General features: G+C 64.8%; 2 protein-coding genes across 2 annotated transcripts; one reads left to right on the top strand and one right to left on the bottom strand.

Annotated features, from left to right (window-relative positions):
• Positions 1 to 2751: 2751 nt before the first annotated feature.
• Positions 2752 to 60640, top strand: SRCIN1 (SRC kinase signaling inhibitor 1). Its single transcript, XM_075171154.1, has 19 exons — positions 2752 to 2921; positions 13370 to 13653; positions 27556 to 27579; positions 43546 to 43738; positions 44117 to 44315; positions 44492 to 44585; positions 45011 to 45840; positions 46216 to 46308; positions 46514 to 46557; positions 46892 to 47070; positions 47309 to 47484; positions 47737 to 47867; positions 48885 to 49032; positions 49898 to 50210; positions 50546 to 50795; positions 51017 to 51171; positions 51279 to 51431; positions 57341 to 57478; positions 59986 to 60640. Exons 1-19 carry the CDS (start codon positions 2804 to 2806, stop codon positions 60109 to 60111), a joined length of 3648 nt encoding a protein of 1215 aa, XP_075027255.1. The 5' UTR covers positions 2752 to 2803; the 3' UTR covers positions 60112 to 60640.
• A 369-nt stretch (positions 60641 to 61009) lies between these two features.
• Positions 61010 to 86836, bottom strand: ARHGAP23 (Rho GTPase activating protein 23). The gene is made up of 24 exons (XM_075171514.1): positions 84644 to 86836; positions 81333 to 81512; positions 78018 to 78042; positions 77019 to 77114; positions 76535 to 76613; positions 76186 to 76240; positions 73740 to 75195; positions 72804 to 72959; positions 72568 to 72679; positions 72419 to 72476; positions 72140 to 72277; positions 71737 to 72036; positions 70509 to 70570; positions 70031 to 70158; positions 69747 to 69865; positions 69512 to 69667; positions 68890 to 68968; positions 68449 to 68522; positions 68242 to 68331; positions 67938 to 68063; positions 67770 to 67811; positions 67562 to 67655; positions 66026 to 66057; positions 61010 to 65915 (listed from the first exon to the last, which is right to left on the bottom strand). The coding sequence occupies exons 1-24, from the start codon at positions 84938 to 84940 to the stop codon at positions 64884 to 64886; spliced, it is 4986 nt and encodes a 1661-aa protein (XP_075027615.1). The 5' UTR covers positions 84941 to 86836; the 3' UTR covers positions 61010 to 64883.
• Positions 86837 to 104806: the final 17970 nt, after the last annotated feature.

Here is a 104806-nt window from a genome sequence, read left to right as displayed (position 1 = left end):
GAGCACGTCCTACCTCTTCCCCACAGCGCTGGCCCAGCACAGCAAGCACGGCCGGTGCGCCAATGCAAATAACGCAGGCTACAGATGATATAGGCACAATATAAACGCGGAGGGAGAGATGCCCTTGGCCCCAAATTAAGGGAGGAAGGGGAAGGAGCCCACCCTGTGCCAGTGGTGTGCGGGAGCCAGCCCAGCCTCCTCGCTCAGCGCTCTCCAGAAGTGCTCAGCAAAGGGGAGCAGGATTTTTTTGAAGGGTCGTCACGGCAGAGCGTGCAGTGAATCCTGCCTGCCTGTGCCAGCCGTGACTCACGGCTGCGGCTGTTCGAGAGCCTGGAAGGGCTCCAGCCAGGAGCCCAGCGCTCCCGAGTTTCTCTCCCTTCTTGCCCTGCCACTGCTGGGCTCTGAGCCAGGAGCGCTCCTGTCCCCCCCGCTCCATCTATGCCTCAGTTTCCCCATCTGCAAAATGGCAACAAAGCCTATCTGCGGGTCTTTGGTGTGAGGTTTCCTGGGCTCTACAGCCCTTCCCACCCGGGGCTGTCTGGGCTGCGGTTTTAAGGCTTGAGTGGTTGGAAGTCCATGACATAGCCTTTAGGATGCCAAAACGAGTGGGTGCAGCAGGGCAGGCTGGCTGGGGAGAAACAGCAGGAATGGGGAATGGAGGAAAAAGAGGGGAGTTTGCAAAGCTTCTTCCCAGCATTGGAAAAGAGGGGAGAGACCGGGAAAGGTGGGAAGGGCTGAGGCAGGTGGGGCTCTATGGCGCGAGAGACCGGAGCTGGGCAGAGCACGCGCCGTCGTTAGCTGGGATTGCTCTGCCACAGATGTCGGGAGAAACTCCCCTTGCAGACGGGCAGCGTGCAGGCAGGGTGCAGGCAGCACAGAGCCGTCTCCTGAGCAGGTGAGCTGCTTTCCTCCAAGCAAGGTGGTTTAATTGGCTTCTGCCTAGTTGATCAGCAAACTGCCCTTTGGTGGGTTTTTAAATCTGTGCAAATCAGGTTTCTCAGAGCAATGCTGAGGCCACGGTGGTCTCAGCTGGATGTTTAATACTTTTGGCAGGTAGAAATGTGGCTCTTGGCTGTCCCGTGACTGTGACCGGGGGCCAGGGTGCAAGCGTCCCTGTAAGTGCATGTGTGGGTGGTTTCGGGGTGCTGCTGGGGTTTGCTCTTAAATGCATTTCATCAGCGTTTGGGTGCTCTCGGTGGCAGCTCGGCTAAAGGGGATCCTTGCAGGACAGGTCAGGGCTGCGCAGGGGGGTCCGGCAGGACTGCCTTGGGTTGGGGTAAAACTGAGTTTTGGGGTACCTGTGGCTGGGTCAGCATCTCCTCCAGGACCTTGGGGGAAGAGGCAGGCAAACACCCCCCGAAATGCGGGCACAGCAATGGTCTTGATTAGCTTGAATGGACCAAGAGGAGCTGGCTTGTGCCTCTGGCATCTCTCAGGTCTCCACTGCCTGTTCCTCTTTCCTTCGGGGTAACCTCGTCAGCCCCGGCCAGGGCCAGCCCAGCCGGGGAGGTTTCTGGGCAGCTTCGGGAAGGGTCGTTCCAACCCGTACAAGACCCATCCAGCACCAGGCTGTGACCTGACTTGGCTCAGCGTGGTCAAGGGCTGGATCCAGCATCGTGTCCTGGGGACAAGACCTTTGCAGAGGGGCTCTCCTGCGAGCCCTGGGAGGCAGCTGCAGGTTCTCCCTCTCCCAGGGCCGGTGCGGGAGCAGCCGCGGGCCAGCCCTCGCAGACAGTGCAGGACTCGGGGTGGCCCTGCCGGGGCTGGGCAGCTCGGTGGCACCGGGGAGGCTCTTGTGTCCCCAGCACCGAGCAGCCCTGGTCCCCTGTACATGTGCACGCTCCAGGCTTGCACCCGGAGGGGCGGGAGCGCGGGAAGGGCTCCGTGAGCAGCGCCGGAGCCCGCGGCACGCCGCCGGTGGGCCCTTGCTTTGGCAGGGCGGGGAGGGGACAGCGCGGCAATCTGCAGGCACTGACGGCTGAGCATGGCTGTGCGCTGGCTCCTGGCTCCCAGCCCATGTGATGTGTTTGAGGGGGCACGCTGACATTTCAAGAGGAAGAAAAAAAAAATACCCAGAGACCCACGGGGAGCTCTGAAACGCTTGAGCCAGAAAAGAGAGCAAGAGAGACAAACGTCTGCGCAGAGCGGAGAAATAAAACCGGGCAGGGGGGAAAAGTTGCCGGGGCAGGGAAAGGATGTGAGCAAAAGCGCTGGCTTGGAGCCGGGAGGATGCGATGGCTGCTGGCAGAGAAACGGGGGCTGCGACCGTCAGCCATGGAGACAGCCCCTGCCCGCCGGCCGTGCGCCCCTCGCTAGCTCGGGGACAGGAGGGGGGACCGACGGGTGGCAGGAGCCGGGTGGCAGCAGACCTCCGGCTCGGGAGCTCCTGCATCCATCCGGCACCGCTCCGGCTCCGCTTCCCCGTGCGCAGGATTCGGCTCTGGATGTAAGGCGACAGTCGCTGCACGGTTGAGCGCCGAGCGATTGCTGCGCGCAGGCTTCCTCGAGGTCAGTGCCGTGTAATAAGGTCGGTAACAATCCACCTAGCTGCTCGCTTTCGCTGCATACATGTTTAATAATGAACCGATTCTGTATTTAATTAACGAACAGCTAATGCAACTCGATACGTCTCCTTAGATTTAACTTGACAGAGACGGCGTGTTGCTTTAAATGCCAAGTGATTAGTAAAACCATATTTAATTTGGTTTAAACATATGCGATAAGATGCATGTGTTTGTCGCACAGATTTTGGAGCCGTGCTCTGAGCTGTCTCCTGGTTCCTCTCGGCTGCCTGGGTGCGACCATGCTTCCTCGCTGGGCAAAGCATCCCTTTGGCGCTGCCCCCAGAGCGGGGCCGAGGCTGCGGGAGCAGGAGAGACCCGCCGAGCCCGGGGACTACCGGCTGACTCCGTTGCTCGTGGGTATGGACTGGGGGGGACGTGGAGGGGGACGCGGGCTCCGGAGGCGCTGGGCGATGCTGGTCCCTCGGGGACGGTCCCAGCCCCACCAGGTGGGCTCTGCCCTGGGAGGCGATGGCGCGGGCTGGGCTGGGTGCTGGTGGGAGGAGGCAGGCAGGGCTGCAGGCAGCTGCTGCTGCCCTCCTTTTGCTTGAATAAACCTGCCTGCCTGGACAGCTTCTGCCTGGCGCTGGTGGAAGGGCTGCGGGGCTGGAGCTCTCCCTCCGACGGACCCGGCGGGGGTTAGGAAGGGCAGGAGGCAGCAGGAGGGTTTGCTCAGCGCCGGCAGGGACGGGAGGGACGGCATCTGCCTCCGGGGACGGTGCAGTGGCCTTGTCCTGGTGACACCTGCAGCCCCTCCGAGGGGGGATGTATCAGTGCCCTTGGTGTCCTCATGCCCTGTGGGCGGGGGGACGCATCCCGGCAGCACCCCTGTGCCGCGGTCTGCGCGCCAGAGCCTCTGATCGGGCTGACAGCAAAGCCCGGGTGGATCTTACCCCATGTTTTCAAATTGCGAGTGCGCTTTCCTGCATCTAAGAGGCTTTAGACATGGATCTGAGCAATTTTTTTTAGCAGTTTTGATTTTTAACTAGCTGTGAGTAACCGGGCTGGCAGAGCAGGCTGTGACCAACCACCTACGTGCTACCTGTGCGCTTATAAATAGCGTCTGTTCTCCACACCCCATTTGGAGCGTTCTTGGGCCCCTGAGCCCCCCCGTAACACCGAAACTGCTTCTTCCAGCCTCTCCCCCGCGGCTCCCGGAGCGTAGCATCACCCCATCTCCTGGCAGGGGTCACCCAAACAGGCAGTGCCCCCCCAATTCTGGCCAGAGGCTGTGGGAGCAGGGCTCGGTGCCCTGGCCGGACCCGCTGAGCTCCGGGCTTTGCGTCCAAGCACGTCGCGATGGCCGTGGGAGCCAAGTCTTCGAAAGAGTTGGGTCCCCCTGTGCCAAGGCAGCGACGGGCCAAGCGTTGTGAGCGTGGCGCGGCTCTCCCTGCAGCAGCCAGCGCCGCCGCGGTCCCCCACATGCCAAGCTGGGGAAAATCCCCCTCCCAGGCGCTTTCTCATGGAGCCGAGCTCTCTGGTGACCCCAGCCGGAGGCTCTAATCCCAGGCTGCAGGGCAAGGGCTGGAGAAGCCATGCATTTGGCTTGAATTCTTCCCTTAGTGGCTTTCTTGCAAGCCCCCCGCCCAAGAGGGATGCTGGAGAGGTGGTTCCCTCCCTCGGCCCTGCCATGCTCTTTCAGATGAATTTGCTTTTGAGGAGGTGCAGCGCGTAGTCGGAGCTCCTGTCAGGCGGCTTCGGCCTCCTGCCGGCGAGCGAGTGGTTAGCATGGCTGCACTGATGGCAGGAGATGGGAGGAAGCGATTAGCTTGCTTGAAAAATTGCACCAAGTGCATTTAGCAGAACCGCAGCACTGGCGCAGCGCATTGCTGCGTGCCGGGCAGGGGCATCGCCCGCAGCCTGCCCCGGAGCCGCTCTGCCTGCATGCTTTCCCCTGCACGGGAGCTTTTTGTTTCATTCTTTAGCCCTCCTCTTCATCAACCTGTTGCTTTTTGTCTCTGCCTTTGATTGCAAGCTCTCCGAAGCAAAGCTGGCGTGGTAATGCCTGCGCTGCCGGCATGCATCCCTCGTGGCCGTCCCCAGGAGTGGGGCGCAGCCTGCAAACGGCCTCGTGCCCGGCTCTCGGCTCAAATCTCGCAGTTGCCTGTGGCCGTGGGCCAGGCTGGAGGGTCCTGGCGACAAGCCCCCCTCCCCTCCCACTGCTGACTGCGCTGCTCCTTCGCATTTCTCCTGCCGTGGAAGCAATCAGGGTGGCCTTGCTCTGTTTAGTGACTTCCCTCGGCGTCTCGTTAGAGGAAGAAATTGTCCTGACGGGAATTGATTTTTGATCTCGGTGTGTGTCCCCTCCAGCCCACCCTCCTCCTCCTCCTCCTCTCTGCCGGCCCCCCCCTTGCCCCCCGGCCGGCTCCATGGCCTCCCCACGCCTCTGCCCTCTCGCTCTGCTTGCAGAGAGATGAGAATAAGAAACGAATCCAAACCCCTGATCGCGGGCTCAGAGGAGGTCCTGCCTCCCACCGAGCAAATACACGCAGCCGCGGGTTGCCGGTGAAGGCTGGAGCCTCCCGGGGACGGGCAGCCGCTCTCCCAAGCTCTTCCCACTGCTCCATCCCCAGAGCAGTTTTGCACAGCACGCGGGCACGCATCTTCTCTGCCTTTTGCCGCATCGAGAGCTGGTTTTGAGGCTGTTTCCTTCCAACCGGACCCAATTCTCGCTTGCAGCAGGACCCAGTCCCCCCCCCCATGACCCTCCCTGTCCTCCCACGCAGCGCCTCTCCCCACCTCCCTCTGCTCTGGGCTAAGAGGAACCATCGATTTGGTGTCTTGAGGGGCAGTTTATCGCTTTCCTGATGCCTGATAGATTGGAATTGATTTCCAGAGCAATTTGCCTGAGCAGCTCAAGGCAGGAGCAGCCGGGACCCGTACTGCGACCTGGCTTTGCAGGAGTCTCTGGGGCTGTTCCTGAATTGCGGCACTGGTCAGTACTGGGAATCCTCTAGGGAGACCCACAGGGCAGGGTGGGCTCAGAGCAGCACGAATTCACCTGCCTGCAGGGGAAGGGGGGATGGAGACGGCAGCGTTGCAGGTGATGGGGGCTCCGGGGGCCCAGGTCCTGCCGCCGTCATCCCGAGCTCATCCCAAAGGCTTCGCCCCCAGGCCGAGCACGAGGGGGGACCTGGATTCGCAGGGAGACTTGGCTCCGCTTCGCTGCACGACTGCGGGTGAGTCACTGCCCCGTGTCCATGCACACCCTGCACGGAGGCAGACGCTGCGCTCGCCTGTCTCAGCATGGTGGTGGGAGTCAGCGGGCGCTGCCAAGATGCTGGGAAAACTCCGGGTCCTTTTGGGAGATGCTAAATACTGATGCAGCGAGGGCACCGTGCTGGGCACAAAGGCAGCAAAGTGGCTCTGCCTGTGCTTTCCCCCTGCTCCGACACCGGGTTCAACCCCCTCGCGTCTCAGCATCCCCATCTGCAGCCGGACTCGTGCACTCTGGGGCAGGCCCTTTCCTCCCCAGCCCCGTGCCTCAGTTTCCCTCTCCCATCCAGGGCCAAGGGGGTTCCCCAGGCTCAGACCTGGCTGATGCCACCCAGGCTAATCCCAACCCAGTTGCCAGGCCGCCGGCTGCACCGCCTCGAATCGCTGCTGCCGCGTGGGTGGGAGACGAGACCACAACGTGGCTTGTGTTTATGCTGTGAAGAGCCTGGCCCCTTCCATCCTCTCCTCTCCTTTATTTTTATCTGGTGTCCTCGAGCTGCTGGCATCTCCCCAGCCACCGTGCCGTCCCCGCCAGCCGAGGACGCGGCCTCTTGCCAGGGCAGGCGGGGCTCCTTTCTCCTCTGGTCCCCGCGGGGAAGGCTCTGCCCCAGGCAGGGATGCTCTCCATGCCCAGAGGATGCTGCCAGCTTTGGTCTCATGCCAAAGGTCGGGGAGGAAGCTGATGGCAGGGGAAAGATTTATCCCAGCTCTCCCAGCTGGGAGCCATCCTTCGCGCACCCCCTCCCTCTCCGTGAGCTCGCCCTCCATCCGCCTTGTTTTCCCTTGCCTAAGCGAGGGCAACTCCTTTCTGCCTCCCGCTGCAGTGGGGATCGATGCTTCCCAGCGCCGGGGTGTCCAGGAGGGCCAGGACAGATGGGGAGAAACCCTCGCTCGGATGCTGCCCTTCCCGCAGGGCCACACGGACGTTGCCGCCCTCCGGCAGCCTCCGGAGCATCCCCCGACGCTGCCACTTACCGGGCCCGTGGCACAGGTCAGGTCACATCTGTGCTGCCACAGGCATCCGGAGCGACCTGGCCCCTGCCACCAGAGCGGGGGGTCCGCTCTGGCCGGGACCCCCAGAGCTCGCCCTGGCATTTGTAGCTCTGCCGGCTGCTGGGCTCGGTGCTGCAGGGTGAAAGCAGAGCCGCTTAGCCACCGTAAGGGCAGTCACACAAGGCTTATCCCCTTACAGACCCCCGACTGCCGTGTCAGCGGAGCCCACCCCACCGGGCTCTTGCTTTTCAGCATCGCAGCCGCCTCCTGACCCCCCCGGCCATCTGCCCGCAGCCGCCCCCCGGGCTGCCTCCCTGCCGTCCCCCCCGGCCCCTGCCCTCCTGCGAGGATCCGCTCGGGCGAGGGGAGGAATGGCTCCCAGCGCGGAGCTGGCAGGAGATCCCAGGAGATGCTGAGCCGAGGAGACAGTGCGAGGAGGAGGAGGAATGAGGCGAGGAAGGACAGGACCCAGCTCGTGCTTTTCGGCTGCTGCTGCTGCCGTGGGATGGGGACGGGGAGCCTGCAAAGCAACCCACAGGGGAGGGGCAAGGCTGGAGGGCTCCTCGGGGGGCCGGGTCCCCCTTCCCTGGGTGCCAGCACGGGGGCCAGCCTGGCTCACGTACCCCAGCTCGAAGGAGGGATGTGGGGACGGGGCTCCGGGCAGGCGGGTGCTGGTCCCGATCCCGAGCACAAAGCGAGCAGCCGGGCGTGCTGGCCCTGCGCTTGGCGCTGCGTCCACGGCAGTTAGGAGGTGAACCTGTCTCCCGTTTCCGTGTGCACGCGTGGGTGTGATAACACCCGGCGAGGTGGGAAGTAGCTGCCACTTTTTACAGGGCCGGCCAGATGGGATTTCTCCTTCAGTTTGGGTTTTGACAATGACATGGGAATTTATCCGGTTGTTTCTCTGCTTCCAAAGTAAAGGAGCTGCTTGTCAGGGCAGCGTCGTGGAGAGATGCCAGCTGGACCGCCCCGAGCTCCAGCCGGGGAGCAACCAGTGTGCACCAGTGCAGCGCACGGCTTCAGAGCATCTCCCCATCGCCGCGCAGCTCCGGCAGCATCGGCAGGGCTGGCACTGGTGGGGTGCAGGCAGGGTGCAGGCAGCGTCCAGGGCACGTAGCGGCTGGGGACAGGCAGGGTCAGGTCTGCCGGGTCGCATCCGGACTGCCACCGCGCGCGGGCACCGTGCCCCCCCTCGCCTTCGAGGGGTCCTGTCTGCGCTGCCGGTGGAGCGGGGCCGTGGGGTCTGCGCGAACCCGGCTGGGAAGTTCCCGATGAAACGGTCGGCGGGTGGTGTTTTATTTTCCTTGGTTCCACTTGAATTTGGGAGTGAAAGGCACGGCGGGGAGCCCGCTGCCTGCTGCCCAGCCTGGGCTAAGCCGCGGCTCGGTGCTGCGGGGAGGGACCCTCGGAAATGGGGAGAGGAGGTGGGAGAGCTGCATCCCCCACTCCCGGGGGGCTGCCGGGCATAGCACGGGCATGGGGGAGGTTTGTGCCGGGACGGGTGTTAGTGGTCCCTCGTGGGCGGCCTTGGCATCGCCTGGCTTTTCCCAAGCGGTTCGGTGCCGCGTCTCCATCAGCCTGGCAGCAAGAGGATGGCAGGGGAGCTTCAGCCCAGCCGCCCGCCGGCTTTCACTGCCCGTACGGCTCGCCCGGCACCGCGCGAGGCGTGGGGAGGGCGTGCGGCCGCTCTCACCTCGACACTCGCGTGCTGGGATGGACCCCGGCTCTGTCCCGCTCCTGGCATTCCCGCGGGACAGCGGCAGCCGCAGCCCGTGGGCTCGACCTGAAAGAGGGATGCACTTCTCTGCAGACTGAATTTCAGTGAATAGATCTGGCTGTGTAAAGCGCTGGTGGTGGTTGGACCCGTTCGGCACCTGGCAGTGGCGTGGGCGAAGGGTGCGTGTCCCCCCCCCGGCGTGTCGGCTGGGCACGGCTTCGGTGGGAGAACACCGGCAGCTGGGCAGCTCCCAGCGCTTTCTGGCTGTGTTTGCTGGCCCCGTCGTGGGGGTGAGATGGGGCCCTGGGGCTGGTTCCGGAGGGCACTTGACCACCACATCCCCATCCCGAAATGAGTTCAAATAGAGCGTGGCTGAGCCACGGACAGGGCCCCCCCGGGCAGCAATGCCTCTGAAGGTCCCTTTACCCCAGCAGGTCCTGGCTCGGGCAGGGGGGGTATTTCTGGGGTCCCCCCCGAGGTTGGCTGCACAGCACAACAGGAGTTAAGTGCAGCCGGAGCAGGAGCCGTGCAGGCTCTCCCTGCCCTTCCCAGCTATCGCTCCCGTCCCCCGGGGCCCGGCAGCAGCGTGGCGGGGAAGGGGTTAGCGCCGAGCAGGGCTCTGGGTGCTGGGCAGCCTCCTCGGGTGCTGTGCAGGCAGCAGGCTGGCAGTGCGGCAGCCGCAGCCTTTGGGAGGAAGGCGAGTGCATCCCGCTCTTCCCGCTGCCTTAATGGCCGGCTGCGGGGGAGCCGCATCGCTCCGAGGGGCTTCTATTCTTTCGCCTCCCTTTCTCCCCAAATGTACTCGCTCCTTCCCCTCCCCTCACCCCTTTTTGTACAATTGCTTTCTTGGACTATTTTTCATGCTCCGCTAACTGCCATTGCTTTCACGGCCCGCGTGAGCCTTGCTGCCTCATGAAGATTTATGAAACTGCAGTAATAAACTGTGTTTGAAAGATCCTCTTTATGATAAAGCCCTGCCAAGCTGCTGGTGGGGGGATCCGAGTGGACCGTGCCGCCCACCCTGCAGCCGCTCTGACCTGGCGTGGCTCTCGCGGGGCAGCGCCCGCAGCACGGGGCAGGTTTTTGGGGGCCTCTCCCACCCCCGTCTCCCGGCGAGGGAGCAGGGAGCTGGTGGAGAGCTGCGACTCGGGCTGCAGAGCAGCGATCCTGAAGAGCATCACCCAAAGCGCGGCTGGGCACCGGTGCCTCTGGTGCCGCTGCTCTCCCGGGAAGGAGGCGATGGCCGCATCCTGCTAGGAGCCCGGGCTGCGGCCCCGGCGTGGGTGACACCTCTGCCGGCAGGTAAGGAAGATGGATGGATGAATCGGCAAAGAGAGCCGCGCTTCCTTAACCCCCCGCTGCTCGGAGAGGGGCTTGCCAGGATTTACCGTGGGATTTTGGCTGTCGTGGGAGCCCTGCGCCCGGCCAAGGAGCCGCCTTCAGTCCCTGCAGACCTGGGGGCTGCCTCCCCCGTCCCGCCGAGGCCGTTTGCCGGTCGCCGTGGAAGCTGTCCTGCGCCCGCGGGTAAGCGATGGGATGGTCCCTGTGCGGGGGACACGTCCCGGAGGGGCACCCACTTGGCTGGGCTGGGGCAGTGCCGAGATGGGGACCCCGGGCAGGCTCCGGCCAGCGGCTCTCCCACCCCACTGACCTACTTGGAAGCAGCCCCGGGAAGCATTTTCCAGGGATCTGCTGCTGCCATCACCGGCAGCGGGGCAGCCCGTGTGTGGGTACCACTGCTCCAGCATCCATGCACGGTCCCTGCATGGGGGGAAGAGAAACAACTTGGGGAGGGGATTTCGGGTGGCAGGATGTAATTATTGGGGTGAGGCCAGGAGGGAAGGAGTAACACCCTTTTCTCACGCATAGTGCCAGGGAAGCATGGCCGTGGGTGGTTTAAGGTCCCTTTCCAAAGGAGCCCCAGTCGTTGGCTGTTCCCTTATCTCTGCCCGCTCCGGGCTGGGATATCTGGAGGGGAAAGGTGGCCTTGGTGGGGTTCGTGGATCACGGGGTTCGTGGTGCTGGGGCTGCCTCCCCCCCGCTTGCTCTGGAGCCCGACGAGGGATGCGGAAGCGGATGCGGCGCAGCTGGGGGTGGAAGAGCCCCCGACAGCACCCAGCTTTGCTCTGACCCCTGTGCAGATTGTGCAGGGCTTTTCAAATCATCCTTTTTAGTAATCGGCAGAGAGACAGCGAGCTGGCGCGTTCCACTCTCGGAGCATGTAATTAGGGAGTGGGGAGCTGCATGCTGATGCATGGCTTGGCAGCGAGAGGAGGAGGAGGAGGGTGGGAAGGAGCCGGGAATGTGGCCTCAGCCCAGGGCTGCTAAACCCGGGGCTGGTGGAGGCACCAGGGAGGCGGCTGCAGGGAACCGGCCCCCCTCGCACCCTCCAAGCCCCCGTCCCTGCACCTTCCTCCGGCTCGAGACCTCCTCGCTGCCGCTCTCCCCAGCGAGGGAGAGGAGCTGCAGCTCCTTCCTCCCAGCCCTGTCGCTGCTGCAGCTGGGGGCTTTCAGGGTGCCCCTTCATCCCTCTTTCATAGTCTTCCCGGACACACCATTCCGATGGGACACAACAAGGCTGGGAGTCCCAGTGGCACTCAGGGTCCGGCACTGCGGAGGGGCTGGTTTGGCAGGGATGGGCCATGCTGGGCACATTGCCTGCGCCGGGGGGTGCCGGGAGTCCCACTCCCCCTCTTACCCCCCCCCACCCCGAGCTGGGAGCTCCCTGGCTGCTCCCGAGGATGCTCCAGGGCACTGCCAATGGGCACTCGGTGCTGGGGCTGGGCTGGGGGCTGGGGGCTGGATGCGGCCCCCCAGCACGTCTCCGCTGCTTTGCCGTCGTAAAGCAAGCGCTTGAGCAGCCGGCCGAGGGCAGGAAGGAGTTTTCTGCCTGGTAGCAGCAAACCCTCGGTGAGAAGCGTGTGTTGGGGGGGTACGTGAAAGGAGAGGTGGGAAGGCAGCTCCTGGGGCGCAGCAGGGCGGTAAGAGGAGAAATGGCTCCATCTGCGTTTCCCATCAGCGCTGGAGTTTAGCAGAGGCTCCGCAGCCGGTGGCGCCCGGGGACCCCGGGACGATGCTCTCAGCCCCGCACTGCGCTGCCTCCTCCTCTGCCAGCAGAAGGACCGAGGTGTCCCCGCTGACATCCCTCCTGTGCCACTTTCCCTGGGGGATCTTGGGGTGTTTTGCACGTGACCGATGTGCTGCCACGACCTCCCCCGTGACGCGGTGACGCGGGGACCCGGCTGAGTGAAGCGGCGAGGTGGGGAGGGACCGGGAGCTTCAGCTCTCGCTGAAATTCTGCTGCCGTCTTCTGGGTATGGGGGTGATGGTCCCCCAGCTGAGGTCACGCTTAGTGATGGAGCCGTGGGGAAGGGAGCTGGACCGGTTGTTTTTTGGAGGAGGAAAGTGGGGATCAAGCTTTGGCGGGGGCAAGGATATCCCTGAGGCATTTGCTGAGAGCGTTGTGTCCCCGCCTGGCTCATAGCAAACTCCTTGTATGACCTTGAGCAGAGGAGTTATGTCTGTGGCATGCACTGGAGTCCCGTCCTACATCAATAACACAATCAGTTGATATAAAGCTAATATGTCGGGCTGATAAATAATTAAGGGAAAAGGAAAAACCCTCTATGATTTGCTTAACAGGAGCTTGGGAAGGAAGGGAGGGGGAAAAAAAGGACAAGGAAGGAGATGAATAATGGATCAAGGTTAAACAGTGAGCGAAAAAGGAAAGCCTTAACGCGGTGAATCCCTGCAACACACATGCTGCAGGTTGCCAAACTAGTTAGCGGCGGCAAAGCCAGCTCGTGGCCTCGGCGCAGGCACGGCGGCGGCGGCGGCGGCCGGGACCAGCCCAGGGCTGTGTGACACGGGCTCAGATGGCACGAGACCCTCAAAAGTGGCTTCAAGGGGTGGGGGCCGGTGCCTCGGGGCGGCTCTGCAGCAGGCGTGGGGCTGGGGGGCCGCGGGTGGCCCCGTCCTGCAGCCACCGAGGAGGTGCCAGGCACTGGCAGCGAGCAGGGACTTCCAGGCATTAATTACCGCTCGCATTGTGCACGCTCGGCACAACTTCCCTGGAAATTAAAATCACAACGTGCAGCTAATGAATTATTAGCAAAGGGACAAGTCCCTTTTGCCTCACTGCATGCGTGACCGCCTGCCTGCCCCCCTGCCTGCGCTCGCTGCCCGCTCTGCCCGCCCGGGATGGGGTGAGCTCTGCGAGGGGGCTGGGACGGGCAGAGCATCCCCGCCGTGCCGGGCGGCCGTGCTGGGTTTGGTGCCCGAGGGCTGGGCCGGCTCCTGGGGGGCTGCAGGGTGGGGGGCTGACGCTCCGGCGGGGGTCTCGGCAGGGCCTGGCGGTGGGGGGTGCTGCCCGGCCGCGCGGGCAGCAGCGCAGTGCAGGCGCTGGCGGGCAGACACGAGCCTCCCTCCGCCCTGGCCCACGTTTCATTTTCTTTTTGGTTTGTCCGTGTGTCTGTGTCCCCGTGTCTGTCTGTGCTCCGGAGCAGTGCCCGGCTCCTGTGTCTTGTCTGTGCCGTTTTAATGACCCAACGCTGTTTTATTCATGTTTCGGTTCTGAACATCGTGGTCCCGGTGGCATCCCAGCCCCTCCATCCCTCCTGCTGCCCCCTGCCCCATCCATCTCCTGCCACCACCAGCCCCGTGCCCGGGGACACCGCTGCCATCGCAGGGGGACAAACCCTGCACCCACCAACCCCCCGGTTGTATCCCGTTGAGGGATGACCCCGCTCCCAGCTAGGCTCAGCTATCACTTCTAGCTTAAAACACCCCCCCCCCCCAAATCTTAGCACCCCACCTCTGCCCCATAGCAGCGGGGCCACCCCGGGGCCAGCCCTGACCCCGCTCTGCTCTCCCCCCCGTGCAGATCCCGAGAGGACGAGCACCCACATGATCTCGGCGGACGATGCCGAGTACCCGCGGGAATACCGGACCTTGGGCAACGGCACCCGGCGCTTCTCCAACGTAGGGCTGGTGCACACCTCGGAGCGCCGGCACACCGTCATCGCCGCCCAGAGCCTGGAGGCCCTCACCGGCCTCCAGAAGTCGGAGATGGAGCGCAAGCGGGACGCCTTCATGGACCACCTGAAGAACAAGTACCCGCAGCACGCGCTGGCGCTCCGGGGGCAGCAGGAGCGCATGCGGGACCAGGTAAGGGGCGTCTTCTCGGGGTGGGGGGACCCCATCTCACCCTTTGGGGCTCTCCGGAGGAGAAGAGGCTCACGGGGGGCTTGGATGGTGCACGGAATGGGTGGCCGCTTGCAGCAGCCCCGGGGGGGGAGCATCCCCCAGGTCTGAGGAAGAGCAGCCCCCAGCCCCGAGGGGGAGCACCCCCCTCTCTCCCCAGGGCTGGGGGGGTCCCAGGCGGATTTGCCCTGCCATATGGGTGGACTCGATCCCTCTGGCTGTTGGCAGCCATGGGGAGGAGAGGGATGTTTCTCCGTGCAGAGGACGTGCAGAGGGGTGGGTGTGATGGCCCTGAGGGGCAGCTGGCACCTGGATTTGACCCGGGGTGACACCCAGCCCAGGTCTCAGCCGGGCTGCCAACCCCGACCTCTCCGGGGAAGGGGCAGCCGGACCCGCGGGCTGGTGCCTCTGCAAACCCTGCAAAACCTTGCACGGCCCTGCAAGCCTTGTCCGGGCTCCCCACGTCTCTGCAGCCCCCCAGTTCTGAAGCAGTCGCTCCCTGCCTTAGCTCGCATGGTGCAAAAGGCCTAAATAAATAGTTTGCCCAGGCAAAGCTTCGCCCCGGCCCTCGCCCCCAGCCTGGCTGCAGCTCTGCGGCACGTCCCAGTGCCAGCCCGCGGTGCCCGGGCACAGCCTGTCCCCGGGTGTCCGTGCTGGGCGTGAGGATTTAGCGTTAATCGTTGTTTGGGCAGGCTGTTGCTGTGAGCACGGGCTTAAATCCCAGCCGAGCCCCAGTGCCCTCCCCGGTGTTACCCCCCAGTTGAGGACATCAGTGCAAAACCGCGGCCAGCCCTGCCCTGAGCGGCACAAGCGCCGGGCCGGGGATGCTCTCTGAGCCAGGCGGTGCGGTGCAGCTCCTGGGGCAGGCGTCACCTACCGAGGTGCCAGGGAGGCTGGTGAGCTTGGGGGACTGCGGGGCAGGACGAGCAGCGGCAGCGAGGGGCCGCGGCTCTGCCCCAGCACGTGCTGCCGCGCTGTTTGGTACCCGCGTCCACGCGGGGATGTCCCTTGGTTGCCTGTTCCCCGGGGACTCAATCCTCCCCCAGGGACCAGCCGGTCCTCGGAGCAGGACAGTGGGTGACGCGTCTGGGCACCCTTGCAGAAAGCAGCAGAGCCCAAGGGCTGAACGGGCCCCGGGGACAATACCCCCCCCTTGTGCCCGGGGGTGCCCCCAGGCCAGGCAGCACCCTAGGGTGCTGGGGACCCCAGACCGCTCCTCCTCCGGGTAACAGCGATGCCCCAGCGATGCTGTCGGGGCAGCAATAAATCCCCCCTAAACGGGCACTTTTATGGAAAGGCACAGGGGAGGGAGAGCGCGGAGCAGCTGGAGGAAGTGGCTGGAAAGAAATCTTATATCATCTCCAAGCAGACGCCTCCCCGAGGGACGGAGGCGACGGCTCCCAGACCTAGCGCGGCGGAAAGAAATCCAGCTTTGTAAGGAAAACCGGCGGGGCCCCGGCGTGCCGCCGTCGCTGCCTCCAGCCTCGCCCGGCGGGGCTGCTTCGGGGAGCCCCGGGGGTCCCCGCTCTGCAGCCCCTCTCCTTGCGAAAAGCTCGTGGCTGGATGCAAAGGGGAGCGGGCAAATCCTGCACAGCTGCCGGGGGGCTGCGGGGATTTGCACCAGCCGAGCATCCAGATTTTGGCCGAGGGCTAATTATCGATGGTGGCTTTGCCATCGCCGTCAGCCCGAGCGGGGCCGGGTGCCACACACGGTGCACCATCCATATCTGCGCTGCCACTTGCGAGACGGAGCGGTGACATTTCCACCCGCAGAGTGGTATTTCTCAGTAAATAACCAGGAATCTGTCCCTTATGATTACAATGATTTAAAGACTTTTTTTTTTTTTAAAAGCACCTATAAAAAAAATCCAGCTCGTGTTGACTTGGGGTCCCTTGCTCAGGGCCATGGGTGCCCAGTGGGACCGGGGGGGGTCTGGGCATCTATTGGCACGGGGCAAACCCAGGCTGGCTTTTTGGGGCTCGGTGGCAGAGGGGTGAGGGCTCCGCTGCGTGGCCGTGCAGGGCCATGGCCCCGGGCTGGCTCCGTCCCCCCTGCCCCGCGCAGGGGCACAGCTCCGTCCATCAGCCCAGCCACAAACATCACCTATTTGTGACTTGTTGGGAAAGAAAAAAAACCCCAAATCCTATTTTTTTTGTCTTTTTTTTCCCCCCCTTTTTTCTTAGTTTTCCCTGCAGGTGGTAAATAATAATGGGGAGAAAATGAAACTAGAAACACTGGAAACCCTGGGTGCCAACCTTTAAGTGACATTGGGATACAACACCGGGCCTGCCTGAAATGTTTGAAACTTGCTTTGCTATTCTAGGGGAGCCTGGCAGGTATTTCAGATCACAGGCTTTGCTATTTCCTTTTTTTTTTTTTAAAATTACATACGAGAGAGTTTACAAAATCAGAGGTGAATAGAAACATTTCATAAATGTCAACATCCCTTTCAGCGTGGCGAAGCCTGCAGCAAAACGCCATTGTACTCGTGCATAGGAATTGGAAAGCGAGCACAATATTAATTTTAATCATATGTATCTATAACAGAGCAGAAAAAACCCAGGCAAGTAATCGTACCAACACCCAACAGACTGCTAGCAAATCTGCAGAGAAGTCCAAGGTGGCAGCTAGCTAATTTAAAACCCAGATGGGAGAACGCGTTAAATGGGCATGTTAACAATAAAGAGAGGAATGGGAGTGGGGAGGAGGTGCTGACGGAGCACGTCGGCTGCCGGGCTTTGGGTCTGCATCGGGGTAAATCCGGCAGGAGAGGGATGGTGCGGCCGGGTCTCTTGTCTCCCTGGGCATCGATGCTCTGGGACGGGCGATTCGGCCGGGACCACGTCCCCAGTGCCCGATATTGGACACTTAGAAAGTTAGGAACATTTAGAAAAAGAACAATCTAATGGTTTAAAGGGGGTGACCCCATCACCCCTCCCTGTTTCTCACTAATATCCACACGGCTTTTGGGCGGGCTTTTCTGCTCGGGGCTCAGAGGGTGCGTACCAACCGGGAATGCGTGGTTTTATGCAGATAAATTATAAACCCCAGAAAATAAGGGATTACAAACCCTCCCTTGCCCGTAACCAGTTAAATGCATGCATGCCAGCTGTATCGCAATTAAGCCCTGTCTACTCCCGCGCCGTGCAGCTCGTAAGCTGCAGCACGGGGTTAAATACCGCAGCGGAGCTGGAGCAGAAACATGCCTCTCTAAGGTCTAAATAAAAGTATATAAAAGCTTGGATTTAAGCTTGTCCAGTTCTGCTGCAGGGGAAAAAAAAAAAAAAAAAGGAAAAGGCTGGAGTGAGTGTTAACGTGTCGGTGGCTGCCTGACAGCCGCAGATTTGCAGCTGCCCAGAATAAATCCGACTTCGGAATAAATAAATAACAGCAGCGCAGATGTACGCACCCGCGAAGCCAGGCCCTGCTCTTTCCGGCCTCGCCAGCATCGCCGGGGTCTGCCCGGCCCTGGGGTGCGTTGGTGTTGTGTAGGGCAGGAGCCATCCCGCAGGCAGGGGTGCAGGCAGGGGCGCAGGCAGGCTGGGGAGGTGCTGGTTTGCTGCAGCTGGCTTTGTGCCTCAGTTTCTCTAAATGAAGTGGGGGGTCTTGGCTGCTTCCCTGCTCTGCAGTGGGGTGTGCTGCAACATCGGGGACGTGGGGGGGCTGAAATTCGGGGCTGGGGGTGGTGTGGGTCTGCGGGCAGGGCAGGGCGCGCGGCGGCGATTCTGCTCTCCCAGCTGGGAGCAATTTTTTGCATCGGTTGCTCTCAACAGCGCTTTGCCCCTCGCTACAGCGCTGTCGGCTCAGCAGCTCCCGGGTTCACAAGCGCCGCTCACGCCCGTGGTTTGGGCTGGGGGTGCAGCGGGGGCCGGGGGGGCAGGCGGGATGCTGGGGGTGCTGCAGCCCCCCGCTCCTGCCCGCAGATGCTCAGACCCCGCTCCCACTGATTAAAAAGAATATTAAAAAATCCCAGTTATTTTTATTGAACTTGCAGTTGCTGAGCCTTTTGGGGAGCGGGTGCTGATGCAATTCTGCATAACTGTAGGAAGGAAAAACTCCTGGGCAATTTGGGGTCCCGGGACCCCAGGGAGCAGGGGGGGTGACGAAGGCCGTGCCGAGCCGTTGCGGGTGGGCACTGTGTGCAGGGTGGCACCGGGGCTTGCGCAGCTCCTGCACGGGCTACAAAGCCCCCGAGGGTGCTGGGGTGGGGTGAGGTGAGCCCAGCAGCACCCTGTGCTGCAGCAGCATCTTATGGGGGGGTGTGCATGCGATGTGTGTGTGCATGCAATGTGTGTGCATGCGTGTGTGCATGCGTGTGTGTGCGCGTGCACAGGTGTGTGCATGCACCACGCTGCCCGTGCCCACCCACAGCCTGCCCTGAGCCCACCTTCTATGGCTCTGACAGGGTGCGTGGGGGGCAAACGCTGCAAAGCTGCTGGGCCTGGAGGGCTGGGCTGCCTGTCCCACCCCTGCACCCCTGGCCCTCAGCACCCACCGCTGCCGCCATTGTCCCCTAGCACCCACCCCTGCTCCAACTGCCCCATTGCACCCCCAATTCCCCTCAGCACCCCCCCTGCCCCATTGCACCCCCAGCACCCACCCTGCCCCATTGCACCCCCAATTCCCCCCAGCACCCCCCCTGCCCCATTGCACCCCCAGCACCCATCCTTGCCCCATTGCACCCCCAATTCCCCCCAGTTCCCACCCCTGCCCCATTGCACCACCAATTCCCCCCAGCTCCCACCCTGCCCCATTGCACCCCCAATTCCCCCCAGTTCCCACCCCTGCCCCATTGCACCACCAATTCCCCCCAGCTCCCACCCTGCCCCATTGCACCCCCAATTCCCCCCAGCTCCCACCCCTGCCCCATTGCACCACCAATTCCCCCCAGCACCCATCCTTGCCCCGTTGCACCACCAATTCCCCCCAGCTCCCACCCTGCCCCATTGCACCCCCAATTCCCCCCAGTTCCCACCCCTGCCCCATTGCACCACCAATTCCCCCCAGCTCCCACCCTGCCCCATTGCACCCCCAATTCTCCCAGCTCCCACCCCTGCCCCATTGCACCCCCAATTCTCCCAGCTCCCACCCTGCCCCATTGCACCCCCAGCACCCATCCTTGCCCCATTGCACCCCCAATTCTCCCAGCTCCCACCCTGCCCCATTGCACCCCCAGCACCCATCCTTGCCCCACTGCACCCCCAATTCCCCCCAGTTCCCACCCCTGCCCCATTGCACCACCAATTCCCCCCAGCTCCCACCCTGCCCCATTGCACCCCCAATTCCCCCCAGCTCCCACCCCTGCCCCATTGCACCACCAATTCCCCCCAGCTCCCACCCCTGCCTCATTGCACCCCCAATTCCCCCCAGCTCCCACCCCTGCCCCATTGCACCACCAATTCCCCCCAGCTCCCACCCCTGCCTCATTGCACCCCCAATTCCCCCCAGCTCCCACCCCTGCCCCATTGCACCACCAATTCCCCCCAGCACCCATCCTTGCCCCGTTGCACCCCCAATTCCCCCCAGCTCCCACCCTGCCCCATTGCACCCCCAGCTCCCACCCCTGCCCCACTGCACCCCCAATTCCCCCCAGCACCCACCCTGCCCCATTGCACCCCCACTCCCCTCCATCTCCCCTCCCCTCCGCCCCGCCCCCGCCGGGAGCGCGCGCCCCCGCCCGGCGGCCCGGCGCCGCGCGGTGGCAGGTGGAGTCGCGGTTGCCATGGCGACCGCGCCCCTATAAGGGCGGGCGCGCGGGGCCGGCGGCGGCCGCAGCGGCGGGAGGTGGCGGCTCCGCTCCGCGCGCAGCGGCCCCGGCCCCGCCCGCCCCCCTCCCCGGCCCGCGCTACCGAGCGGAGCGGCCGCGCCGAGCGGGGCTCGTCGGCGCTGCGGATCCCGGGCCGGGCTCACCTGCCGCAGGTACCGGGGCGAGGGGAGTCCGGTGGGGCGGAGCGGGGCGCATCCCTCGGGGGGAGGGGGGCGGGTCCGGTGTCGCGATTCCCTCCCGGTGTCCGCCGCCCCCTGCTGCAGTCCCCCGACCTCCCCTTCCCCAGATATCCTGGTTCCCCCCCCAAACCTCCCGGTCCCCCTCTCCCACGCCATCACCAGCCGGTGCCCCCGGTCGTGCCCTTCCCCTGGCCGCGGGGCTCAGCCCCATGGCGGGGGCAGCCCCCCTTCCCTCCAGCCCCCCTACCTTCCTCTTTCTTGGGGGTCCCCCCCCTCCCAGGCTCGCGGCGGGGAGGGGGGGGCTGTTTGTGGGTGCCATCGTCCCTGCGTTGCCCTTTAGTGCGGCAGTTGGGGGGGGCTCCCCCTGCTCCCCCCGGTGCCGCGCAAAGCCCTCGCTGTGCCCCTGCCACTGTGCAGCCCCGCGTTGTCACCCACGTCCCTGTCCCTCTGCAGGGGACACTGCTCCCCTCTCCCCCTTCTCGGGCTGCGGTGCGGGCAGCCGGAGAGGGGCAGATGGTGGCCTGGGCGTGCAGCGTCCCTGCGCCATGCGGGGGCTTGTCTCGCCTCCAGCTCGCTTGGCCGAGCATCCTTCCCGCGGGGGACCTGCCGGCACCGCGAGGACCCCCCGGGCGCGTGCCCAACCCGGACCTTGGAGCACCTTGACAGCCCCTCGCTCCAGCCCCCCGAGAGGCGATGGAGCTGGGCACGGGGAGAGGTGCCCGTGGCCTTGGCGTGAGGTTGGCATCGTCCTTGCGGGGTGTCTGACCGGGCTGGGGGTGCCCCCACCCAAGCAGGGCATGGGGTACCTGGACACTCTGCTTTTGCAAAACCAGGGGTGACGGTGGGTTGTCAATGCTGCCCGAAGAGAAGCGGTTGGTGGGAGCTCGCTGGGGCAGCGGGAGCGAGAAGCGGGACCCTTCGTTGCTCTTCCTGGGGTCTGATCTTGGTCTCCAGAGGTGGAGCGCGTTGTGAACCGCTGCAAACTGCTGTAATGGTGGAGGGGAGCGTGCCTGGCTGTCGGGAGTAACATGAACGAGCGTGTGTGTGTGTCCCTATGACTGCAGCCAGAGCTGTCTCTATTGATTCTCTTATTTTTCCCCTACTGGGAGCAATTCCTGGCTGATTAAAAGAGACCTGGCCCACGGTTTAGCTGGGAATCAGGTCCCTGGGATCTGGGAGTCATGCAAAGGTCTGTGGGTCACCCCACTTCTTCTTGGGCTTTATGCACAGAGCAGGGAGGAAGCAGGTCTTGAAGTCCCTGAGAAGTGGGTAATAAATATGACCGCGTTGGTGACAGCGATGGCAGCCCATGGTATAGGGAGGGCATTAACGAGCCCATGGTATAGTCCAGCAGGGAGATACCCAGGCATTGGATCCGACTCCATCCCAGCGGCAGGTGGGATGTGCCTGGCACGCTCCCCTTGGCACGCTTGGGCTCCCAGCACCGTTCCTCACTGCGGTTCAGGGGAGCGCGGTGCCGGCGCTGCCAGCCTGGAAGGGGTGTGCATGTTCCTGCCTCTCCGGCACACACGGACGCGACAACGTGAATGTGTGCATCCATCCCTGCCCCGCCGCCCAAAGTTTCCTCTTGTTCCTAACCCAAATTCGGCTCCTTCTGCCGGTGGCCTTGGAGGTCCTTGTGAGTTGGCCTCAGGCTGCTGCCCCCCCGCCCCGGTGTCACGGCGCTGGGCTGGTGCTGAGCGGGGTTAGCAGGAGAGAGAACGCCAAAAAGCTGCGGCAGCCAGAAAGGCAGCTCTTCTGTCCCCGCTGCTGATGCAGACCTGGCTCCGGCGGCGCTGGCAGCGTTAGGCAGGGGGTGAAGAGGAACAAGTTGGTCTTCACCAGCAGCTGTGTGTCGGTGCCCTCTGCCCCCCCAGCTTTGCTGCTGGCTGGGCAGGGTGGGGGCAGCCCCCCTCTGCTGCACCCTGCGGTGCTGGTACCCCCCAGGGACCCTGCGGTGGGAGGCAGGGCTGGCGTCACGAGGGGATGCGGCTGCTGTAGCCCCATGGGGAGATGGTTGCAGTGCTGACAGATCTGCAGGTCCTAGAGGTCCAGGGCACCCTGCACAGGATCCGGCCCTGCTCGCCCCGGTGTGGAGTTCCCCAGGGATTTGCCTGCAGGGATGAGCTTCCCTGGGTTTGGAGGCACCTGAGGGAAGGTGGAGGTCACCCCAAAGCTCTCGGGGGTCGAACCGTGGTGCTGTCCCCGGCAGTGTGCAGTGGGGAGCGGATGGATGCTTGCTGCCTGCTTGCTGCCTGCTTGCTGCCTGCTTGCTGCCTGCTTGCTGCCGGGTTTACCTTACACGTCCCTATTGTGTCGGTCCACCTACGCCGTGCCGTTGCCATAGCTACTCTGCAATCTGATCTGCCCAACTTCTGCCTGGTTTCCCTGCCTTCCCCCCAAAACCTTTGGCCCTGCTCCCCGGCCGCTCTCCCCACAGCCCGGGAGCAGGATGGAGGGTGGAGGAGACCTTGGCCCCTGTGCTGGGGTTGCACGGCCGCTGCCTGCTCCTGCCTGCATGGGCAGTGATGGGGCAGAGACCCCCTCCCCCTGTCATGACGCTGAGGATGTGCTGAGCACCAAGCCCGGACCCCAGGGAACCTGCAGCACAAGAGGGGTCCCTGACCTTGGACGTGGAGGCCACAGAAGGGAGATTTTAAAGCCCAGGCAGGCAGTTGCATGGCTGATCCTTGGCAGGGCGTTTGTCCTGATGCATCACTGCTCCAGGGTGTGTTGCTATAAACAGATGTTGTTGCTGATTTGCTTTTTGTTGGCATGAGGAAAGGAGGGGGCTTGAGTAAGGGTCAGGAGTGCAAATGTGTGCTCTAGTAGGACCTGGGCTGCCTCAGAGATGCTGCCTCGGAGATCAAGGCTACAATTGCTGCTGGAGAGCTGACGAACCTCTCTTGGAGAGAAGGCTGCGTGGGCAGCCGGAGGGGCCGTGCGGTCCTGCAGGCGAACTTTGAGCAGTGCGGCCGGGCCAGGGGCCTGTCGGTGACGCCTGCCATCGGGTCACTGTGACAGCCTGCTCTGGCATCTCTGATGACATCTCTTGACGGCCATCAGAGCCTCTTTGGGCTGGGGACTGGAGAGAGGTGTAGTAAAAGCCAAGCCCCTGCCTAAAGATGCCTGTGCCTGAAAGAGAAGCGGCAAAGCAAGCGCCTTGGTGCCCTTTCCACCATGGGGTCTGGGTTGGGTGACTCCCCTTAGGAGCCCAGGTAGACCCAGCGCTCCTGCATCCCGTCTTGTCTCCCGTTGGCCTCTCTGCTGCGTGCTGGGATGCTCAGGTTTGAGAGGTGCTTTTGCAGTAATTGCGAGACCTCAGATGGCAATATCTGCAAGGCACAGTGTCGGTGTCGCTCTTCGCTCTATCTGGTTACTGTTTGCATTCGACACTCTATCTTGTCATTTTGCTATTTCCACTTTAATTCAGTTTCTCTTGTGCTGAAAAGCATTAAAAAACTTTAATAAGGAGAAACAGATTAAATTCACTTTACTGTTATTTTTCAAGGAGATTTTTGTTTGTCAAGACGTTGTGCCGGAGGGGGACTCTATCAGGAACTGGAACTCCTGAAAATGAGTTAATTAAAAAGCCAATGAAGCTGCCTCTGTCCCTCCCTTTGGTGGAGCGTGCTGGGGATGCTGCTGCTGTCCATTTTAGAGGGACGCATTCAGTCCTGCCTTGTTAATCACTAACAGATTCGTGTTGTAATTGCTAACCAGGGGAAGTCTGCCTTGGTCAAGGCAGTGACTCACTCGGATTTCATTTACCTCCTGGTCTTCTCCTGGGACGATCACAAAGACTTTTTTTTTTTTAACTTAACTACAAAATGTTCTTCTCTACATTTCCCCAGCTCTGGTTTTCCTCTCTTCTGCAGCGTGCATGTGCGTGTATGCGGGCGCGTCTCTCTGAGCATTCGTGTGTGCATGGGTTCCCTCATGGCCGTGGGCTCACAGGAGCATCTCGAGCCCCATTTTGCGCTTGCAGGCGTGCTCCAGCTCCTAAGTGCACACGTGTGCACATGGCTGTGCTTTGGGGGGCCCCAGTCCTAGTTAGTCCATCATTTTGCAGCATCATGGACACGACTCTCTTTGTAATTATAATCTCAGCCTTTGTAATTCTTCATACCTTCTGCACAGCTCTGCTGCAAGTGAGCTGCCTGTTTTATCGGTTGTAACAAGGCTGTCGCTTCAAATCCTCTCTCAGACCATTATCTCCCTTTGATGCTTTTGAAGAGCCAGCGATATGTTAATTCTTCCTTGGTCCTCTCCTCTTCCCTTCTCTTTCTACACATCCACCCTTGCCAGCCTGGCCGGTGCTGGGCGCAGCGCTCGGTCTGTCCCTGCGCCGTCCCCCGGCTTTGGGGGGGCTGCTGGGAGGTGGCTGCATTTAAGGCTGTGGCTGTGCTGCCCTGGTCCCCTGTCTCTGCCAACTCCTTGGGTGCAGCCTGTGCCCGGAGCAGGGTACCTGTGTCACGGGAATATGTCTTTTTTTGCTTTGGGAGATTCGGGGTGGAGGATGAGCAAACGGCAGGACGGGCTGGGCAAAGCGCCGGCGCTGAGCCCTGCTCCTGCCAAGCCCGGTGCGGCAGCAGCGCCTGCAAGGACAGATGGAGCCCCCGAAAGGTCTGCGTGGTGGTGTCCATCACCCACTTGGCCCTGGCAGACAGCACCAGATTGTCGGCCCTGGATCGTCCTGCCTCTCGGCAGGGTACGGGCAGGGCAGGCAGCGCATCCCCTCGCCCCCATCCAAGCCCGCAGCCTGGCCGCCGGCAGCAGCCCCGCTGCAGGCAGAGCCCTGCCTGGGGGTCCCGCGCCGTTCCTGGGGCTGCCAGCGACGGGGCTTTTCTGGGGCCGGGTCCAGGGACCGGGAGAATGTGGGTGCCGTGCTGTGCCGTCCTGGCGCGGGCTCTGGGTCATGCTAACCAGCCCGAATCTCTTCCAGAATATTCTTGATTCTGTCCCACAGCACTTGGGCTTTGGACAAGCTCATCACCAGTTGGGTGTGGAGTGGTTGTGTGCGGTGGGGATGTAATTTATGGACTTTGTGATAAGCCTGTCCAGTCATCCTAAAATAATAAATAAAATACATACCAAGGGCTGGCACGAGATAGGATCAGTAATATCAGGGTCTGAGGAAAATTACTGAGACTCCTCAACAGCAAAATAAAGAGCATGGAGGGGGGGGGGGGGGGGGAAAGAAGTTGCAGAAGGAAAAAGTCAGGAGCATCATCTCCTACCACAGACTGGGTCGGGGACTGGGACAGACTGGTTTGGCCACAACTCTTCCGAGTTGGCCGAAATACCCAATCCCATTGTGGAGGCCCATTGCAGCCATTCAAAGCACAAAGGAGTTGAGGGGGGTGAGCATCCCCCGGGTGTGAAGGCACCATATCCATGCCTCCAGGGACCAGGCATCTCCGGCGCTGCCCTCCCCGGGTGGGGGGTCTCTTGTCCCCCTTCCTCGCCTGGGCGTACTGGTGGTGAGGTGGGGAGAACCAGCTGCTAGATGGGGTGAGTTTGGCACGGGAAAGGGATGAAGGATTGAAATTGGCTGTGATTTATTAAGGGTCCCTCACGCAGCCTTTCCTGGGAGGCGGCATCCGAGTTTGGTCTTGGGGAGTTTGGATGAGGGCTGCCAAGCAGAAGCAGAGTTATAAAACTGCTGCCCTGCGCAGCTTAACTCGAGACATTTCCAAATCAAGGCACGGCATGTCAAACCCTTCAGGAGCTGATGCAATCCTGCTCACCTCGCGGAGACAGCGAGATGGGCTGTTGTTTCCCGTGGCTCCTCTAGCCGAGGAGGAGCATGCTGCCGGGCATGCGGTTGCAGCAGCCTGAGCTTCTACCCGGGGTCGGATGCTTTGGCTTGACACACGGCAACGCTGCAATTTGGGCTTTGCCCCCGTGCACGGCCGGGCAGGTACCAGCGCCGCCAGCCTTGCCTTGCGCCCGGCATCTTGCACTGGGAGCTCAGGCTGCAAAGAGCTGCCGGTGCAGCGGGCGTGTTAATTGCTAGAGAGGATGGATGGCTTCCTTTAGTACCGAAAGGCATTCTGAGGCAGTTTCTTGCTTTCAAGCTCCTGGTGTTTTGGAAAAGCTTTACGTGCCCAGGATAGGCTTGGATCCTGCTGGTTGTTATCTAATAGTGCCCGGTAATCACGGCTCTGGGCTTCTATTTCTGATTCTGCTTCTGAGTCACAGTGTGCCCTTGGAAAAGACCTTTGTGCCTTGAGGCTTGCCTGCATGAAAACACTGCACTCGTTTGACTTAAATCACTTTTAAAACAGTTTTGGTTTGGTTGAGGTAGAACTTGGTTTGGGTCTACTGATGTCTTACGGGATATTAATGTGAACTGCATCTTGAATTGGAATAAGAGCATCCTGCTGATGCTTGAGATGAGTCTAACAAGTGAGTTTGTGTTTATACCCATAGACTAGACCTCTGTTTACCTTGTCAGCAGAAGGGTTAATACCCCAGCAGCAAATCTGCTAGTGGATTGTTAAAGTCCTTGGATAAATACTCCGTGGTCTAACGTTATTGCCACTTCTTTCTCTGCTCCCAGAGCGCTGCGATAGGAGACTCCTTGGCAGCCAGCGGGCATTGCAGGGACTGATGGGGAGCTTGGTGCAGGAGCTTGCTTTCTGTTTAAAATAATAATAATCATAATAATAATCGTCCTCTAAGTAACAAACTAGATTTGCAGCCACGGTGATTGTGGTGGGGAAATAAATGCTGTAAAAAAGCAAGGCGGTAGGTGAGTGTGAAAGGGGGGAAAAGAGCAGTCAAGAACTTTGATCCCAATAAAAAGACCGTTGGGACAAAAGCTGCTCTGCACCCATTTCTCCCACCCCACCCATCAGCTGCACATCGTCTCGGTGGTTTCAAAATGCTTCCCCTTCCAGCGAGGTGGAGCACACTTCTTGTCACCAGATCTACCTTCCCTCCGGCTGGGTACGCAGCCTCCTCAAACACGGTCTCAGGGTGCCGCTGGGGCCGGGGTGCTGCTGCCCGGGCGTTAGGGGACCAGCCCCGGGGCGGGATGAAGCTGCTTGCGATGCTGCTGTGCCAAGCGCATGCCCTGCTCTGAAGTGCTTCGCTTCGCCCGCAGCAGCGGGGAGCTCGCCTGTCCCCGTCCGGCGGCGCCGTGTGCTGGGGGTGCTCGGCCCTGGTGCGCTCTGGGGACTTGCTGGGCTCCTGCAGCCCCGTCCTGGCCACGCGAGCCCGGCGCTGCCCTGGGAGGGGGGCCCGAGTCTCTAACCCGCGCTCCGCTGCCCGACGGTGGGTATTGCAGCGAGCCGCAGCTCCGAGCATCCTCGGGACTTTCGGTGCAATCTCCCACTGGTGATTATCAGTGGGTGGCTTGGGAGAAAAAAGCTCCCAAGCTCTCCAACTTGCTGGGCTGCAAGCGATGCCAGCTCCTGTCATTCGCTGTAGCACATTGGCTTGACACGGGTGGAAACGCTGCGAAGAAGCAACAGAGGGAGGTAGCAAGGGCAAAGAGGGGGGATTGGAAGATCCCTTTAAAAATGAAAATTATTCTGGCTTCCAGCACCGACTCCCAGGGCACAGCCTGACCAGCACGTGCTAGGACGGTGTGGGCATACCGGTCACTCCAGTAGTGATGCTGGGCTGCCGTCCTGCTCCCCGCTTTGCTCTGCTTCAGTTACCTTGCACCCCGGTCTGCATTCAATACCCATTGCCGTCCCTGCCTGCTTGCATGGTCCTGCTTCCCCTTTGCCAGCCCTTAGCAGCATGAAACTTAAGCAACCCGCTGGGAGGGGACTTCAAGCAGAAATGAGAGCAGGTTGAATGTCGCAGTTTAAAGTCAACAATTCTCAAAAGGAAAACAAAAGTCAAACCAGAATCTTAATGGTATTTTTTGTTTTCTTTTGTTTTGTTGTTTTATTTTTTGTTAGCAACCCAACTACTGGAGCTTTAAGGTCAGTATTTCTGATTTTTCATGCTTCTGTTTGAAATGCATGCACTTCTCCACCCTTGCCTCATCTCTGTGTCTGTGTCAGGGGGTGGGAGCTTGGGTTTTTTGTTGAGGATTCCTGTGCCAAAGTAGTTTGTTCTCAGCTCAGCAGCAGTTTAAGCTCGTGAGAAGGATCTTACGCTTTTGGGTTGAGTTGTTGTGCAGACATAAACCGATTCTCTCAGAGGGATGAATCTGTGTCCTGCCCTCATTTAGACCACTATCACCCCACAGTCAAATCCTGCTGCTTTGGAGTTATTTCACTGCAGCAGAGACCTTAACTCTGGGACCAGGACAGAAAAGAGCCTGTTCTGGATGGGCTCGGAGATCGGCCAGCGGAGCTCCATCCAGGTGCCTGCTCCCAGGCAGAGGTACAAGGGTTGCTCTGATTTCCAGCCGCCTCGTCGGAGGAGGAGGAGGAGGGCTGCCGAGCAGAGCCTGTCCCTCCCGTCGGTGGCCCTGCCCAGCGCTGGGACCTGCCGAGCTTCCCATCGCACGGTGTGTCGGTCACTTATCCGCACTTGACTGTTTGCCCAGCACCGCTTCCCCCTTCGGGCTCCTCGCCTCCCTCTCCCGAGCCCCTCGCTCCCCGGAGAGCCCAGGCTGATCCCAGGCAGGAGACTCGGGGGTCTCGGGATGGGGGGTGCTGGCGTGCTGCTCCCCAAAGCTGGGCTCTGCCTGCACCTTGCAGGAGGTGGGGGTGGCGGAGGAGCGGGCTTTCCAACAGAAATGCCGTGCCGGACCTCAGAGACCGGCTTGTGTTTGGCGTGCCGAGGGGCCTCTAGAGCAGACAGCAAAGTTATTTGTTGGGCTGGTGGCGTTGAGCCCTGCGGGAGGGGAAGGGGCAGCTCTGTCCTGCGTTGGCCATCGCATCTCTGTCTCCATCCTCTGCTTGGGCGTTACGGTACCAGCCTGTTCGTCACGAGGCTGCTGCAGGAGCGGCAGAATGGAGAAAGCGTTAATGTTTGCTTTATTGCACCGGGATCTTTGTGCCTAAACCCACCTCTTCCAGGCTACACAGAGGGGACCCTGACGGGAGTCTCCTGGCAGCGCCGAGGGTCTGTGCCTGCTGGTGATTCCTGCCAGCACCTTGCAAACAGTCACCCTATTGTCTGGCAGGGTGAAGTACGCATGTCATCGCAACTCCCCTTCCTCCCTCCTCCTCGCCCAGGGATGCGGTGGCAACACTTCAAGGTCAGGCGTGTTGCTGGATGACCTTGGCGTGTTGTCCCCGGTGGGTTTTCTCTTCCTGTGGAAAAAACAGGCGCTTTCCTTAGTTGGCAGCGGAGAGCGGAGGAGTCGTAAAATGCATAATATGTGCACTTGTTCCGAGTTTTCATTCTTGAAGTACTTGCAGCGTAAAACGCATGTGAGCAGCAGCTCCCCGAATATTCAGCTGTCCGAGTTCTCACCGGCCGGTTTCAGCCACGTGCTCTCGGGGACATTCCTGGGACTGGGGGGGAAGGCACAAAAGCCTCAATTTTTTTTTTTTTTTTCATTTTTTGTGAGTAAGAAACAAAAGGGATTCAAACTTTAGGGGTCCACCCACCCCAGAGGGGTCTCCTCAGCAGCAGCTGGGGGGTTGCAGCCACAGAGGGTGCGTTTTCTATAACTACCTATTTTTCCACCGGATCCTGGAAGTACTTTGCATTGCAAGCGGAGCATCTTCCCCGCCTGTATCTGCTGTGGAAATGCGTTACGGGTTAAATCACCCTCCGCTTCCCGGCCGAGGGAGGCCCCCAGCTGCCTGACCCCGCTACCCAGTGGGGCATGAGCCAGCGGCAGCTGGGGATGGCTCCTCACGGGGAGAGCCCTGCGGGGAGGCTGAGCCCAGCAAGCAGGTGCTGGGGGCTTCCTCGAGGCCACCGCAGCCACCTGCGTCCCCTGGGGTCTTCTGTTGCTGCAGGCTTGGCCTTCGGCTGGGAAAGCTGCCGCCTCCCCCGCCCCGCTTTCTCCCCAAAATAAAACTTTCATGACCCTTTAGGTTCCCTGTCTGTGCCCAGCTGCCACCCTCCGCCGCGGGGGGTGCAGAGCCAGCCCTTCTCCGTCCCTTGGCCAAAGAGGGGGGGCTGTGGCCAGAGCTCCAACTGATGGGGGATGGCGGGGATCGGATGGTGGGAAGGGCCGTGCCGAATTCCCACAGACACCCAGGGATGCGGCGTGCTGCTGCTGCTGGGTGCCCAGGGCAGGACCTGCTCTCCTCCTGCCCTGGCATCCCCCATCTGCCCGGGACAGGCAATGGCAGGCGCTGGCTGCGATTTGGGGCTCTCCAGGCGTGGGCTTTGGGGGAGGGGGGCCCTGCATTGCTGTGTTTGTCGGTGTCGGTGCTGGAGATGAGCAGATGCTTTTGTATGTCGGTGCCATCATTGCAGAGCGGGGTCCGGGAGATTACGCCGTCCCCAGCCGTTTCATCCTCTGCGTCCCCTCGTGTCTGCAGGTCCTGCCGCTGCCCTCTGCCCCGCTCCGTCCTCCTCCCCGTGCCCCCGCGCATCCCTGGGATTTCTGTACTCGCTTCTAGATAGAGCCAGCCCCGCTCAGCTCACGAATGTCCCTTCCCGCCAGCCGGGTCGGTGCTCACACGGAGCCATTGATCCAGCCGCTCTGTGGCCATTGTCACGCTGCTGCTGGTCCCCGAGTCCCCAGGCAGATGTCCGAGTCCCTCGGCCAGGGCAGCCTGGTACCCCCCCCCGCCTTTCCATCACCCAAACTGCATCCCAGCTCACAGCCACCATCCCTGCTGGTTTGGGGTTACTTAAACCCATATTCTGGGTGTCAGCCTCTCTGGGGTAGGAGCATCTCAGCCCCATGATTTTGACGGGCTTGGGGGCTCCGGAGACCCAGCTGGGGGGCAAATCCCTCCCCAGGGACTCGGCAGGGAGGGGGCTCTGCCATGGAGAGTGGCGAGGCAGGACCGAGGGCTGGGGGTTCCCGCTGTGCTAACGCAGGGGGTGGGCTGGCTCCTCGCTGGCACTTGTGGGCTGGAGGAGGAATGGGAAGAACCGAAGGCAGAGCCTCACATGAGCTCCTTTGAAAGAACATCAAAGGGACTAAAGCAAAAGCTCGTGGGGGAAAAAAATGACTAGGATGTGGAAGGGAGAAAGGCTGGGGGGGGGACAGGACACTTTTGTCTTAAAAACAAGTATCTGGGGCTGCGTCACCCGCTTTGCACTGTAACTGCACGGCTCCTGCTCCAGCAGCAGTCGGTGGCTTGCTCCGTGCTTTGGGCTGTGGCTCCGCTTCCTCCGGCACGGCCAGGGCACGGGGCTTCCCGGGAACACCTCGTCTCCTTAGCGGGAAGCCATTTCCCCCTCACCGGCAGGCCGGGGACTCGAGGCATTTGCCGAGCTGATATCATAGCAGGCAGCGGTATTTACTTGCAGGAGACAAGCAAATACCAGGCAGGCTTAGCTCCTGTAATCCTGCCGCTCCTGCACCAGCCCTCCTCCCCGCGCCCTCCCGGTGGCCTTGGCGTCCGCCGCGCTCCTCGGGGACCGGCGTTTACTGTGTAATATTTTATTGCTCGCAGGAGGAGGGCGTTGGGGTGTACCCAGGAGGGGAGAGCAGCTGCTGAGCGCCTGCTCCCCGCTCCTCCTTGCTCTCTGCTTTTGGGGCACTTGCTGGTTTTCTGACCTGTGCACGGGAGCTGCTCTCCAGGGCTCGGTTATCGGTTGATCCAGGGTGTTGTCGCTATTTATTATTGTAGCAGGGATAAGAGTAACATCCTTAGTGTAGGAATGGGGAAACCGAGGCACGGTGGGACTAGGTGACCTGCCTGAGGGTACCCAGGGGAGATGCGTCAGCGTGACCTGCAGCAGGGTCTGGGCCGGTGTCCCAGAGCTGGGGCTCTCTTTACCTACAGCTCTTGCTGCTAAAGTCGATTTGGGTTTTTTTTTTTTTTTTGCTCTTCAAACCAGCCCCTCCGAGCCTTTTTCCCGAGAGGCACCCGCACATGTTAAGCAGAGCCCGGCCCCCTGTATACAGCTGTTAAAGCAAATCACGCCTCAGATGCCAAAGCGCTGAGCCTTGTCACCTGTCACTGTGGAGTCCCTGTCACTAACGCTGCTAACCCGAGTGTCCCCGCTGGTTTGCAGCCTGTACCGGCTCCCCTCCCTCGGTGGCTGCAGCCCTGTTGGCTTGTTCCTTCTCCCCGCCATCCCCTTTCTGCTGCTTTCTCACACTTGGCTTTGCTTCCCATCCGCCAGCGTCCCTGAAGGATGCAGTAATTTGCTTATTTTTGGAAGATGCTGTCACACAAGGCAGCGTCGCCAGAGAGCAGGGATTGAACGCAGCCGCCGCTCAGCCCCAGCGAGGAAGGGGATGGCTGGGGGGTCGAGGTAACAGGGAAGCAGGCAGGACTGGCACCCACACCCCCAAAAGTATCTCCGGCCACATACCCCTCCATAATCCATCTCCTGGGACCGCCTCAGCCTCAGGGGAGGTGCTGGATCAGGCCTATTTCTGCCCCCCCCAGCCCAGGGTCTCATGGCAGGGGTGCTCCTCTCCCCACGGGTGCCAGGCTGGACACGCCTGTTTGAGGCACGGGGAAAACAGCTCCAGGAACAAAAGCACGGCTGCCTTCGCTGGGAGGTTAATGATTACCCTCCCCGCGGAAGCCAAGGTTGCACCCAGCATCGGGAGATGAGGATGAGTGGGCACGACGTGTCCCCTCTCCCGGGGCTGGTCCCAGCTCCAGCCTCCTGCCAGCCCTGCCCCGGGCACCAGGACCTTCTGCTGCCCCACTGCTAGCGGCGAGACTGCCCCACCCCTGCGCTTTTGGGAAGAAAGCGGGTGTTTTGGGGGCTGAAGGCAGAGTCCTCAGCATGGCTGGGCTCATGGTGTGGCAGGGATGGTCCTTGGAGCTGCCTTCTCCCGTGCAGGCATCCCGATCCCCTCTGCCGGGCAGGTCCTGCTGAAAACCCCTCTGCTGCCGACCCTGCTGCCCGTGCCCGGAGAGGGACCACCGCCACCCTGGCGGGCAACCAGCAGCCATCAATATGCATGAGGCTGCACAGGATCCAGGCTTTTAAATATTCATCAGGCAAGGCGAAGGTGGGAGGCTGTTGGTGCCAGCAGGAAGGGGAAAAAATGCAGAGAGAGGGCAAGCAGCCACCCGTGTCCCCTGCAGAGCCGGCCGGGCCATGTCCGAGGGAAAAAGGGTGTTTTCTGCTTGGAAACGTGACATCCGCGTGTGGGGCTCCTGCTTGTCACCTTCAGAGGGCCGGGCAGCTCCTGTGCTTTGCAGGGCAGGTGTGACGGATGCTGGTGTCACGGAGATGCTTGCCGTAGGGGTACCCCGTTTCACCCGTGCGTGGGGCCCATCGCAGGGTGGGGAGCTCCTGCCCGGCTCCCGCTCACATCTGGCTGCTGGTAGCAGGCTGTGCATATCTGGTGGGGAAGGCCCCTTTCTTTAGTCAAGGGGTCCGGTTTAAAAAACTAATCCGATTTTAACGCTAATCCTGTTAACATTGAGATCAGGATTAATTCTGGGTTAATCGGGATAATCCTGACAAAATGTTGAGCATTAGACGTTGGATGAATTATTGGTGACGTGAGCGGTACGCTTTTAATTTGGCGACGAGGCCCAGGTGGGGTGAGAGGGGTGGGGGCCGGTGGAGGGGGATGGAGAGGCCACACCCCCTTGGATGGGGGAGACTCATCGTATATCCCTTCCTATGACGCTCAGAGCACCCTGCGCCTCTCATTTCTTCCACCTTTGCTGCTGCAGCCCCAGTTACCTCCAGTTTTTCCTCCTTTTCTTCCCAGCTGGGCATCTCCTGGCTCCTCCATCTCGGGAGGCAGGAGCTGGAATTCCCTCCCTGCATGGAGCCTTTGCTGAAGCTCGGTGCTCCTGGCTGGTGGAGCTGGTGTGAAAGGCTGCACAAGGATGCAGAGGGGTTCAGTTGCATCCGCTCGGCCCCTGCTCACTGGGATCCAGTGCCTGAGCTGGGACATGCAGGAGGAGGGTGGCACCCCAGCCCTGTGCATGCAGTACTGGGACAGCTGGGCTGCCCTGTCTGAAACTGGTTTGAAACTCCAGAGCTGATGCCTGGATGGCAGCAAGGTGATGGCCAGGTGCTGGGGATGCTGCATCCCGGTCAAGGATGCTGCACCCCAGTTGAGGATGCTGTGTCCCGGTTGGGGATGCTGCATCCCGGTCAAGGATGCTGCACCCCAGTTGAGGATGCTGTGTCCCGGTTGGGGATGCTGCATCCCGGTCAAGGATGCTGCACCCCAGTTGAGGATGCTGTGTCCCAGTTGGGGATGCTGCGTCCCGGCCGGGGATGCTCCCCAGGAGGGATTTACAGCCAGAGTCGAGGTGAGGAGGTGTCTGCTGGGAAAGTGTCCCGTTACCTGGGCTCTGCTCCTCTTACAAAACAGCCGGCAGCTCTTCGCTGACTCACTCTCTGGGAGCATCAATAATTAAGGATGAGCGGAGTTCGTTAGGAATGAATGAATGAATGGAGCGGTTTGTGATGCGCTGGCATCGGTTTGTTTGCAGAGGGGTCAGCACCGCGGCTGGGTGGTGACCAGGCTCCTGATGGTGACAGCTGGGCAGGCTGGGGAATCTCAAAGGAGTTCTCCAGACACCAACTGGAATTCATTTTTGCAAGGCTTTGCTGTCCAACACCCCAGGGCACTAACGGCACAGCCCCCCCCGTCACCAGAGCCCCTCCAGCCATTCCTGGGGCCCAGGAGGGGCCCGAGGTGCTGGGCTCTCATCCCAGCATCTCGGAGGGAGGGAAGGGCAGGTACCACTTTGCAGAGACCTGGGCTGAATTACGCCCTAGCAAACAGGTGGGACCAGGCTGAAACCCCCCAGTGATGTGATGGGGTCAGGCGGGCAGAGAATCGGCGGGGGGGGACATTGCAGGACAGGTATCTGCAAATCCCTCCCTCCCTCCCCTGCCTCTGTTTCTTTACCAGCTCTCAGAGCTGCTTCAAAAAAAAGTTTCAAATTTCAATTAAAATTTTCCTTGGAAATGTTGACAGCAGCAGAGCTGCAGGAGGGACAGATGTTGTTTTTCTCCCAGCTTTGCTAACAGCTTTATTCGCTGCTGACCCTCGCTGGCAGCGCGGAGACGAGTGGCCGAGGCTCCGGCCCCGCTTCCCTGCGTGCCCTAAGGGACTGCTCGCCCAGGTGGGCTCCCAGCGGGCCAGGGTCCCCAGCCCCCTCCTCTGCGCATTGAGAGCATCTCCCCACCCCGCAGGGAGAGGCTTTCCCCGTCGAGCTCCCCTAGCACAGCCGCATTTTCCTAAAGGGTGGGATGGAGGAGGCTCGGCTCTGTGCCGGAGCAGCCCGGTGAAGCAGCACCCAGCCTGTGTGTTTGGGGGTGGGGGTTGCACCTGCAATGTCCATGGAAAGGCTTTTCCAGGAGTGGGGAGGGCGAAGGGACCGCGTCCGCTGTTTTTTCCCCATCCCTTTGTTTCTGAGATCCGTTTACCCAGGGAATGGTGTGGGCTGGGAGCAGTGGTCTGGGCCAGGCTTTCAGAGATGCCCCCCTTCAGCTCTAGCTTGTAAATATTGACTGTCCCGTCCAGCTGCTGGCACGCTGGCCCTGCCCTGCGGAGCGTGCGCCGCGGTGTCGCGGTCCCCGCGCTGCCTGGAGGGGTGGTCCCCTCTAGCTCCAGTGAGCCAAATTCTGGGAATTCAGGGCAGGAGGCCGCAGGCACCAGCGCAGGGGGATGTGCACGCAGGCAGGGGTAGGAATGCAGGTGATGCCTGAGAGAAATAGATATTTTTACTTTTATTATTTTTTTTTGTAGGTAGGGAGACAGGCAGGGATGGAGAAGAGTGGTGGGGTCCAAGAGGCATCAGGCGGGAGCCCCATGTGAGGGGTCCTGTTACCCTCTCCCATGGCTCTTCCCAGCGCCGGCTCCGAGGGGTGCTGTGCCAGGAGATGGCACAGAAAGGTGCAGCAGCTCACCCTGGTCCCACAGCAAGAGCCCAGGGTGACTCCCAGCGCAGCTCAGCGATGCCTCGAGCATCCACACAGCAGTGATGCCGAAACATCCTTCCCCACTCCCAGCATTGCAGCTGGAGGCCGGTGGGGTCTCCTCATCGCCAGCACAGCCCGGACCACTGGGGTGCTGAGCTCCGGTGCCCACCCCCAGAGCTCAGCACACCACCAGATGGGCCCTGTAGTCAGATGCTGGATTAAATTATGAGAGGGGTATTATGAGGAATTAATCCAGATCAATGTCCAACCAGGGGCTGGAGCCGGGGTTTATGTACTCGGTAAATAACTGGTTGGGTTGCTTTGCCCGGGGCTGGGCTTGCCAGCTCCATGCCAGCTGTTTCCCAAGAGTGGATTTTAGGGGGCCCTCGCCTTTATCCCCATCATGTGGGGCGGCAGAGGAGCTGCAAACAGGCGGGAGCTGGGAGGGCGGCAGCGTGGCAGAGCAGCGCGGCTGCCCGGGACCTTTGCAGGGCTCCGTCTACCCGTGCAAGGGCGATGCCCGGCCGGCCCGAACGCGCTCCAGTGCATCGTCCCTGCCATGGGGCAGGATGGAGCGTCAGCTGGGGGGGTCCGGGGGCTGCCGCCGGACCCAGCCCCGCAGCAGCTGCCCAGCGCAGCCCGGGCTGCTTCGTCTGGTGACGGTGGGGTCCCGGGGAGAGGCTGAGCTCGGGGTCCGGCGGTGCCTGTGACATTAGCACAGCGAGGGCTTCTCCATCCCAGCTGGAGTACAGGTCTGTATCGGTGCTTGTGGGCTGTGTTCTGCTTGTCCCGGCTGGTTTTTTGGGGGGAAGGGGGCTGGTCTCTCTGCCAGGACAGGCTGCAGAGCTCGGGCTGAGCTGGGCTGGGTGCTAGGTCGAGGGGAGAGGACCCCTGCGCACGTCTCAGCAGGGTGCTCAGGGACCCCTCTTCTACCCCCCAGTCTCCGTGTTGCAAATAATATTCTTACCATGGCTGAGACACCCCCCAGCACTGCAGGTTGCTGAGCGCTGCTCTGTGTGATGTACAGAGGGGTCAGGCAGAAACGGGCCTGAAATGGCTGCTTTCTCCTCAGGTCGAGTCCGACACCGCCCTCGGAGCCCGGCGTGGGTAGGAGCGAGGTGCTGGCGGAGGCTCGACTGCCCCCGCTGTGACAAGCCCTCGGCTCCGTCTCCGAGGGTCCCTTTGCAGGTCAGGCTTGCTGCCTGTCTTAGGAAGGGAGTGGAAATATTAATGAGCGCAACCAGCCCCGCTGGCTTTGAGTTTTGCATGGGAACAGCTGCAGAGTGCCCTGTTTTCCTTTCTCCACACTTTTTTCCTTGTTTTTTTTTTTTTTTTTCTCCTATCTTCTTTTAAGTGCCCTGCGGGAAGGTCCAGAGCTGCTCCTCTGCCCCAGCTCTGCCAGCTCCGCTCCCTCCAAACTCCTTCTGCCACCCTCCTCCGTGCCCCTGGTCCCTTCACTCCTCTCCTAAACTCTCCCCCTTTTCCCTGCAGCCATCCCGGCTCTCCATCGAGACCCAGCAGCCCCGCTGCTTGCCCCTACTCCAGCGGGATAACTGCGGTGCCCATCACCGCCGGGTCCAGACGGAGAGCCCCGCTCCTCGCCGGCTCCCCCAAACACCGCTGGCACCTCGGCTCCTTCCCTCCCTCCCTCCAGCCCTGAGCATTCAGCCTGCAGAGCTGGGGAGGGTGATATCGGAGAGGGTGTGGAAGAAGGGAGGGAGGGATGGGGACAAGAAGAAGGGAGGGGGGAGAAGGAGGAGAGAAGCATCCTTATCTAGCCAGGCAGATATAATGAAGCTGCTTCTGCGCTGACAGTAAAGGGATTGTTGGGAGTTTTAGGAGCTAAAAGAATCGCTTAATTGTATCTTTTTTTAGCTCTGGGGAGATAAAAGACAAAAGTCCCCAAGTCTCCCCCTCTTCCCCGTCCCACCTCTTTTATATAAGACTCCCAGGGGGGGTGTGGAGGGGCTGGGGATGCTCCTGTCCCCGCCGGCGTGGGGGGCTGCTCCCGCTGCCTTCCCAGGAGGGGCCTGGGGGGAGCCGGGTGCTTTGCGGGTGGGTTTTCACTGGGAGAATCACCAAAATAGCAGCCATGGTGCACTCCCGGGGTGGAAAGGCTTTGCTGATGCTTCTGCACCAGCACGATTTCCTCTGCTCTAGCACACACAGGAGGCTCCCGGGGGCTTTAAACTGCTCCCTGGCAGGTAGCAAGCAGGTTTCTTCCCCAGGGCAGGCTGCAGTCGCCCTGCCCTTGGTGCCCATCACCCCATCCGCCGCAGCTCTGCCCTCCCAAAAGCGAGCTGCTCGACACCTTTCCCGCCCACGGTGCCAGCTGGGGCCGGAGCTCCCGCAGCGCTGCCCCGCGGCCTTGGGCGGCTTTTGTTTTGCTTTTGGGCAGCTGCGCTCCTCTGCCTTCCCTTCGCGCTCTGCCCGCGAACCCGCTGCTTCCCACGCTCCGAGCCGTGGTGCGGGGCAGGCACCCGGACCCCGGGCTGGGGGCTGAGCCAGCCCTGCCCCGACGGCTCCCAGCACACGCTGCCGTGGCAGAAATCAGCCCACTGCTGTATTAACCCTCTGCTGTGACGCTGCTTCAGCAAGAAATGGGTCATCTCCCAGCGTGACATCGCTGCGGCGCAGGGACAGCAAACGGGAGAGCTGCGTCCCCTCCCCTCCAGCCCCTCGCTGCCACCGCGGGTGGGTTTCAGACACCGAGGGGAAAGATTTCGGTGCCCACAGGGGACATCGGGCTCTTCTGAAGCTGCAGGAGACCGAGCCCTTTGTGTGGGGGTCTGGGCTCCGACAAAACTGCCCCTGGGGGGGGCATAACTGAGAAGCAGGGGGCAAAACGCCTTTGCTCCCAGGCTGGGGGTCCAGGATGGGTTTTGGTCACCTCTTTGCAAAGTGCTGCTGCAGCAGCTGGGATTTATCCTGCACCCCTAGAGCCTTCCCCAGCTGGGAGCTGCGTGGGGTGGGATCCTGTGTGGCCGCAGCCGGCAGCGTGCAGAGCAGTGCCCTGGGTGGGTGCGTGGGTGCCAGCATCCATCCTCGCCACGGTCTGGCCGTGGGGCTTTGGTACAGAGCAGGCAGGCGGGAAGGTGAGGCCGTTGGGGTGGAAGGTAATACCGAAGCATATAGGGTCAATATATCCCGAATATAGGATATTAGGGTCAATATTGTGTGCCCAGTACTTGACTGTTGCAGCCTTGGCTATCTCCTCCGCGGCTGCGGTGTGTGATACGGGCTGGGCCAGACGGAGAATACCCTTTCCCTTCCAGAAACGGTGGCGAGGGTTTGATGTTCATTTTCATCCTGTATCGGGTTGAAAGCTCAGCCCGCGCACCCCGCGCACGGGCCCTGGCAGGCGCCCGGGGAGCCAGAGCCTTGCGTGCCCCCAGGACCGGGGCAGCGCCCGCAGCCCCACATCTCCCCCTCCTCCAGATGGAGAGCGGGGCAGCGCTCGGTGGGGTGACATGTTCCCCCGTGACAGCAGGGGACATCCATCCTGTCGATGTAGACACTGGCACAGACAGGTCCAGACATTGCTCATCCCAGGGTGGCACCCAGCAAGGCAGGATTGGGCCCCCCCCAAAGCATCTCCAGCGAAGCAGGGATCTGGGCACCCATTTTAGAGTCCACGGTGATGGATGAAGCTGCACGAAAGTGTCAGGTCCTGCCACGCTCGGGGAGAGCCACGGCCTCAGTGACTGTGGTCAGGTCCCACCTACGCCGGGAGGGCTGCGAGTGCTGTGAATGGGGCTGGGGGGGAAGCGGAGCCGCCCCGGGGGCTGCCGGGGGCTGCCGTGCCACGTCGGCACCAGCCGGTGGCAGGGGCGGGAGGCAGGATGTGTGGGGGCTGAGTTGTCAGTTATCTTATAGCAGGATAAGTCATTAGCGAGGCAGAGCAATAAAAAACAATTCCCTCGGAGTTGGCTCATTAATGGTCTGCTGGAGGCCAAGGACGGAGCAGCCGCCGCGCTCCCCCCTCGCCGGCCATCTCGGCTCCCCGCTGCGGCTGCAAGGCTCCTTGGGCACCGGGGTCCCACGGCTGCACCCCCCGGCAAAGCCGGTGTGGCTGAAATGGCCACAGAGACCCCCCCCCATAGCACTTGGATTACCCCCCCCACCGCAGGGTCTGTCCTCCCCAGCTGGCCAGCATCCTGCGTTGGCCCGGGGTACGCGGGTGCCCTGTGCCCAGCAGCAGAGGGTCCCGTGCCTGCGGAGGTGCCCAGCAGCAAGGGGTGCCAGGGGGGTGCTTGTCCTGGTGCCAGCGAGGGCTTTGCGGGGCCGCTGGGTCCCTGCTCAGGCTGGGAGAGCCGTTCCCTGAGCACATTGTGCTGAGCGTCAGGCCAGAACGGTCCCTTCCGGGCTAAAAATCCATTAATTTCCATCTTGCCCTTTTTTTCCTTTTTTTTTTTTTTTGCCTGATGCCATAATTAGCTCCATCAGATGAGCTTAATTACCGGAGGTCAGCTGCAGCCCCGGGCAGAGGCAGAAGGCAGGAGGGGTCTGGCTCACCTGGAGCAGGGCAGCTCTCCCCACCGCCCCGCGCCCGCAGCCCTCCCACCGGCTGTAGGGACCGTGGTGCATTGGGTGTTGTGCTATAGGGACTGCGGTGCATTACGGTGTTGTGCTATAGGGGCTGTAGGGACCGTGGTGCATTGGGTGTTGTGCTGTAGGGGCTGTAGGGACCGCGGTGCATTGGGTGTTGTGCTATAGGGACCGCGGTGCATTACGGTGTTGTGCTATAGGGGCTGTAGGGACCGTGGTGCATTGGGTGTTGTGCTATAGGGACCGCGGTGCATTACGGTGTTGTGCTATAGGGGCTGTAGGGACCGTGGTGCATTGGGTGTTGTGCTGTAGGGGCTGTAGGGACCGCGGTGCATTGGGTGTTGTGCTATAGGGACCACGGTGCATTACGGTGTTGTGTTATGGGGGCTGTAGGGACCGTGGTGCATTGGGTGTTGTGCTATAGGGGCTGTAGGGACCGTGGTGCATTGGGTGTTGTGCTATAGGGGCTGTAGGGACCGCGGTGCATTGGGTGTTGTGCTATAGGGACCGTGGTGCATTGGGGTGTTGTGCTATAGGGGCTGTAGGGACCGTGGTGCCTTGGGTGTTGTGCTGTAGGGGCTGTAGGGACCGCGGTGCATTGGGTGTTGTGCTATAGGGACCGCGGTGCATTATGGTGTTGTGTTATGGGGGCTGTAGGGACCGTGGTGCATTGGGTGTTGTGCTATAGGGACCGCGGTGCATTACGCTGTTGTGTTATGGGGGCTGTAGGGACCGTGGTGCATTGGGTGTTGTGCTATAGGGGCTGTAGGGACCGTGGTGCATTGGGGTGTTGTGCTGGAGGGGCTGTAGGGACTGTGGTGCGTTGGGTGTTGTGCTGGAGGGGCTGTAGGGACTGTGGTGCATTGGGTGTTGTGCTATAGGGGCTGTAGGGACCGTGGTGCATTACGGTGTTGTGCTGGAGGGGCTGTAGGGACCGTGGTGCATTGGGGTGTTGTGCTATAGGGGCTGTAAGGACCACGGTGCATTGGGTGTTGTGCTGGAGGGGCTGTAGGGACCGTGGTGCATTGGGGTGTTGTGCTGGAGGGGCTGTAAGGACCGTGGTGCATTGGGTGTTGTGCTATAGGGGCTGTAAGGACCACGGTGCATTGGGGTGTTGTGCTGGAGGGGCTGTAGGGACCGTGGTGCATTGGGTGTTGTGCTATAGGGGCTGTAGGGACCGTGGTGCATTGGGGTGTTGTGCTGGAGGGGCTGTAAGGACCGTGGTGCATTGGGTGTTGTGCTATAGGGGCTGTAAGGACCACGGTGCATTGGGGTGTTGTGCTGGAGGGGCTGTAGGGACCGCGGTGCATTGGGTGTTGTGCTATAGGGACCGTGGTGCATTGGGTGTTGTGCTATAGGGGCTGTAGGGACCGTGGTGCATTGGGGTGTTGTGCTGGAGGGGCTGTAAGGACCGTGGTGCATTGGGTGTTGTGCTATAGGGGCTGTAAGGACCACGGTGCATTGGGGTGTTGTGCCTGAGGGGCTGTAGGGACCGTGGTGCATTGGGTGTTGTGCTATAGGGGCTGTAGGGACCGTGGTGCATTGGGTGTTGTGCTATAGGGGCTGTAAGGACCACGGTGCATTGGGGTGTTGTGCTGGAGGGGCTGTAGGGACTGCTGGGGTGATGCGCCGAGGCACGCACACCGCAACAGCCCTTAGCAACAGGGATGCTACATGGCAACGCCGTCTCAGCCGTCCTGTCGTGCCACGGGGAGGGGGAGGCAGCGATCCCCCCCTCGGCGAAATCGATTTCTTCTTATGATCAGTTTCTTCAGGCAAAGCACGTCCTGGGGAGGGGGCGTGTGACCAACGGCCGCTTGTCCTCTGCTGTGGAAGCTCGACAGCTTTTAAAGTCCAGCCCAGACGTGGGCTCTGGCTGGGGGGGCCTGGGGGGGGAGCGGAGAGCGATGGATGGAGACGGGGCAGGGGAAAGAGCAGAGAGGAGGGGGCTGCCAGGAGGGCAAAGCCAGGCTAAGGCGCAGCCCTGGCAGCGTGGGTCGCACCCTGGCCACGTGCTGCCTGCCCCATGCCCGCGCTTCCCTGTGGCCAGGGATCCATCCTGGGTCGGGAGCTGGGGGACAGCACCGCAAACCCAGAGCAAGGCAGACGGAGACGGGGGGCCCCAAGTCCTCCAGGTTTTCCAGGGCTGTACAAGGGTGGGGAGCCCCAAAAACCAGCTGCTACACCCCAAAGACCTGCACGCCGTGAACATGGGGGAGAGGAGAGCGGGTCTCTCCATCGCCTCCTGCTCAGGGCAGCTTCCTTACCCCCTGCAAAGCCCCCCGTGGCCCCCCGAGGATGGTGCTGGTGGATGCGCTGGCCCAGGTTCGGTCCAGCCCCGCTTCCCTTTCTTGATGTAAGACTTAAAGCATCCGTGCTGCCAGCGTGCTTTGTGCTAAACCAACAACAGAACTAAGCAGTCAATTTTCCAGCAATTAGCTACAGCGAGAACATTTCAAGTCATAGAAAGCCCCGCCCCGCAGGATTAATTAAATCTTCCAATTAATGTCTAATTTAAATGATGATGATGGCTGTTATAATTTCATATTGATTTTTCTTTTTGGTCTTAAAATAGAGCTGTTGTCCCTTCCATGCTGCCTTTTCCACACCCCAGGAGCTGTTTGTTCTCTCTGTTTGATTTGCCAACGTTAAACGTGCGTCTGGAAAATCAAGCCTTGTATTTTGGGGTATTGACAGGCAGCGTTCGCTCCGCTGCCGGGCAGGTACCTGTGCCAAGGGGACCCGGCTGCGTGTTTGGAGATGTTTGTGCAGAAAGCCCATGTCTGTAGCCTGAACTTTTATGCGGTGGATATACGCATGGCCATGTGAAATTGGACTCCTGGCATATTAAATTTTTACTGCTATAAACCCAAACCCATTACTTTCCCCCGACTCAGGCAGCCATAAACCTTCCCGCTGCTTTGCTTCCAGAATAAGCCGGGCATTTATGTTTCCCGGGAGCCGGTTCATTGGTGTAATGGATGTGTAACCTCCTGTAATTGCTAAGGTTATTCCAGTGCTTGCATGCGAGCCCTGGCTCTGTCACCAGCTAGCTAGTGCTGGTTTTATTTTGAGTGGGTTGCTGGTGGGGGAACTCGAAGGTGCCTGGAATGGCACCGGGAGCTTTGACATGCGGAGTGCTGCGAGCCTGAAGCAGAAAATGTGAGTGAGCAATTGCAGGAGACGAGGGGACGGTAAATGGTTGTACATGCTTAGAGCAGGAGATGGAGGAGACCTCGAGCTGGCCCCGCTTCTGGACCACGTCGGTGTGCTGACTCAGCCGGGGATCCAGGACTGAGCATCCCTGGATGCGGCTCAGCCTCACCTGAGCTCTCCATCCCGGCTCCGGGCCCCGGAGGAAGCGCAGCAGCAGCACACCAGGGGAGCAGACCGGGGCTGGGGCACCCAGCCAGCTCTCCTCTGACCTCTCCCCTCTCCCCTTCCAGACGAGGAGCTCCCGGCACTCCCAGGGCTCCCAGCCTGGCTTGGCCGATCAAGCCAAACTCTCCTTCGCCTCGGCCGAATCCCTGGAAACCATGTCGGAAGCGGAGCTGCCCCTGGGGTTCAACAGAATGAACCGGTTCCGGCAGAGCTTGCCCTTGTCCCGGTCCACCAGCCAGACGAAGCTGCGATCGCCAGGTACCCCCGGGGCTCGGCATCCCCCGGGACGGGCAGCACGTACCCGCCTGGCCACACCAAACGTCTCTGCCCACCTCTGCGGGCAGATGCCGGCATGTGCCTGGCATGGGATTGGTTTGTATCTGCCCAAATATCCCCAGGAGGAGCGGGGGGGTACTGCACGCTGTGTGGCGTGGCCGAGGGGGATGAGCTGCCTTCGGCCTCGCTGCTCCAGGGTGAGGTTGGGTGGCACAGAGGTCCCCGAGCCTTCGGTCGGGCGTGCCCAGAGACCTCCAAGCAGGTGGGCAAACCTGCGTCGCTGGCCTCGGCACGTCTTCGGCGTTGCGTGGAGAAGCGGTGTGGGCGCACCTCACCGCTTTCTGCTCCCTCTGCTTCCAGGGGTCCTTTTCCTGCAGTTTGGGGATGAGACGAGGCGCGTCCACATCACCCACGAGATCAGCAGCATGGACACCCTGCACGCCCTCATTGTCCACATGTTCCCCCAGAAGCTCACCATGGGGATGCTGAAGTCTCCCAACACTGCCATCCTCATCAAGGACGAGTCGCGCAATGTCTTCTACGAGCTGGAGGATGTCCGGTGAGGGTGGGGGGCTCAGAAATCCACCACAGATTGATTTTTCCGTTCTTTAAGGGCATCGTAAGCAAGGCAATTAGTGGGATGAATGCAGAAGGGTGGGTGTGGGTGCAGTCCTGTGGCTGGGACTTGCTGGGGGCTCAGCTCCGGGGTGCTCACGGCTCTGCCTCTCCTTTCAGCGATATCCAGGACAGAAGTATCATTAAAATCTACCGGAAAGAGCCGCTCTACGCCTCGTTCCCAGCCTCGCACATCACCAACGGCGACCTGAGGGTAAGGGGGGACGGGGTGCCACAGGGAGAGCCTGCGGTGCGGGTGCACCCGCTGGGCTGGGACCAGCGAAGAGAGAAAGCGGTGGAGACAGGGACTGGTAATTGCGTGTGTTTGTGGAAGGAGTAATGACCGCGATTTGTCTTGCCGGGTTCCAGCGTTGTTAAGTGTTACTTTAAGAGAATGGATGTTTGGGGCCTGACAGCAGGGTAATAAACATGATAATTAGGAGATTCATCAGAATAAATCATCCCGCTCCTGGATGGGAATGAGGGAGCTGCCGTTTGCCAAGGCCAGGTGAAGACGCAGGAGCTGCAATCTCGGTCTTTGGAGGGGTGCAGCGAGGCAGGGTCCCAGCCAGGCAGAGCAAGGGCAGGGGGCCAGCCCGCAGGGACGCGGTGCTGACCCCCCCCCGCCCCTTTCCGCAGAGGGAGATGGTGTACACCTCCAGGGAGTCATCTCCCACCCGCCGGCTGAACAACATGTCCCCGGCTTCCCACCTCACCTCCGGCTCCCCTCCGCCGGTGCTCCAGTCCTCCTCCCCATCCCGCTCCCGCATGTCCTACAGCGGGGGCCGCCCGCCCTCCTACGCCGGCAGCCCCGTCCATCACAGCGAGCGTCTCTCCAACCTGCCGCCTGCCCAGGGCGTCTCGCCCAGCCCCAGCGCCATCCTGGAGCGCCGGGACGTGAAGCCGGACGAGGACCTGGCCGGGAAGAACGTGGTGCTGGTGAAGAATGAGGGGCTGTATGCCGATCCCTACGGCATGGTGCACGAGGGCCGGCTCAGCATCACCTCCACCCAGTCCCTGGCTGGCATGGGAGACCCTTTCGGCTACTCGGGGGGGCTGTACAAGCGGGGCTCCGTGCGCTCCCTCAGCACCTACTCGGCGGCCGCCTTGCAGACGGAGCTGGAGGACAGCCTGTACAAGCCCAACGCACCCATTTACAGCGACACGTACGGACCCGGCTTGGCTTTCCGCATGCCCCCCTCCTCCCCGCAGAAGATGGCTGATGGCCGGCTGGTGGACGTGCAGCCGGGGCAGAGCCCGCACAGCCCCTACTCGGGACCCCCCAGCCGCTCCTCGCCCGTCCGTCAGTCCTTCCGCAAGGACTCCTGCTCCTCCGTCTTCATGGAGAGCCCCGTCAACAAGCCACGCAACCCCAGCTCCTCCGGCCCTCCGGAGCTGTTTCCCGGCCCCGGCGATCGCCCGCTCTCGGGGTTCGGCTCCCCTGGACCAGCCAAGGACACGGAAACAAGGTGAGAAGGGAACCCCCCCTGCAGATACGGGCTTTGCTGCTTGGGTGGTCGTCCATCGGTGCAGCTGGGGAGGGAGAGGAAGAGCGGAGGAAGGCTTTGCCCAGTCACCACGGCGTCAGAGGTGCCAGGATGGATGATGAAGCACCAAACCGTGCAGGGCTGAGGGGAGCGATTGGGGGTAGCTGGAGGCAAGAAGAGAGAGGGAATGAAGGGGATGGATGTAGCTGGTGACAGCAGCGCTGCCACCTCCCCGACGTCCCTCCTGGGACTCTCAGGGACTGGGTGGGTGGGTGCGGGTGAGGCCAGGACAAGCCTGAGGGTGTCTGCGGTGCCGGAGCCAGCTCCTCACCTGGCCCCTCTCCCTTCCCCCGGCAGGGAGCGGATGGAGGCGATGGAGAAGCAGATTGCCAGCCTGACGGGGCTGGTGCAGAGCGCGCTGCTCCGCGGCTCCGAGGCCGAGACCCCCAGGTAAGGAGTGGGAGGGCAGGCGTGGGACCCCGGGGTCTGCTGTGGGGAGGGGGATGCCCCCAGCTGGGCTGTTTGCTGCCGAGGCTGGGGGGTCCTGCCCCACTCCCGGGGCACGCCAGCCCCTGCCATGCCCCTGCAGCCCCCTGAGCTGGTGAGGACGGAGGTGCCCAGTCCACGCTCACTCCCCTCCTCTCTTTCATTGCAGCGAGAAGACAGAAGCCACCAACGGCGGGACCCCCCCATCAGCGTGTAAGTGACTGGAGAGCCAGCCCCTCACCCTGCAGCACCCCCTCCCTCTGCCCACGGCTGCTGGGAGTCCCAGGGGGGTGCAGGAGCCGGGGCTCTGCAGCCCCCACCACATGCTGGCAACCAGTGGGACCCCCTGTCCCGCTAAGGGTGGGCTCCGGGGTGGCTTCTCCCTGGAGCCAGCGTGGGGGTAGCGGGTGAACCACCCAGGACCGCCGGACCGAAGCTCTGGGTGGGGAAAGAGAGGTCTTCCCTGGGGAAGCAGAGGAGTGGAGTCTGCAGCCTCCCCCGGGGTGGGGGATCTTCCCTCAGCAGCCTCTGCTTGCCCTCCCCGCAGCGACCAGCCGCAGCGGCATGGGGACACCGGTGCCCGCGCCCCCGCCGCCCTCCGCCACCAGCACGCCGGCGGGGCAGCCCACCGCCATCACCCGCTTGCACATGCAGCTGCACCTCCACGACCTGCAGCAGAACGCCAGCGACCTCCGCAACCAGCTGCAGCAGCTCAAGAAGCTGCAGGTGGGTACCGGGGGGGGACCCCAACCCGGCCCAGCTCTTACTGGGGTGGCTCCAGCCCCAGAGCAGGAAAATCCCCCTTTCCTGGTGACTTCGCATGGGGCTGGGTGTGGGAGAGCAAGGGGATCCCTCTCCACGCCGAGCTCAGAGCTCTCCCTGCAAGTGGCCAGCCCTGCACCCACACCAGTCCCCATCGGGGGGATCTTGCCCAGCCTGAATCCCCCCCTCCTCGTCCCCGCAGCTGCAGAACCAGGAGACGGTGAAGACGATGCTGCGGCGGACGGAGACGGAGATCAGCGTGCGGGTGACGGACACCATGCGCAAGCACGAGGACCCCCTGCAGCGCCAGCGCAGCTTGGTGGAAGAGGAGCGGCTCCGCTACCTTAACGAGGAGGAGCTGATCACCCAGCAGCTCAAGTGAGCCGGGGTTGGCCGCAGGGCTAGGCATGCGAGTGGGGAGGGGGCCCTTGCACGCTGACCTCGGTGGCCCAGAGCCTCCAAGGGTGTAAATCAGCAGCTCTGCACGGTGCCAGGTCGCATGGGGAGGGGTCCCCAGCCCAGTTGTGCTCTCCCCTCTGCCGCGCGGGGACCTGCCAGGCTGGCCACCCCTGGGGCTCTCCAGCATCCCGGAGCAGCCGTGACACCCCTGCCCTGCCTCTGTGCTCTCAGTGACCTGGAGAAGTCGGTGGAGAAGATCCAGAAGGATTTGGCCCACAACCACCGGCTCATCCCCGTGCAGGAGCTGGAGGAGAAGGCGGTGGTGCTCAAGCAGCTGGGGGAGACGCTGACAGACCTCAAGGGTGAGGAGGTGGCCGTGTCCGGGGCTGGGTGGCAAGCAGAGCCTGCCTGCATCTGCCAGCTCCATCCTCATGCGCGGGATGCTCCAGGTTGCCCATTGCCTCTGGGTTTGCGTGTTTGCAGCTGCCGGTGTGTTCGCCTGCATCTCCAGGGCAGGTTCCCCCGGAGCCCGTCGGCATTGTGTGTGTCCTGCAGGCTTTGGGCTGCTGCAGGGCTGCGGGCTGCACCCCACACTCCTGCTGCCTGTCCCCGTTTGCTCTGCTAGCTGTCCGAGTCGGTCCTGCGGACTCTGTCCCAGTCCCCCCCACAGCTCGGGGCTGCTGCCGGCCCCTGTCCCGCGGGACTTGCACTTGCCCCCCCCCCGTGCTTGCTGCCCTTCATTTTGCTGCTCCTGCAGCCTCCCGTCCCCCGGCTGTCCCCATCCTGCCTTTTGCAAACAACCCTGCACCTCGACTCAAAGCGGCAGAGCTCCTCCCTGCCGGAGCCAAGGCAGACGACAAACGATGATTTGGCAGCAGTGGCTGAGATTGCGAGAAGGGGGCCGTGGGGGGCTGTGGGGAGGGCCGGGGGGCACAGGGCAGAGGCAGGAGCAGCTCCGCTTTCCTGTAGCCTTTCTGTAAAGCTGGGCTGATGCTGAGCAGCTGGGATGGTGAGCAGAGCAGCGGGCAAGGAGCGAGGAGCAACCTGCTCCATGTCAGCCCCTGCCACCGAGTCCCCAGGGTCCTGGCAACTAAGCCCCCAGCTCCAGGGGGGTGCCCATGGATGTGGAGGGGGCACCATCAGGGGCTGAGATTGGTGCCTGCGGCTGGAAGGAGGAGGGATGATGGGCATGGGGAGCAGGAGAGACACCAGCCCAGACTCCCCAGGATTCATCCCGCTCTGTCTGGCAGGGTGCCCTTGCCATGGGTATGATGGCCATGGTGGTTTTGGTGGGCGTGGGGTGCCCTGGCATTGCCAGGCACCAGGAGGGGCTCCCTGGCACAGCGGGGCCCTGGTGACCCCCCGCTCTCCCATCCCAGCCCAGTTCCCCAGCCTGCAGAGCAAGATGCGGGTGGTGCTGCGGGTGGAGGTGGAAGCCGTCAAGTTCCTCAAGGAGGAGCCGAACCGCCTCGATGGGCTGCTCAAGCGCTGCAAGACGGTGACGGACACCCTCGCCCAGATCCGCAGGTGAGCACCCAGCCCTGACCCCGGCCCCTTGAGCTCCTTGGAGGACACAGCCGGTCCCTTCAGTTGTCCCTGTGCCCCCAGCGTGCCGGTGTCCTCTCTGCGTTATGGATGCGAATCCCAAGGGCTGTTGAAAAAAAGCTCATTTTTCTGTTAAGGAACTAAAAAAATGCCCTCAGTTCTTTCTAGTGTGTATGTGGGAACCCCTCTTTCTAAACTGACCTTTCCTTATCACCTTGAAAAAAGCGTGATCATATATCCAGGTAGAAAGGCAACCCGTGGTGTGATCAGGAACCTCTTTCCCGAGGAGCAGAAAAATGTTCTGCTGGAGAAAAATCATCGTCCAGATCTAACGATAGTGGCAGGCTGGGCTGCACCGCGGCCGAGCCCGCCTGCCTCTTCCCATTAGGAGACCTTTCAGGGAGGCTTACAGCTCGGCCACGCTGCGGGAGTGCTCCGGCACCGGGCTCGCCTCGGGCTCATTGCTAGCCTGGTTTTCTTCGGAAATGAGCTTGTATGATCAGGCAGTGGCTGAACCTGCCTACCTGTCATTCCCCAGCCCCAAGAACTCCTGAATCCAAAGGGCAATTTCAGCCAGATCTGACAGAGGGACAGGATTCGGAGAGATCCAATTTCCTGCAAGGTTCATGAAAACGGACAGCCAGGTAGAGGAGCTCGTTCATGTGCTCCCCCAAGAGAGGCTCTAGCATCAACTCCAACACCACCTTAGACATCAGAGAACCTAAACCCTCAGCCATATAATGCACAGTCGCAGGAGATCAAGTTTTTTTGTGGCGTGGCTTGGAGAGGGTGCAGTAACCCCCCCGTGCCGTGCAGCCACCCAGCACCTTCGCTCTGTCCCTGGCAGGCAAGTGGACGAGGGCGTGTGGACCTCCCCCAGCAACCTCAGCCAGTCCCCCAAGAAGGTGGCCCCTGAGACAGACTTCAGCAAAGGGCTGGATCTGGAGATGCCCACCAGCCCCCCAGTGAGCCTCCACCACCTGACGGCTGTCACCGAGACCCTGGGCATGCCCAGCTTCGGGCACAGCCCCCCCCAAACCCAGACCCACCCCTCCAAGAGCAATAACCCTTCCCGAGCTCCGGAGATGGTACCCGCCAAGACCCAGACGGGCCCGGAGACCCCCAGCAAGAAGAGTGCGGACAAGGCCGTGTCCGTGGAGGTGAGAGCCTGGGGTGGGTTCCTCAGCTGGGGGGGGCTTTTCTAGAGACACCGCTGTGTCTGCCAGCTGAAACTGGGGACAGGAACTGGGTCCATCCTCCTCCTTGCTGGGTTTGTAGCCGGTGGGGTGTCTGGAGGGTGGGGAGCCCAGGTGATGCTGGCAGCCTTGGGAGCACCCCCAGTTGCGCGTCGGGGGGTGCTGACCCCCCTACTCCCCCCAGGCTCAGCAGCAGTTTGGGGGGCAGCAGCAGGGCTGTGGGTCACATCCTGCCTGCAAGGGCAGGAGAAGCTGTGGTGCGGATGGGGGCTGCAGTGGGCTCTGCCTGCCGTCCGCAGGCTGCCGAGCGGGACTGGGAGGAGAAGCGGGCGGCGCTGACCCAGTACAGCGCCAAGGACATCAACCGCCTCCTGGAGGAGACGCAAGCCGAGCTGATGAAGGCCATCCCGGACCTGGAGTTCGCCGCCAAGCACAAGCAAGGCACGGGCAGCGGCAGCGCCGCCTCCACGCCCGAGCACAAGGCTTCCAAGCCACAGCATGCACCCAAGTCGGGGGGCAAGGGGGACCCCAATGGCCGCAGGGGCTCAGGTACGGCGTGGGGAGGGCAGGGGTCCACCTCCGGATCTCGGGGCTGGGGGTGCCTGATCCTGTGCGTGCCCTGGCCGTGCTGTCACCAGTGGGTCTCCCTGGGCTGAGCAATGCTGCCCCGAAGGGAGGTTTGTGCCCGGGGAGGCAGCGGGAGAGCCTCGGGTGTTGTATTAGAGGGGCAGGGAAGGGTCTCGTGCCCTCACAGCATCGTTTGTGCCCAGACGAACTGACGGTGCCGCGGTACCGGACCGAGAAACCCTCCAAATCGCCGCCACCGCCTCCTCCGCGCCGGAGCTTCCCCTCGTCCCACGGGCTGACCACAACCCGCAGCGGCGAAGTCATCGTCACCAGCAAGAAGGAGCCCGGTTTTATGAAGGTAGGGAGCGGGGCCATGGGATGGCTGCTGGGCTGGACTGAGTGGGTCACCGTCAGCAAGACCTCCCAGTGCCCCCCACCCCTCACCGCCCTGCTCCCCCCTTGCAGAAGGCTGAGTCAGAGGAGCTGGAGACCCAGAAGCCCCAGGTGAAGCTGAGACGGACGGTGTCAGAGGTGGTCAGGCCAGCGTCCACTCCTCCCATCATCGCTTCTGCCATCAAAGACGACGACGACGAGGACCGCATCATAGCGGAGCTGGAGGTGAGCGCGGGAGGGGCTGCGGGATGCCCCAGCTTACCCGCACAGGAGGCGATGCCCGCCCTGCCCTGTCCGCTCACGCGTGGCTGCAGCTGTGGGGAACACCTTGGGATCGGGGCCGGGGAACGACATCCCAAGCATCAGCACAGCAATGAGCTTCCCCCTCCTCGCCTGTCTCCCAGCAGGAGCACGGTGCCGCGGGGATGGGCAGCACGGAGCAGTTGCACCCTGCCGGACCCCTCGCCGGGTCCAGGTGCTGCGGGCCTGGTTCACCCTCTCTCTTCAGCACTCCCACCCCATCTTGAGCTTTAAGCCAAACTCATTTGGTTTTTAACACTACGCAGCTTCAGCTGGAGGTTTGTTGGGTTTTGCGCACAGGGCACCCTGCAGAGAACCCACCCAAGACGCCGTCCTGAGGCTCTGAACCCCCCTAAGCAGACTGTGCCCCGTGTCCTCCCCCGTTTGCTGTGGTCAAGGTGCCCAGTGGGTCATGGATGGTTTTTCCCACTGGTTTTCCCCCAGGAGGCAGGGGGACCAGCGGCACTGCCGGCAGCCGAGGGACGGGGATGCCTCCGCGGCTGATGAGAACAGCCGAGGTTTCGCTCGCTGCCGACGGCTGCTGAGCCCCGGTGCTGGCGTGGCCACGGCAAGCGTCCCTGCAGGCACAGGCTGCGTCGTTGTTACCCCCAAGCCTCCCTCCGCCAACCCCCCGTGTTTGACTCCCCAGGTGTTTCAGAGAAGCTCTGCCTCCCCTTTCCTTCCCAAGCTCCGTTACGATCCGCTCGCGGCTGCCGTCTCCCCTGGGCACGCAGACATGTGGCCCAACGGAGCCTCCGTGGCAGCCAGAGGATGGAAGGTAACAGCTCGCTCCGAGCAACGATCCCTTCTCCTGCCGACGGGCTGCACTTTAACCACCTCCTCTCCCGCCTCTTTTTAACTCACTTCTGCTTCTTTCTCTGATTTAACAAACTAATGGCTTCTCTCCACTCCCTCGCTCACTGCCACTGCGTGTACGGCACTGACACGGCACAGGACCAAGCACTAACCCCTGCAACAGCAGCACGGGGCTGCTGCAGCGCCCGTGAGGGCCAGATTCTGCATCCACACAGATGGGAGGAAGGAAGGGGCCACCCCAGCACCGCACCGGGCAGGGCACGGGGAGGGTTCGCCGCTCTCATGCCGCACGGGGGGGGTGTCACGGGAAGGGGGCTGTGATGGGTGGTGCATGTCATGCCCTGCGCAGGGAGACCCCACTCCACGTGCACGATGCAAGAAGGGGAAGGGCTGGGCTGGGGGCCGGCAGCTGCTGGGACCCACTTGGGCTTGGTCCCATCGCCCCTCCTGGCTGCTGGGGCAGGCGCAGCCCGGCTCCCTCCCAGCCCTCCTGCCCTGCAGGGTGGAGGGAGCAGGAGGAAAGGAAGGTGCCCGGAGGGTGGGTGAGGCGGAGCAGGGGATGCCTGGGGTGGGGGAGCAAAGGGGCAGAGGGCAGGACAGAGGGTGCCGCTGAGCCCCTCGCCGGAAAGCATCCAGTGCGGGGAGCACTGCCTCATCCAGGGCAGCTCAGCTGCTGGTGGGGGTCTGGGTACGCAGCAGGGGCCCCCTGGGTCCCTCCCCTCTCCTGGGAGACCCAGCTCCAGGGCTGAATCGATCGTGGCTGCCCCAGAGCAGCCCCTCCCGCCCCTGTGGGCAAGGACCCCTCTCCCCAAAGCTCAGACGGGTCCAGCTCTGGACCCAGAGCTCTGTAGCTGTCCCAGCGCTCGTGTCTCCTTCCCTCTCTGCCCCGGGTGCTACTCAGACCCCCAGGGCTGGGGCACGAATAAGACACGCCGTGCCAAGGCACGCATCCCCGCTGCCCATCATGTGCTGCCCGGCAGCGTGGCGTAACCGCCGTATTGCCCTGCTCTGCCGTGAGGCCACGGTGCCGGTGCCGGCAGCACGTGGAGCCCCTGCAGAGGCGGCAGCGGCCCTGGCCCCCTGCAGAGGCCCTGTGGCTGCAGCTGCAGGGAGGCGCCTCTTCTGCACCTCTCCAGCTTGCCTTCCCTCGCCTCCGCGGAGGGCAGGGCCGGCTCTGCTGTCCCGGGCATTGCACGGCCCCTTGCAGCTCGCCTGGGGCAGGAACAGGGAGGTGGGGAGGAAGGACAGTGACTTCTTGCTGCTGGGGGTTTTAAAGGTCTGGTGCCCCTTGGCAGCTCGTTTGCGATGGCTCGTCCCCTGCCTGCAGCTCTGCTGGGAGCCGCGGTGTCCTGCAGGGCCGAGCAGCCCGCGAGGGCTGGGCTCTGCTCTTGCACCAGTGCCGTGCCAGTTTATACCAGCATGGGAGGAATCCGAGCCGGACTGTGGCAGTCGGGTTTCCAAAGGCATTCGAGAGGTGCAGCAACGCCGACTCATCTTTGCTAAAAACTCCAGGCAAGTTATTGCCAAAAATCTCACAGACCCAGTTTGCCTTAAGCACAGTAGAAAACCAGTCCCTGTCCAGTGGGTACCACTGGGACGTCAGGGCTGGGCAGGAGGGAGCCGAGCATCTCCTGTCCTGGCTGAACACCCCCCTGCAGCACTGCGATGCCCGGAGGCGCCAGCCATGGGGGACCCGAGTAGCGTGTGCGGACACGTGGTGCTCCCCGGCAGCTCCCCGCTTCCTCCCACCGCTCTCCCCCGGCTCTTAATCTGTCTGAATTCTCTACCTAGGAGCCGTTGGCCCTGGCAGCCCCGGGGAGCAGAGCTTTCTCCCTCCCCCAGATTGTGCTCACCGAGTGGGTGTCTGAACCGCCGTCCCCGGAAGCCGAACCGGAGGTGTGGGTGGAAACGGGCTGCTCGGAGCACGGGGACCCGGCCGGCAGCGGAGGAGCAGGAGGGGAGCTTGCACCCGAGGGGGGAAGGAAATGCCGTGTGTCTCCTGGCAGCTCCGAAAAGTCTCCGTCTGCACCTGGGTACCCTCCAGCCTCAGCCCCGCAGCCCCCGAGCAGCCCATCTCGGGGCCGTGCCCATGCAGCAGCAGAGACTCGGAGGTTCCCTCTAGCAGCCAGCAAGGTCCCGTCTCTCTCAAAGCATAAACCGAGCTGTCCCACGGGGGGAGAAGGAGGGGACGCTGCGCTGAACGCTGCCGGCAGGCAAGAAGGCAGCAGCAAGACTTCACACCGCGGTCCCTTGGCTGCACAGCCTCCTCGTGCCCGGGGAGACGCTGCAGGTCCCGGAGCTGGCGAGGCGGCGCTCCCCTCCACCGGCACAGGGGGCAGAGGGCCCGGCACCGTCCCCCCGCTTCCCGGCGATGGGGACCCCCGAGGAGGAGCCTTGTGGGAGGCATCGCTCCCTCCTGAAGACTCTGCTGGGGCTTGCAAACAAACCCGGAGCGAGGACAACTCACCAGCCTGCCCAGTGCCAAATCCCGGGTCTTTCCCGGGCAGGGATCCAGCCCCGTGGGGAAGCGGACAGTCCGGGGCTGAGCATCCCCAGGAGCAGGTCGCTGCTTTCTCGAGGCCAAGCCGTTGCGCAGCATCGCCGGGCCGGGGCGGCGTGGCTCCGGCTGCCGGGGGAGAAGGCGGCGCGGAGGACGCCAGGGCAGGGGGGACGGCGGCGGAGGGGCTCTGCAAAGGGGAGTTGTCCCCTCGCCGCTCCATGACTCCGCACAGCAAGGAGATCTATGAAGGCACGTACCAGAGACTGGATAGCCTGGAAGAGACTATCCGTGAGCTGGAGATAACCATCATTGAGATCAGCAGCCATCCCTCGGTTGAATTTGTATTCCCTAAAGAACTGCTGGGACAAGCAGGATCTAAGGATGTCGGCGAGGAGACCAAGGAAGGTCTGGGGGATCTCAGACACAGTAGCTGTGACGGTGGGACTGCCCTGGACCTCAGCCAGGCCAAAGATGATGGTCCCGAGAGTCCATCTCCAAGCAAGACCAAGCCACCTCTCCTACCCAAGCCGCAGCTCCCCCTCGACACTCCGCAGGTTTATTTTCTGTTATCCCTCTTGCTGTGCTCTGCCCCGGACTCACTCTGATGTCTCTCTTCCTCCACCTCTACCTGCTCCCTCTCTGTGACTCTACCTCCAGGCAGAGCCAAGGTGGAAAACAAATCTCCTTTGCTCCCTGTCACTTGAAGGGGTTTGGGAAGCGCAGGCAAGCGGGAGCGAGACTGCAGGCAGCAGAGTCGGCAGTGTAAAGGCAGGCGGTGCCAGGCAGTGCTGCCGTCTGCCCCTCGCTGGTGCCGGTGCCACCGGGTGCCCGTCCCTCGCTGTGCATAGCACCGAATTAGACCCCGGCTATCTGGTATCTTCTGCCCTGGCAGGTTTTGGGGCTGAGCACGGGGCTGGTGATGAGCATCCCACGGGGCTGGGGAGGGCTGGGTGCACTGGGTGACGAAGCAGCATCCCTCGTTTTGCCGTTTTGCATAAGCACTTTTCTAACGAACTGCAGTTTGAGCGTGGCAGCTGTTTCTCCTAATTAAATCACAGCGCGGGCTCCCTGAAGCCATCCAGTTTGGTTTCTGCTGGAATCCGTGGCAGCCGCCCGGCTGGCTGAATAGCTGGGACAAGGGGGGGAAAACGCCCTCAGCCGCTCCGACGTCAGCCTGCTCCTTTATTAACAGTCAGCGCTGGGGAATAAATCTCCTTTTTCATTTGCAGCAATTATCTCAGCCCCGGTTCTCAGCGACGCCGCGGCCCCGTTGTGGTGCTCTCGCTGGGTGAATGGGCCGTCAACTGGGTGTAGCTGCAATTTCTCCTGTTGTCAGCTCCCGCTGCACCGCCGGAGCCCGGCAAACTAGAAGCGGAGCTGCGGGATGGATTTATGGCTGTGGCTGGCACGTGCGCGGGTACGCAGGAAAGCAAAGCTCAGCTCAGGGTTCGGCAGGAGAGGCTGCGCGGCCGGGGCCGGCTCACTCGGTTCCGAAAGCAGAGCGGGAGAGGGCAGGTCTTGTGCCGCCTTTCAAGGATGCTGCGAGTTGGTTGTGAAGGCTGAGATCCAGTGCCTGCTTGTGCCCGGGATGCTGGGGCACTGGTGCGGGCAGGAACTGGATTTCCTTGTGCGGTGGGGTATGGGAGTCCCCATGTCCCACCCATGGGACCACTGAGGCTGACAGAGCAGGGCAGGCAGCACAGAGCCGTGCCTGCACCGATTCACTGACCTGGCCTCCCTGCGATAACCTGTTGACCCTCTCCCGTCGGAGCTGCAATCTGGGCAGCAATTGCACGTCTCTGCAGCATCGGCGCTGCCGGTTTTGCTGCCTGCAGCAGCTGGTCCAGACGTGGCATGGGGCAGGCAGGAGGCCGCAGGGATGGCAGGGAGAGGATCTGGGGTGCCCCAGGCAGTGGGGGGATGCGTGACGAGCCTGCGGCATGTGGCATTGCCCGGTGCGGGCACCGCTTTAGGGACCTGCAGTGCCAGGGGACGTGCGTACAGGTACCGCTTCCCTCGCTGCTGCTCTTGCAAGTCTTTGTGTCTCCATCTACGCACAGCTAGTTAATAAAAACCTCTGTATTCCCACTGCCGCCGTTTCCACCTGGAATCTGCTTCTGCCTGCCGTCGCCTCTTTTCCTTTCTCTTGGCCGTGCCCCCCTGCCCTGGCGGGGATGCTCTCCCCCTGCCCTCGGTCTCCCGGCGTTTGCCGTCTCTGCCCCTAACTCCCCGTTTGCGTTGCAGCGGTGGCTGTCGGTAAGTCCTGGCTGGTTTCTCAGCTCGCCAAAGCGCTGCCTGGTGAGGGCTCCTTTGGCACCGGGGAGCCGGTGACCTTGTTCTTGCCGGGGTTTGCCACCGTGGGCTGTTCGGGCAGGGACGGCACGGTGGTGCCGCAGGGGCTCGGCACAGCTCCAGGCATCCGACGCCCAGCGCTGGCAGTGCCCAGCGGCCAACGGTGCCCGTGTGGGCTTTCATCTGCCGGTTTTAACCCCTTTCCCCAAATTCTCTGTCCCGACAGAGCGGTGGCGTTTCCATCCCAGCCATGAAGGTGGTGAACCCGGCGTCCCGGCTGAAGCAGAGCCAGCAGGGCAGCCCCGACAAAAGCAAGCACATAAAGCAGCGGATGGAGTACATGCGGATCCAGGGCCAGCAGCAGGTAGACTATCTCTAGCCGGTCCCGGCCAGCTCTCCCGGCAGCAGGGCGAGCCGCGGGCTGCCCACGGCCCCGGCATCTCCCTCGCTGCCTCGTACGGGGCGAGGGTGTGGGTGGTGGGTAGGGGAGACACTGCGGGTGCTGCTTTCGGGGACTGGGCTCTCTCGGTGTCTCCCTTCGCCTTGGCTGAGCCCGGTGGGGCTGGGGGCACAGGGACCCGGCTGTCGGGTGCAGGAGGGGCTCTCGCCCCGGTCCGTGCCTGGCATGGTGGTTTCCATAGCTGGCTGCTGGGAACGGGGACACGACTTTGTGCTGAGAGTGGCAAACTCATTACAAGTGTGGTGTGAGGCTGAAGCTGGAGTCACTTGTCCCCCAGCCCTGTGTGCCACCGCTGCCCTGATGGACAGGGCTGAGCCCCAGCGTTGGTCCCCTCGCCCTGAGGGACCCTGAGACCTCCTTGCAGAACATTTTGGCCATGGTGATGAGCGCTGCAGAGCCGTGTGCTTGGCACAGGGGCTCCAAGGGGCTTCCCTTACCCGGGGCTGGGGCTGCCCCACCCGTCCCGGGAGGTTTCGGAGACCCTCCGTGCACCGCGACGCCGTGTCCGCAGAAGCAGCTCGTCCCGGGAGGGGGGTGCTGTGGGCAGGGTGATGGTACCAGGGTACCTGGCAGCATGGGGAGAGAGGGTGGGGGGGCCACAGCAGCTGGAAGAGGAGCGCTTTGGGATGGGATGGTGTGTCCGCCCCGGCCCAGCACCCACCCCTCTCCCAACCCGGGGACCGCTCCTGCCGCGGGTGCTGGGGCTCGCTCCCCTCTGTTCTTGCTGACACCCCAGTGCTGGCGGTGGCTTTCCAGCTTGCTCAGGCCACAGGCAAGGTAACCACAGCCAGTTCGCTCCCCCCACCCCCCCTCGCCTCTCCTCGCCCCCCTCCCAGCCCTCCCCTCCCGCCTCCTGCCCCCGCCGTGGGCAGCAGCACCGCGGGCGGGTTCACCCCATCCTGTCCTGCCCGCTCTGTGTCTCAGTCCCCTTCCCTGGGCCTGGCATTAACAAACCACCCAATAAACCCGATTCTGCTCATTCTGTTGGATCCATAAACCCTGTCGGACAAACCGGAGGTTTTGCCCAGCTCCCTGGAGCTGTAGTTGGGTTGGGGCTGATTTCATGCAATTTGGGCAAATGTTGCATGAGCAAACTGGGCACCTCGCTCCCCCTGCTCGGGCAAGAGGGCTCAGCCCCCCCCGTCCCCCCCTCAGCTGCTCCGGCGCCAGGTCAGAGCCGCGCAGGTGCTGTTTGTCGTGACCACAAATGGTCCCGGGTTGGTGGCAGCATGTCCCCGGGCAGGGTCCGTCCTCGAGGTCAGGTCTCCCTGCCAGCCCCCCCCCAGCATACGTGGGTGCACGTGGGTTTTCGCACCCCTGCAGCACCAGGGAGAGATGGGGGTTTCCCTCTGCGCCCCCCTCCAGAGAAACGCCAGCCGAAAGGGCTGTGCAGGGAGCCCCAAGGGGCCGGGAAGCATCTCCTGGCCCCAGGCACCCAGGGAGGCCACCAAGTCCCCTTCCCCGGAGGCCACACACCAGCACGGTCCCGGCTGTCCAAGTGTCACCGTACTCCCCCTTGCCCCCACCTCGGGGCATCCCGTGGCAGCATCGGTCACCCAGCCCCTGGCACCCACCGGTGCCCTCGCCAGGGTGGCCGGACCGGGAGCTTTCCATGGCACTTTTGTCCTCGCTGCCCTCCCTGTGCAGGATTTGGCCGTGCCCCTGCCCAGCAGCCCACCCCCCTGCGGTGGGGGCGAGGGGGGGCTGGAGGAGCCCTCTCCCCATTCCGGGAGGGTCTGTGAGCATCCTTCCTCCCGCTGCCCCGGCTCCCTTTGGACCAGCTTTCGCATCAGTAGGGTTGGGTCGTGTCACTGCTGGTGGTGATCACAGCAGCGCGGTGGGCGCAGGGGACCAGGGTGGGCACCGTCACCTCTCGGAGGAGCCGGGGCTGGCGCGGGGCTGCCGAGGCTCTGCCCTGCTCGGCTGAACGGCACCTCGGCGGCAGCCCCGGCGCTGGCGGAGCTGGGCGCTGTGCCGCGCGGCGTGCGCGCCCCCTCTAACACTGCCCTTCTTGTCCCCCCCACCCCGCCTTTCTCCCCTCTCCCCTCCGCCCACCCGCCTCTCTGTGTGCCTGTCTGTCCACGTGTCCGTCTGTCCCTCTGTCTCTCTCTCGTCTCTCTCCTCCTCCTCTCGGGGACGGCCCCTTCCCGTCCAGTAACGCGTGGGACCAGCTCATCTCGTGCTGTTTGTGGTGGACCTTTTCCAGCTGCTTGACCTCAGGCCTAACTCAATGCTGCTTCTGAACAAACTCCTGTTTGGTTCTTGGTTGTTTTTTTTTTTCCTTTCCTTTTTTTTTTTCTCCTTTCCTTTCTCTTTTCCTTTCTTTCGTCTTTTTCTTAAGAAACTGTTTGACTTTCCTCCCCTTTCTCCTCCTCCTCCTCCTCCTCCTTGAATCTTGCTTTTCTTTCTAGGCCGCTAGACCATCTAAAGAGGCTAGTGAGACTTCCCCCGCGGTCTCAGAAAAACCCGCATCTGGCAGAACATCCATCCCCGTATTGACTTCCTTTGGGGCAAGGAACTCCTCCATCTCATTCTGAGCATCCTTGCCAGCTCCACCCAACCGCTCTCCTGCTCCTGGGGCCGGGCTCCTCTCTTCCTGGGCTCCTCCTCCCTGGGACTTGGCTTCTTGAGGCGCCTGGAGGCATCGCCACCCGTCCCTCTCTTTCTGTTTTTTCAATGTCTTGCTCCAATGTGGCCGACCTCGTGTCTCGCCTCCGCTCCGCCGCGGCCCGACTTGTGTCTCGCCTCTGCTCCGCCACGGCCCGACTTCTGTCTCCCATCTCGCTCCGCAATGGCCAACCAGCCACTTTCTGTTTCTCTCTCTTTCTCCTCCCTTTTTCTTTTCTTTTTCCTCCTTTTCGTTTCGGTTCGTTTGGGTTGCTGTTGGTTTGGTTTTTCTCCCTCCCTCCCTCTCCCACCCTGCCGTTTTCTCTTTATTTAAGAGCTCTCAGAGCTTCACTCCACCAGTTTCACCAGCTTCAAGCAAGGAGGACGCTGGGCAGCGCCCGACCCCGCTGCCTGCGCGGGCAGCACCCATCCCACCGCGGAAAGGTGGGAAACAGCAGCTGCCGAAGATGCCCCCGATGCCCCCCGACCCGACCGCGGGCCCCCCGCCACCGAGCATCCCGGCATCCGCCGCGCCGACCCGCCCGGAGGAGAGGATGCTCGGCGCTCCGGCCAGGTCTCGGCGGTGGGTGGCGGGTGGCACCGCGGCCGGGCTGCGTCCTTCGCTGGCCGAGGGGTCGGTGCCGTCCCGAGGGGGTGTCGCTGCCGCCGGCCGCTCGCCCGCCGCCAGCCCCGGCTCCCCCCGGGGCCAGGGGCCGGTGCGAGGGCTGGGGAGGAGGGAGCCGGGAAAGGCCCCGTGGGGCGCCCGGGCGTGCCGGAGGGGCCGAAGGCTGAGGATGTGAAATGGGGAGGGGGTGGAAACGGGTCGAGTCGGGCTGCCCGTCACCCTCGGGTGGGAACGTAGCACTTTAAATGGTCGCCTGGGTGGGCGCAGTGGCCGGGGCAGGGGGATGCTGTGATGCTCGGGGGGGGTCCGACCGCACGGGGACACCCCGCCGGACCTCTGTCCCCTTCCCGAGCGCCAAACGCCCTTGGGGACAAGCAGGCAGGACAGGTCCCCGGAGCCCCCTGCTCCAGCAGAGGTGCTGGACGGGGACCCCACGCCGCAGCCGGTGACCCCGCGGTCCTTCCCCAGGGGAGCGGCCCCAGCCCTGCCAAGCCGGGGGGACCTGGGGGGTCCCCTGGGCGCGTGGCCGGGCCATGCCTGCCCGTGTCCACCACCCAGCCGCACAGCCGAGCCGGGTGTGCGCCGGGTGTGCGCCGGGTGTGCGTGTGTGTGCGTGTGCGTGTGCGCTGCGTGCGCCTGTACCCAACGCTGCCGTGAGCGCAGCCCAGCCGCAGTGCAACACGAGATCGAATCACTCCTTTCGTTAGCTAGTTTGTCCTTGGGTTGGTTTTCTTATTATTTTTCTTCTTTTCCCCCCCTCTCTTTTTTTGTATATCAATCATTTTTGTACAGAAGAACGAGCCTTTTTTGAATAACAAAGAGAAAAAAAAAACAAAAAAAAACAACAAAAAAAAAATCATGATGCAATTTCTTTGGATTGCAAAAAGCAACTCTTTACATTTAAGTGAAGTGTCTTAACATTTTATATTGTTTTAAAAAATATATTTACATATTATATATATATAATATACGTAATATAAATATATATATAAATATTTAAAAAGAAAAGAAAAGAAATAAATCTCTTCACGTCTGGTATATTAGGGGGGGGATTTTCTTCCCTGGTTAGACTACAGCTCCTGGGGTTTTGAGAGGGTCGGTTCCTAGCGGCTCCTTAGCCCTGGTGCTGAGTTCGCATCCTCCGTCCAGCACCCTCCTTGTCCCGTCCCCGTCCCTCGCCGGAGCAGGGGGTGGCAGGGGCCGGGTGCCCCGGGGCCGCTGACACCCCTGGTGACAGCCCCGGGCTGGGACAGCGCCCACCTCCCGGCAGCAATAGCAGTCACTTGATGCGTTTTATTTCATTTTTTAATTCTTTTTCTTGGTACCAAAGTGAAACACTGTAGCAAAGCCGCAGCTTCTTATGGCCAGGTCGGGGGGTCCCCCCCCTCTCCCCCAGCCCCGTCCCCCCCTCCACAGCCCCCCCGACCCGGTGCTCCCATGGTCCTGCCAGCACCCATGGAGGGGACCTGCAGACAGCCCCCCCCCCGCCACCCTGCTGTCCTGGGGGTGTGCGGGGGACAAGTGCCACCGGCCCCCGGGGACACAGACATGCGGGTGCAAAGGGGCTGGGGGGGCTGTAGTTAGCGCAGCCCCATCCCGGTGGCACCCATGGGTGTGCCGGGGCACCCATCCTGCTGGGGGCAAGCTCCGGCTGTTGGCGGAGAGCAGGGGGGTCCCATTCCCTTTGCTGCACCCCAGCTTTGTCCCAGGACCCCCCTCCGAGGCATCGCCGCTGCGGGGTGCCACGCTGTGGGACCCCCACCTGCAGACCAGGAGGGCGGCGCTGGGTGAGGGGGTGCACGGTGCTGGGTGAGGGGGTGCACGGTGCTGGGTGAGGGGTGCACAGTGCTGAGTGAGGGGTGCACAGTGCTAGGTGAGGGGGTGCACAGTGCTAGGTGAGGGGGTGCACGGGGCTGGGTGAGGGGGTGCACGGCGCTGGCTTGCACCCATTTCTTCCCCCCCCCCCGCCCATCAGGCTGGTTTCTCCGTGAGCGTGTGTCTCTGCGTGCGTGTGCGTCCGTCCTTTCATGGCATCGTGCAAACCGTCCGTGAGCACCAACCCCGGTGCCTTCGCTGAAGCAAGAGGACAAAAAAAAAAAAAAAGAAAAAAAAAAAACAACAAAAAAACCTTGATTCTGGTTTAAACCGGAAAAAATTAAAAGGACAAAAAAAAGGAAAACGTTGCAAAAATGATCAAAAAAAAAAAAAAGAAAAGCGCTGCCTGCATCGTGCATGTGTCGGAGGCGCCCGCTGCATGCGCACCCCGCTTTACTCGTCTGGATGTTGTTTAAAAAAGGCTACGACTTTTCAAAGGACAAAAAAAAAAAAAAAAAAAAAGAAAAAAATTCTAATACTCTTTAGAGGCTGTTTTGGGGTTTCTACGACGTCGTGTGTCTCTTAGCATGAATTTTCTCGTGAACTGTTTTAACAGAAAAAAATAATTAAAAAAAAAAAAAAAAGGCCTTGCACAGGGCGGGGGCGGGGGCCGGGGGGGAGGGGGGGGGCTGGCCCCCCGCCCCCGCCCTGTGCCCACCGCTGTCCCTGTGTCGCTGTGGATGCCATGGGTAGTTCTGTGCGCAACGTGACCATTGTAACTTGCAAACTCCGATGACAAAGGGTTGCTTTTTATTTTTCTTTTCCCTTTATTACTTTTCTTTTCTATCAGAGTGTCCGGCTTTAATAAAATTACTTCTTTTTTTTTTTTTTTCCCCTCTCTATGGCACTTTTTTCCCCCCAGGTTTGGGCTCTCGTTGTGTCACTGGGGACGGCTCAGGGGCTGGGGGGGGGGGGGGGGGGGGGGGGGCAGCTCCTTCCCCCCCGGCTCATAGAAAAGCCGGGATCAATCCTTCCCTGGATGCTGCCGGTGCTCCAGGACCAGGCTCTGCAGCACGGGAAAATGGGGTCCATGTGCTGAGCCCCCCCGAGCAGGGGAAGCAATAACGGCAGGAAACCACCTCCTCGAATAACCAGTTTATTTCCGATATATAGACTGGACCGGGGGGGCAGCGTCCGAAGCGGGGTGTTTTTCCTGGGATCTGGTTGGGGTTTTTTGGAGTTTTGCATATACCGGCTCCGCGGCCGACTCGTACAACACGCGGGGGGGGGCACATGCAGAAGGGTTTAAAAAGTCAACACTGGCCCAGCACGTCGGGGCTGGCCTTTCGGCTGAGCAAAACTTCTTAAAAAATCCTTATAAATCCTTTGTAATATGTTACACAGTCAGAGACAATATTTACAAAAAAAAAAAAGAAAAAGAAAAGAAAAAAAAAAACAACTTTACAGCAAATATTTGCATAACGTATGAGAACGACACGGAGAAACAGTGACGTGACTTGAGACCCCCCCCAGCCCCGGCCGCGGCCGCCCGAGCCCATGGCTGGGGGTCCCCGCGCCCCCGCCAGCCGTGGCCCCCCCGGGCGGCTGCACCCCCCTTCCTAAAGTGCTTCTGGCCTGGGGGGGGGAGGAAGGGGAGCGGGGTGGGGAGCGGGCCGTGCCGTGCCGTGCCAGGTCCCGAGCTGCTGCCGGATGGTGGCTGCGGCTCACGGGGGTGCAGGGGACGGCAGTGTCCCCCCCGCCGCAGGGTGCCCCTCTGTGCCAGCCCCTCCTGTCACACCCAGCCTGGGGCACCCCGTCCGTCGTGCCACCCCGGCTCAGCCGCGCCCCGGCGCAGAGCCCAGACCCCACGGCACACCCAGGTCAGGGCGATGGCACCCAGGTCCCCAGGGTCCCCGGCGCAGGGAAGGTCTCCGACGAGGGCAGCCGCAGCACCCAGGGAAGCGCCCGCACTTCGCACCGCCGCGGCCGGGGACACCCCCGCCTGGGGTGGGGACGGTCCCCACGAGCCCCCCGCCAGCCCTCCTGGCACCAGGGGACGGGGCAGGCTGCGGCACAGGACCCTGCCGGTCCCCAAAGCAAGGGGGACGAGGTGGCTTTGTCCCACCCGCGGCGCGGGGGCCGCGGAGACTCGTTAAATAACAGCAGCTTGTCCAGAGCACAATTAAATACAAGAACGAAGGCGAGTCCTTAAATTAAACACTGGCTGGGGCGGGGGGAGCCGCGGGGGGGGATCTCGGGAGGTCAGAGACACTGGGGGAAGCGCAGGGGGGCCGGGGGGCCGGGGCTGCCCGGGGGGCTCTTGGTGCCCGGCCCCTCGCCGGCAGCACCGGGCTGTGCCGGGGGGGGGGGCGGGGGCCGGGCTTTGGTGGACTCCAGGCTGCTGAGCCCCGAGTCCTTGTCACGGCAGGGTCCCGGGGACACCTCCAGTCCCCGCGGCTCCTTCCACTCGTTGAAGTTGAGGTCCTTGAGGCCGCCGGGCACCACCACCGTGTGCCGGCGCCAGCTGCTCTTCTTGCGGCGGGTCTCGGGGGAGTGGGCTCGGCGCAGGCGGACCCCCATGTCGTCGGCAGAGGCTCGCAGGCGCTGCCGGAGCTGCTCCCGCAGCGAGGGCCGCCCGGGGGGGGCCCAGCCCTGGTCCTCCCCGGTGGGTGCCGGGGTCTCGCCGGCCAGCCGGGGCCGCCCCAGCTTCCTGCGGGCCAGCGTGTCACACTGGATCAGGCGGTGGGAGTTGAAGGAGGGGCGGCCGGAGGGTCCCTTGTCCTCGTCCCCGGTCCCCGCGTCTGCCTGCCCCGGCCGGGGCCGGGCGCCCTCCCGGCTCTCCGTGTCCGTCTCCATGTGGCTGAGCTCGCTGCGCTCGTCGTCCGCCTCCTCCCCGCGGCTCCCGGCCACCGACTGCACCTCGGAGCACAGGCTGCGGTCCATGGTGGACAGGGTGGAGTAGCCCGAGACGATGGAGCGGGCGTCGGGCGCTGGCTCAGACCCGGCACCCCCAGGCTCCAGGGAGCTCTCCTGCTCCATCCCGGCCGGGTTGGGGGCCGCCAGCTCGGCGCCAGTGCCATGGGGGGCTTTGCCAGGTCCTGGCGGGGTGGCCACGGTCCCTTCGTCCTCCTGCTCCCGGCCCAGGGCGTCCCTGCGCTCCGCATCGTCGTCGGTGCTGCTGCTCCCGACGCCTTCGGCCTCTCTCCTCTTCTTCCTCTTGCGGGCGGCGGCCGAGACGAAGGGGATGGCGAGGAGCTCCCGGTGCGGCGGCGCCTTCCGCGACGGCCACGTGCCCTGGGAAGACGGTGACACCGGGGTTAGGGATGGCGGTGCCGGGGTTAGGGACGGGCTCCGTGCCCCAGCCCATCGCGTCCCTCCCTGCCAGCCCCCGGGGACCCTCTTACCTTCGGTTTGGCGGAGCCGCTGCGGGTCGAGCCTGTAAAGCAGAGGGAGAGGGGGGGTTAGCCAGGCCCCGGAGGTGGGCGCGTCCTGGGGAGGGGGTTCGGTGGGTAGAGCTGGGGGATGCTGCTCCGTTCCCCCAAACCGGGATGGGGACATGCCAGGGCCATCGGACCGGCTGGCCCCTGGCAGGGACGCCAGCGCTGAGCGGGTTTGTGTGCCGGCAGCTGCAGGAGATGCCGGGAGGCTGGGGGGGGGCTCCGGTGGTGCGCGGGGGTCCCCGGCACTGCTCGCCCACTGCAGAGCCCCAAGGTGAGGAGTGGGGATAAGGGGGGGGACACGCAGGCACACACAGCCAGGAAACACAGTAGGACCCCAGCAGCAGGACCCCAACCCTCCCACGGCCACAGGGCACAGATGGCACCGGGGCTGGGCACAGCACTGCCACTGCCACGTCACCCAGACGGGGTGTAGGGAGCCGGCTCCAAACCACATCCAGCCTCGGAGCGGGGTCTGGGACGGGCTGTGCCGGAGGGGGCTGGGACAGGCCATGGGGCTGCCCCGGCTCCCCGGGGGTTAGGGGACACGTGGGGACATGGGGGTGACGGGCAGCCCTGGCCCTGCTGCCGTGGTGTGAAGGACAAGGACAAGACGACAGACACCCTCTCCCGCCCCGCACGCCCTGGGATGGGGTTAGCAGCTGCTGACGACGAGAGAGGGGGAGGCAGAAAGGGGGTGCTGACCCTCCCCGGGGCATCGGGACCCCCATACCCCGGCGTTTGGGTGTGCCGGTCCCAGGACACCCAGCACCCAACCCTGCCAGGGGATGCCAACAGCAGCCCCAGAGCCACCGCAGGCACCGGCCAGCGATGTGGGAGAACCAGGGTTAAAGGATTTGGGGCTCCCCAGGGGCTCGGCTGCCCCTCATGATGCTGGGGACCCTGGGGACAAGGCTGGGCAGGATAGGGCCCCCTCCCCTCCCACTGCCCCCCCCTGCTCCCGCTCTCTCGTGGTCACCCCGAGGAGTTAGTGCGTGAGCAATGCACCCAGGATCAACACTGTACCCGCTCTAGCTCTCGAGGAGGTCCGCTGGAGGAGGAAGAGGAGGAGGAGGAGGAAGAGGACAGCACAGAGAAGTTCAAGGAAAGAACGTAAGAAATCAGTCGAGCATCAAAGTCTCCCGGTCTCCGGGTTGGCAGCGTGGGCCGGCGTGGGGGAGCGGGCGCGAGCAGGGGTCCCACGGGCTGCCGGGGCGCCGCGGCCGGCCGGGTTTGCAGAGGGACGAGGAGCAGCCACCGGAGAGGAGGGTGACGGGAGAAGGCGGGGAGGGGGCTCTGCTGGCACCCCAGGGGGGATGTGCCCACTTTCCAGTGAGGAGGGTGCTGGGATGTCCCGCTCTGGCACGCACGCGTTTGCCACGGCGAGCGGGGCTGGCTGTCCGCAGCGGTGTGAGCATGGGGGGATGGAGCGGCTGGAGGGGCACCCGGGGGTGCCCCGGTGCCAGGACCGGAGGGGCCGGTGCCGCGGGCGCTGCTCCTCACCTGCGGCATCGCCGGGCGCCGCGGTCCTGCCGATGTTGGGGAGCAGGTACTCGATGTTGGGCACGGACTGAGCCTCCTTCTCATCCACGGGGGTCTGCAAGCGGAGGGGACCCTGTGGTCAGGCGGCTGCCGACAGCACCCCAGCTCTGCTCCGGGGCTCTGCGCCCCCCCGCCCCACAGCGAGACCCCCCGGGGGGACGGGACTCACCTTCTCGCCCTTGTCCTCCTTGTCGCTGAAGAACCAGTCCGACTGCGGGGGGAGACGGGAGAGGGGTTAGGGACCGGCAAGGAGCGATGGGAGCTCGGCGCGGCCGGGGAGCACCGGGTGCAGATCAGCCCCTTCCTCCAGCCAGGCCTGCCCGCCGATGCCACTTACGTGCTGGATGAGGGTCTCCACGATTTTGTAGCGGTCGGGCATGTGCGTCACCATGTCGGTCATGTTGTCCTCGGATGTCCGCACCAGCGTGGGGCCGAACACCAGGGCCAGATTTCGGGGCTCCATCTGCAACCGGAGCTGGGGTTAGTGCCTGCCCGTGGCCACCCCTGCTCCAACAGGCGCCGTCTCCCTTCCCATCCCACCACGAGCTGCGGCTCAGCCCAAGCTGGGGGGCTCAAGGTGGGGCAGGGGTCCGGGAGAGCCTGCCTGGCCCCCGGGATGGTGCCGGGGCGGCGGACGGTACCTTGTTCTTCTCCGAGTGGTCAGCGATGGTCTTCAGGTGACCCACCAGGAACTTGAGCGTCTCGTAGTAGTGACCTGGCAGGTCCCGGATCTGCGGGGAGGCACCGGGTCACCCCTCCGCTCACCCCGCCTTTCCCACCCACACCAGCACCCGAGGAGGGGGTCCAGGGCTGTGCCCCCCACCCCAGCCCCTGCCCCATCTCCCTACCAGCTTCCGCAGCGTCCTCATCCTCTCGCTGGCGTCTTCTATCCGGTTGGCCTCGATGAAGTCGTTGTACTTATCTGAAAGCGGGACGTGGGGGGGTCAGAGCCGGGCGGAGGGGAGAGGGCACCCCCCAGGGCCAGGGACCCCCGGATGCACGCTGGGGAGGGGGCTGTGGGTGCTGCTTGGGTCCCACTGGGAAGGACAAGGACAAGGGCTGGCCCAGGGGACTCAGCGAGGAGGGGGTCTACAGAGCCCCTCGCCTTGCGTGGGCGCTGGCTCGTTCTGTCGCAGGGTCTGGGGACCTGTCCCCAAGGCGGGGACGGGTGGGACGGGCTCAGCCCGGTATCAGCCATCGACACGCCGCCATCGGCACAGGGCCACCTGTGGCCACTTTGGGGCTCCGATGGCCCCGGGGAAAGCACGCGGTGGGGCGCAGCGACTCACCGTCAGTGAAGAGGGGCTCGGGCAGCTTTCGGAAGAAGGATTTCAACAGGCTGCTAATGACGTTCAGATCCTGCCACCGCTGCGGGGGAGAGAAGAGCCTGCTCAGAGGGACCACGGCGGGCAAACCCAGGCGCCAGCGGGAGAAAGTCCCCAAGCCGGGGGAGTCCCAGGCCACCGACACCGAGGGCGACAGCAGCCAGCACCACCGTGGCCGCGAGGACAGCAGGACGGCTGTCCCCATCCTGCATCTGGCAGGGAAAGCTCTGTGCCGCTGCAGCCATGTGGCGAGATGCAAGGGGACAAATGTGTCCCCAAGCTGCCACCTCCACTGCTGCCACCGACCGCTAGGCGGCCCTGCCACGCCAGGGAAGGTCACAGCCATGGAGACGGGGATGATGATGGAGACAGGGATGGGGACAGGGACATGGACCAGGACAACAGCCCCAAGACCATCCCAAGGGTATGGGGACAGGGATGGGGATAAGGATGGAGACAGGGATGGGGACAGGGACATGGACCAGGACAACAGCCCCAAGAGCATCCCAGGGGCATGGGGACAGGGATGGGGATAGGGATGGGGACAGGGATGGGGACAGGGACACGCAGCCCGCCCTGCCCTCACCTCGTCCTGCAGGTTGATCTCGGTGGCTCCCTTGTTGAGCTGCTCCTGCAGGCTGGACACCACCGCGTTGTTCCCGGGCACGCGGTAGATGCCCATGTACTCCAGCCCTCGGTCCTCCACCACCTTGCAGCAGGCTTCAACGATCAGGGGCACATTCTGCAGGGACAGGGGGGGTGACGGAGGTGCCGGGGCTGTGCGGGGTCCCCGAGGGCTGGCACTGCCAGCGTGGCCGTACCTTGTTGTCCGGGGCAGGCTGGCAATCCTCCAGCCTCACGCCGAAGGCCCGAGGGGCAGATTTCTTGTTCTTCTTCATGATGTTGATGCCCCACGGGGCTTTTTGGGAGCCGCTCTCATCTGGGGAGAAAAACCCACAGGATCATTTGCTAATGAGTCGGGGCAAATGGGAAGAGCATCCCTGCTGCCCTACGGGACGAGCAGCCCTGGGGCGAGGCCCCCCTCCTTGCAAAGCCCCCAGGTTTGTCGTGCCGGGGTGCCCCATGCCGCAGGGGTGGGACCTACCTTTCGTGATGGCCGCATCCTGCCTGGGGGACCGGGGCGCGCTGGTTCCCGTCTGCTTCAGGAACTCGGCTCGGATCCCCAGCCCGCGAGAGCCCTTGGGCGAGGAGTCGGGCTTGGCGCCCGCGGGGCTGCGGGGAGAGCGGGGGGCTCAGGCGGGGCACAGCCGGGGGCACCAGCCCGGCGCAAAACCTCCCGGCAAACACCGGCATCTCTCCCAGCCTGCCCGGCATCTACCCGTGCCCATGGGGCTGCACCCCACACCGGGTAACGGGGACCCCTGGGGAGCACTGAGCCGCTTTAACCCTTTGCTCGGTGCCAGTTTGGCTGAACCGGACCCCGCCGGCACCCCGAGCGAAGGCGGGCGCAGCCGGCACCTCTGGCGCTGCCCCATCAAGGGAGGCGCGGGCTCTGCTCCAGCGCTAACTGAGGTGAATAAAGCGCTCGGGGGTCTCGGTGCCCACCGCCCCCGGGTCCGTACCTCACTTTCCGGTAGTCGTTTAACTTCTTGTTGATAAGCGCTTGGCTGGCAAAACCGGGGTCCTGGGGAGGCAGAGAGAAGAGGGGAAGGGAGAGCTTGAGCAGCGCGTCCGCCGGAGGCCCCGGGCAAGTCCACGCTCTGCCGGGTGCCGCGCGGGGCAAGGCAGGACCAGGCGAGGGCAGGACCGGGTCCCCGCTGCCCCGAAACAGCCGGTGCCCGCCAGCGCTCGCCGCCCCGCTGCGGCCTGCGGCACTCCTTGCCGCGGCGCGGGGCGGCACACGGGCTCCGAGCCGGCCGCAGAGGCTCGGGGACAGGCGCGTCCCTCGGCAGCACGCACACCTCCGTCTGCCCGCGCCAGGCGCACCCGCTGCATCCCGCAGCTTCCAAAGACACGCACCCATCCCTGCGGGACGCTGCCCGCCCGGCGGCACCACGGCCCCGGCGGGCGCCCAGATGGCTCCGCACGCTCCGACCCGGCAGCACCTTCCCTGTGCCGGCGCTGCCAGCCCCGCCGAGCCCCCGGCGCCCTCCAGAGCGGGGCTGTGCCGCGGAGAACCAGAGACCGCTCCGAGCTCAACGCACCCTCCAGGGCCGGAGCCTGCCACGACCCCAGCACGAACGCTGCAACCAAACTGCCGGCACCGCGGGGAGACGGCGCGCGGCCAGCCCAGCGCTGGCACATCCAGCCCTGCGGATCCTCCACTGGAGCCCGCGGCCCCGGCGAGCAGCTCTCGCCATCTCAGACCCGAGCGACCCATTGCACAGACCACGGCTGCCCGGCGAGGGCTCAGCCCAGCCCTGGCAGCACCGTGCGGGCACCATGCCCCGCGCAGATCTCTCTCCACCGAAGGAGACACAACACACCACGACAGAGCCACGCACGCTTCTCTCCCACCGCACGACCAAATGCCGCCGGCAGATCCGGCGCCGACCCTGCCTGGAAGCACCGCTGCGGCGCGCGGAGAGCCACGCCGCCTGCGCTGAGCGCCCCGCCGCACCCTGCCCCCGCCGAGGCCGGCGCAGCCGCGCTCTTCTTGGACGCCGCGGCACCCGCGAGCCCCCGTGCACCCCTGGGAGCACGGCACGGGACGGGCGAGCCCCGCAACGGCCGGCCACGCGGGGGCCGGCCGTGGCCTGGGGAAGCAGCACAAGGCAAAGAGCCGGAGAGAGCCGAGGCGGTTAGCGCCGGGAGAGCCAGAGGCAGCCGGGAGCCCCATGTGGCTCTCACCTCGCCCTCGGCCCTGCTGTTCTCCCTGATGACTTTGATCCAGGCCAGCATGTCTTCCCGATCCTCTGCCTGAAAGAGATATTCACAGAAGTCAGCGGTCGTCAGCCGGAAGACGTGCTTCCTCTTGGTCTCGCTGTAGGAGATGTCCACCAGGCACGCTCGGATGCTGATCGGCGGCTCCTCCTCACCTGGGGCCGGGGCGCAGGTCACCGCCTCCCGCCTGTCTTTGCACAGGTACAGCGAGTGGGTGCGCAGCACGGCGAAGACGCGCTTCCACTGCCGGATGCCTCCACCGACCTTCTGCGGGGAGAAGGGATGGGGCACGGGCCTCAGGGATGCTCACGGCGGGGTGCGTCCCCCCCTCCCCGCATCGCCGGCCGGGCTCAGGGGGGCACCCGCCTACCTTCCCCTTTTTGGTGAGGATCTGCTTGCAGTGGAGCCAGCCCTCCTTCCTCACGGCGCTGAACGGGACGTCCGAGAGGTCGGAGGTTGAGTGTCTTTTGGAGCGGGCGTCTTCGGAGGTGCCGAGGCTGTCCAGAGACTGCGGGGGGACCGGGGGGCACCGTTGGGGCGATGGCGTCGGCACCCCCTGCCCCAGCCAGGCAGAGCGACCCTCCTATAGAGGTTCCCAGGCAGGGGGCACCCCCAGGACCCCCAACCCTCGCCGTCACACAGCACTCACCCCATCGGTGAAGAAGCTCCTCAGCATGCGGAGGCTGGGGACCCGGCTGGGCATCCTCCTGGGGGGAGAGCAGCCCCCGTGAGCGGGACGGTGGGGAGGGGACGGGAGCCACGCGGTGGCAGGACCGGGAGGGGGAGGTCCAGCCCTACCTTAGGATCTTCCCCTCGTCCCGAAATGCGTTCAGACCATCGTCGCAGGACTTGGAGCGCTCGGTGGTGATGGCCAGGAGGTAGGACGAGCGGCGGCCAGCCTTGATGCTGCCTGCGAGGGGCAGGAGGGCAAAGCGCAGGCTGCTCAGCCCAGTGGGCGCGGGGCAGAGCTCCAGGGTGGGGGGCTGCTCCTCCCCATCCTGCCCCCCAGGGACGGTTCTCCCCCCAGCACTCACTGCAGTCCTGGGAGTAGTGCCGGCTCAGGGCAAAGGCGAAGGTGGGCGAGGAGGGGCTGGTGGCGACGGCGGGCGCGGAGTTCATGGCGCTGGAGACCACCGAGGAGGCGGGGACGTGCTTGGCCTTCAGGTCGATGCTGGGGCTGGTGGGTTCGTCTGCGAGGGGGGTGGGCAGTGTTGCAGGAGGGGTTGGGGCAGGACGGGGCAGGGGCAGTCCCTGCTGGGACCCCCCCGGCACTTCTGGTAGGTGGTGGGTTTGCAGGCGCCCGGGCTGGGCTGGGGGACACGCTCCCACCCCCAGCAAAGCCAGGAGCCGCCGGTACCCCCGGACCCTCGTGCAGAGCAACCCTCAGCCCCCCCATCCCCACCCCACCCCCTCCCTCCCCGTCCAGCCCCGGGGTCCCTCCCTGGGAGCGGGCACGGGGCAGGCTGCGGTGCGGGAGCGGGCAGAGCTGGCGGCTCCCCCAGACCCATTTGGGTCCCCATGGGCAGAAGTGGCCGGGCAGGGAAGTCCCAAGTGAGACAGGGAGCGGGTCATCCCAGACACCTCCCTGTCCCCACTTCGAGCAGGGCAGGAGCGCGCAGGGCTCCAGTTCACACCCAGCCGTGCCCAGTAAGAGGTACCAGCGGCTGGGCAGGGGATGCAGGACAACAGAGGGAGGGATGAGGCTGCTCGAGCCCAAACCCTGGCACCCCATCGCCAACGCCTACAGCCCTGCTCGGGGACAGCAAGCCCAAGGGGTGCGGGACCCTGCGGGGTGCTGGGCGCAGCAGGGTGCTGGGCACTGCGGGTGCTGCTGGCGTGGTCCCTTCCCGTCTCCACGGCAGCCAGGGATGGATGCTCTGGCATTGTGCAACGCACCCTGTCCCCAAATGTGCCCTCCCTGGCATGGGACTTGCTAAACCCCCCTCCTGGAGGCCGCCGCCCCGACTCACCGATGAAGGGGATGGAGGCCAGCGAGTCCTCGGGGGCCGCCAAGGGAGCCATGCGCCGGCCTTGCCGCTCGGCTGCCGGCCTCTCCCCTTTGCCGCTGGCTGGCGGGAGGTCGCAAATGTCCGTCTCCTTCACCCCCTCGGGAAAGACAAAGTTCATCTGCCGCAGGGGGGGTGGTATCTTGCGGCCCGTGGGCGGCTTCTGCCGCAAAACCACCTCTTCCCTCCGCTCCTCCGGCTGCTCGGGCACCCGGCTGCTCTCCGGCCGCTGCTCCCTGGGTGCGGTAGGGACCGGTGGGGGACCGGTGGGTGGTGGGACGGCGGGGACCACCCTCTCTGGGAGCGGGGCAGCCGGCCGCTGGGAGATGCTGAAGGTGGGCAGGCCACCAAAAGCCGGGTCGCGGAAGGAGAGGGCGTGCAGCAGCCCGGTACGGCGCTGGAAGGACGGGCTGTAGCTCCGGTAGCCGATGTAGCCCGAATCATCCGCGCTTTGCAGGTTGGGCTGCGACGGGTGCTTCTGCACGGGCGCCGGCTCCCGCGAGGAGGAGGAGGAGGAAGGCGCGAAGGAGCCATGCGGGATGGGCTGCCCGACGGCGGTGACGGTGGCCCGGCAGACCCTCTCAGGCGGCCACGCGGAGCGGTCGAGGTGAGGGGAGAGCAGGGCGCTGGGCTCCAGTGCCTCCATGGAGCGCCCGTACCTGCCCAGGTAGTGGTCGGAGCGGGCGCGGGGCGCCCAGCCCTCGCGGGAGGGCTGCAGCAGGGTGTCGTGCGAGGCGCTGTGGGGCCAGCCCCGGGGGGCCGCCGCCGAGCCCCCCAGCCGGTCCTGGGACACGCTGCGGTAGCGGGGCGGCATGGCGTGCCGCCGCTCCTCCGAGGCGCTCCGCCGCGGCTCCTGGCTGCAAAACCAGCGGGACAGAGCCTGCTGGCACTCCTGCCGGCCGGGCGCCCGCTGGCTGCCCGCTGCCTCCCGGGGGGGCCGCCCGGCCCCCGCCAGCCCCCCGACGCCCTCCTTGAAGCCGCAGTGAGTCCGGTGCTCCGGGAGGTGCTTGGGGACCCCGTAGCAGGAGGGGGTGGTGGGGGGGATCCCGTAACGTTCCGGCAGAGAGGATGCGACGTTGCTGGGGCAGCCGGTGCGGGAGAAGGAGCCGGGGTGCCCGTGGGGTGCGGTGGGGCGCGGGGGGGGACCCCCAGGCTGCGGCTCGTCGAGGCGATGCGCGGGGCTGCCACCCGCCTCGCTCCGGGTGCTGGCGAGCGTGGCCGTGCCGAGTGGGGACGAGGGGCCCGCGGCGGCGGGGCGGTGGGCGCGGGCGTCCGGCGGCTGGCCCGGGGGGGGCTCAGCGCCCCGCGCCTGGAAGGGGTACGTCTTCCGCGGGTAGCAGATGGGGGGGGGCTCGGGGATGCTCTGCGCCCCGCCGGAGTACGGCTCGTTGCCCTTCAGGTAGGCGTCCTGCGAATAGGCCTGTGGGGGGACGGGGGGTCAGGGTGGGGGGTCCGGGGCCGCAGGGGTGCTCCCTGCTCCTCCCCAACCTGCAAGCAAACCTCCCCGTTGGGGCGAGCTGGGCAGGGCTGGCTGCAGCCCCCCCCGGTCCCGCTTTCCCACGGGGCCCCCCCGGCACTGAGCAATGCCGCTGCCGCCAGCCCTTCCGCTCCCTCCACCTCCTTCCCAAAATACCCCGCACGGCTGGCCGGGCACGGCTCTCCCTTCTCACTTTTCACAGGCGCCTCTGACTCCACACCCGGGGGGTCCTCAGAGCCCAGGGCAGGCACAGACGTGTGACCCCCCCTCGCCAGGGCCGTAAGACCCCCCCAGCCCAGCGGGTCCCCCAGCTCAGACAGTGCCAGCCCCCCGGGGCTGTGCCAGGGCCGAGCAGCGGTGCCACCCAATAGCCACGGCCGGGGCGGGTGCCAGCAGCTTCGGCAGCAGCACGGCCGGGACAGCCCCGGGAGGCAGCCGGGAGCGGAGGAGCAGCAGGCGAAGCCCCACGCACCCCCCATGGCTCAGGCCACCCTGCCAGGGCCACCGCTGCCCCCAGACCCCAGCTCACCGACAGCAGAGCTGCTTGGGGGGCTCCAAGGCTAAGCCAGACCCTGAGACCCAGAGCAACTCGCCCTCCAGCTATGCCCGAGGAGGCCTCCCCAAAAAAACAGGGGCCACGTCCCCCATCCTTCCTGCCCCGGACCCCCTGGTACCTCCATTTCCCTGCCCACTGCTGCTCCAGGGATGCTGGTGGGGCCCTGTCCCCAAGTGTCCCTAAGTGTCCCCAAGTGTCCCCAGCAAGGTAGGGGCGCTTGGCCACCCCCACCCAAGGCGCGGGAGGAGGGTGGGCAGGGACAGAGCACCCCCTCAGGCTTGCTGGGGCAGGAACGCCGGCACAGCCCGGGAAAGCCACACCGGGGAACCCGAGCCCTGGAACCAGCCGGGGCCCCGGCGCCCGCCCGGCAAACTCACCAGCTGGAGGATGTCCTCGTCCTTGGGCATGATGGAGAGCTCCAGCACGTCGTCACTGCGGGAGAGGGACGGAGGGGTCAGGGTGGCCGGTGACGGTCCCCGCCTGCGCCCAGGAGGCCAATCTCGCGCTCGGCCGGATCCCCCCGAGAGGACAAACGTCCCCATCCCCACATGATGGTGACAGCACGCTGCTGCCTGTCCCCAGCCCCCTGCAGCACCGCTGCCTGCGGGCACCCAAGTGACTCACCGCTCCTGCCACCCCGGTGCACCCAGGGGGACAGCGCCTGCTGCGACGTGTCCCCTTCACGTCACCTCTCGGGCTCTGCCCGGCCCCGGGGAGGGGACTGACCTGTTCTGGATCAGCGCGATGACCTGCGAGTAGGTTTTCCCGATGATGCTCTCCCCGTTCACCTTGACCAGCCGGTCCCCTGCAGAGCCGGGGGAGAAGACAGTGTCACCGCGAGTCAGTGGGGCGGTGGTGGCACCTGGCTGTCCCCACGGTCGCCCACAGCAGGGTTTGAACACGGCCAGGGTTTTTGCCAGGGGCAGAGCCAGGTCCCGCGTGGCAAGGGGAGCTGCGGGGAACCCACAGCCAGCCTAACCCATGGGGACCCCAATCTGCTCTGGGCATCCCACCCAGGGATGAGAGAGCAGAGCCCCCGCAGCGCCAGGGAGCAGAGGGGGAAGAAAAGAAGGAATGCAAGAAAAAGAGCAAAAGAAGCAAGAAAGTCGCTGGCAGAGGAGGGAGAGCATCGCACGCAGCCCGCGAGCCCTGGAGCCACCTCCGGCTCCGGGTCCCCGCCAGCCCGGCCGCCCCGCGGGTCCCCGCTCACCGGTGCGCAGCCCAGCCTGGTGCGCCGGCCCGTCCTCCCGCACGCTCTTCACGAAGATGGTGTCCATGGGCTCCAGGCGGCTCCGGGGGGGACCTGCTCCCCGGGGACAGAGCGTCAGCGAGCCGCCAGCACCGCCGGGCCCGTCCCACGACAAGAAGCACGCTCGGCCCCTCGGTACCCTCCTCACCTTGCCCAACCCACGCAGGGCAGCCCTGCCTGCACCTGGGACCTGCGGAGCACGGGTCCTGCCCTGGGCAAAGCCCCCCTCTCGGCGCAGCCCCCCGGCACCCACCTCCCCCAGCCGTGGCTGTTCCCCGGCGTGGCTGCAGCCACGGGCCTTTGCCAGAGCAAAAGTCATCGGGTGCTGCAAGAAACCGGAGGGCGGGTGGGCCGGGGGGACGGTGGAAGGATGGCAGAGGGATGGTGCTGAAGGGATGCTGTGTCCCCCCAGCCCCGACCGGCACCGGGTGCCAGGCCTGGTCGCGGTCGCCCGCATCTATCCCGGCCCCCGGGGACCACAGCCCCTGCGCCTCGTCAGGCTGCTGGCGTGCCGATCCATTCCGATGCCTTCACATTCGCTCACGCCACCGTCAGCGTCTGGGAGGAGAGCGGGACCGTGTCCCCGTCCCCAAACACCCCGTGCTCGGCCGAGCCGCCCGCCGCGGGGACCGGTGCTGCCCACGCCGCGGCCCCTCCGGCTTTGGGACAGACCCCTTGGGCGTGAGGTCCAGCGAACCTCCCAAGGGCTTTGGGGACACCGAGCCCGTCTGCCACGCCAAGTGCCACCGAGCTGCTGCCGAAGCACCGCGCCGCTTCACCGCCAGCCGATATTTAGGGCCGCGGTGCCAGCCAGCAGAGACGGCGAACTGCGTCCCCCCGCCGCAACACCCGCTGCGACCTGTGACAGCCGCGTACCCCCCCGCCCCTGCGCCCGCCGATCCGGGCGGCAATGTCCCCCTGCGCGGGGGGTCCCCGTGGCGGCGCGGCGCCGCTGCTCACCTGCTCGGTTCCCGTTCTCCTCCTCCTGCCAAAAGAAGAGAAAAACACTTATTTGGTGGCTGGGCCAGGGCAGCCGCGCCAGGGGGGACCAGGAGGGGACCGGAGGGGTGCCAGCCCCATGAAGCCCCTCACGGGACCTGCGCGTCCCTCTGCCCTCTGCCACCCCCAGCTAAAATTACCTCCTGACACCGGATCCGGCCGGGCCGCCCGCGCAGCCCCGCCGGCGGGCAGGGAGCGGGACCCGCCGCAGCCCCCCGTACCCAGCTGCCGGGGGAAGGGGCCGGTTTTGGGGCAGGGGAGTGGGAAGGGGCCCAGCCACCCCAGGCGGTGGCATCTCACCCTTCTCCCGGGCCACCGAGCCTGGCTGGGGAGAGCCCGAGCCCCCGCAGTGGGGTTCCAGGGCAGGGACAGAGGTGCCCACTGGCACCCACGCCACCGCAGCGCCCGGGCACAGGTCCCGGTGACAGGGACCCCCGGGAAGGGGATGGCTTTGCGCAGGCGTCCTCGGAGGGGCACTGGCTGCCAGCGGGGCTATATTTAGCCCTGCAATTATTCGGCGGGGGGAGCGTGTCCCTGCGGGGGGGACACGTCTGCAGCTTCCCGCTGCATGGGGCGGGCTGCCGCGGCTGCGGCAGGTGCTGCAGGGGGGATGGCGGAGGGCTCCCGGAACCCCCTTTCCAGCCACGGGCAGGGGACAGCCCGGGGAGCCACGTGGCTCTGTCCCTTGGGGTGGGAACCGCATCCGTGGGCTCCTGCCCTTGTCTCGCACATCCTCCCGTGGGGATCCCGCTGCCTGTGGGGTGCCCAAGCCGGGGCAGGGCACAGGGTGCTGGCACCCACGTGGGGCTGCATCCATGCCACCGAGCCCCCAGCCCTGCCATGGAGCCGGTGCACCCCAGGCTGCTCAGTCCCATGGAGGGACCCAGGCAGCTGGAAGGGGATTTCTCCCCCTGCAAATGCCGGATCCTGCCGTGAGTTCGGCTCCAGCCACGAGGTTTCACCAGCGGCAGCTCCCTCTCCAGCCCCCGGCCGGTGCAGGGCAGCGGGGACACAGCCCCGACGTCCCCAGGGAGGGCAGGTCCCTCCGGGGTGTTGGGAAGGGACCGGTCTCCATCCCAGTGTGATGGGGGGACATTCCCGGTGAGCAGGAGGAGGCGCTGGGAGACACCTCTCCATGGTGGGAAGGAAAAGCCACATCCCGCGGCCTCGGCACACATCCGGCACCATTGCCCGTGCACCGAATGGCTGCCGCGGTGCCACGGCGGGAGCGCGGAGGCACCGAGGGCCCTTGCAAGCACAGACTCGCCCCTCTCCCTGCCCCTCCTCGCCCTGCGGCACCCCGAAGCCCTTCCCGGCCCCCGGGGCAGCCCAGCAGCCCCGCTCCCGGGGCTGGGGCCGAGGCTGGGCGCGGCGGTGCCAAAGCACGGCGCGGCGAACGCAGCGCTGCCGTCACCCTCCCTGCTGAGTCAACCCCATCGAAACTCAGCCCCCGGACCTGGCCGCCCGCCGGCACCCGCGGGTGCTGAGCCAGCCGTGCTGCACCCTGCCCTGCCGGCCCGGGAGCGCCGGCTTTGGCTCAGACGGGTGCCGGGAGCTATTCCCAGCCCCTTTCCAAGAGCATCTCCGCCTCCCGGCGCTGATCTGGCTCCTTCCCACGCGGCCCCGTGTCCTCCCACTCTGGTAGGGCTCAGCCCTGGTGCCCAGCACCACGGGGCAGGATCAGTCCCTCGCTCTTGGAGGATGTTTTAGGAGGACAGTGGAGAGGTGGAAGCGAGCGGGTTGGCTTGGAGCAGGTTCAGGCCATCCCCATGACGAAAGCTCCTTCACAGTCACGCTGCTCAGGTCCGTGTTCCCGGTGCAGGCAGGAAGGATCCGGGGAAGCAGAATAAGGAGCCTGGGAAAAGCGCTGTGATGGAGGGCGCTGAGCGGGGACTCCGGCGAGTTGCTTCTCCCCACCCTGTGACTCACTTCCCACCGCAGTTCCCTGCCTGCGGGGAGGAGACAGCGAGCGCCGGGCCATGGGGCAGCCGGAGCCGTGGGGCAGCCGGAGCCGTGGGGCTGCCGGAGCCGTGGGGCAGCCGGAGCCGTGGGGCTGCCGGAGCCGTGGGGCTGCCGGAGCCGTGGGGCAGCCGGAGCCGTGGGGCTGCCGGAGCCGTGGGGCAGCCGGAGCTGTGGGGCTGCCGGAGCCGTGGGGCTGCCGGAGCCGTGGGGCAGCCGGAGCCGTGGGGCAGCCGGAGCCGTGGGGCTGCCGGAGCCGTGGGGCAGCTGGAGCCGTGGGGCTGCGGGCAGCTGCAAAGCTCTGGGGGTGATGGGAGCATCCAGGTCTTCCCACCCCGGAGCGGGGAAAGGGCTGCGACGGACCACGCGGCTCCCAGACGCTTCTCCCTTCATCTGCGCGAAGCCGGCGCGGCAGGAGGGGGATTTCAAACCCTTGGAGCTGCCACGGCGGGAGAGCTGGCTCCTCGCCTTCGGGCGCAGAGGGCACGGTCCGCGCTGGAAGCTGCTGGGTGATTTCGCAGGGTCCCTCACCCCAGAGAGGAAAGGTGCTGCCCAGATAGGGCTTCTCGATGCCTCAGAGGGTGCAGGAGGCGATGGCCACCCGGGGTTTGGTTCCCCCCAAAAGGCAGCACCTGGGAAGGGTCCGGGCTGCAGCTGAGCCAAGACACGATCACGGCTGCCAGGTCCCGGGGCAGATCCAGCCCGAAGTCTCCCGCTGACAGCCAGTGAGCACCGGCGGGGCTGGGCACATGCCCCTCGCCGGGCAAGGAGCTGCTGGCACTTCCCAGTGCTCAAGGGGATGAGCTGATGCTGGGAGGAGGAGGAGGGATGCGATGAAGGGCTCACAGCATCCTCCAGTGCAGCTGCTCCCAGGCTTGGCTTCGTGGCGGCCATGTGTGGTTCGCTTCGGCTCGAGCGACGTCCCGCTGCGCTGAGCCTCTCCCTGCCCTCGGGGGCTCTGAAGTGCCTTTTCCTGCCACTCCCGGGGATGCCGGAGCCGTTGTTCGGAGCTGAGGGATTCTCTCTGTTCCAGAAAGGCTCTGGGACATCTCCGGAGACGCTGCCGACTCGCTGCTTGCTCAGAGCACGTCTCCCAGCAGCTCCACGGGCTCCTCCATCGCAGGGCCACCCATGGGTGGGGGCCACTCCAGGCACCCCAATAAGGCAGGCAATGGATGGTCCACTCCATGGTTCCCCAGACCCCCCCTGCCCACCCCCAGCCCATATACAAGCATCCTGCATCCAACCACAGCACCTCGGAGTCCCGCTCCAGCGGCTCTGGGGGTCCCTGTGCTCCCCCCAAGGTCCCAGCCCTACCTTGGCAGTGGAGTGCACCGCCGACTCCGGGGGGTAGACGATGAAGTGGCGGAGGGTGAAGCCGAACCCCCCCTGCGAGCTCTTCCGCAGCACCACCGTCTTCGGGCCCACCCAGGGGAAGGGCCCCTCTGCGGGCGCGTTGGCATTCGGGGACGCCCCATCTCTCCGGCCCGGCGTTGGCTGTAGGGGACAAGGAGGAAGATGTCACTTCTTGGGAGGGGGGTGCAGGCAGTCAGCCCCCCACCAGCCCCCTCAAAGCCCCATGCTGGGGGCTGAAATCTGCTGGAAAAGCTGCTCCACTCCTCGGAATCCCCTCCCTACTCCCGGCCCCGCGGCAGCAAATTCCAGCCCCCAAAACCACCTCACCAGCATCCCCCGAGACTCCTCGTATGGGACCTTTTGGGAGAAGATGCACGGAAAGGAAATTAAAAAAAAAAAGCGGGGGAAATGAGCTGTGCCTGGGGGTCTGGATGGGACCCAGGAGGCAGTGCAGCAGCAGGAGAGATGGGGGCGGATGGGGGGAGTCGGGGACAAAAGGTCCCCTTCCGATGACGCCGCGGTAATAACCTCGGGCAAGCCGGAAAGAACCGCCCGGGAGGTGGCTGGATGAGTGATGCTTCCCGAGACAGGGCAGGGACCTGGCACCGCGTCGGGCTCTGGCAAGGGACGCTGCCTGGAGCAGCAGACGGGGCCAAGAGGGACACGGCTCCATCCCGCAGCCCCCGGAGCCGGTGTCGGGAGCGGGAATGGGGCCACGGCAGAGCCGGAGCAGCCGTGGGCATCTCGCCTGGCACCAGGCAGGGAGCTTGGAGAGACAGCAGGAGTCCTGACACCGTGGCTGAGTTGGGGAGGGTTTAGCACAGCCCCAGCAAGGGATGTTGCTGCTCTCTGTGGCTGCACATCTGGCTGCACATCTGGCTGCGCATCCATCAGCCCTGCTGAGGCAGGAGCAGCCCCGTGGCCGAAGGGAGCAGAGGGCCCTGCCCGATGCCCCGGCAGCACCGAGCTCCGCTAAAACCGGGGAAATCAGCAACCTGGGAGCGGGTGGGGACAGGCAGGGCAGCGGCAGCCGGGCAGGAGGGGATCTGCCGGGGTCCTGCCCGAGTGCCGTCTCCTTCCGCGCTGCAGCAGCCGGAGTCAGCCCATCCCGGGGCGAGGGTGTTAAAATTCAGGCGCTGTCTCGGTTGAACCCATGGATGGGGAGCGGGAAGGGAGAGGGACACACAAAGGGACAAGGCACAAAAAGCCTTTGTCTGTGCCCGTGCTGAGTGGGCCTTTTCGCTGCCAGTGGGGAAATCTGACGGTGGCTCAGCGGGGCCGGGCTGCACCCCCTGTGCCGGCACGTCCCGCATGGGGCCCGGCTGCAGGTGGGGCTGGGGGTCCCGTCCCCCTGGGGATAGGGTCCCCGTGGTGAGGGCATGGCACTGCAGCCCACGAGGCATCGCCCTGGCACAGCACCCGCAGACCCACTCCATCACCGCCGGAGCAAACCTGGGGGCGGGGTACAACGGCTTTGGGTGCTCGTGCACACCGCAGATACCCCAAAACATAAAGAGAGCTGCAATGCTCCAAACGCCGGCGCAGGAGAGCCAGCAAACCCCACTACCAGCACCATGCAGGGGGCAAAGCTCCCACCGAGCCCCCAAGCCCTCCCTGCACCACGCACGCCCTGACCGCTGACCCAAAACCAGATGGCAATGGGCACCCCACGCTCCCACGGGGACCCCCATCCCTTTGCCCCGGGGCCACGAGCATCCCGGCGCGACGCCTGTCCCCATCTGCGCCCTCCATTGTGTCGGCCGCTGGCTCGCCGGATTATTTTTAAGCTGACAGCTGAATGTGCCCTGCTGATTTTAACCGGCAGAGACAAGCCTCGGAGAGGGTAGGATCGGTGGAGACACCAACGGCAGAACCGACCCGCAGGGATGGGGACGTGTCCCTGTGTCACGGGCGTGCCGGAGCCGTGGCCACGGCTCCGGCGCGCCCGTGACACAGGGACACGTCCCCAGCTGTGCTGTACCCATTAGCAAAAGGATACAACCTGCATCGCAAACAACCCTCCCAGGCTGCTTTCCGACTCCATCCCAAGATCCCGTAACTCACGGCGGAGGAGGGATCACTTGGGAACGCTCCCATCCCGCAGGGACCCAGCACCCTGACGCCGCTGTCAAGGACGGGTGTTCGTCTTCCCCCAATTAAGTCTTTTTTTGGGATTTTTACAGCCTCAACGTGGTGCCTCTCCTGACTCCGGATTCCAGCTCCTCCTCGTCCCCCCAGCCCAGGGGAAGTCACCCGCTGCAGAGACCCAGAGAGACCCTGCAAAGGGCCCTGCAGGGGGGTGGGCAGAGCAAACCATCCCCGACCGCTCTGCCTCAGTTTCCCTCTTCACCCACCCTGGCTTGGAGCTTTTTTGGGCTGCAAAGCTCCCAGCTGTGGGCTTGGACATCCCCCACGCTGGCTCATGGCCCCGCAGATGCTCCAGCTCCCCCGGCAGCGGGGTTGACACCTGATTTGTCACCTCAGCCATTTGTCCTCAGCGCCCCGTCCCCCCTCCCCGCAGGGGGCCGGTTACCTCCCGGCTTTTTGGCTTTATTTTAATCTCAGCCCGGCGGATTCTGCTGTGCTCCCACCAGCTGCATCCTGCTCGTTAGCCCGGCTCCCCCAAGCCCCCGTCCCATGAGGGCTGCAGGCAGCAAGGATGGGGGGGAGCCCCTTGCTCCTTGCAAAAATGGCTTGTGCAAGCGGCTGTGACAGCCCAGGGCTGGGCATGCTGCACCCCTGGACCCCTGCATCCAGACGGCCCTAATGCCTGCGAGACCCCCCAGCACAGGTGTCACCGGGTCCCTGTACCCCATGTCACCGTGCCACCTCGCTCCCCCCATGGGGACACGATGGGACAGGTAGCTCCCACCCGTGTCCCCCTCCTGCAGAACAAAGGAGGCTTCTCCCTGCATCCTGCAGAGCCCTTCTGGGGGGCAGGATCTGTCCCCCCTCCCGACACGGCGAGCGGGGCAGCAGGAGCAAAACACCCAGCACGGCCCTTCCCTTGCCGGCAGCTGCCCGCCCTGCCTTCACAGCCGCCGGCAGGGCAGGAGCCCGGACCCCCGACCCCGACCCCAGCCCTTCCTCCAGCACGGGAGGGGACGAAGGGGACACACCACTGCCCGGGAGCTGTGACAGCCCCAGCACTGCCCCAACCACAGCCCACCCAGCGCCACCAGCCCCCCTGCAGCCCCCCATCCCCTGCAAAGCATCCCCCCCCCCCCCAAAATGAGGCGCGACGCCCGGAGTCTCCGGCACGCGGTTCTCACCCGGCGGCACTTGTCGGTGCGGGGGGGCGTGCGGCCGGGCCGGGGGGCCGGGGGCCAGCGGTGCTCCGGGGCGGCGGCGGGCCGGCGCAGGCTGCTCAGCCAGATGCAGCGGGGCTCGGGCGAGCTGCAGTCCACCCCGACGGCGCGCTCGAAGCGCCAGCCCTTGCCGGCTCGCTCCACGCTCCACAGCCCCGTGCTCACCACCGTCACGGGGCTGGGGGCTGGCGGGGGCCGGGGGGGGCCCCGCAGCACCCGCCGGGACCCCCGCTCTCCTCTGTCCGCGCTCTCCTCCACCATGCAGCCGCAGTCCAGGCCCGGCTTCGGCAGGCGAGGCGCAGCAGCGTGGGCTCTCAGCCGGCGGCCGGCGCAGCCATGGGCTCACCGCCTCCTTCGCGGGCTTCAGCCCCCGAGCGGGGCAGCACGGCGGCGGGGGCCAGCGGCCGGGGGCGGCACGGGGCGGGCTGCGCCGTTTCGCGTGGCTCGGGCGACGTGGGGTGCTCCCAGCCCGGCGGTGCTGCACTCGCACCCTCGCTCGCTCACACGCACTGCGAGCAAGGCAGCCCCGGCGCGGTGGGCGGCAGCCGGCCCCCACCCAGCCACCCGCGCTGTGCAGGGCCGGACGGAGGGTGGGATGGACGGAGGGACGGACGGAGGGTGGGATGGACGGAGGGCGGGCGGCCACACGCCCCGGCTGGGCTGGCGGGCTGGGGCTCCAGCTGCTGGCAGGGATCAGCGTGCCCAGCCCACCGCCCCCCGCGCCGAGCCAGCCCCCGCCGCCTGCCGTGTCACTTTGCCCGGACTTTCCCTTTTTTCTTCCTTTCTTTTTTTTTTTTTAATCCGCCCCCTTCTTCCTCCATCACCCCGGGCAGCATCCCACCCTCCCCGCTTCCTCCTCTCCCTCCTCCCGGCCCCTTCCTTCCTTCCTCTGCTCGCTCTCCACAGGGCACCGGGCGATGCCGGGGACGGGGAGGGGGACAGCCTGCGGGTGCGGCAAGTGTCCCCTGTCCCCCCTGCTCGGTCAGGAGACGAGCCACCGCCAGGCTCTGCAAGGGGGGAGCCAGTGCGGGCTCCGAGACACCCCTGGTCCCCTCTCTGTCCCCAGCACCCAGCAGAACCCACGCAGCCAGAGACACGTATCCAGCCCCAGGCTCTGCTGGTGCAGCACCGCAGGGACCGACACAGCCCCCTGGGGACAGACACAGCCCCCCGGGGACCGACACAGCCCCCCGGGGACCCTGCTCAGTGCCTGTGGCAAAGGGCAGTGGCTCCAAGGACGCTTCCCACCAGGAGCCGAACCAAGAGTCCCCCCAGCCCCATCTCCCATTTCGGGGGATATCCAGGGCTGCAGGCATGGCGGGTCCCTGTTGTCCCCCAGGCACGGAGCCACCAGCCCCCACGGTTCAATCCTGGCTCCCCAGTGCTGAGCCCGCAGGCAGGGACAGCAAACCGCCCTCGTCACTGGTGCCCGGGGGCTCCCACTGCTTCAGGAGGACAAATCACCGCTCCCCAGCCCACCCGGCACCCCCTTCGTGCCCCCCGAGCCGCTCTCCACCGCGGCGGCCGAAACATGGGAGGAATAAGGAAAACAGCAGCACCTTGGTGAGCGCGGTGCCCGTGGACACCCGACCCGGGCGTCCCCCTGCCCTGCCTCCCCCCAGGCTGCCTGTCCCCATCCCCGCACGAGGGGGTCCCGCGCCGCATTCCTGCCGTGCTGGAGGCCGAGGAGAGGCACATGCGGCCGCGCCGGGGAAATGCCGGACATTGCTGGGATTGCAGCCCGCAGCCTCGGGGCCGGCCACCCCGCTCACCGTGGCCCCCTCCTCTCCTCTGCCGCCCTCCACCCCATCAGCAGGACCAGCCGCTGGCCAGGACGATGCCACGCACCCGCTTCCTGCAGCCACCAGCCAGGCTGGCACCGGACACCAGCGAGGGGACAGTCCCTGGGGTGCAATGCCACACGCTGGCAGTGCTTCGGCGTTCAGCACGTCCCCAGTGTCTACCCTGGCCAAGGTGCCATGGCTCTGCCCCAAAACAACCCCAGCACCTGCCCCGAGCCGCGCTGGGGGGCTGGCTTGACTGGCTTGGTGGCAGCCATGTCCCCAGGGACCCGGCTGCACACCCCCAGCGCACCCCATGACACCGCCCCAGTGCCTCTGCACCGGCAGTCCAGGAAGAAATTGGGACGGGGAAATGTGGGAGCCAAATCCCTGCCATCGCCTTCCTCCCCTGGCCACCCCGACGTCACCCGGTGCGCGTGCCGAGGGTCTCCCGTGGGAGCCGCCCCGGGGGCAGCCCCCCGCCCGGGGACAGGCAGCCTGCAGCGCTGCTGGCGTGTCCCAGCAGGCAGAGCTGCCCGGCCGGGGCTGACATAGCTGTCGGTGCGAGCAGCGACCGGGGGGGCTTCGCTTTCCAGCTGAAAGGGGGGAGAGAGCAGCCTGCCGCGGAGGGCTGGCCCCGGCCGGGGGTCCCCACCGGCTGCCCCGGGGACGGCGGGTCTGATCCTGCTACCTCCATTCACGCCTTTCCTGGCAGCGCTGAGCAAGCAGGCAGGAGCTGCCCCAGCAGCCTGGGGGTGCGGGGGCCGGCTGGAGAAAGGGTCCCCAGCTCCCGGGGGGGTGTCGAGGGGAGGACGGGCCCCAGGATTGTTCCCGCAGCCCAAAGCGGGAAAGGTCAGGCGGCATTCGCGGGGGCAGATTCCACCCCGAGGAATGCGAGCGCGCCTGGACGCCTTCCAAAATACTTGTGTTTTGCACAGGAGTGTCCTAAATACGCAGCCAAACAGGAGCAAGGGGGAAGGCAGCGAGCTCCCGGCATGCACCGCCGCCGCTGCCGGCACGCTGGGGCAGGCGCGCAGGCCTGGGGACGCGCGGGCTGCAGGGCCCTCTGCCGGCATCGCCCCCCTGCCTGCACCCCCAGCCGAACCTGCTGGGAAACTGAGGCACAGAGGAGCCGTGCAAAGGCACTGGTGCCTCTGCCCTCCCCTGCCCCGGTGGCAGGGAGCACCCCAGGCAGCGCTGCCTGGACCGGGGGGGTCTCCATGTTTTGCACCGGTGCTACCCCCCTGCCCCATGGCGGCTGCTCCCGGGGCTCTCCCACCCTGCTCGGACCCTGGTGACACCCCCGGGATGGAGCCGGTGGTCCCGTCTGGGGGGTGACACCCCCTCCCGCCATGTCCTGGCCCCGCCAGCTGCGGCCGTGGGTCCCTGCCAGCGGGGCCATCGCAACCCCTGGCACGCAGCGAGGATAACGTCACGCTTCGGGCAGGAACAGAGGACAGAGGGACAGGCAGCTGCCGGTCCTGCCGCCACCACCATGTGCTGGGCTCAGCCCCAACCTCCCTCCGCCGGCACCGCTTTCCGCGCGGGAAGGAGGTTTCTCCAGCACAGAGCCAAGAGCGCACAGGGCCGGGGGGGGCAAACACTAATCCCTCCCAAACGGCGAGCTGAGATTAGGGTCAGAAAAATGAGGTTTTAATAGGATTTTCGGGGAGGAGAAAGCCATGTTGAGACAATAACCGATTTCCAGCCCTTATATGGCAAAGCCGCTGCCTGCTCCCACCTGCGGCGGGTCCCGGAGGGGAAGGGGGGACGGGGGTCCCCCCCGCACCCCTCGGTCCGGGCCAGCTCAGGCAGCATTTGGGGAGACAGCATCCCCAAAGGGAGCCGAGACTGACACTTCCCTGCCCCCACCCATGCACCCCGGGCAAAGCGGGGACGCTCCGGCAGTGGGACCTGGCCCAGGGGACGTGGTGGCAGGAGAACGGGGGGCAGCACCCAGGAGACTGTGCCAGGAGCAGCCGGGCAGCCCGCCTGGCCGTGCCCCAGCCTCGGGGATTACCGCCTTGCAGGAGAAAGCATTTTAATTCTCTTTAACCCAAACCAGGGCTGAGGAGCTTTGCAGCTCAGCGGGGATTTGGGGGCGTGCTTGCTTGCTTGCACACAGCCGGTGCGTGCCCCCCCACCCCCCGGGATGCCCCTGCCCCGGCACGTCGCGGCTGCAGCCCCCGGGAGCGGGAGGGAGGTGGGCTGGGAGCCGCTGGGGAGCGGATGCACATCCCACGTGGGAGCAGCAGCACTGGGAACAGGAGGCAGCAACACCTCGGTGATGGAGAGAAACCTCCCTGGGCTGCCGGCAGGGACTTGGGATGGATGCACCGTCCGTAGGCAGGGTGGGATCCTGGGAACGGCTTTCAGCTGCCAGGACAGGGGAGGCCAGCAGGGTTTGCTCTGAGCATCCACTAAGATGCCCAACAGTCTCCCCTTTTCCCACTGGCCTCCCAACCGCCCGGCTGTCGGCAGCACCCAAGCACCCACCGAGCCGCTCACAGCACCGCTGCACCCAGGCAAACCCTGCGGACCTCGCGGGGGAACCGGAGATGGCCGCCGGGACCCACGGCTCGAGCCACGGGCATGGGGCTCCCCATCCTCACAGCCAGTCCCAGGGACAGCACAGCACAGGGGTCCCACGGGAGACGCTGGGCTGGCAGCACCGAGTGGCCGGATGGGCGCTGCCAAGGGCACGGCTTGACCCGCTGCCAAATCCCACCCCACGCCGGAGCCACCTGCCGGGGACCCCCACCCACATCCCTGTCACCCGAAGCAGCCGGGAGGGGGGTGACACTGCCTAGGTGACACCGAGCCAAGCGCCAAAGAGACGCGGAGCGGCGAGGAGGCCCGAAGGAGCCACAAAGTGGCTCTCTGACGTTCCTCCCGCTCCGGTTTGGGTGTTAACGTGGGGAAGGAAATCGCCTTGTTCCTTCCCAACGCAAACTTTTATCTTGACAGCGTCTCCTTCGCAGCCCCGTCGTCAGCCCGCGCCGGGTCCCCGCTTGGCTCCGCGCCCTCCTGGCTGCACCGTGACCAAACTGAGCTCCCTCCTGGCAGCCTCTGCGCCGGGGACGCCAGCCCCAGCTCCGCGGGGCTCTCGTTCCTGCCGTGTCTCAAAGCGGCAGCTCCGGAGGGCTCCGGCTCACCCGGCTGGGGTCCCTGGTGCCACAGCGAGAGAAATTTGGGAATGCAGCCAGAGCGCCTCGGCCCCTTTCCTGACCTCTCCTCGCCAGGGTGCCAGGCCTGGTGCCCACCGCAGCTCCCCGGCCACGTGGCTCTGCCTGTGCTGGTCCCCACTGCCGGCATCCCTGGTCGAGCTCCTGGGGCAGGATCATCCCCGTTCGCAGCCGTACCAGTAGCCATAACGCAGGCTGATGCCACCGCATCGATGCAAGCGCCTACATGTGGAGCCTGCCCACGCTGCCGGCTCATGTGCCACCTCCGCTCGCAGCCCTGCGTCACGGTGCCAGGGCAGGATGCGGCTCTAGCTCGGCTCTCCCGAACGCCCACCGCAGCACCCCCGGCCCCGGCGCGGAGGCACCCGCAGGGGACAGACCTGCAGGGCGGGGGATGCTCACGGCTTCCCAGGGCCACATCCCGGGGCAGCTCTGCCAGCCGGGACGGCCGGAGGCGGGTTTGAGGATGCTGCGTCCCCTGTTAACTCAGCGGCTCCCTTCCGTGCCGACGCTGCCACCGTCCTGCGGCGAAGCTCCGTGGCCTCTTCCCCCTGTGCCAGCCCCCGTCCCGGGGCCGCAGGCCCCCAGCCCACACGGCTCGTCCTTAACCCACGGTACCAGGGGGAAGGTGGCTCCGAGGAGGGGACAAGGGCTGGGGACACGCACCGGAGCCGCAGTGTGTCCGAGCTCAGCGGGGCCGTGCCTGACGGCCCCCGCACCCGCTCACCGGAGAGGCTGGGAAACACCGACCCAGAGCGACACCGAGGAGGAGTTTTATCTCCTGACCCTCGAGGAAGCGAGACCGAGCCTCCGAGCAAGGGGGACAAGGGCTCGCTGCCGGGGCTGCCTTCACCCCAGCTCCTCCTCCTCATTCTCTGCCCTCTCCTAAAAACGGCGTTATCGGCAGCAAGCCCTAGAAAAGTAACAGGATTCCGTTTCCTGTTTTTCCCATGGAAACCCTCAAATAGAAGCTGGCCTCATTATTGCAATTTTTTGGGTCTCTTTTTTTTTCAGCAGGGCTAACAATGAGCCATTTCCTCCGGCGGCTCCGAGAGGCACCTTGCGCTCTGCTCCCGCTTCTCCGCGGCGGAAAATCCTACCCGGGGAGGTCAGGGGAAGGCTGCCTGCTCCTTCCAGCCCCTGCCTCGCTCAAGGCCGGGGGCCCGGGGTGGGGGCTGTGGCCATGCACCCCGTGGGGGGACGTGTGGGGGACCCCCTCGCACCTCCATGGGGTGCTGCCCGTGGACAAGGGCCAGCCTGAGGGCTGGGAGGGAGCGCAGGCGTGGGCGATGCTTAGATGGGGGGGCTGCACAGGAGAAGTACCAAATCCTGCACCCCTCGCCAGCTGGTAAAAATAAAAAGCCGAGCAGGGTCCTGAGCCTCCCCCCCGGCCACAGCGAGGGCAGGAGGCAGCTTTGGGGACACAGCTTTGGGGACAGCCATGCTCCCGCAGCACCTCCTGCCCTGCTGCAGCCGCAGCACCAACACCCAATGGCTTTTTCCAACATTTTTCCGCAGCCCACACGCATCCATAGGCGAAAGGGCCAGCCCATCTCCCCTCCATCACCCCCTGCACCCAGGGACATCAGCGTCCCGCTGCTGGTGCCACACCAGTCACCGCCAGCCCCGGCGGGGACCACGCTTCACCCCGAAAGCGCTGGCACCGCAGCCCGGCCCCCCGCCTCGCACGGCAGAAAAAGAGCCCACTATGTGCCACAATAGCACGATTGTCCCCAGAGCCACCGGGCTCCGTCCCACCCGCCCCGGGGCTACCCCACGCGCTTGGCCCCATCAAGGGACCCACTGTTGCCGTCGGGGTGGCTGGAGGGGGGGGGGGCACGGCTGCTGCGGGCACCCCCACGCCTGCACCCCAGGGTGCGCGGTGGCAGGTCTGCGGGTGCTGCCCGGTGGTGGATATTTTAAGGCAGAGCCGGTCCTGCCCCGGGACCTGCCTGGCTGCCCGTCATGGGGGCACCCGGCCCCCCGGGGCCGTGCCAGCAGCTCGGCTCGGGGATTATGGCAGGAACCGACTCCCTGCGCTGGGGGGGGCACGGCTCCCCGCAGCCCCGGCTCCCTCCTGCTGCAACGGGGGTCTCAAGCAAGCAAAGCGCTTGCAGGTGCAGGCCAGGGGACCCCGCTGGGTCCCAGGGCAAGAGCAGGATCCCCGCGGTCACCAGCGTTTCATTTCAGCCACTTTGCGATGACTCTCGACCCGGGTTTCCACCTCCTTTCCCAGCTCCAGCTTTGCCCTCCAGTTCCCAGCTCCCATTTTCCCGGCGTGGCTGGGGAGCGGGACCGACCCCCCATCCTGGCATCCTCCCACCCTGGGAAACCAACTTGCTCCAGGGGCTGGGGACCCCGTGGCTTCGCACGGCAGAGACCAAACCCGCCGGACACGCAGCCGATTCCCACCGAGGCGCCGGCACCGACCTGCCGGACCGCGACGCCGCGGGTCTTGCGACACGCAGCCGCGTCGGCGGAGGTGTGCGCACTGCGGCGCGGCCCGAGAAGGCAATTAGGGAGGACTTAATGAAATCCTGGGGATAAGCAGCCGCGGAAAAGGAGTCAGCCGCTTCGGGTGCTCTGAGCCAGCGCCGATGTTTGGGACGTGGCCAGGAGGTCGGCGGCAGGTTTAAAGCAGCCACCGTGGTTTGCAACCTGGGGCATCCCAAGCCGGGCCGGCTCCTGGAAAGCCGGACAGGTTTTGGGAGCAGGCGGCGCGGCACGGCACGGCACGGCACGGCACGGCCCAGCTCGCACAGCCGGCCCCACCGCTCGCGGCCTAGAGGCAGCCAGGTCGATATTTTCCAACTTGAGAGCTTAAAATAGGTCATCTATCTCCATTCCTTTGTAAATCAGGTCTTGCTGCCTGCTGAAGACAAACTTGGTTTATTAATGGGACGGCTCCGACTTGAAACCTAATCTTTTTTTTTCCCTTTAATGAGAATAAAAGACCATCCCCGGGGCTCGGTGGCTTCCCAGCACGACCCCCCCATCCCTCCGTGTTTTCTCCCAGCGAGTGGCTCCGCATGAACCGGGGAGAGGCCACGGCCGCCGGCTCCAAGCGCTCCCGGGAGCCAGCCATGCAGCACCCACCCGCACCCCGACAGCACCCACACCCCGCGAGCCAGCCCCCACGCTCTGACCCCAAACCGAGAGCTGTCACCACGTCTCCCCTGCCAGGTTTGCCAAGTCAAACCCCTGAAGACCACAGTCCCTGAGCCCTAAATAACGCCCGGCGGTGGTGCCTTGGCATTTGACGCGGCCGATGACGGCACCCGGGCAGCGCTGCCAGCCCCGGGGGGGTTTAGGACACTACACATCACCCAGCAGTCCCCCCGCGGCGCGAGAGATGGGTGCCAGAGCTCCCGGCCGGGCACAGCGCGTGATACATGTCAAGGTTAAAATCGCAGCGGCGGCGAGGTCAGAGCCCTCCGCGTGGCTGGGGACCCGTGGCTCCGAAAAGCCCAATGTGGCCAGCCGGACCCCGGCGTGGCATCACGCCGCGTGCCCCAACCTGGCGCCGGTGCCAGGTTTCGCGCTTGCAAGGCAGGATTGCGGCAGCAGCCCCGAGCACAGGCTTTTCCTGTCTTTCAAGTTCAGGGTTCAGAAAGAAAGAAAGAAAAAAAAAAAAAAGCATTAAGAAACTCAATTTGCCGAGCAGCGCCGGTAAATAGGGACGGAGGCAGCAGCCACGCGGGGACGAGGGCAGCAGCCGCTGGCCGAAGGCTGGGGGACGGTGGGGCGCAGCCCCTGCCACGCAGCCCCGGGGGCGGCCGTCGGGCGGGATTTCTGCTTACGCAGCACAAAATCCTGGCCAGAGGATTGCAAAGCGCCTTCCTCACCGCCATCCTCCCCGGACGCGCAGGGGGAGGCAGCGGTGGTTAAATAATTCCCCCCAAGCCACCCAGTGCCCCAAGTCTCCAGCAAGCGGGGAGCAGAGGTGGGCACCGAGCAAAGCCCCCATGCTCCGGGTGCTGCCCCCCAGGAGGGCACATTTCACTCCAAAATGCAGCAGAAGAGCAGATTTTGAGACTTTGAACCCCCCCCTGAAAATCCAAACGCCAGCGCTCAGCGGTACGGAGTAAGCAGGGAGGAATCTGAAGAGAAACCATGATTAAAGCTCAGCCGCTGCAACGAGCAGCACTCCTCATATCTGAACCATTTCGCACACCCCAATTAATCCTTTGAGGCTGGTTATTAGCCCCATCGCCGGGCCGGGGAAGCCGAGTTCAAATAACCAGGAACTGAGGAACAGAGGCCAAATTCAGCTCTGGGGCGAGGACGTGCAACCTCTGCTCAAATTAGCAGGCGCTGTGCCAGTCTGACACCACAGCCCGCATCCCTGCCCGGGCACTACCCCGGCGTGCCCCCCGCCACCGGACCCCGACCCCAGGTTCCCCAGTGCCATCCCCATCCCCACCCAACGCCATCACCGGGATTTGGCACAAAATGGGCAGGAAATAGGGTTTTAGCTGGCGGCCGGGCTGGCCTTCCTTGGCACCACGCTGCTCCCAAGGGAAACGGGAATCGCCCCAGCGCCCTCCAGTCCGGCACTGCCGGGCGATGCCGGTGCCCACACCACGGAGGAGCATCCACAGCATGGGTCAGCGATGCTGCAAATACCCACGCTGCTCCGAGGCCGGGGGGCTCCTCAGAGCCGGGGGAGCCAGATGTAGGGGCAGGACATGACCTCGAGGGGAGGTGGGCACATTGGGGGGGAGTTTGCTGCCTGCCCAGTGCTGGGAGCTGGCAGGGATGGAGCTGGCAGGGACGGAGCTGGCAGGGACGGAGCTGGCAGGGACGGAGCAGCTGGACCCACAAGGAGACAGCCCAGCCCAGAGTTTCGGAGGAAACATGCGTGGGCGTTTGCGGGTCTTGTCCCGGAGATGGGGAAGCCCAGCCCCAGGGTCTCGCCTCCAGCCCCGCAGACGGATCCAGGCGCCTCAGCCCCACCGCCCTGCCACGACGCCACCCCGGCTGGGCACCGCAGCATTGCCTGTGACACGCAGCCCTGTGTGGGCGACCAGACCCCTCCGGCCCTGCTGCCCCCGACCCCAGCATGCCAGCTCTGCCCCGGTCCCGGTCCCATCCCTGGCGTGCCTGTGGGCCCCGAGGAGCCCGGGCATCGCCCAGCACCCAGCCTGCTGCCAGACCTCAGCGCCATGCACAGCCCCACACCGTCAGCGCCCCCAGTCCCGGCTCCCCGCACCCCCAGTATCTCCCAGTTCCTCCAGTCCCTGCTTCCCGCACCCCCAGTACCTCCCAGCCCCCCCAGTCATCTCCCAGTTCCCCCAGTCCCTGCTCCCCTGCGCCCACAGCCTCCCCAGTCCACCCAGTGCCGCTCACCGCGGGGGCGGGCGGCGGGATCCCGACCAGGCAGAAGGCGATCCCATTCATCGGGGCGCGGCGGCCGGGCTCGGCTCGGTCCGGCCCGGCTTAGCAAGGCTCGGCTCAGCTCGGCACGGCTCAGCTCAGCTCGGCTTAGCTCGGATCAGCCTGGCTCAGCTCAGTAAGGCGCGGTGCGGTCCGGCCCGGCCCCGCACGATCCGGTCCGGCTGGGCTCGGCTCGGCACGGCTCGGTTCGGGCTGGGCCGGCCGCGGCCCCGGCCCCGGTTGCGGCTCCGCCTCCTCCGGGCGCCCGCGGCGGCGGGCGGGAGCGGGCGGGGCGCGGCACGGCACGGCCCGCCCCGGCGGGAGGGACCGCGGCCACCGGAGCGGGGCGGGCACCGGCACCGGGACAGCGGGACTGGAACCGACACTGATGGAGCACCGGGACGGGGACCAGAGCGGGCACAGACGGGGGACACCGGGGACCGGGATGGGCAGGGGACACCCAGGGACCGGGATCAGGCAAGGGACGCCCAGGGACCGGGACTGAGATGGACTGGGGACACCCAGAGACCGGGACTGGGATGGGGATGGGACACTCAGGGATGGGCAGGGGACACCGAGGGACTCGGACCAGGCAAGGGACACCCAGGGACGGGGACTGGGATGGGACACCGAGGGATGGGCAGGGGACACCCAGGGACCAGGACCAAGCAAGGGACATTCAGGGACCAGGATGGGGATGGGATACCCAGGGACCAGGAGAGGAACAGCGACGGGCAGGGGACACCCAGGACAGGATAAGCCAGGACAGAGGGACATGGACCGGGAGCAGAACCGACCAGGACGGGCACAGGGGGAGTGGGCAGAAGGATCATAGGACAACGGGACAGGGACAGCCGGATGGGGACCGGCAGGGCGAGGCCGAGGCCAGGAGATGCGGGAGGAGGAGCGCGGAAGGACACACGGACAGGAAACGCCAGGACAGGGGGACAGGACTGACGGGGACTGGCACAGGCAGACACGGGGACGGAAACACCCGGGTTGGAGCTGACAGAGGGACAAAGGCTGACACAGACCCACGGGGAAAGGAAACAGCGAAGACGGGAAACAGCAGGACAGACGGACGGAGCCTGGCCTGGCGGACAGGGGGACGGGGACAGCCGGACAGGGCCTGGCCCGGCTCAGACCGCTTAGACCGCAGAAGAGCATCCCGAAGCCCTCATTAAGCAGCCGCCGAGTAAATTAACTCCCACACCTGAGTCTCGGGGTGCAAATGGCACCTCAAAGGCGCTTTGGTGGCGGCAGGCGGCCGCGACGCCGCGGCACGAGCCCTGAGTCACCGCGGGCTCGGCCAAGCACGGGGCGGGCATGGCCGGGACCCAGCGCCGGCCCTGGGGTGGTGGGGGGCAACGCCGGAGGGGAAACGGAGCCGCATGTGACGGGAAAGCGGGAGGAGGCGCAGGAAACCGGGGAGGAATGACGGCCACAGCCCGCGGGGACGCACGGACGCTGGGTGGGGAGGACGGGCAGCCGCGGCAGCGCCGGGGCTGGAGCCGGGGTTTGGCTGGGGGCCAGCAGGACCAAACCCAAGGGGGGCCGAACCCAAGGGGGTTCAGACCAGGGCACAGCAGGATGGTTTCCCAGTCTCCCACTGCGGCACCCTGAGGTGGCTCCTCCGCTGCCAGTGGGTGTCACCGTCCTCACCCCGGTCCCCAGTGGGGACAGGGCTCCGTGTGTGGGGCAACGGGGTGAGCGGTGGGGGCTGGTCGCTTGCCGGCGTAAATCTGCAGAGCACCCTGGGGTGCAGGGAGGATGCCGGGGCCACACAACCTCCTGCTCCTGCCGGGCCAGTGCCGGACACACGGTGCAGCCCGGGCTTGTGCCAGGGGCTGTGGCACATCCACGCGATGCCCCTGTGCCCAGGATGGTGCTGGGCTCCCCCCGGCTCACCGAGCCCCTCCCGAGCAGCCGTTTCCCTGCCCGCACCCAAGGTTTGCCGCGCTGCCCCGCACGCCCCGGGGATGCCAGCCCGCACCGCGCAGACCCAGCCGCCGAGCACGAGTTTTCCGTGACACAATTAAGAAAGTCTGTGTCAACAACGACTTCCCCCGGGCGCCCGGAGAAACCTCAGCACCACCAGAAAAAATAAACGACCCAGCCGTCGGCCGCCGCCGCGGAAGCGCCGGGAACTCGGGGCTGGAGAGAGGCCGCAGGGCCTGATCCTGCTTACGGGCATGTCCCGCCCGGCCGGCAGCTCCCGCAGCGCGGCTCACCCTCCGTGCACGTCATGTGCAGCCCCGGACACACAACCACAGGCGAACAGTACAGTCGGCCATCCCAGGATGCTGAAACAGCCGCCCTAGGGGTACAGCACCTGCAGCAACAGGAGGGTGGGATGGGGGATCCTGTGCGGGTGCCAACACCCGAGGGGGACCTGCGGGAGTGCTGCCACCACCGCCGTCCCCTGCCCCGGCCTCGGGAACCGTCCCAGCAGCTGGAGGGAACAAACAGTCGGATGCGAGTGACGGGACGTTTCCTCCCCACGAGGGCGCAGCCGGACGCCCACACCCCGTCTCCGGCCACCCTCTGCCCACGCTCAGCACCCCCCGGCCCTGCGGCAGGTCCCTTTGTCCCCAGCCCCCCTGCATTGGCCACCTCCCGCCTGCGGTGGAGCGGAGCAGCTCCGGGTCCCGCCGGGATGCGCTGGACGGCTGCCCTCGCCCTGCCCAGCCGCGGCCGGACTCGCCAGCTCCGCCACGGCCTCTCTCCAGGGAGACTTTCCAGGAAACGTCCCCTCCAGCCCGGTCTGGCACCCAGGGCCGACCCGACCAACATCCAGCCTTTCCCGGCGGCCGGTCAGCGGGAAGGAGAGGAGCCGTCCCCTGGCTGCGCCCGCCGGCCACCCGCTCCCGTTCCCCACCTGGCAGCACCGCTCCTTCTTGTTGTGTCCCCTCAGCAGGGGACGCACGGTCACGTCCTGCCTGCCACCCACCCGTGGGACAGCCAGGAGCCCGGCGCAGAAGAGGCATTGCCAGCAGGACCCGGCCATGGACCGCAGGACTCCTGGGTCCCCAGTGCCACGCTCACCGGGGAGGTGACGCGACCCGAGCTGGCCATGGTGGCCCTGACCCCCTGCTCTGTGCGAGGTACAGAGACGTGGATGGATGCTCGCGCGAGGTCAGGGAGAAGCGGCCATGCCCAGCGAGGGGTGACCCCCATTTTTGGGTCAAGGAGAGCCCCCAGACCCCAGCCCCACTCCCGGGGCAGCTTTTCCATGGGGGTCCCCAAGGAGCGGGGTGCCACCATGCACCCAGGCAGCCGATGCTCCCTCCCTCCTCCCAGCCCTCTTTGTCTCCCCGGGCCCCACCCCAGCACCGAGACCCCGTTTGCAGCCCCCCATGACACCCGGCTCCTCCGTCCCCATGTGCAGGGACGGGACGGCACACACCGCCCCAGCAGGGCGTCCCCAAGCCCAGAGCTGCCATCGCCGCTTACCCCACGCCCCATTCCATAACCACCCACCCAAAAATCACCATCCTGGCTCCCACCACCAAGGCAGCGGTCCCCCTCGCTGCCCACCCTGCCCAGTTTAGCAGAGCAGATCCATCACATCTCAACCCCCACCCCGGCCCAAATCCCAGCAGCCGAAGAAGCAGAGCTGGGGGGGGGGGGGAGCACGAGCCCCCCGCCCGCCCCGGCTGCCGCTCCCTGCGGAGCCACTTCCGCGCCGCAGACAAAGGGAGCGAGAGTGGAATCCCGGCTGGGCGATGGGTTTTAACTTAATCCTTCGAATTAAAATTAAGAAAGCAAAAGCAGGGCGCCGGAGCGGGGCTGGCGCGGCCGGAGGGGCAGCGGCGTCGGGGCAGGGCACGGCGGCAGCACCGCTCGGCCACAGCTTCCCCGAGGCCGGAGCGGGCCCATGCCCTGCCCATAGCAGCTGGGGCTGGGGACAGGGACACCCGGCGCTGGGTGCCCCATTGGGGTGGGGTCTCACGCAGACCCCGCTTGCCACGGCGTGGGTGGCAAAGCCAGGCGCACGCCCCGGCGCTCAGCACCCTCCCGGCCCCAAGCAGACGCCTCCCGGCCGAGCGCGCCTCTCCCTCCTCGGCAGCCACCGCGGCGCGAAGCCATTTTGAGCCGGCGGCGGAGAGACGAAAGGGTTACGGCCCCAACCCCTCCCTCCCCTGCCCGCCAGCGGGTCTGTCGGGGGATAAACAAGAGCAAGGCCAGGGGGATCTGGGATCGGATCGGCGAGGAAACCCGGCAGCGAGGCAGAGCAAAGCCGGGCAGCACGGTGGGGGGGTGCGCGGGGCCGGCGCGGACTTACGTTCATCCCACATCAGGGAGGGGCTGAAATCCTGCTGGGAATTGGGGTACTCCGGGGACCCCTCGCTCCGTGCATCCCCGGCTGCCGTGGCCCATGGCAGCTGGCAGCGGGAGACGGGAGGGCGGCGGGCCAGGGCTGCCCCCGCTGCCGGATCCTGCCTGCCCTGCCCGGGTGCCGGCGGGCACATGCCAACCTGCTGCCGCTCGCGGCCTAAAATTACCACGGCTCCTCCAAAGGCGTCGCCGCCAATCAGGGCGGCAGGGATGGCGCGCGGGCTGCTCGGGAGCTCCTCTGCATTGCAGCTGGATGTGCACGAGGGGGGATTTTTTCCAGCGGGAAAGCAAGCCCTGAGACACGCCGGGCGGCTGGGGGGCTTTGGGTGCGGAGAGACTGGTGCTCGCACCCCCCGGGAGGGTGCTGTACCCAGGTTGCAGCCCGTGGATGGGGATGTCAGCCCATCACGTGCAGCCCCCACGTTGGCTTTCGCTGCTCCAGCGGGGCGGATGCGCGCGAGCTCCCGGGGGTCCGGCGGGGCTGGCGAAGGCGCCGGCGCACGCTCGCCCCCGCTGCGCGCACACCCGCGCGCTTCCCTGCGCCGCCTCTCCCGGCCACGGCCCTTCCCCGGGCCGGGGGTTCGCAAGCACACGGCCCCCAACGTGCAGCGAAACCTCGCTGCGTGCTGGGGACGTGTCGTGCCCTAAGTGGTGGCTCTGCCCGGGTCCCCGGTGCAGCCCCAGACCCTCCTGCCCCTGGGGGGGGCACACACGAAGCATTAAATGTGCTCAGAGCTTGGCCGAACCAGAAGGATGGAGCAGGCGGTAAAAATGCGAGGCAGAGCCCGAGGGGCGCAGAGGCTGCAGGGAGGGAGCTGGACCCCTCGCCTGGGTGCACAGCAGCGGGGTGGGGGGAGATGCTCAGAGGAGGAGTAACCCCCCCACCCCAGGGAGCCGAGGTGGGAAAGCCCCATCCACGCAGAGCCATGGCGCGGGGGGACCGAGAGCACCCACGGCTCCGGGTGGGCACCGGGGAGCAACATCGCAGCCCGGCCTGGGCACGGTGGCCAGGACGGCTTCTGGAGGCGTTGGCTGGTGAATAACAGGACGAGGAGAGAGAGGAAAGACCAACGGACACAGCCTCACCCGAGCCCCCCGAGCTTTTTCCACAGCCCGCAGCAGACACCCCGCGGCGGCTCCAGCCCCTTCCCCGGGCCGAAACCCCTTCCCCAAATCCTGCTGCTCGCAGCAAGCGGGGCGAGACGCGCCTCGGGCTGCAACAGAAACCTGTGGCAGAGCGGGGACCGTACCCTCCCGCCCACCCGTCCCCTCCACGTTGGGCGAGGGGCCAGAAACCATCCCCCACGGCAGGCACCTGGGCAGGTGAGCACCCATGGGTGCCCACGCAGGGAGCCCATGCACATGCCACAGCCAGTGGGAGCACCGGTGTCAGTGGGGCAGGGATGGGACACGGGGGACCAGGGTGGGCAGGGGCTCAGCCCCAGGGCTGTGGGTCCCGGCTGCGGGCAGGCGTCGGTGGGGGGTCCCGGTTGAAGCAGGCAGGTGATGCTGGGGGTCCCAGGCTGGCGATCTGGGGGTAGCAGGTAGGTGATGCTGGGGTGGGGCGCAGGCGATCCCAGGGAAGCTGGTGGGTGATGGGGAGGTGGGGGGGGGGCGATGCCAGGGCAGCAGCTGGGGGGCCTGGGGAAGGTGGGTGGGGACCCGGGAAGGCAAAAGGGGGCCCCCGAGCAGCAGGTGGGGAGCACAGAGGTGGCAGGCGGGGTTCGCCCGGCAGCAGGCGGGGTGCCCGGAGGAGGGGGGGCGGCCGGGGGTCCCAGTAGGAGGCTTTCCCCAGCCTCGGGCCCCCCGGAACGGCGCCGCGCCCCTGGGTGCTGCACCCACGGTGCTCCGGTCCCGGCCGCTCCTACCTGCTCCATGGGGCCGCTCAGGACGCCGCCGCGGCGGGCCGGCCGCGGGCCATGGGCCGGTCCCGGTGCCGGTGGCGGAGCCGGTGCGGCCCCGCTGCTGCCGCCGCCGCCGCCTCTCGCCGCCGCCGCCCACGCCCGGCGCCGCCCGGCGCATCCCGGGAGCGGCGTCATGTGAGCGGCGGCGGGAGGGGGCCGCGCCCGGCCCCACCCGGGGCCCCGCCACCGCCCTCCCCCCCGGCCGGCCCCCCCGGCCTCTCCCTCCATCCCAATCCCCCTCCAGCCCCCCTTCCTCCAGCCCCCCCTCCCTCCATCCTTCCCTCCATCCATCCTTCCCTCACACCCCGGCATCCTGCCTCCCGCCTTCCCCGCACACCCCCTTCCACTCCTCATCCTCCTTCCTTCCCTCCATCCATCCTTCCACCCCTCCTCAGCCCTTCATCCTTCCATCCAGCCCCCAGCCGTCCTCCCCTCCATCCATCCAGCCATCCTTCCTCCATCTTTCCATCCAGCCCCATTCATCCTTCCTTTCTCCTGCCCATCCACACCCCTCCGTCCATCCAGCTCCCCATCCATCCATCCATCCATCCACCCACCCGTCCATCCATCCACCCATCCATCCCTCCCTCCCTCCCTCCCTGGCCCCCCAACCTTTATCCATCCACTCGTCTGTCCGTCCGTCCGTCCACCCTCCCCTCCATCCCACCCCCTCCTCATCCCCCACCCACTCACCCACCCACCCATCCTCCTTCCCCCAGCCCTCCCCACCCAGCTCCCTTCTCCGGAGGCCCCCGGGGGCTGCAGAGGTCCCACGGGTGCCGGGGCTGGTGGCTGTGCCCAGGGTTGGGGTGGCACCAGGGCAGCGGATGGGTAATGCTGGCTGCCCCCCCCGCGAGCGGCGGGTTCGTGGCCCCTGGCCTGGCCGCGGCATTTCCCAGCGCGGTGGCCAAGCCCTCCAGCCTGGGTAAATATTAGCTCGGAGGCAGCGCCGGTGCCAGGCCCAGCGCGGCCCGGTGACCCGCTGGGGCACTGCCAGCACCCTGCGCGCCTCGGCCAGGAGCACCCGGCTCTGCGCCCGGCCTCGGCTCCCCCTGCACGGCCCCATACTGTGCCTCAGTTTCCCTTCCATGGCCCCACATCCGCCCCAGCGCATTGGGGTGAGGATGAGGAGGGCCAGAGCGCTCACCCCATCCCCTCAACATAGTCCAGCCCCGAACTGGTGCCGCACTGGGGGGGGACAGGATGCCCCGTACCCCACCTCTGGTCAGTCTGGCCTCGCGGTTCGGGCAGGGCTGGCCGAGGAGGGGGGTTAGGGGTGGGGGAGCCGCGCAGTGACACCCCAATGGGCTTTTTTCAGCTGGGGACCCTGCCAGGCTTGGACCTGCCGCAGGGTGGGCAGCACCAGGCGCCAGCGATGCTCAACCCCCCGCACCACTGGCCCTGGGGACCCATCGGGGCTGGGGGGCTGCAGCAGCACCCCAGGGGCCGGGGCGGGGGCGAGCAGGGAGCGTGGGAGGGAAGAAAGCGGCTTTTGTCTGGGGACTCTGAACCTCGCCGGGGACCGGGGGAAATTTGCTGCTTTCTGATGCTAATGAGATGTTAAAAATAAGCTGTGCGCAGCGCAGCCATGTTGGGGCTTTTCCAGGGCGGCTCGGAGGCGGCCGGACAAAGGGGCTTTATGGGGCTGTGGGGGGCAGCGAGGGGGTGCCCTGTCCTGGGCACATGGCTCCCCGCAGCCCCGGGGCAGCCTCCCTGTCGAGGGCGAGTCCCGGGGTGCAGCCATCCCTGCCCGCGACACCTCCCAGCACAACCCTCCCCAGGGCCGGGTGAACCCCAAAACCCGCCCGCTCCCCTCCTCTGCCGGCAGCATCCTGCCCAGGGGGTTTAACGGGCTGCAGGCAGGCGATGGAGGGGGCCGTTGGCATCTTGGCTCCAGCCCCCGGGCTCGAACCAGCCAAGAAAAAATTCATGAGGAGGCCCCAGATGTCGGATCCCGGCTGGAGAGGCCGTCTGGCCACGTCAATGGGGCCTTTGTCCCCACGCAGAGCCCCGGTCCCCGTGCCCGTGGCTGGGGGCACTGGGGCAAACCCCTGCACCAAGCCCAGGACCAGGACCACTGTGGGAGGACTGGGGGAGCCCAGCCCCGCTGCACCCCAACACCCCCTTTGCTGCCCCACGCCCAGTGATGGAGGAGGAGAAGGGGGGATGCAGCCCCCCCCACGCACACAGCAGCAGGGGGGCTGCGTGCCGCCCGCCTCAGCCCCATTCTGTCGCTCCCCAGCCTTTGATCTGCCAAACTCGGGGGCGTTCAAAGGGCCTCGGCGCGGGGCGGGGGGGAAGCACCGACATGGCTCCCGCAGGCGGGAGGGGGGACAAGGTGAAGTTGGGGGGCAGGAGCTGGACCTGGGCATCTCCATCCCCGGGGTCCCCGTCCCACCCCACGGGGATGCTGCAAGCGGGGGGCAAAGCGGACGCCGGGGTGGGGACTCAAGACAACACACAGCACATAAAACAATTTCCAATTATTTTATTTCAAACCCCCCACTCTCTTCCCTTCCCACCCCCCCAACCAAAAAAAAAAAAAAAACCAACCCATCAGTCAAAACGACGATAGAAATGAGTTACAAACACAGAAGTCAGCTCTCCCTCACTGACGACTTACAAAAAAAAAAAAAAAAAGAAACAAACCGGGAACTTCACGCCAGCTTCCCCAACAGGACCTGCAGCGGTTACTAACGGCTCCACACGAGAGGCCAAACATGCCTATTAATACAATATATACAGACAAACCCACAGGTACAGCCAGGCTCCCCCTCCCCACCCCCAAAAATAACCAAACACACCCAAAAGTGCATTTGTTGTGTTTATATCAAAAACATTTTCTTTTTTTTTTTTTTCTTCTGAAAGATTGGCCTGCAAGTCTGTTTTTACCATTTAGTAACTTTTTAATATAGTTTATGAAAATAAATTATACAGCAACTATTTTAATAAATTAAGCACACACCAAAAAAAAAAAAAAAAAAGATAAAATTAAGCAAAGCTGCATTTCTACCAAAGGTGATTCAACAGTCCTGGCGCTGAGCAGCGCGAGGTCCTGCCCTCGGAGCTGCCGGTCTCTGCTCATTCCTTCTCTGAAGGCAAGTCTGGATCCAGTGTTACTCGCTGCCCACCAGCGATTTTGGGAGTAAAGCCCTGGCTGGGGTGGGGAGCACCCGGGGGGCACCGGGAGCTGGCCCCCGGAGACTGCTGCGTTTCTGGGCACGGTCGGAGACAGCGCCGCTGGGACCCCGTTAATCCCAGGGGATGTTTGGGAGGGGGGGTCCCGCCTGCCCCATCTCACCTGGAAGACTCTGGATGAGGAGCGAGGGGCCGGGGAGGGGAGCGCTGCGGGGGCTGCTCGGGGCACGCCGATAAATCCCTCCACCCCTGACAGCCGAGGGGCTCAGGCGGGTGTCTGGGTCCCCGCCGAACCCTCCAACGGGCAGGCTCAATTTTAAGGGTAAAATCATCCCAAGGGCAGATCTTAACTGCGAAGAACAAAGGACAAGAGCCAGTTCCCTCCCTACTGGAAGCAGGAAGATC

Source organism: Calonectris borealis, chromosome 22 (assembly GCF_964195595.1).
Source record: "Calonectris borealis chromosome 22, bCalBor7.hap1.2, whole genome shotgun sequence".
NCBI lineage: Eukaryota > Metazoa > Chordata > Aves > Procellariiformes > Procellariidae > Calonectris > Calonectris borealis.
This window is presented reverse-complemented; position numbering and strand designations above follow the sequence as displayed.

What these genes read in the sequence shown, in the direction of transcription:
- SRCIN1 (XM_075171154.1), top strand. Translation starts at nt 2,804, where the DNA reads ATGCTTCCTCGCTGGGCAAAGCATCCCTTTGGCGCTGCCCCCAGAGCG. An exon ending in AGGAGCGCATGCGGGACCAG is followed by an intron (nt 13,654 to 27,555) that starts GTAAGGGGCGTC and finishes ATTTTTTGTTAG; the next exon opens with CAACCCAACTACTGGAGCTT. An exon ending in TCACCAACGGCGACCTGAGG is followed by an intron (nt 44,586 to 45,010) that starts GTAAGGGGGGAC and finishes CCCTTTCCGCAG; the next exon opens with AGGGAGATGGTGTACACCTC.
- ARHGAP23 (XM_075171514.1), bottom strand. Translation starts at nt 84,940, where the DNA reads ATGGTGGAGGAGAGCGCGGACAGAGGAGAGCGGGGGTCCCGGCGGGTG. An exon ending in TCCTCACCAAAAAGGGGAAG is followed by an intron (nt 72,037 to 72,139) that starts GTAGGCGGGTGC and finishes TTCTCCCCGCAG; the next exon opens with AAGGTCGGTGGAGGCATCCG. An exon ending in AGCCTGCCCCGGACAACAAG is followed by an intron (nt 69,668 to 69,746) that starts GTACGGCCACGC and finishes CTGTCCCTGCAG; the next exon opens with AATGTGCCCCTGATCGTTGA.